Here is a 144179-nt window from a genome sequence, read left to right on the forward strand (position 1 = left end):
TGTGGGAGTCTGGTGGGTAGATGTGTTACACTGATGCTTATCACATGGGTTTCATGATATGACTTTGTTTAGACAAATGGATGTGAATCTTGTAGAGAATGTTGCTAAATCCCACTCCCACATTTAAAGACTGGAACCATTCAACACATACTTTCTCATTAACCATTGAGCACTTATTATGATCTCAAGTTAAATACTACGTTTGTCTGCACATTCAGCATCCCTTTTGAGCTACGGTAGCTAAAATGAGGTTACAACATGAACAAATAACAGATTTGATCATTTGTTTCTGTTTTAGGTTACGTTATGCTCATTTGCACCTCCACTTTGGTCTACCGTGGAAAGGGAATTTTTTTTATCTATAACTGAAAAAGACAACGTCAAAATGCACATGGGGTGCTTTTTAATTACACACGAATTTAGTCATTTAGATGACATGGACCTTGAATAAGTTGCACTTTTACAATGTAAGATGCCTTAGCTGCTCACCTTGTCTGGTTTTGCTGCCATAATGTTTAAGGACAACAAAACCACACGCTCTTCTGGTACCAATGATTGTTAGCAATTCTCAGGCTGCGGGGATGTAAAACCAAAGCTATGATTAAAAGCCAAATGGCAGTGACATTAATTTCCCTATGCACGTGTTTGGGAAGTCCTGAGCCACTCTGAGCACAGCCATGGCTTGGATCGCGCTTTACTTTTCTGGGAGTGATCAATGTTACATTTGTGGGAACTGGAATGACCTCACATTTCGATGGATTGTATCGTTGGACAAGGAAGTATCTGATTAAATCATAATTCATAAAAAAGAAAAAAACTGACAAGAGAATGGATGACATTTATACACAGCTGTGAAAAGTGCCCCACCCAAAATAGTCATAAATCAGAGTAAGTTTATCTATGAAGTCTTATTTCCTCACAATTATGTGTCTGCATTATTCCAAAGAGTACCATACTCTTTTTCACGTTCATATCTGATGTAATGACACAAAATATTTTCTGTTTAGGAAAAACAAACCTAGAATGTTTTCACTCTGTTATTTCAGGAGGCTATATGTTCAAATCTCTGTGTCTGTGATCATGTAGGTGAGAATGAATTTAGATTTGCAGATACATTTAAACATAAATCTATGGGGGACTGTGTTTGTGACTGTATTCATGTGCATGTGTGTATTTCCTGCTGGTTGGGTGCAAATATGTGCACATATTAATGGGAAGATAGAGATGCCAGTAAACTGAGCTCCTGAATGTTCCTCATTCCCTCCATTTAAAAAGAGGAAAATCAAGAACTTGAGAAGGAAATGGTCTCTCCAAATGATTTTGTGATATGTGGCTTTGGAGGATTACTGTGGCGTCAGGGAGGATATGAAACATTCTCACATTCTTACAGAATGTATGGCTGACACAGCAAGGCCAAGATTCAATGATGCATACACACAAAATAGATAATGTTTAATGTTTGGAATACTTCAGTAAAGAAAACACACTGTACATGAGATGTAAATGGATGGCTTGTAGATCAAACATTTTTGTATGTGCAGTGCGCATAACAAATACCCACTAATACATCCCAGAAGGCAAATCTCTTTGGCAATAGCTTGTCAGTGACACTGTCCATAGCAATTGTACTTCTCATTATCAGATATTCCTGTTGGGAGAAAATTATCCTAATTTGATCAGCGTCATAAGTCCTTTTGCCAGCTTCGATCTCAGCATATCCTTTTATGCATGAAATTACAAATGGTCCAATTATAAAACCTTCCACAGTGACAGTGAGAATTAGCAGGCTAAACATACACTAATGCTATTGTGCCCTCATCAATGATGTATAGCTGAGCTCTTCAGTGGTGGCCATTTCCACAGAGCAGCACTCATCAGAGAATGATGGAGAAGGACAGACGGAAGCAGGGAAAGCAGTGTTTGAAAAGAGAATCAACTAATATTAATAAGAGACTAATGCTCTTCGGCTTAACTGATGCACAAAACTATCATCCTGCTATTTTACTTTGACCAAATCTAGCTATTAGCTTTGTCATGGGCCTATAAATCTATATTTCCTTTTGACAGAGGAGTCATAGAGGCACGTAGGAACATCAATTTCTTCCTGGAACTTCAAAGACCAACACAAGGCCCCATAGAGCCGAATGACTGCTGTGTTGTACACTGCAGCCAGGGATATCAAAGGCTTTTATTTTTTACATTCATTGCTATAATGAAATGGCAGAGTACAAAAGAGGACTCTATAGTTGCCCACCTTCTCTCCTCCCAGCTTTTTGGTCATGACTGTGTGTAAGTATTCCTCAGAGCTGAGGATAGCCTCTCCAAATCCAAAGACCCTTATTGCAGAAGCCAGTTGCAGGGACAATGTGCTCATAATATCTATATCAGCGGTGTCCTGTCTTAATTCACTTTTATTACATCCATTCATAATGCTCTCATAATGATGAGATGGATCCCAGCCAAGGGATTTTCACAGTGTCACCTTTATTATCGCATACTGTGATTTGTCATTTGCTACTCTACAGGTCCCTGTAATAAGGATAAGTTAGACTTTTCTGAATTAAATCTAAGGATAAGAATGCCACCATCCCATGTATTCTTTATCATTAACCCTCTATTCGCCTGCTGTAAGCAATTCAATTAAGGATAATAAATGGGAAAGCTTTGGTTTAAATCAAGGAGAAAAAGTAACTCAATACTGTTGGGGCTAATACCCTTAAATTTTAAGTAGACAAACTGAAGAGTGCACACAAGAGCACATACTCAGTGTGTATGCTGCACACACAAGAGTTATATACCTCGTTTCACAGCACACAGCTGGAGCTGATGCCATTAGTAGATGTAGTGATAATATATTGGACAAAATAATACATCAAACATAGACATAAAGAAACAAACTGCTTTGTTACAGGCTTAGTAAACATTTGTACTACAGGAGCAGGGACATGTTTGTGGTTTCCCTCTGTGTATGTGAGCGAGCTATCAGTCATTCAACAACGAATGGGAAGGGAGGAAAACAACTTGCTTAAATCCTCGGCAAAGGTCAAACCCCCCTCCCGACACACAGTGGCAATGTCCAGATGAAAATTAAAAGAATATTTTTATTAATACTTCATCAGCTGATGGAATATCCCAAAAAAAACCTGGGGAAACAAACCTGTGGGAACATTTCCAATCTTCCAAGAAATGAAATGTGTCACGGGAAACATTTACTGAGAAGAAGAAACGAGACTTAAAAAGCTAAATTCTCTCTAAGCCATATTTGATTGATTTACAGAAATGTGAATCAATCAGATATGTGCATGTATTAAAAAAATGCATTACATAAAGGCACTCTTGCTCAATTATACTTCTAAGAACTTCTAACAGAGCTCAAACATTCTGTGTAGCAAGTATTACTTTTTTATTTAATTTTTTTCCAGGTGGGGGGTTATCACCTTTATTTACTTGCACAAATGTTAGTGAGATCATCTACACAGCTTGTATGATAACTATGTAGTAAATATACCACCGAATAGAATATTTTTCAAAGATTTTAACTACAACAAGGTGCAAGCTGGGGCCACTTTTTGATGCGGGAAGAAAGAGCAGCCTCGATAAAGAGCAACAGCGTCCATATTTGGAGGGAGGAAGGGTTGCCGTGTAAGTAATTAAGAGATTCTCATTATGAAGACTTGAGTCCGACTAAGCAAATGGAATGCTTGAAACCTGGCTGTATGGATTCTCTCATGTTGGGAACTTGTGGGAATCTAGCTGCCTCATAAGATAACAGGTGGAAAGAAATACTTGAAAGCTGATTGGACAAAAATCTTTATCTTTTAGGGCTAATTTCAGTTTTTAAATATCTACCTACTGATTAGAAGGAGTGCATTAAGCTTATGGCATTATAGTGACTGAATAGGAATAACTGCTTTGTCTCCGTATTCTATTACAGAAGTTTACTCTTTTTTTTTTTTATAGGAAACTGTTGGAGCCAGCCCACACCAGCCGTTAGTCATACAGTTTTACACTTAAAGGCATTACTTCATTGGAGGGTGTGGTTGTGGTGTTACAAATGGCTGTCATACAGAAGACCTGCAGAACCACAACTTTTTACACATAATTTTGTTTTGAACATCATTGGCTGGTTGGGTGGGTTTAAGCACTAAAAGCTACTTGTTTAGGGACATGAAAACATAATGGCTTGCTTTAAAAATGATCCTCTCACAACCAACAAGTCCTCTAATTAAAACAGTCACATATACTGTTTGTTCCCCTTGCAGGATCCAGTAAAGTACCACCCCTACGAGCAGCAGAAGGGATATACGAGTCACTAGTGTTCCTTCACCTTCTACTTCAGCTGGTAAATAAAAACTATGGTTAGGGCAAAAGAAAAAAATCATGGTTTGGACTAAAATACATTATTTTTACAACACAACCACAACGGTCACCTTCATGGATTCAGATGCAGTTGTTCTCAGGACCACAGCAGGTTGCATAATCTACTAACCTTATTATAGGGCATTTCAGCCAGCATGAATAATGATCCATAGGGGTGAATTTGGGTGGAGGACAGTTTCCTCACAACATTAAATTGAGACTCATATGTGGCGTCTCGTCAAAACAATTTTATATCCATTGCATTACTTTTCATATTGTTTATTTTACAATTTAATTAGTAATTAGTGAAATTTAAAGGTGCGGGTCTTATTTTGTCAGGACTTTCTTACTTGTCAACAATTTGTCAAAACAGCTTTGCTTACTAACTTCTGCTGGCTGTGGCTTCTATCTTATAAAATCCTATCTACTATTTGAACTTCTCTTTCATTTGCAACTATAACTACTTCTCACTCTTGTGTCACATTAATAACAAATAAAAATTTGTTAAAACGGAGACAGTCATCACCAAATGGTGAGTTTTTTTCCATTTCAGTATCTATTTTTCACATGAAGGATGCATTCTGTCTCCTATAGGTGATTCAATTCAATAAAGTTGAATTTAGTATCATTTACACGTACAGGTTCACAACAGAGGTACTTTAGAAGGAAAACAAGCAGTCATCATTGTTTTTTTGTTTTTTTTAATGAGACTGCACTTTTTCCTAAAATGTATCCTAGTGGTTTTAGTTGCCTAAATGTAGTGAGAGTCTACCCTAAAATAAGGTGGGTCAGAAAGAGCTCATATGAATCATTGTCATAGGATTCTCATGCTTTTGGATCCGTTTTGTTTTGTAGACAAAGGGGCTTGTCCATATCCCTCTACAATCAGCAAGACTTTTTGTCATTGCATGTTTCAAATAAATGCAAATTCATGTCCTTATTCATTTTTTCATCTGGACTGTATCTATCTATTTCTTTTAACCGCACAAACAAAGGCAATCCATTTTGTCTGCAGATTGCTGCTATGCCTCTCTGAATGGAGGGACCTTGGCTGTCTCTACTAAAAAACCCGATTCCTCATTGAATAGGAAGCCCTTGTCCTTACATTGCTCTGTCTACTGCACTGATTGTGTACTAATGGCAACATCATTCCCCATCTGGTGCCCATCATTTGGATTCAGGGCAGGGTCTCTCCCAGCAGATACATCCGATTAGTCCATCTCATCGATTTGTGCTGGCTCGTCATGACTTAGTCAACCCAAGGTGTCTCTTCTATGACATGCTGTCTCCTTGTGATTTAGTTTGCCAACACTCTAAGTGCATTGAGTGTGACAATAAAATCTTTAATCTAATATGCATCCTAAAGAGGTAGATGGTGGAGAATAAAGAGAGAGTCAGGAATCGAGGAGGCGAGTCAATGTTCTTCGTGAGCTCAAATGAAATGAGAGCAGTTTCTGACGAGTTTATTAATATACAGGATTCAAACCTGAAATGTTTTTAATGCTTCCCTTGCTTCTTGATTCTGACTGATACATCTGTGATTTCAGGTGTTACATGTGGCGTTAAATTCTTTGTCAAACAGTCTTCTAAGTTATCAGATTGTGAATATACACTGATACCAGGGGCTTTTTCTCGCTCTTTGAGGGAACTATCTTGTCTTCTATGGGGAAAATTGTGATTATTATCCTCTGAAATAAATCTGTGCTCCAAAGAGGTGAAATCCCATTTTCTCAACGCAACCTAATCTTCTTTTGCAGTTTGATAGTGAGAATGGGGTTACAGGACCCAACACATGCACAATATTCTCAGTAATTCTAACCAACAAGGATCCCATTGCCTGGGCTTGTGAGAAAGCATCAAATTTGTAGATGTGTGAGCAGTATATCAATGAGATTTGGAGCTACACTGTCTGAACAGATTCTTACACTGACGGGCTACATAGCTTGGCCTACTGTACGCCAATGCTGCTCTGTATCTCTGCATACAGACACAGCTTTTGGGAGGTGACATATCCTGTAAAACGCTGTTATATATTCTAAAAATGTGGAGATACTTTGGAGAACTTTCTTGATAAGGGATGATTATTCTAAAGTTGTCTTGAAAGCACATTTACTGACTATTTTACAGAAAGTTACCTCTTTATCACTGCAGTCTTACACCAGAATGGGAAACAGCTACACTGGCCCCCAGCGCAAAGCCAAAAAAAAATATATTCGTTTTTTTTAAAAAAAAGGCTCGAGAATTATAAAATTGTTATACTTTCTGGGATACAAATATGGTATTTGCATACACCTGTCCTTCAAAATCATAACTTTAAACATTCATGCTTTCTCAAAAGTTATATGCCTATGTTTTTCTTTGTAAATTCCTAGTTTTGCATTACCTGAAACTGCCACAAAAGGGACATTGCTCAACTATTAGATGATTCAAAATGCTCATAAAGAGGCAAGACGAAGTGGCTGATGCTGTTACACTGCAAGAAAAAAAATAAAATTAAACTTCAATCGGACCACATTTGGTCCAGCAAGTCAATGTTCTGCTTTGCTGTCAGCCGCGGTTGGTTAGGGTAAGACATAATAAATATGTAGTTAGGCTTTAGACATGATATGAATATGATTACCGTAGATTTATGGTCAAAAAGCATGTAGTTAGGCTCAAATTCAAACAAAAACATGGTTACAGGTTTGCATCTTGTTGCCTCAGGACTTCACTATACAAAACAAAAGGCAGTGAAAAATGTTACCATCTCACAGAATCTGGGCGGTTGTTGTCAAACTGTATGTTTGGGTCATGCAGAGAAACGTACATTTTAAACATTTTCTTGTAAGACTGAGTGAACTTTGACAATGGATCCAAATTCAGAATAGCAATGTACAGAAGACTTTTAAATTACGCTTTGCCAAGCAGTTTGAATTTCTTTATTTTTATTTACTGATTTATTTATTTCCCTAAGTTATAGATCTTCAATTGGCAGGTATTTCCAAAGAATCTTTTTCATGTCGGTAATTGCTTGTTGGCATGCCTGACCTACAGTACTGACACCAGAAAAAGCAGAGCTGCATTCTTATTCTCACTTTACTTTTTAACGAGTCTTTGTCTTGATTTGGTCTCTAATTATCACAGTGGCAAACTCAGAAACATAAAAAAAAAAGGTATGAATCATCCAGCCACACAGCCAGTCAGCCAGTCTTCCCAAGTCACCCTGCTGTGACCCTGGCTCTGTAAGTGTGCAGATTACTGTGAGCAAAGGGAGAAAATCTCCGGCTTGAAGCCAGATACTTGTCATTTTGGCCAGAGTGACTTCTATATATCAAAATGAAGCTCTTGATGAAGCCAGTTATTCTTTATCAAAAAGGCATTACACGAACCATGACTGAAATCGAATTGGACTATAAAACCTCAACGTTAAATGGCCTTTAGTGGGATAATAAGTCTGTTTGTGCATATTATGGGAGGTTTACACAATGTATGAAAGAGACTATTGAGGGAGCAGAAGGATATGGAGGAGAAAAATTGAGGAGAAATACAAAACACATCACCGGATCACTGATGACACGTGATGGTATTGTTTTCTTCCTTATGAATCAAACAAAGGAGAAATAAACCCAGCTCCTTGGAAACAGAGTTCAAGCCATCTTTGCCCCACATTGCTGGAACATGTGGATGGAGCTGAGGGACCGAACGGGCCTGCATGAGCAGTAATCAACGCACCCAACTATGATAGTGGCGGCAGATTTAGAGGGGTATGGTGATGAGGAAGAGAAAATGGAAGCAGCTGGGGGTACAGTACACTTTAAGTCAAACAGGCTTGTTATTTAGTGTGGGTTTTTTTTTTGGTTGTTACTTTTTATTTCTTGCATGTGTGTGTGTGTGTGCGAGAGAGGGAGAGAGTTAGGTCACGGGGGAGAGGAATGCAGACAAGGCTGTAAAATGGGTGTGAAAACAGCCATGTTCACTGACCTCGAGGCTGACCTCCCCATCCTCCTCGTCCAATAGCTGATAGTGTCTTCTCTTTGCATGTGCGTGTGTGTGTGCACAAAACAAAAAAAAAGAAAGGAAAGGAAGTGCTTGACACTCTCCAGCTCTCCAGTTTCTGCGACGATCACGATTGTGTGGCTGCAGCGAGAGCGCCCCTCTGCCAGGATGTCTGGTGATAGCTGTAAGTGAACGGCCTGAGTTTGCACAAGAGCAAGAGAACAGGTCAAGAGGATTATCTTATAATATTAGCTGCCCTCTTACCCTCTCCTCCCTCCTCCTGTCTTCCCAATCCATTTTGTCCTCCCTTCTGCTCTGTTGAAGGCACACAGCACCTGTTGCACTCACACAAACAGCAGGGCGTTTCAGGCATTTACATGGAACGGCATCTGATTTCCTAGATACAAAAGCCAAGGTTTCACCTCCATGTACTAATTTATCTTTATTATATGCTGTCCCATTTTGCCTGGTGCTTATATTACAGAGGCATTGGCTGAGATCTTAAAAACAAAAAGCAAACCAAAAAGATACTTCCCACCTCTTTTGAATAATTTACCTTAACCTTTTAGCAACGAGACTTATTTCTATTTACTAAAATTCATATGTCATCGTAATTTATAGAACTCTATATGAACAAATTCACTATATTTTTTAAAAAGGAAAAAAACAACAACATTTACATTACTTAATATCTCACGCTAAGATACATGAACGACGTGGATTGTTGCATCTAACATTATTATTATTTTTTTTAGATATATCGTTTATTATTATTATTGATGTCATAATTATTATTGTTGGTCTTGTTACTATCATTAATATCATAGGGGCTTATTATGCCAACTGTCCACGTCAGTTTTAATTCACCCCAAAATCCCCCACACATTTAATGGGCTATTCATATTACAGTTAATTTCGTTGGGAATTCCCCATCTGATTTTAGCCCTGCTGCTTAAAGGTTCACAAACCCCTCATGAGAACATTTGTGTGATTAAATGGACGACAGACATGGTACCTCTGGCGCGCTGGAACTGGTCTTTGTCCGTGGTTGAGTCTGCGAAACGCCACGGCGGGGCGTCTGGGCGCCGCAGCGCCGCCCTGGACCCCGTTAGGTCCGCTCCCTGCAACAGGCTGTCCTCCCACATTCACATCGAGTCTGCAAGGCGCATCATTTTTCGCACAGAGGGATGTGACCCATCGCCACCCTCCGCCTCGCCTAAACTTGTGGAACAGATTTAGTATTTCTGGAGCTGAAACTGTTCATTTTCTTGTCTTTTTGTTTCTTTAATTGGCAGTACTAAAATGTTTTTTTTTTTTTTAATTTAAAGAGACACAGTATATTGTTTGACTCGACTTTTTCCCTCTTTATTTGTACCATTGTAAAATTGTACATTTATAAAAGTATGATAGATTTAGCCTATGCCCCGGAATACTGGCTTTTTTTGCTATAAAAAAAAGCAACTATATATTGAGTTGAATTTATCTGAGTGAGAGAAACACGAGCTCGTGTTCTTTCTTGTCCGTTGCGTCCGTTTGCCTGTAATTAAATAGCGCCGGGCGCCCTTATCTGTCGGATCTGTCAGTGGAGAGTCTAAAGGCGCTCCCTGCCCAGGGTAACTCTCTCCTATCTCCCCTTCCAGCTCTACCTTGTGCTAATTGAATTAGCTCAGTTTTGGCTGGGGGGAGGGGCTTGGCTTTGTTCAAGTGACGCCCATTCAAATAATTTCAAACCAATGGGACTATCCCCCGCTCCGCCGTAACCGAACCCACTATCTCAGTCGGCGTCTGGAGCTGCCTGCCTTACCTCCACCGTCGTGCGTGTCCCGGCGTTTTCAACCAAAACACGAGAAAGACAACGACAGCAGAGCACGCACATGGAACAACGCCGTCATTTTTTCATTCCACCACGCTCCACGATGGCTTATATATGAAGAGGATACTTTGGGATGCGGCTGTTGAGAAGCGTCTACACAGAGAGAAGCGCATGAGAAAACACAACGCAGTCTGTCCTCTCCGACACCGAGAAGGACTCCTCCCCACCTCGTCCGTGACACCTCCGGTAAATCGCAAAGAAAGGATGACACTGTTTTTTACGCTGGAAGCGAAAGACCGAGTGTGACGTTGTCATTGATCCCCAGATACTGACTGACTGTATGGCTTTAAAAAGTTGCCTGCAAAACATGGACATCTGACGTGCGCCTCACAGCGTCATTGGACACATTGAGCCCCTCTCTCTTTTCTCCCCATCACATTTTGGGCCGACTAATCCCCTGCGCTTTCGGTGTGGAGTAGGAATAAGTGTTCAGCAGTTGTCACTTGCCCTGACACAGGCTGCGTCCCGAGACTGCATGCAGAGGAGGAACACGGCACCGAAGACACTGCCTGTTGTGCTGCGCGTTCTGTGGCTATGTGCTGATCTCCCGGCTTGTGCATTCGAGGGAAATATATTTTGCCAGACCACCACGAATTTCTCAGAGCTGACATCCTCCAAGAAATAAAGCTTATGATTGATCTGGACCTTAACCCCGCATCAGAGAGAAGAGACGGCGACGCATTGTATTTGTAACTTCGCATTTCCGTCTACCTGAACAAGTGTTCCCTTGAATGTTCACAAATCCCCCTTTCTCTTCGAGTTTGTTTAACATTCACTAAAGTGCGCCAGAAACACGCGGCCACATGTGACTGAGACTCATCACCTGTCCCGGTTGAAGCGCCCGTGTATAACTCGACTGATTGAAAGACACTGAAGAGGAATACGTGCCGAAGTTTTGCTGTAGTGATGCTGCAAGTGGAAATGGTCATCTTCATCTGCCTGGTGCTGTTGATGTGTGTATTTAGCCAGGAGCCCGGCTCCAAAGTGGTGGCCGACCGCTACGCCGTCTTCTGGAACCGGACCAACACCAAGTAAGTGGCCTCGCACCGGACAGGTTTACCACGGAGAGTCGGCGATGTTTCCCTCTAGTCTGCATGAACCACAGGCTTCCCAGGTTTGCAGGACCAAGTCGGTGTTTATTCTCTGCGTTGAGGGCGTAATGCAAGTAGCTGCAGGTAGTAAAGACTGACACAAATGACAGGAAAAGCAGTACAAAATGCTGCTGTGTCTTATTTTCAATACGTGACTGCTTGTGAACAGCGCGTCCCCCGTGAAGCTGTAGCATAAACCGTGCGCAATAAGGCCCGGACACAACATCCATGGTCCGGTGTTGCACAGCTTTACCTGCTGCCAGTATTGTCCGGATAAGCAGCTATTCAGGTAGACACAACGGCAGACCTATAAAACCTGCGGGATTATCTTGTTTTTAACTGATGTTTTACTTTTTGGTGGACTCAATCAACCCATCAACTACACTATCTAACCATTTCCAATCAGGTGAACCCCCCAAACACGTCAAGATCAACGCATATTGTCTAAATATGACCATTCGTTTGCTCGCTTCAAAACCCGCTTTATTGGGACAACTTCAGTTGTAGGGAAACTTACAGGCCAAGCGACTTAGACGTGTATACTTGAGGGAAAGCTGGTTTCTACGTTTCTTCCTTTTTTCTTCTTCCTGTGACTTCCTCAGAAACTGGCGAGTGAATGTAGCCAGCAAGCTTACACAATGTATCAATCAATTTTAGTTCGGCACAGCGATCATTCTAACCTTGAAGTTAAAAAAAGTACTTTAGGGAGTGCTTCGTAAATATTAGGCACCACAGCAGAAGAATTACATAAAAAAGTCTAACTTACCTTTGAATAAAATAGACACATAATATGCTGAAGCCTAAGTGGAATATTTTATTTATTAATTTGTTAATTTTTCCAACTGTGAAAAGTCCAAGTTTTGTCTTTTTTCTTTTAGAAGATAATTCTTGAAAGAGTTATTCCATAAAAGAACAACCTTTTAAGCTCAAAATGTTCCTGACGGAAAGGGGGAAGAAAGAAAAAGCTTTTAAAAAAAGAAAAAGTTAATTTTGATGAAGTTTAATTGTTTTCTAATTAACTTGATATTTTGGGCAAGTTTCTCCTTCTTTTGTAACTGTGCAGCATGGTTATATAGTGCACCAAACACTCTGAGGCATGCCACTGTGCAGTGAAAAAAACAATTAAATTAGTGTGGAAGTTTTTCAAGCTTTTGGAAAAAAAATACAACAAATTCATCGTTAAAATTAAGCTTGAATTTTAAAACTAAGTCTAATGAAATCCATGTGTCACGTGAAAGTGCCCAACTGTGACCGGTTTTAGTCTGTGAAAATGTCTTGTAAAACTTATGAAAACTTTGACTTTATGTTACAACGCTCAGCTTAAAGTGGATGTTTCCACGTTGTTTGAACTATTTGTCATATTAGTGAGGATGAACTGGGACTGTTCAAAAGTTTATTGTCTCAAAGTGCTAATATAGTGAGTTTTAAAAACATAAATGTTCAAATAGCTACCGTCAAAAGTTATAGGAATATAAAGAGGTGGTTTTTTAGTTTTCATTTGGATTAATAGATCGACAAATGTGTGTTCAACGTAACAAAATCCAACAAAAACTTGATGGGAGTTGTGGGAGGATTCTTCTGCTAAAAGGGATCGACCGCTCTAGTGAACTTCAGCAAAGTTGGAATAAAAGTTTTTCCTCGTGTCCTGCAACCCTCCAATCACAAAGCTCTCGGCTCGAGCACCTTGAGTCCATTTCAGTGTAAATTGTACATTTTTGTTGAGACAGCGTTTGCTACCGAAAGCCTGTTGGAGCTACACTGCACAGCTTTGTCCCAGGCTCATTAAGCCTGAGCGCTGCTTGTGGAGTTTACTGAGATCTTTCACTCAGCTGCCAGTGGCACTTAGTATTTGTTGAATAAAATCCTCAGAGTGAGCAAAGCCATTAATAGCACATGCTGAATTTGTTACACAACTATTTACTTTCAGTTTGAAGTTTGGGAAAACATGATTTATTGCTTGAAACAATTAGTGGTCAGGGTACAAACGGAGTGCTGACTGTAAGCTCTCTGCTGAAGTCCGGGCCAGTCCAGCGGGGTGTGTAGATCCTGGGCTTGATATACCATAGACCGTGACTGCTATGCTCTCGGCCCCTTATCCAACTTACGCTGGCTGTTTATTTATATGGACCGCTGTCCTCAATAGAGGCAAACACAGTTCCGAGTCGAATCTTGATTTCTACCGTTGACAGACATACTTTCATTTATTTTTTTATTTTTTCTTTTTAACAAAAAAAAGTTTTGACGGGACTGGCTGCTCAGTCAACTTGATACCTTCCAGATGTTGCTGACACATTTTCTCATTTTTGGCAAAGGACAAAAAAAGTTTATTTAGAAAAAAGGGAATTTGGGTAGATCTACTGTTAATCTCTGACCCACTGCAGAGAAAACACCATCACTGTGATACAACAGCCTGCACGCTCGCTGTGCTTTTTTTTGTTTTGCTTTCTCTGAGCTCCAGTAAAATCTGAGAAATGGGTAGTTTCCTGAGCCTCAGCTGTTTCTGAAGCCCGTACTTGCCCGAGGAAAGGAAACAGGTTTTCACGTAGGCTGTAGCGCTAACAGTCACTTCGTTCTACTTACTCTAAATAGAGTTTGTTTGACTCTCACCTCTGCAGGGCTGAGGGAGGAAGTTAGAAAGGTAACTTAAAAGCAGAGAGGAAAAGGAGACAGGGAGAGGTTGCAAACGCCACCTCATTGATGACTCAGTTGATAAATATTGAGTCCCTTTCCTCTTGCATTACTGTAGAGAACTGGTGTGGCACTGAAACTTGTCTCCGTCTTTCTTTGTTCAGAGGCTTCACAGTCACACCGAAAGTACGACTGCTTTGAGAATTTACACCGAGAGCACCCGTGCACACAAATATTTAAGCCGAAGACACATGTTACATATGGTATCGGTAATGCAAAGCTAATGTAATTTGCTGGGAACATAGTTATCGGGTGATTTAAAGGATCATTTTACAGTTCTTTTTTTTTTTTCTTTTTTTTTCTTTAAATTATTTATTATTTTTTAGTCTGACTCTAGGTTTGTAGTTGTTGGAGTTTGACCACATTCAAGGATTTTCTTTTCTACCTACAGTATAAACTATATGTTGTTGGTCTTTCTTCCACTGTATGAAACGTATATTAAAATTGCTCAAGTTGGATAATCCATCAAACTATATAGAGCTATAGTTTGAATCTTGTTCCGTCATGAATTCTCTTTTGCTTTTAATGTACTGTACCTAGATTGGATGTTTGGTATAAGTGGGCAATATGTGATGTTTTTTTTTTTTTTACTTGATTGAAATACACAGAAGGAAATCTTATGGAGCAAAACTGTACATGGAAACACAAACTAAATCAGTCGTGCCTAAAAACTTTGCCACATCACCACAAGAATCTATACATGAAATTGTCTGTTTTATCAATGAAAAACATTTGAATTTGACATTAAAGAAAAAAAAAAGATCAGGCTAAAGTCCATTCTACTGTTATTTATATATATTTTATATTTTATTTATTTATTTCCAGATGAGATTTTTTTCCCATAATTTAAGAGTGGTCAGAATCCTAGTCATTCTGTAGATCGGTTAGGAATGGTCGGCTAATGTAGAGTACTGCTGTTTGTACTCAGTGCTCGCAGTCATGTCTGCTGGGTGTTTGTGGTGTCGGTAATTTGGGCAGTGGCTGAGATCGGCTTTCTGGCAGTTTTGCTGGCTTTATTCCACTGTTGTGTTTGACAATCGCGGCGTGAAACCAGGAACTTGCTAACTGCTTAATTATTCCGAATAACGCCTTCTCTCTTCCCTCCCTTTGACACATAAAGTCTCTCTTCTAGTTCTCACTCTTTTGTTATTTTTGGTTAAAGTTAGGTACAACAGAGACACAAAAGAAATCTTCAGGTTTTTCTTGTCTGAAGAGACTTCCCTCAGTTTGAAATTACATTTTTGCCCTCTGCTACCACACTGGCCGTCTTTGCTTATGAACATTTATTCTAATAAGGGGGCAGACGTTGCTCTAATGATGGCTCAGCTGTAGTGCCGAAGAGACAGCAGCCCTTTCCTTCTACTCCCCCCCCGCTCTGCTCTCTCGTCATCCCCGTAGCCCTCCTTGCCATTCTCCCGCTTTACCTCTGAGCTCTCTCCCACTACCTGACTCGTTCGCTCCCCCTCCTTCCCTTCCCTCCCTCCATCTCTTCCAGCCAGGCGCAGAAAATGAATGAATACAATTAGACATTTTCGAAGTCCCCACACGGTTGATGGTGGAGAAAGACGCTCAGAGGTCAGGCACGCTCTGTGAGGAGCTGAGAGGAAGGTCACGCACAGACGGCGAGGAGTAACGAAGCATAAAGTTGGCTTGTGAATCACAAAGTAGTGACCAACTCTCCTTGAAGTGGAGGGTGTTATTAACATAAACAGTCTGATGCAGTTGTGGTCATGCAAATTTCGCAAGGTGATTTGTATTTTGCTCCATAATATGTAGCTCAGCAAAGACATTTTTCCGGAAATTTTGCTGTGTGTTGTAGTTTCACGTTTGTATTCTTCAAATACATTGTAATCGGAGATCTGTAGTCAGTAGTCGCGTCGCTGGTATATGCATGCTCCAGTTGCAGTCTTGTCTTTGTCTTTGTCTGTGCATGTTTTTGTGTTTAAATGTGTCCATATTTGCTTGCAAAGTGACAAATGAGCCACAAGGACATTAAATCACGTATTTTTCCCTTTGGCTTCTCATTTCCTCATACAGAGCAGCAGTGCTTGCATGTATGTGTGTGTAAATGCCGAACCTCTAAAACACATATGCAAGGAGGTGAAAAGTTGGTCTAGACACCCATCTGACAGATGTGAAAATGATATCTTACAATATAACGTTTACATTAGCTTTTATTTATGAAATTCTGAGAACCTGTAATTTTTAAAATCAGATTCATATTACATTTGATGTTTTTTTTTTTTTTTTTTGTCCCATTCTAGTCTCCTCTAACCTCATCATTTCCATCCAGACTGGCCCTGAAGTCTGTTTTGTTCTCGTCTGGTTTGAGTCATCACCCTTTGTCTTTGTCTGAGAGTTGATTAGTTCTTGTTAATAACCCTTCCTTCTGTCTTTTTTTTTTTTTTATCCCTTAGCCATTGGTAAGCACAAGCGCCAACTAAACAGTGAGAGGAGAGGGTCACAAAGAGAACAAGGCAGAGGTTATAGAAAACTAAACACAGACCTTAATGGAAAACCAGCAAACTCTAATGACGGTGTTGCACGATATAATTCCTTTATTAGGTTTAAATGACACTTTGTATTTTCTCACCAGACCTGTAAATGCACTTTCTGTTTAAATGAGAATTTTTTTTCTTCTATTAACTAGAAAATGAGCCCAGCAGGCAGTAGTCAATGCTTAGTCAATGTGCTTGGCGAGAGCAGCTGTTCTTCAGTGCGCAGTGGAAGAGGGGGAGGACTCTTGGCCGTGACCCTTGTGGAGGTGCTATGCGGTGGACAGAAGCAGCCCTGTCGCTAGGGGTGCCTGGTGGTCAGGCTGTAGTCTTGGATATGCTAATCCTGTTGAAGGCAGCCTACAACTGGACAGAAAAGACATTCATTGTCTGTGTTTGTGTGTGTGTGTGTATGTATACGTACAGATTGAAATAATTTCAATTTTTATTTTTGTAAATCCAACAAATTTTTTTTTGTTTTAATCTTTAAACTTTAAAAAAAAAAATGCTTAGAAACTGTTCTTTCCTCTTACATGTGAGCAATTCATCTCATTCCTGTTGACCTTCAGTTGGTCATTTATTCACTCAAATTTAAGAAAACCTATGTTTGCTCATGATTAGATAGATATTTCTCATCCTGACCAAGGTTGACGGTATTAAATTCAAATGTTAGCTTATCCATCAGAGAGCAGCAGGACTTCTTGTCTGCACTGACAAACTTGGGAAACATTGAATGGCAGCTTCATTTCAGTTGCACATGTTTCCCTCACTTGCCCTGGGAACCACATATTAATGTTCAGGTTTTTGTTTTCAGAGTAATCACTCCAAGGTCAGATGGAGTGCTGAAAACACTGCTATCAGTTAAGCGATCAGTCTTTTAGCCCCCTTTCAACCCTTGGCATTCAGTCCGTGGGGGAACATTCTCTATAGCTGTACTTGGAAACAATAAAGTATTAACCAGCTTATGCAACATCCACATGTGCAAAGCTTGATGGAAAACTTGTATTCTGGCATGAGAGCGACAAAAAAAAAAAAAAAGTCCTCTCTTCTACTAGTTTGGAAGTCTTTCTTCCATATCATTTGTTTGTTTATTCACGGGCTATTTTCCCCCCTCTTTTCTCACCTTCAATGATTGAATCGAATTATAAGAAGTGGAAAAATAAATGTTTTTCCAGCTCTTTATTTTTCTTAAATCACCGCATTACAAAGTTGTGGTTTTACTGTGACCACCTCAGTGGATTTACAGTTACGGTCAACAAAGGAAATAGAGAAAGAGGTAAGAATACAAAGAATGGCTCGTGTTTCGTATTAGGAACCCCATAAAATGCGTGGTTATTAAGAATAAATGATAACTCGGGGTACAGTGAGAGTTCAAATGTCAGTCGAGGAATCTTCTATTGTCTATCATAGCTCCTCGTTCTTCGCTGAAAATGGCGCTACCATATCCTATTCATCACATCCTCTACTCTGCTCTGTAAGATGGAGGCTTGGAAACAGCTGTTACTTGGTAGATTTACTCTCCCCTGACCAGAGAGGGGCGCTACTGAAGAGGTCTGATAGCCTTGTGTGCCCTCTGCTCTCAGCCAAAATCATATGAGGCGTACAGTTGAAGTGAGAGCTGCATACATTTGTGGATATGAACCAGCACTGCTTTGATTGTACTTTGTTATACTCAATTACTGTCAAAGTCATATTGTATTTACAGGAAATCTGCATGTAAAGGCCAACGCAACCGATGGGTTTCAACCTTTTTTTTTTTTTGTCACCGCTCACTATTCAACTGGAAAATTTGACGGGAACAGTCGAGACAGTTTGGTTTTTGCCAGACACATTTTCCACAGATAATTCCTTTCATGGTAGGCTGGCTTCGGACCGTATGCTGCCGTTTTCCTTATTCAACTTAGGGGGCTGTGGGGGAGTGAGTGGATGTTTTTCTAGCTGGACAGCAGTGTGGAGAATAGATCCCACAAGAGAACACATCTCCAGCTTGTGAATAAAGACCTAATTGACGGGTTGTAGCCAGTTGTAAATGACTCATGAGGTAATTCGTCTTCGCAGACAGAGAAACACACATGTACAGTTGTGCTGTCTGCTTTCCCTGCAGAATTGATACAGTCTATATGGTTTATTTCCAGACTTCTATATCCCCAAAAGCACATTTCAGTCATCAGTGTACTGCCTGCAGTCAGAAATGGTGTTATCCCCTTCCTTGCCTTTGTGCGTTGAGTATCGGAGCTTCTCATGCTTCACTCAGTGTTTTTATGTTTGCATTGGACACATTCACGGCAAAGTTGAACGAAATCAGGTGAAAGTACTAATTCGTTCTTGATTAATGTCCTTTGTTTTTCATATGTATGCCTCTTTGCGAAGTTCTCACTGTTGTGACCATTTTCTACACATCTGAATATAACCAAACAAGTAGTCAAACAATGTCACTTTCACTTTGTTCCGTCTGTGTTTGCACCAAGACCTGCCAATAATAAGCTAGCTGTATTAGATTATTTGAAATGACAGTAGAGAAAAATACTAGCAGCCAATGCCCCCCCCCCCCCCTCCCCCCCAGTGTCGGGCTGTGAGACTGAAAGGCGGCCATTGTTCTGCGCTCTCTGTCCACTCCAAATAGCCAGGGCTGAAAGTAATGCATGCGTTTTAAGCTGAGGGAGAGGGGGAAAAAGGGAGGGCAAAGGAGAGGAGTGAGGGAGAATGGGGTGAATGGCAGAAGAGAAAGGAGCGTGCACAGCTGAAGTTGTAGTACGCTTACGGACAGAAAAAGGGAGGAGAGGAGGAGTATAATGCAAGAGCTAGACATGAGGGGAAAGGCATGTAGGAGCCAGGGGTGACAGTGTGTGGAAAAGAAAAACTGGCATTTTCTCTCATTTCCAAGTAACCTGCTTCCCTTTCCTCCACTCCATCAACTCCCCACTCTCCCTCTTGCCTGCCCTTGCCAAGGCTTAAAGATGCATGCAGCTTGCTTGCTGTCAGTCTCCCTGGTGGTGACCATGACTGGTTGGTTGGTTGTGGTTCTCCAGGTGGAGAGACTCTGCATCTTCACCCTGAGGAGATGTTTCCTTCGCGGTCTTGGTTTAGTGAACCCTGGGGCTGTTTTCTGCAGAGATAGGATTAAGCCTGCAGGTTTAGACCCCTGCTTTGTTTCCTCTGACAGTGAAGACCACCACACACAGGGTTGTGTTTACTCGGGGGTTGGTATTGTGGTACTAAGTTGCATCTTGGTCTTGACTACAGTGACATATAGCACGCTGTGCCCTTGGAACTGCATTTCCCACTGAAAAGCATGTATCAAAGTCAGAATACAGGGTGTGTGCAATGTAGCGGCTTAATGGAGGGTTTCACTCCAAAATGTTGTATATTTGCTGTGTGGAGACAAACTGGAACAAAAAGAATGAGCTGCTTTTGTCCTCAGACACACTTTACAGGCGAGAGCTGTAAAGTGATGCATTCCTTTCACTATAATGAATAATTTGACTGATTATACATTATTGTAATTCAAACAGTAGAGGAAACAAATTTCATATTTGTCTTGTGTGTTTCTCTGGCTGCATTACTTAGAAGGCTTTAATGAACAAAGAAACTAAATTAACTTTGAAACAAAAAATCACATACTTGAAAGTATTTTTTGTATCTATTACACTGTTTTTTAAAAGTATCTTGAGTCATAATTTAAAATCCAAATTACCTTCAACAACTACTACTTTGGCATGAAAAACTTTTTTTTTTTTTTTCTCTACTCTTCTGCATCTAAGGCAGCACATACTTGTCTGATGTAGACGCTAAGTAGAATCTGGAATCAAATACATTGCTAAATAATTTTAAAACGTGTGTAACATTGAACCGATTCTAAAATCCTCAGTGGAATTTGGCTTTGATGCTCAGACGAGCGAGTGTTTCGCGCTCATGGGCGTCTATGTCTGTGTGTCTGCTGGCATACTTGTGCGTAGTCATTTGTACGCATGCGTGAGATTGTGTGTGCTTGCACAGTTATCCTGAGCCGACCTCTGTTTTAATGAAGCGGCAGAAACGCGGACCCACTGCTATGGCAGAGCACAGCACTATTCTTGACCCATTTCTCTGAGCCTGCTCCTTGGAGAGCTGCTTGATAGTTTTCCCATTTCATGAAGTTGCATGGTGTGTGTGTGTGTACATGTGCATCTTTGTTTATGTGTGGTGTTTGGTATTCCACTGTGAAACTGTATTGGGTGGGCTTTTTTTTTTTTTTTTTCCCCTGTGAAGAGAAAACGATTGATCCCCAGAACGTTTGATAAATCCCATCTTCACCCTCCTCTCATCTATGCCCAGCTTTGACTGGCCAGGCTTACTCTGAACATTATACCACACAAGCAAATATGACACCCATAGAACACACACATATAAATATATACAGTACATCACTGTGCTGCTTTGGAAGGGCAGTTCATTATTTTTTTTTGTTGAGGTTTAAGTTAAAGGAGATGCAGTATTTATTCAGCTTGTTTATTTTCTTCCTCTAAATCAGCGAGCAGTGAGCTTTGGAGTGCAGCAGCCTTTGAACCGAAGCCTATCCCATGACTGCAGCCCAGGGTATTAACCCAGAGCCACTGAGAGGCTTAAAAAGCCCATCAGCTCATTGTCCGGAGACACAAAAACCCCCTTCCTCTAAAATCCCCCCCATCCTTCCCTTCTCTTTTCCTCCTTTCCTCCTTTCTTACGAATGCCTTGAGCTGGCCTCTGCTGGCATTCATATTAATCAGTTTTAAGGTTCTAATGAGATAAGTGAGACTTAAGGGGAGTCCCCAAAGTGGCCTAAGCCCTCCAGATAAACAGAGGTGATGAGCGCTGCCTATAGCTACATCCTCAGGAGTGTGTGTGTTTTTTCTCCACGATGGTCATGCATACAAAAGTCTTTAAAGTCCTTAATCTCTCTGTGGGGCTTTGAAAACCAAAACATCACTAAACCCGCTTTGCTGAAGGGACAATCATCACCTGGCCTTGTAAAAGTTGATGTGACGATGGATATGAGTTTTAATGATTTTGGTTGGGTTTGAAAAGCTTTTGCTCAGTGTGTCATTTAAGGATTTATTCATTTATTTATTTTTTATCCAATCAGTATCTCCCTCCTTTTTCTTAATCCGCACAATCATGGCCTCTGCTCCTTATCCCACCAAGTATCCCAGGAATATAGGCCAGTCAGTTTCCTCCCACTCTTCCGTCCCATACTGCCCTCTCCTTCTTGTCCTTCCATCCAGTTTTCCTGTCTTTGGGATTACCTGATCTCTAACTGTACTGTCCTCGGCTTTTTGGGCCCTGTAGAGGTGACCCAGCATGCCCGCTGTCAGAATTAAAGTTAATGTTGTAGCTGCAGAAGAAAAAAAATTGCCTCCCATATTTTCCCTTTTTTTTGGGGGGGGGGGGGGGGGGGGGGGGTATTTCTCTTCCCTTACTTCATTTCCATTTTTAACACTTTAACACAGCTCTGTCCAACTGAGTTTTTGATTTGAAATGTTTAAAGCAGCAGGAAAAGTTTTTCAGCAAGCATAACCTTCCTTGGCAAATTTTGCAATCTGTAATGATCCGTCTATTCTTCACCAGGTGCAGAAGCTCAGCGTTGATTATGATAAGACATAGAACAATACTGGTTTAATTAAAAATTTTTCTGACTTTGTGAAAAACACTTTCCAGGTTTAAGAAAAGAAATATTCTCACACATTTAGATTCTCGCGTAATGGAGGCTCTGGTTAAACTGTTTGGCAGAACTACTGGAGTAGCTGTGAGGCGGGACAAGTCCCCAGAGAGTTCAGTTTCACCTGCTGTTCTGTTCCTCGGGGCCGCAGGACTCCACGACCGGAGACATTCCAGCCAGGATTAGAGCGTGCATGTCAAACGGAAGCACAAATAGGAGCGAGTGAAGTGTCTTTTTTTTTTTTTTTCCTTCGGAAATGGAATGACATCTGGCCTGGCTGTTTATGTAGAGAATATGCTATTAACATGTTTGTTAGCAACATTTTTATGTCATAGTTGGTTTTTCAATAAACTATTTAAGCAGGTAAATTTTTTTACGACATTCAAGATTGAAAATATGTCAACTTATTGTTTTAAAAAAAAACAAAAAAACAATCAAACATATATATTTATATCAGTACGTGTGTATATATATATATATGTATGTATACACACACACTTAAAAGATTAATCAAAGAAGCACGAAGCAGTGTCATAAAGCTGAGATAATAATTTTATTTTTCACATATACTATCTGTTCATAGGTGATGATAGTTTTGTCTGGCAGGAGGATGCAGCTCAACACAAAAACCCTAAAATTAATAACATTTTTATTTATCTTTGTCAAGTCTGTTCCTGTCCACCCTATACATTGCTGTTTTCTCAGAATAAATGGCCCCTAATTTGTGTTTTAATTTTGATGTATATCAGTAAATCATATTCATGAATACCATTATTTCCACTGTCACGTTCAGTGGATTTTAAAGTGTGTAGTATAGAATTCAAGAAAAAAAAAAAAAGAATTTGCTGTTGCTTCTACCTTTTTTTTTTTTTTTTTTTTTTTTTTCTTCCTTAAAATCTGCTTTCCTGACAATTTGTTGACGTGTCAGTGGTATTTGTAAAGAGGTACAGAGTTAAGGCAGTCTAATAGCTTGAAGGGAAATGAGATGCACCATATTTCTTGTTTTAGGTTAGGGTGCGTGCTTGTCTCTTGTTGGAGTGATGAAACATTTATTACTGTTTGTGATTTAAGAAGAGCCACACATTTGCGAACCTTTGCGTGTAATTATTGAAAAATCAAGTTAAGGTAGATATGTTCAGAGCATGAAGGTTGTGGAAGATTCTTTGCTAATTTTGTGACTTAAAAACGGAAATATCTGATTGCTGGCTCGCTTTGTTATAAACTAAACATGTGTTTTCTGATAATTTTTTACACAGTTTTATTGCTTTGAGTGATGAAATTCTGAATTAATCCTGGATTAACAGTTTTCATGGTAACAGATTGACAGGTGCCAGTTGTCAGGCCCTTGAAGGTGTCAGACTTGTCAGTCGACAAGCGACACAGAGTTTGCAGCTGCTTTAATAATGCAGTCTAGCCAGACTTTTTTTATACTCCTCTATACTTCTCTGGGATGTAAAGACCTGTGCGTACATTTAGCCCAGTTCACATTTTGTCTTCTGTCATACATTACCTTCAGAGCTTTCCTGCCTGTATCACTGTTAAGAGGAACATGGCATGAAGATGGTTGAATTATTCACACTCATAATCGGCCTTTATGTCCTGCTGCCAAGACTGGCCCCACTGTTATTCTAGTGCATAATTGATAGTGCTCAGAAGTGGAAAAGTTAGAATAGCAGAAGTAATGCGAAGCGAAAGTGTAGTCAGGCAGCACAAGGGGGGAAGAGGGGATTGGTGGATAAGTGAGGAGGATAGAGGGATGGAGGTGGGGTCCAATAGGAGTTTTTACACTGAGCTTGTGTTAGCCTTTACAGGGCTTAGGCCGCACTAGCGTGAGGATCGCGTGTGTAGGCCAGCCAGACTGGTCTTGAGGAGGAGAAGGGGGGAGGTAAAAGGGGGATAAGAGAGGGATGAAAGGAGGTGGGAGGGAGAAGAGATGGGGATCCAGAGTAACTAGGCCTGACGCTGAGCTGGCCCAGAATGCTGTCTTTCTCTCTCCTAAAGCCATTCTGGAGCTCCACTGTGGGCAAATGTATATTTGAAAAGGAATTGAATTGAATTTACCAACCGACCAAAAAAGTTGACTTTTTTGAATTATTGAGGAGTAGAACAGTGGTTCCGTGCAGCTGATTTATACCCTTGGGTTTTGGTTTCATCTAAACTTTGGTTGTTTTTGTTTTTGCCTTCTCCAGCAAGTTTTTTTTTTTTTTTTTTTTTTTTTTTTTCTCCCCACCGTATGCTTGCTCAGGCAGGTTAGACAGGCACTGACTGATCACATTACAACCATGCAATGCGAGATCAATAAATGGCAACCCCGATAGAAGAGCAGGGATTAGCTCTATTCCAACAGTAAAGAGAGCCAATCTGTTAAGAAATTAAGATACTCTTTACAAAGTTTAGACTTTGAAACTTATTTGACTTTTTTTTTAGTTAATCTGCAATTATTCCTACATTATATTAACGTTTGATATTTCTGTTCGTTGCAATTTCTTTTCTGAATTTCCTTAATTAAAAGGAACTGTTCCGAGGAAGGCTGAAGATGTCACAGGTGAAGGTGTTAACACATCCCCAGGTGTAGTCTATTTAACACCTCTCTAACCCTTAACAAAGCCGTGCTAACTGCTGCCTACCTCTAGCTTTTGTGTTCCATAACAAAGCCCTTTAGCTTCTAATAACACCACAGCACTGCCAGTGTTAGGAGAAACCTGAGATAAGGTCCACATCACAGAGTTGGTGGGAACTGTTTAATCCGCCTCTCGAAACCAGACCAACACACAACGGGCAGGGATCATGTTTGGCAAAGTGGCCCGCTTTGATGAAAGGATCTGATGGTGTGAGTAGGAGAAATGACGGAAAATAGAAAGGCGGCTGAATGCCGGTAGTCTGTTACGGAGCTGTGAAAGAGAACATCTGGAGGATAATAGAGGGAGTTGTACAGGGTGTGTGCTAATACTTGATCATGCAGACGTGTATACATGAACGTTAAGAGGGTCACAGCAGTGTTACATTTTGTTTCTTTCTGTAGTCACTTCTTCATCTGACAAATTTTTTCAATTATTCTTTTTTTCTTCACAATTAGTTACTTAATTATTTTAATTCAGTTAAACTGCAGTTCACTAAAAGAAAAATGCAAAAAGGACTGATCCAAAACATTTCATTAACATTTAAATGGAAGCTTTACATCTAAGCTACATATTTTTGATCAGCAACACCTTTGCTATATGTTAGAACGTATCTCTCACCAGAGTCACTACAATGTGGTCATAAAGCCGTTGAATTGAAACATGAACAGCGATACGTCTCAGAAACTCATAAAAACAATTTATGAGTGCACTTAAGGGCCATGCACCTACTGGAGCCATTTTATAAAGATGCAGACAGAGATTGCACCAAACTCTTCCCAATTACTCACATGTTAAAAGTAATAAATGTGGATCGATAAGTGATCTTGGGAGGTTAATCTCTGATTTACCCAGTTATTTCCAGTTTAGGCACTCCTTTTCAAACTAAAATTGGAGCATTTACAAGCTTGCCATTGATTTGTTTTGTTGTTTTCTTCCCATTGGCTAAATGCATTGAGACATTTGCAGAGTATTTCTTTTTTATTCTGTGTTGTTAAAATTCTCAGAAGACAAAATATTGCATGGAGCAGAATGCTTTTTGTTGCAGTTGCACTTTTTTTTATCTTCAAATTGCTCATTTCTCCAATCAGGATATCAAATTAATTAAGGGCAAATCTAAACTACAATATTACTTAGAGTTTCAGCCTACTGTTAAATACATTGTGGTTATCCCTCAGTAGGATACTGTATGTAAACAGCCATTTGTGTAGCTGAGATTGAGTGCTTATTTATATTCAGGCTCAGCGTGCCAGGGATGCTCCTGGCACTGGCAGGTATGGATTAGACCCCTTTTCTGTCTTACTGTGAAGTTAATTGAGGGAATCTTCCTCCCACAGTGGACTGGGACTGTTTCAGGTCTGCGTGCAGACTTGGTTTACAAAGCACAGCTCTTTAACTTTTAATTTGAGTTGACAGTTTCTGACACCAATCTGGTGAGACTGCATCTAATAAATCCTTTCTCTGTGACCTTTTACACACTCCCTCCTCATCAGACCACCAGCCCCCTTCCCCACTAATGTAATGCCAGTAATATGATATAATGCCTTATTACGATGTCACTAATTAGATTGTACAGCAGTTAGATGTGTTATCATCCCGCTCTACCATCATTTGCCATCCCCAGTAGTCTGTATTGGTTTAGGTATTTATACACAGAAACTGCTCCGAAGTTCCTGAGATTCCTACTCTTTTTATTCTATGATGGACCCCCACAATTTTCTAGACTTAATTGGTGTATTATTAAGAAACAACCCCATCAGGAAATTTCACTGCTAATGCCTTTTGAGGGCATTTAGTTTAAATTCACAGAAAGCTGATGGGCGAAGAGCTGCTCTGTTTTGATGTTTGTTTGAACATGTGTTATGTGTACTTTTACTTCATGGCTAATTAATTAGATGTGACAGCAAAGCTCTTGATTATCCACGTGTTTATTTGCTCACAGACTATTTTTTGATGTATGACTATTAATGAAAAGCCTATTGGTTCACGACTGATGTGGTGTTCTCTTGTCATAGCCCGTCATGGGGATTAATGTAAAACCACTTCAATTGAGTATGAGTTGATTAAATCTCTGTGTCAGTTTTGTTTTTTATTCTTTGCTATTTATGCCCTTGTAAACCTGGGAGAAAACATTACATTGGTGCATTTTCATTTCCCAATGGAATTGTATGTTATTGTGTCTGTTGTGCAAATGTTTTACTTCCACATATCTGGACATGGAGTAATTCCTTCCCTTCTGGCTTTGTTTTCTCTGTGTCTCTGCTGGTTTTTGAGTAGGGAATTTTTCCAGTGTTTTTCAGCTCAGCAATGATTTTATAGCGAGCTGTTTTATACCAGTGTCCAAACCAACAGCCCGGGGAAGATTTAGTGTGCTGCAGTTGTTATGTAGTGAGTGCTAATTGGAAGGTCAGGGGGATGAGTTTTAGAGTAATAGGAAATCACCTGCATACTGCAGTTGTAAAGGTTATCCACCATACCCCTCATGCATATACGTGCATGTGTGTATGTTTGTATAAATATATGTATACATATAATATGTAATTTGGGTAAAGAATATATCATGCTGGAGTGATTTCTTTTAAAAGTGGGTTAAAAACTTTCTTTTACATCTTTCCAAACATGCAAGTAGGCTTTTTTTTCCCCAGGTTTAGAATCTGTATAAGATCTCACAATACTGTATACTGATTTTCCACATTGGATGGATGCTCTGAAACCAGGAAGATGTTTTTCCATCGGGTCACATTGTCCCTTTTCAGAACAGCTGCCTTTGGTGCCGCGTGACATGCCAGGAGTTAACCACAGCCTCAGCTTGGCTGGAAGGCTGAGACGTCTGTGTGCTTTACAATATGTGTGTGTGTGTGTGTGTGTGTGTCTGTTAGGCTCCGTTTCTGCATTTGGTGCCACATTTCGTGTCTATCGCCAACCCTTCTCTCACGCTTGCCTGGCCCCGTGTCGTTGATGGGGTTTGTGTGGAGGGTGTGGCGAGGAATATGGAGGGTGAGCGTGTGTGAGGGGGGGATACCTGTGGTCAGATAAGTGCTTGATGTCTGGCTCAGACTTCTGATGTAGGCTGGGCTGCATGGTGGGCCCACAAAAGGATATCTCTGGGGGATTCATGGAACGCGACATTTTGAGCTTTACACACACAAAATGCCCAGTGGACACTCACAAAAGCACACCTTTTACATTGACGCAGAAAACTATACATTTTTCTTGCTTTGAATCAGACATGTGAGAACTGTATTGTTCACCTTAGTGTTTGTGTCTTGTATTCTCTAACTGCATATGTATGTGTGTGCATCCCAGTGTGTGGCTCAGTGCTTTTCCACCCAACCTCAGTTGCAATATAGGTATTGACAACAGTGGGAAAGGTGAGGTTACTGCAGACAAAGGAGGCAGAATGTGCTTACCAGAGCATTCAACGACAAAAGCAGCAAGGAATGAGGGCTGAGGCAAGGGTGCAGAGAGTAGATCTACCAAAAATGGCCTGGCTCAAATAAACCAGCTTGGCTTACTGACCGACACTCTTACTTCATTTCACCTGTTCTCCTCTACGCCCTGTTTCTTTTTCCCCCCCGTCTTTTATATAGTGTTGTCTGCTACATAAGTGAAAGAAAATTGATTTTTTTTTCATCCTTTCTTCTCCTCCTTTGTTTTGTTCTAATACCCCTCTACCATCACAGACCTCTCACAGCCCAAATCAATACAGCATCTGCATGTGCACTGGGTCAAGTACAAGCACACAGTATAGCACGGTTACAGTGGGTTCAACTGCTCTGATGCAAGTGTCTATCTTCCTGTTTTCAGTTTGTCACTGCAGCTTTCCTCGGCCACCTCTTCTAGTCTCCCCTCTTGATTATTTGATTCAGTTTACATGCCTGCTCTCCCTCCTTGCTGCCTCCCTCTCAGTGCAGTGAGGATCTAATGCAAAAAGGTGAGAAAGTTAAGAGATTGAGAATGCATTTACTGTACCCCTCTTGACCTGTGCTCCTCCTCCTCCTCGTGCTCCTCCTCCTCCTCCTCCTCCTCTTCCTCATTGGACTGATTTGTTATGAGAGTCTGAGTATGTGTCAGTGGGTGTGGGTGTGTTGTCTATGAGAAATAAGTCATATTGGTTGTTATAGGGTCACTGAGAAAGAACGGCTCACCATTATAACCCCTTGGCCTGCGCGGACACTGTGTGCAGGTACATGTGCATTTCAGGGGTTGTATGTGTGAGTAAGCTCCTCAACAGTATTATGCAGAGCTGACTCCATCTGCTGTCCTTTCTGCTTTAACCTTCTCTTTGTCCCCAGTCCTGAGAGAGGTACACACATACTCACATTAAAAATAATAAAAAATTGTCAGGGATGGACCATGCTTCCCGTCTACCCTGTTCTATCCCTGTCTCTTTGCTCGTCTCTCTCCCTGACTGCTACCTCTCTATTTGACAGCATTCAGCGGTTCTGCCGGGCAGCATTGAGAGCTGTCATGCCCTATGTGGAGCTCTCATGCTGGGCTTGCTGTTTCCTCGAGTTCCCCTTTCTGATGACAAATGACCTGTGTCTCTGGATCAGACACTGGGAGTCTCTGTGGGGGCGGGGTTAGGGAAAGCTTAATGGCGTAAGGTGCTGAGTTATATGAACTGAATTGAAAAACACATTCTAGTAGAAGGCAGTAGAGAAAAAGACGAGACACGGAGCGACAGCATAAACCACATCTGGGAGAATCTGATGATAAGGACTTCACTCACCTTTTTTCTAATTGACTCACATTTACTTTGTCCCACAAATGCAGTGTTTTTATGATGAGTCATGTAAAAACATCAGCTTTAATTTGATTTGAGTTGTACAGACATTAAAGTTGAGCGAATATGCATCCAGTATACCACAAGATAGATGCAGCCCAAACTGTGTGTAGTACATGCAAATGCATGCGCCTATTGCACACAATAAAACTAATCACATTGCAGTCCATAGAGAATATTCCCAGCGGCTCGAATGCACTATTGAAATGGAGACCTTTGGAAATGCGAGTCCCATTACACTTGCAGCTCAAGAAAAAATAACTTCAAAATTGACAGAGTGGTAATGCTGAGCAATTTAGGTCTATTAGAATAGCCACTGATTGTAGACACTATTATTTCTTTGCATTACAGAGTAAATGGCCTCTGATTCACTGCGTATCACAGGACGGGGCAGCCCGGGGGGGTCAGTGTGACTAACAGTTCCCTTTTTGTTCACACCAAGGTTTTCATCAGGCCTTCAAGACCTCCATTTTTTTTCTTTTAAACACAAAATGCCTAATTCATCCCACATGTTCCCATTTACCTTCTCTCACTACACCCATTTTTTTTTTTTAAATTCATTTTTAAATTCATGCACACACACATCAGAGTTGATACTCACAAACACACATTTACAGGGTTAAAGGGGAGCAAACATTTTCACTCTTTACTTCTTAATGGCTTCATTTTCCGCAGTCAGTCATTCAGTGTTAGATCTTGCTGATTCAGATGACTGTCACAGCAGCATCAGCATCGGTGGCTACATCAGCCAGACACCATGCAAAGCCACGTAGACATTATCATGTGGGGGAATTGGCATTTGTGTCTCACCATACATCAGTGGTTTAGAGGAATTCCGTTTATTCTCAGGTCAACTATGTTTGTTCTGACCACATTTTCCACGTTAGTTTACAAAGGCAGGCAGGGAAGCTGGTTGGAATGACGGTGCTATAAAAGAGAAGTCACAGATACAACAGCCAGTGTTTACAGATGAGTGCTCTCGATGTTGTATCTGCTCATTCAACGTGATTTTATTTGGATAAAGCATTAGCTTTTCTGACCATTGACAGTCATTAAATTGCAAAACTCCTCACTGATTTGATTCCAAAAGAAAATTCCTCTCTAAATTGCTGTGAATTAACCCCAAAGCTCACCAGTTTGTGCAAAGGAAAGAAATATATATGATCTATGTACATACATACATATATATATAAACACTTATATATATATATATACACGTATATCCCCTATAATGGTGAATATTTTGGATGAACTGGCTCTTTCAACAGCATAACAACGTGCAGATTTGTACTGTGCATTGAACAGTGAGTCACTCAAGTTACTGTCACTAAAGCCGAAATTAAGATTATGTCAAAAAGAATGTCATGAATAGCTGCATTGATCAAGTAACTATATCCAAAGTACACCAAACAGAAAAATCAATACTGATGTCGTGCAAAATCTCCTACTGTGTGGCTCTGCAACATTTTCCACTGTGCTTAGCTCGTAGGTTATTTCAATTACCCAGGAGAAGGTTTCCACTTCTGTGGCTTCAGGCTGCCCCAGTGTTGTCAGTCTCTTCATTTAATCCCTGACCAGTGTTTAGGTGATTGTGCTGAGGGGGCCACACCATCTGTTACAGGACTCCTTGTCCTTTTTTGTCACTAGAATAATTCCTTCTGACTTTATATTTGGGGTCATTGTCTCACTGCAGAATGAATTTGGGACTGATGCCTCTTAAGTGGCGCTGCATGATTTATAAGGGTATATACCTTTTCCTCAGACATGTGCGTCTGTACTTTTACATGTTTCAGGCAACATATCTCATGCTTGCATGTGTTCCTTTTAGAGCACAAATCCACTGACTGTTGATAAGTGTGTGAGCACCACTCGAGGTTCTTAGTTCCTGCTGTGCCGTGAGGGGTCGGGGGGGTGTCTTCCATAGATTAGACACCATCTGTTGGCTGGCACTTGACAACACATTCCCCTCTTGCACACTCAAAAGCGCACACACAACCTCACACACACCTCCCACATCTATTGTGCAGGTCTACCGTTTCGACATTATTTACTTCTTTGTTTTTCCCTTGACTTTTCTGACACTCCCCTTCATCTCCTCACCTTCTTTTTCTTACATCTATCCTGACCTGTTTTTTCCTCCCTTTAACCATGATATATCTCTGCCATCCTTCTCATGTTTTACTTTAATGTCTCCTCCCTCTTTTTCTTCTTCCACTTTATTGCCCTCCTGTCCTTCCTTGTGTCATGCTTCTCTGTGTGTGTCCTTTATTGTTAACTCTAGCTTGTATTCCTGTTTAAATATCTTCCTCTTCCTCTCCTATGTGATGAAGTGCTTGGGTGTGAAAGGTTGTCATTAAAGAGATGCCCCCTGTATCCTGCCGGGTGTAATCATCTATGAAAGGGGCCAAATTAACGCATCCACAGCTAACACTGGTGGCTGTGTGCATGTGTGTCACTGTCTGAGTGGCCTAAGATGCCAATGTGGCACACTTTGTTTCACCCAGCACTCACCAAGGTCACAACCACTCAAACCAGACTCGATTTGCTTTTGTGTGTGTGCCTATCAGTCTGTTGTAGAGTCCATGACCCTTGTATCTCAATAAAAAGGGCTCTTTCTCTGCTGAATCCCTGACATGTTTTTCAAATCTTATTTTTGAAATGGGCTTATACTCTGTAGAGCCATTTATCAGGGACTTATGCTGAATTTAAGTGAATGTGTACATTCTTGTAAAGCGATGTAATTCTGCATGGTGTCGGTATTATTTGTATTTTTCCTGTGCTTGTGTGTGCCATCCCTGTTTCATCCTGCCTCCCGAGATTCAGTGCTCTCTGGCTATTCTGAAGGTCAGAGATGACACCGTGGGAGAGGCGTCAGTCATCACTGCCACCCCTCCATCTCCCCCTCTTTCCATCTTTCCCTCTCTCCATCTTTCCTTTCATGTATTCTCATCTCTCTCTTGTGTGGCTCTTGGTATGTGGACTTTATTAAATTTTCCTCCGGGTGGGTGACAGAGAAGAGAGCAGGGGATCAGGGAAGTCATCCCCTCTTTCCTGCTTTCATCTGTCTCTCTTCTTTCATTCCCACGGGGGGGACTCCGGTTGTTGGGTTCTTGCGGTGAAAAGGTAGCCCAGGAACCTCTGCCCTTTTTGGGCACGTTGCTTCATGACAGCTCCCTGATTCCATCTGGAGGTCAAAGAGTAAAAAAGAGAAAAAAAAGAGCTTTCTCTCTCCTTTCACATATTACACATTCTGCAATTTCTTTAAGGCCTTAACTCTAAAAGAAAGGTATAATTCTGCTCTGGAGTTCTGCTCCTCGCAGCAACCTTAATTCATCAACAGAAATAAGAAGAAAAGTCTTTTGCAAAAGGAAAAGGAATTACAATGTGGACTTGCTTTTCAAATTTTGGCCAATCACAACCTATAAACATACGAATGCGTCTGTGTTCATATTTACGGGACACCTCAGGCCTTTTTGGAATAATTACCAGGTCAACACAATTGGGCAGGCAAAATGAAGGAATTCATGTGCTTCAGATGGTTTGTGAGTGTGTGCACATGCAAATATGGAATCCTTTTTTTTTTCCCCCCAACATGAGTCTACAAATCTTCTTTGGGCTGTTTTCGATTACATGGTATTGCCCAACTTGACTTAGCAATGCTTTTTTGTCTTCCATTGTCATATTGTGATATATGCATATTGTCATATGTGCTCCTTCTGGCAGGGGGACTACCAATGGAAACTAGCCTTTTGGCTATAATTGGGTGCATTTACATTTTCTTTGTAAAATGTCAATTAGTGTACACTGTCCCTCTATAACAAATAAAGTTAATAATAATAATTGTCCTGGTACCAGGTGCTTTGTTTTTAGTGCTTCTTCAACTGACCTTTAACGAAAGCTAAGCAGATGCTAAATAGTGATGGAAAAACACTGCAAACCGCTGAGTGGTCAGAAAGAATCCTCAACTGTGAGCTTAACAGCAACAAGTTTTTGCAAATCTCTGTGAACAGTTGACAAATCTGTGGGGATAAGATGTAACACATCTGCGTGCAAGCATCTAAAATCACTTACGACATTTTTTTTTGGAATCGAGGCTCCTTTTTTTTGTCTCTGCTAATCAGAGAGTAGCTCTGATTCTCACAGTGGTTATGATGACTATAAAACAAAAGAAAATGAGCTGAACATCTTTTTACTCAGAGCTGGTCACAAATCCAAAATATGCAGTGATCACTCTCTACAGACTGGGAAGTTGCTTGTGTGTTTCAGCTTCACATGGAGCCACGATGATGATGATAAGCAGCAAATTTTGCCCACGTCGGAGGCATAGAATTTGCAGCTGAAAGTAAACTAAAGAAGAGTTAAGTCAGGTCGGGCCATACTATGCAATAGAAAATGCCGTTATAGAGCAATTATGGCGCTGCACAAGTTTAGAAGCCAATAAAGATATTTAATTGAATCCTCACTATCAGTGGTTGGAGCACCAGTTTTCTGAATCTGTGTGTATATGAGTAGTTTTGCATTTTGGAGATTAAGGAGGAAAAATATTTGAGATTAAAAGAAGTCAAGACATGTAACTGAGTTCATGAGAATATTCCATGAATTTACGTGTAGGATAAAAGAACAGAATCCTGTCAATACAGGTTTTGTACAATGTTGTATGAGGTCAACATTGATACCCTGTGTGTCTGTGCAATATAGTTAAAGTTGGCTTCTAATTGCTTACATACCCCATAGAGAAAATTGATGAACACTGAAAGATTAGACTGACGAGAGAACCACTAGATACACTAGTTTCTATCAAAATGATTTTAAGAAGGAAATATGATATAGAAAAATGGGAATTAAATGTTGTTCTGCTGCTTTTGTGTTAAATCTAGCAAATTTAATAAAAATGCATAAATGGTGTTCTCACTCTATCCTCATACAGTCCTGAGACTTTGTTCTCCCATCTTTCTCTCACTAATGATGGCATGCACAACAACTCATTTGAAAGGAAAAGTAGAAGTTATTCAAACTTGGAGTCTGTGTGTGTAGACTTTCCACCACTCTTTTGTATAATGTGTTATTTATGCAACGGATCGTGGACAAAACCTAAGCTACTTGTGTACTATAGAGGTCATGGCCAAGAACACGCATCCATCCCAATGGAGAGAAACACAGTCATGACAGGTATTGTGATTGCTGCTAGTGGGCAATTTGTTCAAAATCTCCCCCAAAGCATTTTGACAGATAAATGATTGTGTTTCTTCTTTTTTTACTCTAAACTCTGAAGCCAACAGGGCGGGATTAATAATTTGTGTTAACAAGAGGGATGCCAGCCTCTTTTCATCCATCCTCAAATTGTGCCCTTCTCTACTTTCACACATCACCCCACTGATTATACCTGACAGTTCCTCCTTCTCATCGTCTGAGATGACAAAGTGTTACTGCTGTGCTCTCGGAGTCTCATCTCTCACCCTCGGATGGCCCAGATCACAGTAGGAGCTGATATGAGACCGAGGAGGAGATCTGTCACAACTCCCCTTTGTTCCTGGAAATCATATTTCAGCTACTGGATAGGCACGTGTGTGGCATCTCTTAGTGGTAAATGTGATTTATACACCAAGCAACGGCTTAGTGGTGGCCAACATAGCTATAGGAGCCGCCAGCATTACAATTAACTCTGATTTATCTTCCAGCTCCACTGTTAAACTCTGAATCAGCAGTGATTATAATGATGTTGCTTTTGGATGAACTTGAGCAGAGTTTTTTGTGCTTTGAAAAGGTTATTGAGGAAATCTTTTGTGCTTATGTTTGTGTAGAGAAGAATAGATAGTCAATTCTATTTTTCCAGAAAGAGTAACATGAAATGAGATTTAATTTTGTCTATCAAACTATTTGAAATAGAAGAAAGGGAAAAAAAAAATCAGATACTAACTTTGCTCCGTTTCACACCAAGACACCTTATGACCATAATGGCATAATCGTATTAAATAAAGTAATGTTCCATTGAGTCTGCCCCACTACATTCCTTTTATTCAGTGCTATACTGGAAGGAAAAGCTCAGACACATAATTTAACACAACACTAGGCTACTGTAAGACATTAAGAGCAGTACAGACAGTAGTACAGTATTAACTGGGATTATGGTGGTTCAGTGTGGGAAGGAGGCAGTGGAGATGACAGCTTGAGCCACACATCTCACAAGGTGCCATTTAATATTAATAGATTCATGACTTCTGCTCATTTTCTTTTCTTTATTTATATATTTACATGTTATATTTGTCCCTCTGTCTCTCTCCCTCACATTAATCCCAGTTTAAATAGGTTTATGTGATTCTAGTCTTATTTTTATAATCTGACAGTAATCAGAATACCTCTAACTTGCAAGAAAATTACTGCAATTCCTTTTTATCATTATTGACATGAGGGGAGGGAAGGAGGAGTGTTTGAAATGCTCACACATGCCAATTTCAGTTTCTTTGAAGCCTGCTGAGGCTTCAACTGTCAACAGGTTTGTCAAGAAACTATAACATGATTTACACATCTCATTCAAGGTGCTTTACATACAGCTATTGTGTCAGAGACCTTTTGCTGTCAAACTGTAGTGTGACAGCCTTTACGTGTTTTGTTTTCAACATGTAAGGTTAACATTGCGAAAGGTTGAATTTTAAGCCAACTATGAACCTTTTTTTTTTTTTTTAACCCTGTTCAAGTAGGTTTCTACCTAAACCTATGCCCAAACTCTTAACAGACAAGTAGGAGTATAACAGAAAAAAACTGTGGTGTCACATTTGGCTCATTGGGACATGCATTGTGGTCTCCTAGGCCAAATTAAGTGAAAACACAGCAGTTGTAGGAGCGTCACACAGGTATTTAAATCTATCTACAGACCTGGGACTTCCTCTCTATCGACCCATCATGGTCAGAATGTGGACTGTATTCAACCATTTTTGCTCCCACTATCAGTTATTGCTGCACCAGCACCAATGGACACCTTGTGTCCATTTCAGGTTTAGTTTGAAAATACAGACAGGTCAGGGTTAAATATTAGAAACTATTTTGTAAGGGTTAGCAAAAAAAAAAGGGTTTGCCTATTTCCCCTAAAAAAAAAAAAAAAAAAAAAAAAAAAAAAACTTTTTCATGTGGATCTGTTAAAAATATCTATTTTCTACCTTTCTGGGGTGATAATCCCTCCTCATTTATACTTAAAAAAAAAGTTGTAAGAAAACACGGTGCAGGCATTAAAAAAAAAAAAAGATCCTCTGGAATTCATTGCTCTAAAAGCTGTACTGGCTTACACACACAGTCACTTACATAGAAACAAGCATACACGCAAAAAGGACAAATTGTGTCCATCTGCTTTAGAGTGATTTTCATTTCGTGACTATTTCAGAGTTCACCATGAGACTGGCCTGGAATAAATGTTAAGATCAGGTTAAGTCCCTGCTGTAAAGCCACAACATTCTATGAGCTCTAATCTTCTATTGCATTTGATTCCCACACATGGATGTGTGCATTTTCACACTTCTACCATATCAACTTGTATTTCCACTGCGTGGTGTATCGTGGAGAGCAGAGGTCTCTGAGGACCCTGCTTGACGTTAAGACCCTCGTAAAGAGTTGTGATTGCGGAAGATTGTGAGAGAATGCGTTTATGTATGTCTGCCTCGGGCGCCGACAGGACTGTGTCTAGGTTTGGGTTTTAATTCCAAATGGACGTGTGAGGACTGGCGGGGTAAAACGTGTGTCTATGTGGGGGTGGAGGGGGTCCATAGATGCAGTGTGTAAAATGGTTATTGTAGCGAAATCAGTGTGGTGACCTGAGCCAGCGTTAATGTTGAGGAGTTTGACCTTTTCTGTTGGCCGGAGATCAGGAGTGCCCTCCATCCCCTGTGGTTTTATGTTAGGAATTATTTTCAACCCGCTTTGTGCTTTACAGGCACGCACAAATGCACATGAGAATATATATATATGCATTTGTTGCCATATATGCTACAAAAAAAAAACAGATACAGAAAGTTGTTTTAATTGCTTGAATATTAGTGGTACTGAAAAGCCTTCTACCTGAAAGTAGAAACCGGCTGGATGGGTCTATAAGATTCAAAGGCGAGAGAGAAGTTAAGAAAAAAAAAATGCACCAACCAACTCTCTGTGCTGGCAAGCTACTGTCCTCTTAGATAACGACATTATACAAACCTGTTGTTTAATTTGCATTTGGGAATTGTGCCCAGTCATACCTGCTCCATGCTTAAGGGAAATGACTGCATACATAGGTACACAGATAGCAACAGTGTCCCTTATCTTTTTCTCTGCCTTCCTCCACTTCAGTTAGTCTGAGTCATATATGCTTTCATAACATTTTTTGCTCTCTTTCTTATTCTCACTTCTTAAATTCTCCCAGTAGAAATGAAATGTATAATTATCCTTACAGCCTCCCTTTCCCATTGTCTCAGCCCCTGAAGGAGACATCTAGAGCCCCAGGTAGGGAGCCCCGGGCTAGGCTTGTGGCTAATATAGGGGTCCTCACAGGGATTTGCAAGCTCTAGAGACCCTGTAGTGGTAGTACGAGGTCTTATGTTGCACCAGACATGAAAAAGGAGAGCAGGTGGACAGATTTAGATATTGGCAGAAGAAAAGGGAGAAAATAAAGTAAGAAATAAGTGAGGTAGATTTTAGATTTCTGAATTTTGTTTTTAAATCTACCCAACTCGACTGGAAAAGGAAAGGACCCCACAACATATTCCCTAAAACCCCTCCCACATGTAAACTTGTGTCCACCATTTGTCTAAGAAAGAAAGAACAATTGGTTACTGTGGTTTCAGAGGCCCTGTCTAAGTCTCTGCTTTGGTAAATATGATGTCCCACACTGGAAACAGAACTGGATAATCAAACCCCTTCAGTGGCTCTAGCATGGCTTAAGCGGGCTGTCGAACCGAGGTGGCTGTGCAAACACAAAAGCCGTTTGTGTATACATGAACGCACTGACAGTCATACTCATGCTCACACAGGCACTAAAAGAGTCACAAACGCAAACTGTTCCACGCTTTGTTCACTTTTTGATTGAAATAAAATAGTGTGCCTGTAAATGTAAGCTATTTGTAATTTCTGTCTTTCTGTACTTGGTGTGTTTTTGGTTATCTACTGAATGCCTTTCAGCAACTTAACATACGCATTCCTGTAATCTTTCCTCCTTTATTACACAACATGGTTGACATGTTTTAGTTGTGATGGACAACTTCACAATTGGCAGGGCCCTCCCCCATTTCTCAGTGTGAATGTACTTAGCTCATAACCTCTTGATAAGTTCATATAAACCTGGTGTTTTCTTCCCTCTCCTTCTCCATGCACATTATATTGTAACTACACACTGTATAAACAACTGTTTCATGCCTGACAGATCAGATCAGATATGCAACAATTTAAAAAGTTCTCATGAAGGCTTTTAACCTTTTTATATACAAACTGAATTGTTTTGTTTGAGAAAAAGAACAGAACAAATGCTTTATTCCAGCATCACATGTGTGTGTATGTGTCTCTTATTGTTACTGAGCTTGCGTGCAGTGCCGATCAGTCACATCATTCATTTTCAGATGTCCAGAGGAGCAATATACTGTATGCTAATTGTTCACTACTTAATATGCTACATCAATCAGGACTAATTATGACACTGTTCTAGCACTCAACTTTCTTTCCGCAAATGAGACACAGTGAACAAGAGAGAGGGAGACAGACGGCAAACAAAGACGGTGAAATGCTTCATAAGCAGAGCGGATTGCAAATACGAGTGATGTGCAGTTGTTTAAGAAAAAAAAAAAAAAAAAAAGGCGTGTTACTACCTTTTCTGTAGTTCTTCAATCAACAGAGGAACTGCTGATCAAATTTTCATCTTATTCTTTTGTATTTTTCTTTCATAGAGCTTTCTCAATAAGATGCAAATTGGCATTACATTTAGAGACTGGAGGGCCAGCAAGATTTAAGCCTGCAATGCACAAAATGCACTGCACAACTATAAGAAGAATTGGCTTAACAACTACTCTGTGATCCAACTTGGAAGATAATTCTTATCACTGCTGCATTAAATGCCTTTCATGATTGATTACCTCAAGAAATCCTTTTAATGGGTTCCAGTCTCACAGTAGGATCACCTCTTGTTATACTGAACTGGCTGAACTAAACTGTCAGATCCTGAGATGTGCTAAGCTATAAAAATATTGTTTCTCCAGTTAATGAAACTTTAAACTGCACTCTTGTGTGGGGTACCAATTACACTTTTTCTCACACACACCTTTTAAAACTTCTTGACAACAGTAGGTGACCCCCTGATCACTGCTAAGTGCATGAGATGGGGGCCCTCTGGCTTGTGAGTCTTTTTAATGGACTCCTAGACAGTCCATTTCTATTGTATGTTGAGAACAACCCTGGTGAATGCAGCAAATTAATCACATTTGGACTTGGATTGGCTGCCACTTTTCAATATGAACCCCTTGCTAAGGTGCAGCTAGAAGGACTAAAGGGGGGTCAGACGAGCACAAAATGGAGGGCTGAGAGAAGGACGCAGAGAACTCTAGTTTAACTCGCAGCAAAAAGAGGAACAAGGCTGTCATTTTCTTTTATTCTCGCTTGGCCCCATTTTGCACCCCTGCTGGCATTCCTGCTGCATTTGTAGTAGTAGTGGGCCTGCCGGTCTTTGTGTGTTTGCATGAGTGCATGTGTTTCGTGAGTGTAGGTTGAGACAGAGAGTGTTCTAGATGTTTTGATGTGTCAAAGGTCACCATGTAGTGCCGGCTGGAGAGAGGCCTCTGAGGCCCTCAGGACTGGCAGATGTGGAAAAAAGGGACAGAGAATAAATAGTGGTGGTGTGGCGTACATACCTACATCACACTGTTTGCTGAGTCTTTATATATCTATTTTGTCATATGATGATAATGCAGGTGTAAAAGAAAAATGCTTTCTAGGTTGTTTCAGGTTGTAAGAATCAGGAATAGAATGAGACTATCCTGAATGCAAGGAGAAAATAGGCTAAGCAGTGAGAGAAACTCCTTGTGGCCCCTACTCAGTATGCATCCCCAGTGTTGGGATGATATTGGGGGCAGAAGAAGGCCATTGTTCCTTTGGGGTCTTCCTCTTTATTTGAAAAGAGAAATGGATAGAGGAGTGGAAGAGAAGAAGGCAAGAGACAGAAAGAGGGTTAGGGTTTGGGGCCGACCCATGACCCACACTGACCCACAGACACCCGCCACAACCGGGGCTTTTGTATGAAGATGGAGCTCCCCGCGACCTTTTCCGTGTAAAATCGAACCCCAAGAACTCCCCCCATCCCTTCAGACTCACTCGAATGTGACAAGGTCAGGGTTCAAACACTGTCAGGGGCCCAGGGCAGTCAAATAGAACATGGAGGCAGCATACTGCATATGTTTATGTGAGTGAATGTGCATTTGTGTGAGTGTGTGTCCCTGCCTGGATATGTGTCCATATGCTTGTGAGTGCAACTGTTAAAAATCTGTGGTCGTGTAATGTAAGAAGGAGGTGGATTAAAAGGAACTGTTCTCCTACAGTTAGAGTCGTTCAGCTAATGCCGGCATTTATGGTTATTTCAACACCCTTTCAGTCCTTTTCTACCTGTGTGTGTGTGTATGTGTAGTTGGCTGAGTACTGCGGGGACTTATTTGGATTTCTCTTTTGGTTTCAGCATATGGAAATAACGAAACAAACGTAAATGTGGTAGAGGAACGTTAAGTTTTTTTTTGTTTTTTTTCATGACCCCAGTGCTTGGAGATATCAATTGTTTCTGTATCCCAGATGATCAGATACACCCATTCACACACTATTTCTGCTTTATTTCTTTATCCTTCTATTCCCCATTTTATTTAGTCTTTCATCATTGGCATATCGTAGTTTATGTTCATTGGAGAGCCCCTATACTTCTACAAAATCACAGGAGCCTGACTGTTTCCATGTGTTGGATTTTATTACTGGTTTCCTGCCTCGCTAATGTGGATTTTATCAACTCAGCATGTGTGTATTGATGTTTGAGAGAAAAGTAACAATTCCCCCCCATTTAAAAAATTTCCAACCAAACTCTTTATGATACAGTTTTAGGAATATATTATTGGACACACATAGACATTTGTCCAATGTAACACATAAACACTTTACCTCTTTCAGACACGCACACTCTTCACATTCACACCCTTAGAATATTATGCTTTTGGGATGAAATAAATCACGAGATCACATACACCAGCCATGAAATCCTTGGCACAGCATGCAGCAATATAAATGAATTTCATAGACCTGGCCAGTGACTAGAAAACATATATTAACATTTTCCTCCATATTTTAGGCTTGTCAAATGAAGGGGGGTAGATGGGATACGCGGCGAGTAAAACTTTTTGACTGATGATTGCTGCTTGGAGTGGAGCGTTTTAAACTTAGAGCAAGTGGGTGGGAGAGCAGGGAAGAGAGAGTGAGAAGAGCTAAATGTGGAAAACATGAGGATGCTGGCCATAAGGCGGGCAGGCGAGCCGCGGGGGGATGAAGAAAGGGATGGTTTGACATGGCTCTGTCAAACCAGTGTAATTACTAAACACCCCAAATTACATACCCTCATTTAGTTGTACCCTATCATTTACCACTATCCACATCTTTTTGCTCCTCCTCTCCTGCTCGTTTCTGTTTTCTTACGTCCTTTTCCCCCCCGTCAATCTGCCTTCTTTCTTATTTTTTTCTTTTAGAAGTTTCTCTATTTCTACCCCAGTGGTTGTTCTGAGGCTTTCAGTGTTAAATTGCATTATTGTCAGTGATCTGGCTGTAATAACATTCTTAAACGGGTTGTAAATTTTTTTTTTTTTTCAATGAAAAGTGGCATCTAAACACATGAAAAAACGAACAGACAAAAAATCCTGGATACCCACAAACAACATTTCATTGTTCAGCAAATGGTGTTGTAAAGATGTATGACCATGATTTGGACTTGGTGTTACCAAGGAATTAAGTAAGCAATAATTGGGGTGGAGGTCTTGAATAGCAAACAGCCACATTTGTCTGTCCAAAATACACTAAGGAGTAATGCTGGCTCCACATGTTATATTAAATTCACTGTGGGTGTGAGGGCGTGTGTTGTGAGAACGTTTATTTACATTAGTCCCCTGACAGCGAGTGAAACATCATTTCCAACATCTCAGCCTCTCGCCTTTCCACAGGCAAAATGTGGACAACCATATGTTTAAAAATCAGGAGCTCGACTCGGGGTTAGAGTGCCCACTGTGTACATTTGTGGGTTTCCAAGTGTGCAAGTTCAAGTGTGGTTATGCCCGTGTTTGTATATTCACTTGCATATTTTTGAGTGTCTCAGTGTGTATATGTGGTGAAGGATGAAGTATTAATCCACTTTGATTGTCCTGTTCTGATTACAGCCCAGTGAGTTTGCTTGGATTGGCACTTAAAGTGGCACAGGCAGACGCTAGAGAAGTAGCTAAGCCCCTGCCACAGACTAAATACCAGGCTAAAATGCCTGTATCCAGTGTCCTCCTATCTCACTCGCAACACACTTGTAGTTTTCCTGTCTGGCTTAAAGTGTGTACCTTTTAGATTTCATTGAAACCACTCTCTATGCTGCTTCAGTGTCTGAAGTGTCTTTTTCTGTTTGGGAAAGAATGAAGCACTTAGAGACATGTCCTGTCCAACATTTTGTGATTGTTTGTACAACATTAGACCTTGCTTGATAGATCAGGCAGTCTGGGCTCTCAGTGCCATATCTCTGCTGTGGCAGCACACTGATGATGTCATAAACCTGCTCCAGCCCATCTAGATCATAGCTGACATTTTCACGGCTGACGGGACTTCGAATAGGGCGAGCACCTCACATCAATGAAGGGATTCCATTACTGCCTTTGCAAGCCATAACTCACAAACACGTGCACACGGTCCACCACCGACTCACAAATGGTAGACTTGAGCCAGAATCATTGTGCATGTCTTCGGAGGTGTGCTTTGTTTCCAATGAGGACATTTGGGGTTTTCAGGGTCACATAGTGTGTGCTCAGTTTGTCTCCGTGGTGATAATCGCTCAGTGTGGCCACTGATTTATAGTCCCATCAACGGCCACGGAAACCATCAGCAGAGAGATGTAGATGAGCGTAGAGGTAACGAGATGAGAAACGACAAGAGCAATGAAGAAGAGAATAGATCAATAGAAGAGAGTGGTATCCATTTGGATAATGGACAGTGGATTGTAAGTGTACAGGGTCAGAAGCAGTTTCATTATCCACTTCACCCTGATCTCCGTCTTAAGGCTCTGGACATCTGTCTGTGTGCATGCAGGCAGTTGCTAATGTAGCTGCGTGCAGTTGCTAATATAGGTGTGCGTGGGCCTCTACTGTACTACACACCAGTTGGTATGGGCAGGTTGTGAGTCAGCCCCATTACCTCACCCATCAGCTCCTTTTCCTACATGTAGTAATGTTAAGTGACTTAGACCGATCGAGAAGGAGAGACTGATTAGACAACCAGCGTGAGAAGCTGACACAACTTTAAAAAGAGCATTACGATGATGTATATCGTATGCTTTCCAAAAAAGAAATCTGTGTCCAATTTGATTACCCTCTTTGATCCAGAGCATCTTCATAATACACACACAGCAAAAAGACACTTTCCTTTTCTTTTCTTTTCTGCATGCTTGCAGTTTGTTCAAGTGTTCACCAGTGTGTGCATGTTTCTTGAAGGTGAAGGTCAAGTTTTCAAGTCACCTCTGACAACATAATTTCTCTCCAGCATTATACTTTACAATCCCAAGTATTGCTGTAAAGCTTTAAAGAGCATTTGCATTGACTGGCTGCAAGGGCTCTCCTTCCTTTCCTTTGTTCCTTTCTGCATTCTTTCTGACTATACTCCCTCTGTCTCTGACTCCTTATCTTTTTGTCTCTCTATTTATCATCCTACCACAGCCTCATTTTTTTTCAGTTCCTTTATTCACCACCGCCTTTCTTTACTTTTCGCCTCTGAGCTGAAAATGGACTTAAATGGATGAGGTCATGGAGAGCTGTCAACACCGTGATCATATGACTGCTACTGGCTCTGCTAACAGCTGAGGATGCACTTCCAATGGCAACTCTGTGTTTCACATTCTCATGGGAATCACAAGCTCCGGAGAAGATTGAGAAATTAATTTGTTCTAAAGGAGAACAGGCTGAGAGGCATACATACAGAGGGACGTGAGCTGAAACAGTCAGCTGCTCTGTGTCAGAAATGTGCAAAAGAAATTGGTGAAACAAACAACTGAAGTCTTAAACTAATTAAAACCAAGCTGATCTTGGATAGATTCTCCCATGATCTGCCCTCAGATAGCTGCTGTGTCTGGGTATGTGTGTGGTCACAGTTTTTTCTTGTCGGTGTGGCTTTTCAACACATGCTGAGACATCAGAGACATCATGTGAGAAGGTGTTGATTTGATCCCACACCAACACCCCCAATACACACATACAAAGTCATACGTACTCTGAGGGAATGGGATTTCCCCTTTTGCCCAAAGGAATGTTGTAGATGATATTCAGACACAGATAGTATCTCTCTCTACTCTCAAATGCCATGCAGGTAAGATGGGTAAGGTAGCATAGAAATCCCTGTGTGCGATAGTACATGCCTGCATTTTCCATCTGTTATTTGCAATTAGCCACTCTTTTTAATGACATTGACAATAATACATAAAAAAAAAAAATAAAAAAAAAATATATATATATATATATATATATGTGTATATATATATATATATATATATATATATATATATATTTTTTTTTAAAAAATTTTTTACATCAGAAATCAGCTGTAACGGCTTATAGTTTATGGTTGTCTACACTTAGTAAAATGTTAGAAAGCTTTAGTTTCAATGCTCATGTCATGGATAGATGTCAGATTAGTTATTTAGATTAGGTGTTCCCTCTGTGTTCCCATTGATCCTTGTGGTTCCAAATTGACAGAGCTTGTTGCTGTTTGCGATATACTAAAGACTTCCTCCAGCATCAAGCTACAACTTTATTTCCCAACAAAAGCGCCCTTCTCGTTGCGAGAATGTTTCTGGAATTTATACAGTCCATATGTCAATAGAGAGTGTGTGCTGTGTTGTATTATATGCCAGTTGTGCTGAGTTAAATCTTTTTAGTCTTTTAAATCATTTCTCCGACAGCAGCACCTGTAACACTTTTCTTGACTTGACTGTAGATGTCATCTTATGGGCAGAGAGAGAAAATGTGAGATTTGCTTTCCTCTTCTTCTCTAACTCTGCTTCATCAAATGCAGGTCGATGTTTATTCTAACAACCTGCAGTGAAAAGTCTGACAGTTTGGTGCCAAGTTGTGGGTTTGATTGCATCTCTTTGTGAGTTTTGTGCGGAGGTAGAAAGAACGATGGAGCCAGATTGCAAACTGCATGAAGAAATAGCCTACAGGTATTTAGACAAACTACCCTTTGCTAATGGCTTTTACACAACATGTAGCTAGAATGACTCCTGGTAAGATGCTAAAACTCTTTATGTCACCTTTGGGTTCATGTAGAGCTGCCTTAGGCTACAGTTGTTTACACAGAAACTGTGTAGGTTGATGGTGAACAGCATGTGTGTGTTGGTGTGCACAGTATGGATAAGGTGCATCTGCTTTTTAATGTCTCCCTGTCTTTTAAAGATTCCACACACACGCAGTGCTCTGTCTAGATGGTTATAAATGGCTGGGTGTGTGGTGCCTGCAAGGTGTCATTAGGAAGCCATTAGAAGCATTCAGGGGAAGGACAAAACAAAACTGCACAGAACATGGGAGGGAACATGCAAGTGAGATCATCTCAGATCAGCCGCACTACATCCTCCTCCTCGCCTGATTCATCCTCCCACCCTGTGGCAGCATCGAGGTGCTCAGCTAATGGCCAGCACACCTCCCCAACTGCCCTAGGCCGTCGGCGCTGCTGTCAGATAGATACACGAAGAGGAGGAGCTGTGGGTGTCCAGAGGCGAGGGGAGTGGAGACAGATGAGGACAGATATCTGGCAAAGGAGTGGGATACTGATATTGGATAGTGGAGAGGAAGTAAAGGAAGGAAGGAAAAAAGATGGGAAATTTGAAGGAAAAAGAGAAATTAGGCCTTTTGATTTCACAACTCCCACTTGTGTGGTACAAGTAAGAACATGGGGAAGAAAAGAGAAAAATCAATCGTCTGACTTTCCTTTTTTTCTTCTTCCTATTTTCCCTCATTTTTCTGCATCATGCAGGAGGAAGCTGGAGCTGTCTGTCCTTTCTGGCTCACTTTCCTTCAAGTTCATTTCTCTTCCTTTTGGCTCCTTTGTCCTGTGTCTTTCTCTTAGTTTGCCAAAGAGTGAGAAATATAGTAATAAGATAATAAACAGATGAAGTCAGTCAGGGTGAAATTGAGAGAACAGGGAAAGAGGGAGAGGGATGGAGAGAAAAGTAAATAAAAGCTTGTGAATAGCTGCTAGAAGCATGGACACATGGTCTCCTAGCAACCATGATCAGCCATGCTTTTTTTTTTCCTCTGTTTGATTTCCTGTAAAAGACACAAAGAGAAATAAACATTTTGATTAGGAGATATGCACAGTGGTTTTGTTTTCTGTAGATTAGCAAAGGGACAGGAACAGAGATATAGTGTTTATTTAAGATTGGAAGTGGATAGTTTACATAAAAGTGCTAACATAGGAGGGAAAAAGGCAAAAAGAAACGTGAATAAAAGAGTTGGCGGAAACCAAGACAAACCCTGCTATGACAGAAGAGTTAGACCTGTCTTGGGATGATGTGGGAGCTGAGGCAGAGCAAAGGAATGCGGACTTGACAGTTAACTAGAACAGACATCTTGAAATGAAGGAGTGATGAGAAAAGGGCAAAGGTGGAATGAGATCAAGAAATGCTTGTTGATGATCTTCGTGTGATCTAGTAACAGTTCCTAAGACAATGTCAGGCCAGTATAACACCTGCCAGAAGAATAGAGATGCAGGTGTCAAAGTGGGGGACAAGCTGTTAAAAAGTAAAGTATGAAAAAAGGCAGAATGTATTTTGGATGTGAGAGTATAGGTGAGGGAATGCAGTTAGAAAAGGGATCGAGAGGTGGGAAACAACAAATGGATTTTAAGGCTGTTGATAACTCTCCTATACATGATATTGTAATATGCAACACATACACCAACTGCATTGAATAGTCACAGTAAAATCTAGACATTAGGATTGTGTTTTTTCTCACCATGTTAACAAAGCCACAAAAAGTCTAGAAAAGAAAACTGCAGTTCTGCAAAAGTTGTGTGCCTTTGCATGTGAACTGCACACAGTGTGTTTTGGCTTTTGTTACTATGGCAGTTTCTGAAGCACAAACTGTGAGTGAGAGAACTCATCTGGGACATCACCAAGTAAGAGAGCAGAGAAAAACCATCTGTATATATGAGCAGGCTTATGTATAATCACTCTGTGTGTTTAAGAGTTCATCTCATCCAACATGAGGGACTAGTGTAGATAAGTGGAAGACTGTTTCCTGGGAGAACAATAGATAATAGGACCAGAAATGTGCAGTAAACAGCAGTTAATCAACACTGAGGATGGCTTTCGGAAGAATTACAGAGTCAAAAATTCCACTGCAAATACAGCTCACCATAAATAATACTTATCAATGGCACTCAAATCATCACTTAACAACACTGTCATACAGTATGTTGATTAAGGTGATGAGTGCAGTTGGAGTGGAATAGACATAGGCAGGAAGTCAGGGAATGGGATCAAAGGGGTTGAGATTAGATCATATCTCAAAAATTGACTTGGTGGTGCCACCCTTGACTTAAGATAATTACCTACCTCCAGATGGATAGAGAGAAAAAGGCAGTTTAACAGATGTTTGAGAAGCCAAATGATGACAGTCAATATGTATAAATTTGTGATTTTGAGTTTGTTTGTCAAAAAAACGCTCATGGAGAAAAAGAAAATGAACGGGATGAGCCTGTTTTATTTGGGTTTTTTGCGTGGGTACATTTTATTAACATATACTGTTTGCATATGCAGAACATGAAGACATATTAGTGGTGAGATAAATTCCAAAGATGTGTTAGCTAACTTTCTGACTCAGTTGGGTTAAGTAATTATATCTTCCACACACTGCTTCCAGTTCTTAATCGAACACATTCTGTACATTTATTGTGTTCCCACACGTGCTGCTGTGGCCAGTCTTGTAGCCATTCAATATATAATTTATACATTAGCGATGTCAAAGTGACAATACGCCAATGCGTTGGTGTTTTGTGGGTGAATTGACAAACACACACACACATACATAGGCACACAAAAGTGAAAAAGAGAGCAGTGTACATTCCTGTGTAATCACCATTGTGCCAACCTTTATACTTATTTATGCTAAACAGCCTCATGCAAATCATAGTCCTCTCAGTGGTGAGACAGCACTATGCCCCAGGCAAGCTTCATACTTTGCGTTTCAGCTTGCATCCACATGCAGGAACATCTGTTCATTCATGCATGCTTACTTGCATATTCACAAACAAAACAAAGGTAAACTATTTCCATCTTACACCCAGACAAGCATCCTTGTTCCTACAATAGTAAAACAATTGTTTTACTATAGGATGCCTGAGCAGCAACAAGGAAGGACTTACAATCTGAATTCTACTGATACCTATAGTGTATGCTGCAACTCTCGCTAGCAGTAAGTCACCTAATCAGTGGCCCCAAGGATATAAACGTCTATCTACCTGTTCCACCATGCAACAAGGTATCAACCTGTCTACTAGCTGGCCCTCCAGTTCCATTGTGTGTGTTTTGAGCTGTTCAACATGTTAGTGTGTGGTCTTGAAATTGTGAGACAGTTTTCTGACAGGCGGCCCTAGCATGCTGGAGGGCATGACAAAGAAGGTATCTATTGTTCCACCAGGTGTGTATAGAGGTGTGAGTGAGAGAGAAAAACAAAGGAAAGAGAGAATAGTCGACGAGTTGCACGGCATCTGTGACACATTTGTCTGTAATGCACGGAGCTCTTCAGGCACTAGAGTGGAGGTTGATCCAGCATAATGATGACTTGCGATGGATCAACACAGGGCATAGTAGTCGCTAGGAGCTGCTCTCACTGGAGTCGAGTGATGGGAGGGGTAACATCCTCCGGCTGTGAGACTGGGAGAGCCAAGATGGAAAGAGGACACTTGAAACATTTGTTTATTTATTTTCTCCCATATGCTATGTCCTCTGCAATGCTACAGTGAGTCAGCTCAATGAGGCATAAGGTGGATGCTCCATCAACTCTCTGAGAATGGGTGGGCATTTTGGCTTCGAGAGCAGCCCTTTTTTTGTAGAGAAAGTAGACCTTTGCAAGTTTGTTGATAGGAACAAAGCTTTTGACGAGAGGACTTGGCAGTGCATGTTTTTATTGACTAATATTTTTCCCTGAAATGCAAAACTAAATTTGAAAATTTAGAAAATAAATAGAAAGATATGTCACACTGATCTTATCTGACACACCTCATAACGGGTAATTAATCTTGGTACAGACATGAGCCAGACTTTGTGAAAAACGATGGTGTACAGCCAACATCAGTGTACTATACAAGCATGTTTTTAAAAATCTGTCTGAGACTATTTGTTCCTCATCTCCACAAGTTCACACATGAGCTATGCTTTCCTCTGTAAGCCCAATAGAGAGTCCTTTGCTGCACACAACTTGAGAAACTGTAACAGTGCCACCTCATTAACAAATGTCCTTTGTATTTGTTTACACCATATGGAGAGTTTGGAGCCAGAAGGGTAAAAGAAGGTTTTGAGTAATTTTACATCCCAAAATAGTTTTGACCTTGCCAAAATCTTACCTCTTATTTGTGTTGGTAGATTCACTAAGAACACATTAGCATGTACAGCAAGGGCCAATGGAAAAAGGTTGCACTGGGAAAATGGACTGGACACAGGCATAAACTGTCCATTATGAGTGTTTTTCTAAGTATTGTGCTCAAGGACAAGGAGCAGAGGCCTCTCGGTCCATCTGTATGCAGCGTTTTGGAATTAGGCTTTGCATTAATTTGTTATAAATTATCCATGACTTTCATCACATTGTACCAACTGCTACACAATTATACAGATCATGCTAGGTAAATTTTTTGGTAAGAACAGTTGGTCAAGTATTGTCTTTAGGTTGAAGAGACCTGCACTTGACTATTTGAGTATTTCCAATTTTCTTCTATTGCCACTTTAGTCTTCCATTCCACCTCGTTCTACTCCACGACATCAAGTTGAAGCCTGAAATCTTTACCAAAAAAAAAAACAAAAACAGATTTGTGTGGAAGTTTTATAGTTTTAAAAATCCTCACATTAAAATACTTTCGCTTCAGTAGGATTCTTGTAAGGGAGTCTTCTTACACTACTGTGCAGACTTCAATAATTCCTATTCAAAAATTGAATAATCACTGCTTAATGAGTTTTATTACTAATGATTTCCTTTGCATCCTAAATGTATTTATGTTTAATTTAGTTTTTTCGTTCTAAAATTTGTGTTTTCTCGATTGGAAACAGACATGAAAACCTTATGTTTAAACATATAAAGATACAAGCAAATTCTCATTATCCTCCTTATATCATCCAAGCATGGTTTTCTGAGAACATACCCTGTGTGTGCATTGCTTTGTGGCAACTGATTTTTAAATCCTGAAAGATCCAATTTGTTTTAAGTGTGAGACTGTGCCAAATGAATCCAGTTACAAAAGTGCTTATGAGCTTATGAGCTAATGAAAAATATGGAGACATTTGCTTTCTAACTAAGTTTTAAGATTTAGACAATTCCTTAGTGCGGTTGTCTATCCCCACTTTTTCTTTTAAATACAGACCTAGAATCAAATTGATGTATTAATCTTGCACACATAATCTTAAATACAGCCAGTATGAACAATTCAATGAGCAGCTGTTATAGAAATGCTGTATGGTGTCTCTTGTGTGCTATATTATTCATACAAGCTTTATTGCAACCAAAACTTCTTGCTGAATGTGAGGCAATAATGCCCAATTTGTCTTCCAGTAGAAAAGACCAATGTTTCATTTTCTCTAGAGATATTAAGTTCTAGTTATGAATTTAAGCAAAGCCTGTTTGTAATGATAAAACCTCCCACATAGTAAGCATCTCAAAGGCCAGAGAGTTCTGAGCTCATGACACAGCTCATGACTTCAAAAAGCTTCTTCAGATTAATTTTTAACAAGAGCTGTGGCAAAATAAAATCAAAGTGTAAATGCCTAATTCAAATTAGCCTGTGGCCAATCAAAATCTTATGTGGATGTACAAACCAGTTTGTAGAGAGAGACCCTTTGAAATAAAGAAGAAAAAAATGGGCATGGACATGTTGTCCAGTTTATTCGGAAGTGCAACCAGGTTTGCCTGCTACATTAATCTGTGCATTCTAGAGAAAGAGTGCTTGTGAGCTTGATCGTGTACATATGTGTATCTAATGAACAATAATTTCATTTAGAAATCGGTTAGATGTGTGTTACAATATGGCTTCTCATTTCAGAACTCCATTCCCCCCAGGTGACACACACACACACACACATGCAGTGACTTTTCTGACTCTAAACGCATACCGAATGAATGTCTCCGGGCTTCTATCTAGCTATCTAATTATTCCTTTTTTCATTAAATGGGTAAATCAGATTCTAATTAGCTGGGCTGTCATTCACTGGCCAGGGAGTTGGGGTGGTGTATTGGTAGGTATTACTCTGAGGGTGTGTGTATGTGTGTCTAATAGCATACGCTCTCCTCTCTGTCCCCAGGGTGAGGTAGAGGTCTCTGGTAATTACTTTTGTTGCACCAGGAAAGAATGTTGGTAGCGAGCAGGAAGGCAACCAGCAAGAACCAGTGAGGTGTTAGACCTTTGATTAAAGCTTCATCAGACATGTAAAAATGGGCAGTTTTGTAGGGAGATGTAAATATAGATAAAATATAAATAAATAAATAAAGATAGAGACTTTTTAGACCTGCAAATACCTGGGGGTGTTGCTGGATAATAAACTGGAGTGGTCTGCCAACATAGATACGGTCTACAGTGTGAGACGGCTCGGGTCCTTCAGTGTCTGCGTTGACATGATGTGCATGTTTTTATCACACTATCAATGAGAGTGCACTGTTCTATGCTGTTGTTTGCTGGGGGAGTTGCACTACAGACAAAAACTGTAGGCACCTGGACAAACTGATGAAAATGGCCAGTTCTGTGGTAGGAAGAAGGCTCGACCCTCTGTGCTGTGGTGGAGCAACGGATGCGGAGGAAATTAGATTCTGTTTTGGAGAACAATAAACACCCCCTCCATAGCATCCTGGCAGGACAGAGGAGCAGTTGCAGTGAGAGGCTCATCTCACTGCAACTGCAGGACTGAGAGGTTCAGGAGGTCCTTTGTCCCCACAGCCATAAGGCTTTCAAACAGTGACTGCTGACATGTTTTTCCTCAAATTTATTTATTCATTTAATTACTACTGTTCTAATATATAATCATTGTAAATATATATTTTTTTTACCTACTTGAGTAATTTGAATTTCCCCCACAATAGAAGTATTTTTCTATTCTATTTTTTCTATATCCTCAGAATATATAATGAGAATGAAGAAACAACCTTTTTCTTCATGAAAAACACAACCAGATTTAAGAAATACAGATCACGTTCAAGGAGTTGTTGAATGTGAACTTCTTCACTTCGCCTGTTTCTGAATGTCTTTATACCACAATGTGCGGCACTTTTTCTACATGTTTAAATAGTGGTTAAGGGGTCCATCAATTTAAATAAAACAGAGAACTATGCCTCCTCCATCTAATTGGCCCTCAAGTAACTCATCTACTTGTTATTCCTGTCCTGCAGCAGGCCCTCCCTTACTACTCTCATTCTGAATTTCACAATGAGCGAGTACACCGTTGATCAGGCATTGACAATTAACGATGTTTAGTTGGATGCCAGTGTCTCCAAGAGTCTACTTAGGGGTCTTTATGTGACAGCATTCCCTGTCTGATTGGGTGCTGTAATGCTTTTCCTTTAAGTCTCTTTTAAATATATTGAATTGATGGAACACCTCAGAAATTGCTCTCCTTCCCAGATAAGATAAACATCATCCCATCAAGAATTCAAGCCTCACACAAGCAAACATGTCGGACAAAGTGTTCATCACCAAACCTTATCCAGAATGTCAATGTCCCTGCCAACTGATTTGGATTCTAATGCTAAACCTGGCCCCTTTGCTTTGGGGACCTGCGGAAGATTTGTTGAGGAGGCTTTTGAAATGTGCAGGACTTTTGCATTTAGCTGTGTGTTCTGTGTTTAAGTTTAAATTGCAAAGCAGAGGGAAAGAAAGAGAGTGCTGTTTCAGTGTCTGCATATGCACGTTTCCCCATGTGTTCCAACAAGACAGTGTAATTGTAAGAAGTGGTGGGAATTTGGATTTGGTCAAACTGTGAACAAAAAAATTCCTGCATAATGTTTACTTCTTAGCATCACTAAAAACACACAAACACAAATGAGGCAGGAGGTGGGCGAAAGACCGCATGGGTTTATCAGTTACGTTCACATGTTTGCTAGTTTGCTTTTGAGTTTAGTCGAGACACATCATCTATTTCCTCATTGGACTTTTCAATTTGTCTCTTGAAATAAAACTGTTCTATTATGAATAACAGGGACAACAATGGAAAAATACAAAAAAATTTGAAAAAAACTCTGTGCTTTGACATTAGTGCTTTTTGTTGAGCGATGCTGGGAAGATTTAAATTAAAGGTGGGCATGATGGCTTATACCCACTGGATGTGCATAGTGTCTCAGGTTCTGATTAAAAGAAACAAAAAGATGATGATGTTGAAGTGACAACTTTTTCTTTGAAAGAAAGCCTCTGTTTTAAAGTGCCTTTCATCTTAACAGCAGAGACTTCTTACAAGTACAGTCACGATCTTTCCCTTTATTGACACTACATAATAAAGAGCTGGTCAGATGAATCATGGCAAATAAAGACAGAACAAATGTCTTTCTTCAGAACTTGTTTTTCCTCTTACACAGATGACATCATTGAAGTGTGTACATGTAATGGAATGTGCTGTGTGCGCAGTGCATATGTTATTTTGCACTGAAACCATTGTCAGAAGGTAAAAGACGAAGTTATGTCGCGACATCTTTTTCTATTTTCAACGAGTTTCTGTTTTTTGAAAATGGTCTTGACGAAAAGGATAGTTTCTCTTCTTCTACTCCTTTTTTCTCTTTGTGTCTCTTTCTCTCTCTTTTCTCTCGCTCTCAGTTTAGTGTGGGTGTTCTGATAGTCCTGCCAGCTCACCACATCTGGGGACTGTTTGAAAGTAAACTGTTATTTTGTCAATTAAGCTTCAAAACAAACATAATACCTTTGGTTTATGCTTGCCATTCTCCATCCATAAACATCTACTAGTGTACACAGGCCCAAACTCTCCATATAGTTCACACCCCATGAGCGCATGTAGGTCCAGGACACACATAATGGCATGACAGTCACGGTTAATGTTTGTCATTCATTTTTCATGGCCAGTTAGATGAAATGGAATGCATGTCTCACCGAAGCCTCAGCTGTGGCATCGCAGACTTTAGATGTTGAGCCGAGCGAAGCAGATTAGGGTTCATGTCTGCGCTATCATGTACAAGTATGCATGATTTTGGGAATCCACAGAAACAGGCATTCACTGTTCGTTTTGTCTATGTGTGTGCACTGGTGTGGCCGTGTGTATGTATGTATGTATGTATGTATGTATGTATGTATGTATGTATGTATGTATGATGCTATTTAGAAGACTGAGGAGTACAGTAAAGTTTCATCAGTTCTGTACTCTCACATCAATCACAGTAGATTAGCTGACACCTTTCCAACCCACACTGCTCCCTGCCTGCAGGCCCTGACTGATGGGTGGGTGCTGCTACAAAAACAACACACACACAGTCATTCAATAGAAAACAGAAATACAAGGTCTTTGTCTCTTGCAAACACATAAAAACCAGCAGATATTTATCCTCCTCCCATGCCTATTTTCTTTTCAGTCTCTCCCCCCCCCCCCCTTGCTAACTAAATATTTTCTTGACCCAGTCACTGGTTTAGTCTGTTTCGATGTATACATTTCCTGGTAGTTGTGTGTCTCTGTGTGTAAATGGGTAGAAATGTGATCTGGTGAAGTTGTGTATGTATTTCACTGATTGTCGTGTCCATCAGTGGTGGCTCATTGCCCACTGGGCTCGGTATCAGGCTGATCCACTGCTTAGCAGAGTGATGAGTGGAGCTCTGATGATAGGAGCTCCAGATTACAGCCTGCACTGGACTTCCGACCAATTGAGTCTTGAAGCACTGCCCAGCTGGGCATGAAAGACTGATGGATAAGTGGTAGACACTCAAGATGTGAGGAGTATGATTGGTCTGAAAAATACTGCAGTATAAATACACATCATGATATAGATGTTAAGCATAATCATCGAGTTAACCGGTTCACAGAGATGTCGTTCCTGTATTCACTAGTAAAAGATTAAATTCTTCTCTAGCCTGGACAATAAATACTTTGATTCTTTTTTTTCTTCTTTTTGACATGTAGAAGGAGATGAGGAATTAGTGATCGTAACAATAGACAAATAAGAAAACAAGATATGCAGTCATCTTTTCCTTAACCTGCAACTTGAACACATTTAAGAGAATACTCAGACTAAATGGCCGTAACTGTCTTTATTAGTGACAATGTTGCCGTTAAAACGAACCATTTTTTTAACAACAAAAAGTGTTTTGAATGACGGGTATGAATAATAAATAATAAATTTTAGAGGGATATCATCCTTCTAGTTAGCAAAATGACCAAACAGCATTCCTGTTGTAAATCTGCCACCCCCTTGTGTGTGTGCCACTTGGTAGCGTGGGAGATGAGGGTCATGGCCCCCTGTTTAAATATAACAAATGATGGACGGCATATTAAAAAAAAAAAAAAAAAAAAAAAAAAAGTCTGTCAACAACACAAACCTTCTGTTAAGCAGTCTTGGAAATACAAAATCTACAGTTATGTTTTTTGTTTATTCATATAATGTGAAAAAAATTCTAATATTTTAATTACAAGCTGAAAAATGAGAGGACTAATCAGCTTTTCAACACACTTGATTACAACATAATCATAGAAATGCTTGAAAATCTTAAATTTCACAGTAATAAGAACCACCTGCCAAGCTTTGCTCGGCCGTGTGCTTGAAACAAGGCTAATCGTATCGTATCATAATTACTCTGCACAACATGTCGTCTTTCATAGCCTTAGTCAGAGTCTGATGGAAGAAAAAAAGAGCTCACATACAAACACGCACACACACCTGTAGAATGTAAATGTTGTGTCTGACTTAGTTCACCGGACCAGTCATATCAACCCCTGGGACCAGTCAAAATTTGCAGACCACACAGGGTGAGGATCTGTGTCAGCACAGAATTCTTTGGATGTGTTTGTTCCTTTTTTTTTTTTTAGACTACACCCTGTCTTTGCTTGATTAATGGCGTGTGAAGGGATTATGCTGATTCAGTTCATAACTGGGGCACGGTGACAGAGTCATTATGCAGGTGAGTGTGAGGGTGTGTTATATGTCTGTGTGCGTCCTTGCATAGCTATTTGCCTCACACAGGCAGGTGAATGAAGATGGCGCAGCAGCGCAAGCGTCACAGTCCTTTTGTCCTCTGTTCCAAAGGCAAACCTGGGAGAGAGCTCTCACTAATCCCCCTCTGTAGTCTTATCTAAACTACACCTGAAAGCAAAGGAGAGGTGAAAAGATGAGAGGTGAGGCGGTTGAAGAAGGAATAGAGAACGGAGAAAGAAAGAGTTACTGTGTGAGGTAAGTTTAGTTTAATAGATTAAAGAGGAGTACAGGGAAGTTGGATGGACGAGTGAAAGGACATAATGGCAATGCTTGGAGATTAAGGTGCGATATAGAGAAAGACAAAAAGAAAAAGGAATATCTGGGACAAAATGAGGATGAGCAGATATACTAACCATGTCGGGCCAACTGATGTGGCAAAAAAGGAGTGACTTGGGTCTTGTTTTGGACAATCAATAAGTTCTATTGTAGTGGGAAGATGCCTGGTATGGGAACACATGCGCAGATCTTTCTTGTGCCTCATTTCCAGGAGGTCTTATCATTATCACTGAACCCAATCGGATAGATTTATGGGCAATCAGAGCAAAGACATGCATGATGAACAGCTGAGCTATGTCCCTCAACCTTTGTACTACCATATCATATTAACCCCTCCCCGTGTTAAATAAGCGGTTCTGATAGGCTTAGCTTGGCCAACACCATTTGGAAATTAGTATGAATGGGAAGATGGCTTTAGTGAAAGCTCCTGCAGACTATGTCTCAAAGCAGTCATATTCAAGGTCAGAAAAATATATCATTAAGTGGTGTCATTTACTAAGCCTAGCAACAAAGAGAACATTGGTCATTGGGGTAAAATGTTTGATTTCTAATATTTATTTAAGGAATTTATACTTTCGTAAAAATATCCAGGAACATACTGCGGCCAACACAAGAGAAAATGTATATATATATATTTTTTCTTGTGAATCAAGAACAGATAAAAATCCACTCATCCATCTTCCTCCACTCTTCCCAGCTGACATGTCAAAAAAACTTCCAAAGGAAGGAGTTGATGTCTGAGCTTATCATGTGATTACTCAGGCTGAGCCCAGTCACCCTGCTCAGGACACTCACTTCAGCCACTTGTATCCTCAGCCCCATTCTGTCATTACCTGCGCAGCTTCCTCTTCACCACAATGGTCTGAAACAACAACCACATTACTGCTGACACCTCACCATTCTGCCTTTCCATTTCACGCTCCATTTTCCTGTCACATGTGAACCAGAGGTTTTTCAACTCTTACAACTCACCCAGAACCTGAACGGAACATCCACAGTTCTCTGGCAGAAAACCATGGCCTTAACCTTTAAGGTGCTTACTCCCATCCTGGCTGACTTGCACTGTGCTGTAAGCTGCCTCAGTGCATGCTGAAGGTGATGACTGAAGAATATGAGAGGGTCAGTCAGTAATTAAGTAGAGCAAGGCGAGCAAAGAAAGCTGGGTAAACATTTCCAGATTTCTTGCCAAAACCAGTTAAGTGAAACAGTCTCTTTTATTTAAAAGATGTTATGATTTGGGATTATCTTCGCCACTCAAGCTTGAGTCAAAACAACAGAGGATTTAGTATGGAAATCTTTGACAACATTATTGATGTTTCCTGATCTAAATGAGTGTGTAGGGGTTCTTCAGTGTTTTGTGTTGTGTTGCTAACCTCCTGTCATGGATGAAACCAGCTAATAGATGGCCACTTTACAATCCTGAAGCTGTCGAAGGCTAAAGAGGAGCAGAGAATTGACAGAACGGCACAAAAGCAAGATTAGATGGATGGTGCAGATGGTTGTACTTGAAAAAGAGGGTATTTGTTTCCCTCCCTCGCCTTTCTATGTTTCCACCAGCCTCAAGTTCTTCCATTTACCTCTGTGTGTGAGCATGTGTTTGCTCAGAGATGAATGCCAGTGGTAGGCATGGAAAACAGGAGCTGCATCATAGGAATGTTACACAGACCAACACCTGTACACCCCCCCACAAAACAGGCATGTGGAAGACAGACACCTGCTCAAACAAACATTTAGAATGTTAATGCGGAATCTAGTAAAGATAGACAGCTGTCTGTGGGGCTTCTCCACAAATCAGTAATCACACATGCCATCCTTTTGTCTTCACAATGTTTTACATTTATTGAAAATGTAAGACATCTGGAGCACAAACGATTTGTATGCGTGTGTGTTTGTGTGTCTATGAGTGATGGACTTACTGTAAAGGCAGCTGCACGCAGTACAATTTCATCTTTTAAGTTAATTTCAAGTCATACCATTAGACTTGCATCTGATTGGATAGGCCTCACCATCATGTTTGATGTATGCAGACTGCACAATGATGATGATAGCTGCTGAGTCCTGGTGTGCTACCACTGCCAAGACCGACACAGATTCAAATTGATATTTTAAGGCAAAGTAGGTTTTATGAGTTGATGGACTGAAAAATGACTGCCCTCTTTACTACAGGGTTTAGTGTTATATTTACTGCTTTGCTACACACTTGAAAGTTGTTTTTCTTCTCCATTTTCCCTCCATTCTGCATCTGTCTTGGTGCGGTCACGGTATAAGCTGAAGGACACATAAAACAGAAAAGAGTTCTGCTGCCATGAATCAGCAAGATTCTCATTTGGCTTCTATCTACACTGTTTAGGTCTGTTTGCTTTGTAGCCGACGGCACCAGTGTTGTGCTAATCAACACGTCATTTCATGCTACGTTGCTGTTGATTGGTTAGGTGACGTTGGTCGTAACAGCAGTTGGACTGCAGAAATATCATCCCAATTATATGACTCAGTCAGAACCTGGCTTCCTGGCTATCTTTGACTTCTTGACCGTTACAATGGTAGGCTTTGAACCTTTCTCCCTGTCCAGTGTAGGACGACTGTTTTTAGCCACAATCAAAGGTATCCCACAATTATTTTTCGTTGGTCATCTTTGATTTGGGACTGCCATGTAAAGTATAGTGTAAATCAGCCTTTATAAGACTTAATCCCTTCAGGGATGTTTTTTTTCAAACAATATTCCTAATCCTAGTTTAATTTTGCAAGCAAATTAGAAAATGTTTGATTTATGTATTGGGTGAGATAACAGGTTATTGTTTCAATGTAAAACATAACCGTAAACTGTCCTCTTTCACATGACAGGCTATGTCTTTAACTAAGTCCTCCTGGTGTTTCTGCTGTATATTTTCAGCAAACACAACTTGGCGTCAGACAAAACATATCATTGTAAGTACTTGGCGGAAGGCATATCCTGGTACTTTGAGTGCAGGCAACTACCTGCCCATTATTTTCTTGTTTGTGCTTATGCACGTATGTGTGTGTGTGTGTGTGTGTGTGTGTGTGTCTGAGCGAGAGCGTGTTTGAGTTTGTGTGCATGATGGAGTGCCAGGCAATGAGTTGATTGGCCATATGTCTGCACAAATGAGCTCTTTATTTAATAAGGCCGGTGATCTAAATTGTCATTACTGTCAACATTTAACCGTAGTCCTCCCTGCCAGATGGTATTTGGTAATATATCACAGCGATGAGCACTCTCATTTTACTCTTTACTTATTACATGATAAACCTATCCCAAATTCAGAGGGGCTCCAGCTTTCAGTTAGGTTATCTTAAATTTCCCAGTCTTGACCATTTTTTTGATCACACCTCTGTGACTTTTAAACAATCTTTGTTTTTTTTTTTGTTTTTTTTTTTTGTTTTTTTATACAATCTTCTGTTCATAATAATCAACACTCAGTATTCATGGTGATGACTGCAGACTATCTAGTGGTCGCAGTGTTGCACAGTAACTTCTATGTGTCCTTCTGAAGTAACTACGTTATACTTACTACAAAGTAAGCATAATGTTTTACTAAACCAAAATAACCCATGAACAAAACATCACAAGAATAATTTTTCACAGGAACAGCGTGTTTATAAGTATAGTCTCATGTAAAATGAACATCACCATTGAAGTTAGCAAAGTGGCAGATGTTTTACCAATGTCTTTATCCAGAAACTCACTGTTTCTTTGGAGGAGCGTGTGATATCCATCTTGATGTTTGTTGACTGATGGTGCAGCACGTTTTTTTGGCGTCCATCCTATTACACGTTCTGTTGACAATACAAGATCACTGATGAAAATGTCAGGCTTGTTCGTTAATGACTGGGCTGTCTCAGATGAGGTCAGGTGCACGAGTAGGCAATTAAACAGAATTCATCTGTCTCATTATAGCAGTCTTACAGGCGCTGAAGTAAGTGGACAGAATGTTTGTGGACACAAAGACTAAAATGATAATCACTGCTATGTTCTTAGACACTTGCATTTGCATTGTGCAAGTGATTGAACAGTGGGCCTATGGTTAAGTCTGAGATAATGATAGGGAGAAACTGAAAGTGGCATATCAGAAAGCAAAGCAGAGCTGCACGTTCAGCCTGATGTGACAGCTGTGCTGAGAAGGAGAGAGGGATACAGTTAGAAGATTAAACCAGAGGAGGCAGAAAAGTGTATCTGTCATGTCACAAAATGTAATTTTCCCAGCAGTGGCCCTCCTACTGTTGGAGTATGTATGCATGAGTGTACTTGTCCAGTTACTCAATGTCGGTGTTTCTCTTTGTTGCCTATGTCAAATTTCCTGATGTCAAAGTTTACTCTCACAGTCTACTTACCATTTATTTTTCTCTACTTTTATTTGGCGGGCATGCTGTGGAAGACTGGAAAAATAATTGATCACGGCAAACTAAGAGGAGAAAGCATCCTTTCTCATTATCAGGTCAATATTTCAGCTGCTTATCATGCAGCCAGAGGTATTTAATCTCTAATTTCTAACATGGATCAATATGAGGCTTTAAAAATGATGGAAAAAGAAAAAAAAATCTCTATGAGACTGAAAGTGGAAGGAAGAACCAAATCAGAGTCCTTACAGATTCAGCCACAGTTTCGAAATGTGTTATTTGTGAGGTGGGGACAGGCTACAGGCTTGGCAGGAATGTGGTATTGTTTGCAGCATGTTGAAAAATACACTCCAGAGAAGAGACAAAAATGTCTGCTTGTGTAATATGTGGGTTGACAATTGTGCTATTCATTTGATAGTCCATGTGTATACTTTCTTTTTTGAAAAAGCTCTTGTTTTTTAGGCAAATTCATGGTTTTCTTGTGCGTATCTGCAAAGCCTCAATCTGTCCATAAAAGGTTGTATTCATACTGCAATTTGGTCTTCAGCCGGTGTTCAATGTTCACACATTCCACATGTGCCGGGAAGAAAAATGGCAACAATAAGAAAAATGTCAGGAAAAAATAAAGTATCACTTGTGTGTTCTTGCAGTCTAATAAAGAAAAGTAAACTCTTCGTTGAACCGGTTTTACATCACTTTTTCTACTGTTTTTGTTTTCCTGCCTCCTGCGCAGTTGACTGTGGGGAGCGGTCCCAGCAAATTTCTGGCAGACAAGTGCAGACGATGAAATTTACGCCATGGTCATCTATGGTAGACCCACAAGGACAGTTAGACACAAAAAGAAGAATTGGCCCCAAGTCCGTAAACTTTTCCAATCATCCTGTGCGGTCTGAGAAAACTAGGATTTTTTTATTTATTTATTTTTTTGGGCAGGGTTGGGGCTTTTTCTTCTGCTTTTGTGTCTCTCTCTCTCTCTCTCTCTCTCTCTCTCTCTCTCTCTGTGCCTTCATCTCTGTGTTGGTATCCCCTGATGGGGGTTAAGTGCTCAGGTTAATTGCAGCCTTAAGTGGTGCCCTCACTGCAGCTAAAGAGGAAATTTCCACACCATCCTTAATGTCCTTTATTATTTCATTCACACCATCGTCTGTTCTCTGTTGTTTCAAAGCGACCTTTTGGGAAATACTTCAAGCTGTCTGTCCTGCCTCGTGCTCTCTTTCCTGTACATGAAGCTTTATAGTACAGTATCAGTTTTCTGAGCTTGTGAGTATTGGGGAAATATCAAAGTTGCACAGAAAGCTGTTTCATAACTGTTGTTTGTTGTAAAATCAAACAACAACCCCTTGCTCTTTCTGTAATGTGTCTCTCTCTTGTTTCTTCCCTTTCATCTGTCAACCATTCTGTATTGCCATAAGACAGCTGGGAGGCAGGGAATGGGTGCGGGGTAATAACAGGGAGAAAAGGAAGGAGGAGAAGATGTTTGATAGAGGGATGAAAGAGGAAGCTTTGAGTAATAACTGCAACAGAGGTGCCAACTTTTTACCTGTTGCACTGTGTGGAAGAGTGATTCTTAACCACACTTATTGTGCTGTTAATATATATAAGTACTATGAAAATAGGGATGTATTTGACTGTAGACATCAATTTTAGTGAGGCAGATTAAAAACGTAAGTACTACTAAGGTAAATTTAGGTTGTATCTTAGCTGCCATTTCCACGTGACCACAAAGGACCACCTGATGTAAATTATGTCACTATTCTTAGTTGGCTAATGTCACCATGAACCCCTATGCAGGCATCCACCCAAAATTGTGCTCATGTGCTACTTATTCAAGCATGAAGTTATAATCTAAATTATGTAGCTGTATGCACAGTGTTACCCATCCCCAGTCTGGAAGCTCATTGAATGCATTTCGACAGCAGGAACTTTCCCCAGGGACCCTGGCCTGCTCAACACCGGGAGCATCGTGTGTGTGTGTGTGTGTGTGTGTGTGTGTGTGTGTGTGTGTGTGTGTGTGTGTGTGTGTTTTTGTGGAATGGGTGGATCGTGGCGATTTTCGTTTCGGCTTCCTCGTTAATGGTTTAGAGCATCCACACCGGCTGTAGCTGTGAGGCCTCTAGAGTTTCTAACCCTTCATATTTTTGACATGTGAGGTAAGAATCGCGGAAGCATTTCTCAGCAAAATGCACAGTAACAGCATCTGTTGTTCATTTTGTTGACCTTGTGTCAGCAACAACACCTTTTACCATCATTACAGAGTGTATGCAGACATTACCAACACGACTAACTTGTTGTGATTATGAATGTCAATTTCTGAAACTGTATAAGATTGTTCTTAAGTTTCAGCTTTGGAGGTTTCATGTTGTCCCCTTTTTAAGTCATATAAACCATGAATACACAAAGTTGTTAACAATTCATCTCTGTGTTTAAAAGCAATTGTACAGGCATTTACTGTGCCGCAGCAGCTCTGCAACAAAAAAAAGGTTTTTGGTTTGGAGACACTCGTGCTGCTGCGATGCAGCAGTTCAGCGAATCACGCCCAATGTAGACGCCATGTTCCCGATGTAAAGCTTTTCCATAACTGCTATCGGAGGTTCTTTTTCTAATGCCCTCCGTTTACGCCTCAGGAACCATGAGGTTTTTTTTTTTAGAAGACAAATAAAAGGGATAAACCTAGCTGGAAGGTGGAGCTTTTGAATACTGGTACTTTTGGGGTGGGGCTTGCTATGCTAAACCTTTCCGATTGATTATTTACACCCAGCTTTTAATTGTCAACTTACTGTCAAAGTATTTTCTCCGTCACTTTTCACCTTATTTTGTGACAACATCTAACTTTAGGTTATACCCGGGAAATAAGACTTTTTGTAGACACCGCCTTTAAACTTAGCCATCCATACATGTTTCACTGGCTGGTGGAGAGAAACGGTGCAAGATGCAGTGGTTTAGAACAAAGATTGTAAGAACAAAGTAATTAATCGGAGAAACAAACTGTTAGGCTGATCGTTAAATCCCGATTACATTATAAAGCACAAATGAAAATGCTCAAACTTCAGCACAGATGATGTTTTGGACCATTTTCCTCATGTTATTTGGTCTTCCCATGATGTTTACTTACATGCTACCAAGCCTGCAGAAAAATGACTTTTTAAAAAAATGTTTACCATGTGAACAGAATACAAACAGAATTTAGAATGCTTTTTTTTCTTTTGGCCAAATACTAAAAAGGAAAAAGACAAAATGCAATAAACAAAGAAGACCTCGTTGTTGTCCAGACGTTCTCGTATTGTCTCAAGAACATTGTTTTGTAAAAAATACAATGAACTATATAGATAACCCATATTTCACTACTATTTATACTTGTGCACATAAGATCAGAAATGGATGACTTTGTTAAGTAGTTCAGTACTGCTACTCTGACTTTGCTATTGCTTTTGTTTAATTGTTTTGTTTTGTTCATGTATCTGAAGTGTGCTGCTGCACTCCTGAAAAGATTTACTGTAGATTTATTGGAAAGCTGCACAGCATCACTCTCTCCGTTTCTTTGTCACTCGGTACTTACTGTCATTCCACTTCCCTTCCTGTTGGTCTTTATTTGCCTTTGTTTCTTACTCCATCTCCACACTGACTTCCTCTCCCTCTTTCTCCTCTCTAATTCTATTCAAGAGGGCTGCGCACTCCATCATCCTGTCACCCTATATCTCTGTCTGCCCTTCATTTTCTCTACACCTTTCTGCACCAGAGAAAGATGGAGAGAATGAGGGAGGAAGAAACAGAGGGTGGGGTGGGTTGAAAAGATGGACAGATTAGGTGACAGTGATAAGCGATCGATCTCAAGGCCAAACAGCCCCCCCCCCCCTCGTTTCCCCTTACCTCCACTCTTGGTATTCTTTTTTACACTCCCCATTCATCTGCTCTTCTTGCCTCTCGTCTTTGTTCCCCTCAAACTGACAAGGGTTCATTAAGGATCCACTTTGCGTGTACAAGTGCACGTAAGTGTTTGCGTCCATGTGTATATGTGTATGTGTACGCACACTTATGTCTGTCTGCCTTGTTGATAAGTCATGAAGGATAGCTCCCAAAGGTGCCCCTAAAGAGCTTTTAGTGGCTTGCAAGCACACACACAAACACAAATGTACTCACACAAAAACACAGGGGCCTAATTGGGTTTTTTGGGTTTTCCAAACACAAAACATTTGGTTAGTGATTGTAGGACAGTCGTTCGAGCATGTTGGTTGTTGTCTGTACATCGAATTAGCTTTTGTTGCCTCTCTCTTAAAGCCCATGTGCAGAGGAACACCACAGAGATGATCTTTCATCCGCCCCTTGCCCCCGTCATTGCTGCCTCCCCATCATCCCCATGTGCCTCAGAATCTGCCCGCTACAGCATATCGCCCTAACGAGGTTGTCTATTGATCAAGTGATGCTCTTTGTTCTGGACACCTAAATGGACCTTCAGCAACTCTCGCCAGGCCTTTATTAGAGTTGTTATGGCTTCGGCCTGATTACAATAGAGGCACTTAAAATCCTCAACGACTGATGTTTTATTCAAGAGCAGGCTCAGCTTCAGAGGTGTATGTCTGCTATATTATAGTGGCTCCTTAGTGTATACATTCCATTGTGTGTGTTTCTTTTGCCTCACTGTAATCTCTAGTGGCTGGCCATCAGCCTGTTTTTCGACTGAGACGGTATTTGTTTAGTGTAGATGTTGTTGATGACAATCTGAGTTGCCCAATTGGATGCAGGTATACAAATACAACTCCCATGGATACTCTCAGCCTCATGTTTGTCTGGACGCGTCTAAAATTCATTTTTATTTTGTGTGCTTGCTTACATGTTTAAATGTGTTGGCGTGCTCCCTTGTGTGCCAATTTAATTTAAGGCTGACCAAGTGTGACTGGACAGCATGTGGAAATATTATACACGGCTTTCTCTCCCCTCCTCATTCTTGTACCATCCTCCAAATAAATAAGCTTTTTCAGGCAATCATTTATTCATGACGGCTCCACTTCAAATATTTCACCACTCATCGAGAAATATATCAAATCGGGCCGGATAAATAATGAAAGTTTCAGGGGTTTTACATACGTGTCTGTGTTGGTGTCTGTAAAACCACCTGTAACATCAGCCAGTGAGTTGAGCCGGAGCCTAAACTTTTGTTGCATTTTGTGAAACACTGATTGTTTCTGGTATTACTTTGATCCAGTGTCATCCGTCAAATTTGCTTAAGTGAGATGTGCAAGAGCTCTCTGTAGTTTAACAGATGCCGCTTCTCTCTCCCTCCCTCCTCATTCCCTCTCTTTCTCACAAGCCTCTTGAAGTCAAACAGCATGAAGCCAGAGTCTGATATTAAACCCACAGTGTTGAAATGCAGAGTCGTTCAGTTGAATTATAACATATAAGTTTCATTGTTTTTTTTAATCTTCTTTTCTTCTCTTGTCTTTTACCTTATGCGATTCTCATTTATTTTTATTTTTTTTTTACCAGACATCATTATACTTCATACTATATAATTGAGAAGATTTTTTTTTTTTCTTGAAAGAAATAAAAAGTTTTTCCTGGATTACATCGTATTTTTTTTCTCCAGCTCTCTCTCCAAATACCTCCCTGATGTTTTCTCTTGTAACAGAAACAACAGGTCAGCTTTATTTATGGGAAATCATAATCTTATCTTATGGAATGAAAAAGGCTTGACTTTTCAGTGATAACAAGGAGGATGCACTCTGCATCTGTTAACAACTGTATAATGTAAAAAAACTCTAAAGGATGCAGGTGAGGCTGTGACGAGGGATTATAGTGTGAGATGATTTGTGTTTGAATTGATCCTTAACACCTGTGGGAGGACTCCCCTGACCCCGCAAACCCTATGCTGCTGACTTGATATAGATCGTCTCTTTGCACATACAGTTTACGCACAGTTGAGTAATGCCTCAACTGGGACATCTCACCCAGGCGTCTGTGTGCCTGTGATGAAGGGGCCCCTGCTGTGCCGTGATGGGGACATCAATACCAGGCAGTTTAGGCTTTCGACACACTACTGTCAAAGTGTGGAGAGAAAGCAGCAGGTGGAATGAGACGAACACAAAATGGACGACAGGCAGATGGGAGAGTTCTGGACAGAGTGATTATTTTATTGTAATATTAAAGCTGAACTTCACTGCTGCAATAAACTTTAAGAAGGGTGCGGTACACAGTCAGCTTCCATCATCTGGTGTTCTGTCAAAGAATATGAAATCTATTTGGCGCTTTTATAGATTGCTGAAAAAAAAAATTGTCCTTATGTACTATGTGTGGCACAACATGTGATTATTGTTAAGCATTAATTGGACCCTATTTTTAGGGATTAATAGTCATTTTATTTTATGAGCCCTTGCTCTACCCATTCATGGCATGCGGTGAACGTGCAGTATGCTGTGCTTAAGCAGGAGGCCCTGACAGCCAGCTCAGGTCAGAGGATGAGATGAAGGAGACAGCTGGAGAGGAGTGTATGTCCGGGGATGGATGGATGCAAGGATGGACAGCATTCTCCAACTGCGCTAACTTTAGACCACACATGTCGGTAAACCTCCCAAAATCTGTCCACAGCGTGTCACCACATGCTTCCATAAAATCTTCTTTGTGTATGCCTGTGGGTGTGTGTGTGTGTTTTCAAAAACAGAAATGCTCTCCAACATGCACCCACAAACTAGGATTAATAAATAAACAGCACAAATTGTCTTTATCACTTCTTAGTAAAAACAAATTTGATCGATGTATTGAATTTCAATTTTCACCGCAAAAGCTGATTGTTTCAGTGTCTTGTTCTGCGAGGCAAGTTCAGTAGTTCATGACCTTACAGCTGGAAGTGTGGAAAAAAAAAAAAAGTAGCTTGTGCCCACCAGGGCGTGACCTACAGACCTCATTTTAGTGCCAGAACCTTGAGTCTCCCTCAAAGGGGAACCTAAACTAGGTCAATTAGATTAAAAAAGGGAGCTAGTTTTGGCTTGGCAAGAATCAATCAGAAATCTCTTTTATCAGAGGAATGATTTTAGAATTTGTGTGTGTGTGTGTGGTTATGCTGATTTTAAGATTATCTAGAGATGAGGGTTTTGGGTTGTGTGTACATAAAGATAAAAAATTCATGCTTTACCCAATGAGTGGTTAGGGTACAAATATAATTATTATTATTATTATTGTTCTCTCGCTTTTAAAGCTCCGAAACGGAAAAATCAGCAACAACTACTCAAAAAAAAAAAAAAAAGCAAATTAACATGGAGATGAAAACGAATGCGCGTGCTCAAATATGTATTCATATACAGCAAGGTCAACCCACACATATGCAGTGTACTTGTACCACTAATGGCCTGTGGCCCAGAACAAAGGCCCGCTGAGCATCTTTGACCTTGTTTGACATGACACAAAGCGCTGTCAAACTGCGTCTTTTAAACAGGGTTGAGTTGGAATCAAACTGACTGCTCCCACTTTGCATGGTTTGATCTGGCTTGCTGCAAAGAGAAATGGTCTCGGTCTGTTCTGATGGAAAAAGTTCAGCAAGCCATGAAAAGTAGTCCTAGGCAGGTGGACACCTTTTCATTTCTCTTTTCAAGTTCACAACAAGCCCTATTGATACAAGAGGTCATTGTTGTTGATGATATTTTCTATTTTCTATGTATGGATAAATGTGTTAAATTTGATTATCATAGCAACTTAATCCAATAACAGAAATGGTTCTTACAACACTGCACACTTCTGTTCCACATAAAACCATTTTTATGTCGAACAGATTAATCTACCAGCAAGTCAGAGTATGCAGTTTTTCTTTACATTAACATTGAATAAGATCTGTGCAATAAATTGGTAAAATGTAGTCAGACCAAGGCCTGAATAATGTAAGGCTTCTATAATGAGAGCAGTACAAGGATGACTTCAAAACGGCCCTGAACTATACAGTTTAACTAAAGGATTTATGTGCACACAACCATGCCATGAGCACGTATGCAGTCAGATTTGTGTATGTGTGTGTTGGATAGTGCGGAAGCTCATGTCTATATTACATAGTGACCTTTGCTGCCTTTATATTACACCAGTATTGCCCGCAATAAGACACCCAGTCCAAGTGCCCGACACACCACTTAACCCCCTGCCTAGGACCTTGACAGCTTCTCCATGGGAGGCTGACCCTGAAGGTCCTGGAAAACGCTTTGTTCATACCAAACACACACACTGAACTTGCTGCATTCATGTTGACTTATATTCCGGAAATGCATGTGCACACATGTGTGCACAGTGTAGGAGCTAAAGGACCACATAGCTGTTAAACAGGCATGAGGAATTAGCAAAGAGGCCCATGTGTCAGCTTCCTGCTGGCAAAAACATTGTCGATCTCCCTGGAGTCACAGCTACTGCTCCTGACCACCCTGCCATATCTCTCCTGTATCCATTTATCTCCCTCTGACACACACATGTGAAATCACAGACATTTACAGATGTATACCTCAAAGAAGTATGGAAGGGTTTTTTTTTTGTTAGAGAAGAATTTGGAAAAGTCACAGCTTCTGTTACTTCAAACATTAGCTTAGCAGCTTTTTTTTTCTTCAATGAAACAAGAAATGTGAAGACATCATTTTGGTGTCTGTGGAAAATAAACAGCCTATCAGCCTATGCTGCACTTTAAATTACATTGAACAGACTAATCATTGAAAAAAAATACCCAAATAAAAACCAGTGGGTATTTACATATTATTTGCCTGCATACTTTTAGCTGAGCAAATGTTTTAACAGATTTCTCTCATTTGTAGAAAAAACAGTCCCCCTGTCAGAAAGCATTGCTGTTGTTGCCTTGTGCCAAGGCCAGCTATGAAGGACTTCCATCAACTCTCCTTAAACATCTGCTGTTGAAACACCGTATTTTTTACAACCAGCAGATGCTTTGAAAATGACCTCCCCCCTCCACTGCCAATTGAACAACATCTCACCACAGGGTTAAGATTGAACTTTAAAGTTATCTGTCTGCAGATAAGGCAGGGCCCTCCTGTCCTTGCGATCTGATTGTGATCACTGTAAAAGGTAAGTTTTTTTTTTTTAGGATGTTATTTGTTAACTTTAAAACCCTTAAGTCAGAATGACAAAACTTGGATGGGAAAGCCGCATGCAGAATAATGGCTATCGGAGATCAACCTCGCCCCAAGGTGTTATTGTTTTGACTATTTTGTTACCAAGACGTCTATGCACTGCCTAGACTGTCTAGACTGACGAAGATAAGAGGATTGGAAAAATCATGATATGATGTGACAAAACATGCTGTCACATGAGCTATTGGTACAGTTACGTGTTCATAGAAACCTTCAGTTCAGAAGAAAAATTCACTAGTATTATAAGCATCCCTGGGGATAAAAAAGGAACAAGAGACCGGACAGAGTTCAAAAACCTTTCTTCGTCTATTGAGCAAGAGCTGGGTCGTGTTTAGATCATAGACTGGGTTCCCCTAATGTAATATTGCATTGTTGCCTTTAATTTGAAAGGCCTCTTATTGTCTAAAGACCGTAATTAGTGTAAAAATGGATATATCCTCTCATTAGGGGAACAAGCAAAGTACATTAAACTAAATACTTTTCCATACTTACACTGAGCTCCAGAGTGCAAGAATTGTAGTGGGGAAAGATATAAATTACAGCTAAAATAATTAGAGAAATCTGCCGAGAGCAGAAGTTTGTGTTAGAAATCTAAACAAGCTTTGTTAAATAGTTTTAACTCCATCTAAAGAATTCTTGGTGATTTACAGTTCTACAGATCTGCAGTTGCCAGCAAACGTATTTGAACCCCTCTGCATGGGGAATTGAATGGGAGCTGAATAATTTTGCTGGCAACTGTAAGTCGTCTGTTCAGGCAAATATAATATCAGAGTATCAAGAAGCAAATTGAATAATGAAAATGCAAACATCAATTTGAGGGCAGAACATCTAACTGAAGATGATTGTTGGTATTTTAAGTTCCTGCCAACAGCAGATAATAATAGATAATAATAAAGATAATAATAAATCACCTAACAATGCCAAAGGACACTTTGTGAGTATCTTAAAGTTTCAGAAATGTTGAATTGTTTGATTTATTTATTCATTCATGACAAAATCTGACCAGAAAACATGACAAATGTAATTGAAACCTTAAGATTTTAAATAAAGAAGATCGAAGACATTTCTCCAGCCGTACAAAATCTATATTTGATCATATCATAAGATTCCCTGGTAAAAGTTTGTCTTATGTTAATTTCAATCTTCAATGGATTGTTTTCTAGACTCAAAAGTAAAACATTAAAGATATGTGGAAAAATAAATCTTTAAAGAAAAAGAGGGAATGTACAAAGGACGTGTGATAACAACAGTGATATAGAGTCAGGCACAATTATAGCTGCAATCTGTCAGTAAAGTGATTAAATCGCCAAGATAAATGCATAGGGATTACCATTTGGCTTCCCATGGCTCCCTTGTTACATACCTAACTCTTCTTAAAAGCTATGCAATCACAGAGAGCCTCATATTCCTTTTACGCATGCACACACACACTCAAGACAATGTGTGCTGCTAGTGGTTTGTGAACTGTGAAAGGGGCAAAGGTTTTATGAAAGTGGTGGCATTATAACATCCTGTCACAGCTCCATGGCAACCTAGTTGAAGGTCAGTGTGGGTGTCTGCGTTTCCCCTCACGTACTTAGAGTATAGATATACAGCACATGGGGTGTCCGAGTTGATGAGTGTGTGTGAGTGTGTGTGAGAGTATTAATAATGAGTGCAATGGGTGAGAAAAAACAAGCAGGACACATACTTGTTTGTACTGGGTTTTTTTTCTCCTTTCATCTTGTTTCCCACATATTTATCATTTCCCTTCATGCCCCCTCCGTCCTTTACAGCATTTAAACCTTTATACATGCCTTTCTTCTTTTGCCTCCTCCCCTTTTTTTGTACGTCTCTGCCTTTGTGCCAGTTTTCTACTTTTGTCACTCCTCCATCTATTTGCTGATCATTAGTTCCGAGAGACAGAGGAGGCCGGTTTACATGGCAACATACAGAAGAAAAGGGGGCTGACATTCTTCTGTAATGTGCCTAATACAGGTGATGAGGTGGATGAAGCAGAGGAGGTGGTCTATTTGTAATATCAGACATGTAATGTGCGTCTCTCAGTTCTCCATTTCTTTTTTTCTCTCTTTTTAATTAATGCAGAAACAATTCTTAAGCTTCAGATGTAAAAAGAAATACTTTTTTTTTTTTTTTTTATCATTGAGAGAAATATATGTTCCAATCTATGTTTAACTAAGGTCAAGTGTGAGGTTGTAAGGCCTGGTTAAATGCCTCGTCTTGCCTGAATCGAGTTGATAAAAATGATTTAAAAAAAAAAAATAACACCATTAGGTTTTATCCACCGGTGTTTTAATGTTAGATTAATGACGTATGAAATGCTTAAATGCAAAACATCTAAGTTTATAACAATAAGTTGTTACAAAAAAGAGACTCTAATTTGATCCCAACTTGAGCTTTGAGACGTTTTAGATTCATGAAAGTATACAGTTTTCCGTTCCACTTTATTGTGAGCACAATCGGTGCACATTTTAACCCTCGTTTTTTTTCAGTCCACTTACTGCTTCGTCTACTTTGGAGAGACCCTATCAGTTCCTTTTAAGGTTTGCACCAGGGACATTATGCAACGCTGCCCACTGTTCACAGAAGCAAACGTACACCTGGGAATGTTCCCTGTGTTTACACTTGTGTGTCACCCCACCTATCAAAGTGTTTAGTTATGTCACTCACCAAGCATTAATGGCTGCAGACACATGGCAAATTTAAGAAACTTTTTTTTGTGTTTATCTAACCTCCTGAAATTTCTTCAGACAGAGCTGGCCAGCTTTCCATTCAGGGCTCGGACCAATATTTCAACTCTTTTTCTATCAGTGTAACATGCACTTCTCCTTCTACCTGTAACATGTTTCATGGCTCATAGCTGCTGCTGTTATGTCCCAGCTGCCATACACAATGTCACCATAAAACAATGACTTATGATTAATGGCCAATGTGTCTCACTGCTCAGTGATACGTAGCTATTAATTGATGCTTACTGCCCATGTGTGACCATGGAAAACTGACACAAGCACAAGCAAGCACACATCCCCTCTGGTCCCAGTAAACATGTCAAGGCAAACAGTATTTACAAAGGGATTGAAGTGGGTTTGGGGCTGCAGTGATTCAGAAGAATGGCCCCGAGGCTTGACAGGATGTTGGGGGATGTGTCATTTTTTTCCCCGACTCCCATGGTGATGAGGGAACACATAAAGAAATCATTTTACACACAGACCCATGTACACATAGTCATTCATTCACACATATAGTGTTCACACATCAATGTTACACACCCATGGGGAAAAAAAAAAGGTTATTTGGCAAAGTGATGAGCTCAGAGGAAGTATCTGTCTGCCTTTTCTTCCCCTCCTGTATTGGACTTGAGCAGCAGCATGCTGATGCAGACTACATCAAACACTTATTAGAGCCCTACATCTCACCGTCTCACTCAGCATCAAGAGAAAGAACGAGAACTTGTCTGTCACTGCTCTTAATTCATTGTCTCCCCGGGGCAAAATGAGCACTGACAGACATAAATGCTGAAAATGAATATTGTAAGATCACAGTCGAGGGTGAATGTGGTGGGAGAGTGGGTGGAAAAAAGAGTAATGGATCACAGGAGGTATGGGAAAGAAATATGGTGAACAGGCTTTAGATAGAAGAGGGAATGAAACTAGATGTGAGAAGGGGAGATGAAGGAATGCACTGCTGACAGTCAGTATATTATACTGGCCTCGCCACCTGTTCTGTGCCTTGAGGTACACCATCTATAAAGCTTAGCAGATGGACACAGTAAAATGACCCATGACCAGCAGCTACACACCCATGTGTGCGTTTGTCCATTAAGCCAGAAAGCCCATATAAATATTAGAATATGCCCAAATTCACACACACTCCAGCCCTCCAACATGTCCCAGAGGCAATAATATGTGACACTCTATAGGTCTGATGTCACCGTGTCTTCTCCCTGAACCCCTCTCAATGTCATGAGCCTATCGGCCAGTTAGCCAGTTAGGAATGTGGCTGTCAACTCGTACAACGAGGTGACATTCTCACATGTACTTCCTCTTTTCAGTAGTAGCCTCTTTACCTCAGCACGTCATCTCTAATTCTCATGGTAGTATTTATCCAAGTAGTTCTTTAAAAGAGAAGAAGTTGGTGGAACCAAGATTTGAGCACAGAACAAGATTTTTAATAATGAAAAACTGATTCAGGAGCCAGTTAATGATCAAAATTCCTTTAACATTGACTGTAAGATATATCTGTTATTTCTATTCAGTAGCATTATAGTGTGAGGAGACAAGCACAGGTTATACAAATTTCAAAGCTTTAGAAATAATCTTAACTCCTCATAACTTTACCCATGAGTGACTCCAAGCAGTCACCCAATACCTTTTTTTATTTATTTTAGACCGCTGATGAAAGGTGTTTCAAAGCAGGAGAAGGGAATAAGAATATAACAAAGGATTTTTCAGGACAATGGCTGAAAAACTGCAAGGGTTCATGAATGAACCATTTCACTCATTATTTATTCATTTTAATTTTACTTTCATTATTAAAGAAATTTGTAGATGATGCCATTTATAATTTTTCTTTAGTTATTTTTAAGAATGATTAATATTTGATTGACAGCAAGGATATAAAAGATTTTTACCACCCAAGCCCACATGATCCATTCACTGTAACTCTTAATATGGATAATTATGTTTTCATATAACGTTGGTGTCATGATTATACTTTTAGCTATAATTTCTCTTGGCTTTAAAGTGTGCTGACTTACGGTGGAGAAGCTTGCCAACTTTGGTACATCAGATGGGACATCAGAAACCCCCAAAAATGCTGGGAGGAATGAAAATTGTTGCCCAAATGTCCTGACTGTCAAGTTCAACTATCACTGTATTTTTACTCTCTACACATACAGTTGCACAGTACATTCTGAACATGTTGAGCAGTATTTGAGTCAGGTTGAGGCCAGGTTTAGCAACCTGGTTTATGTGATTATCACACAACTGTTTCTCTGCCAGTTTGTTATGAGCTGTAATATGAGTATCCCCAAAGTTGGTGTTGTCTTTGCCCGCCTGTCTCTCAGACAAAAAAGAAAATGTTTTCCATCTCAAGGCACAGAATTGCTGAAAATGTGAGCTGGTGAGAAATTCAATTTTATAGTCGGGATGATTGTGGAGTGGAAATACAGAGTGCAGTTATCAGTGCCTTCATCCCTCTTTCCTTTTCATCACTACATCAGTAATAGCGTGGTGAATATCTGTGAAGGAGGCCAAGTCCTTTTCTCACTGCTGTGAACAAAAAAATAAGAATGATGAAGTGCAACAGGCTCCCTCTTCTTCCTCCTGCCTCGATGTGTCTGTCAATGTGTTCTTTCTTTCAACTCTCTCTTTCATCCTCAGACCCAAACCAATCATCTGCAATTAGACAACTGTGCAAACTATACTGAGAAGTGTTTGCGATGTGTGTTTTTTGTAGCTTATGTGTTGAAAGGCTGAAAAGGCTATTACATCTGAACATTAGTCAGGGTTCAGTCAGAGTTCACCTCTTTGCGAAACATATTTTCCCTCTGGACCAAAATCAACCTTCACTTTAGCACATGCACATTTACTCTCCCCCTCACACACAAGTCGGTATGAGCACACACACTAAACAGTGCAGAAAAAAGTGTGTGTGTGTGTGTGTGTGTAGGTGTGTGTGTGTTTGTGACAACAGATTTGCTTTTTTTAAGGTTCCAGTGCATTTCTAGTTTCTAGGTTACTGTGATTGTTCAGGCAGCAGTACATTGCCAGGGGATATTGAATTGAAGATATATCAGATGTATGAATTTCAACAGGGGGAAGCGAAATAATGTAAATAGATCTGATTTGGGGGTATGAGCTGGATTAGGAAGTGTGAGGAATTCAAGCATGCAGGAAAAATAAGGAAATAGAATAGGGTAAGAGTGAGAAAATACATCAAATAAGGGGGAGGGGGGGGGGCACACTTAAATAATCTTCTATTCTGAGGTGGATGGGGCTTTGACTTCAGAATGCAAATACCTGTCAGCAGTGTTTATGCACTTTAACACTGACAATTCTTGCCAGTCTCTACAGAACATGAAAGCAGGATTGTTTCAGGCATTTTGTTTCACATGAAACATGTACTGTGTATTCATTTCAACATTCCTCTTTATCTGTGACACCAAAGACAGACTGTCTTCCAGAGAGTTATCTTTTACCCAGAGATTTTCCTTTAGTTTTAGCTTTAAAAGCACATATTGGATTGATATGGCAATGCTATGATATTATCAATTTAAAAAAGACGAGAACACAAAATGAAATGTTAAGTGTCTTTTCACATTCTGAAAGAGCACATCAGTTAAAGACTTTTAATCCACTTATATTCTCCGTTAGGAATTATCCTCCACCTCTGCTTCAGAGTGACTGTGTTACTGTGGTGCTGTTCAACAGCACGTCAAAATCTTCCCCTTTCTACCTCTATTGAATCTCACTTATTCAACTGCTTAGACGACTCCGATGGCTCTGTGACTGCCACTGAGCTCCTGCTCTTTTTTCCTTCTCGGTCTTCCTCTTTCACTCAGATTATCTTTCTCTTCCTGTCCTTTTTGCCATCTGTCTGCAGCCGCCGATGCACAGCTTAGGTGAAGTGGCTGATGGGACTGCATAGGGTACAGTATGTGAGCACAGGGCCTGTGCGTGCACATGCACTTGTGTGTATGTTTCTCTCTTGCTCACTGAATGAGTGTGTTTTGCCCCAGTGTGTGCACTGCAATGTCACTGGGCTGTGTAATTGAAATGGAAATGAGCCAATCAGGGACTGCAGTGGTGTGCCACCTTACCCTGCATTCTCTCCGTTTGGGATTCTGTTTGTGTGTCTCTGTTTGTGTGTGCACTGACAATACTTGGCCCCTCAGTTTTAACCCAAGGGCTTGAGTAGGCAACATGAAAATGTAATCAGTTGGTAATAATGATTATCTCCCTCTATCTGACAAGCACACACATGTGCCCACATTCTGTGTCCAGCTGATTTCCCTGGCTTTGTGTTGTGACCCACAGCTCTGTGGGACAGCTGTGGCATAACAAAGACATGTAATTATCACCATTGGACAATTAGCCTCCCATCCAAGTTTGCTCCTTAATTACCTATTTTACTGCTTGAAAGCATCCGCTGCCACTCTGTGACACTAAAGTTCCTTACAAGAATGGAAAAAAATTGTTGCCAGAAGCATGTCATAAAATACAGGGAAGTGACTGCGGTTGGGTGGAGTGCGTGTATGTGTGTGGCACTGGGAGAGGAACGAAGATAACTAAGCTCAAACTCCATCTGGACACTCTCCTAAATGAGTTGCACCAGCTTTGTCTCTAATTTAGGAAGAAAGTAATTTTATCATATGTATTGGGAGCCTATATTTTGTAGACATTTTCTGTGGAGCTGTGTTTGAGAGTGTAAATGTCCAAGTCAGTCAGACCAGACACTATGACCCTTACCCTGGTAGCTTCCTGTAGTAAAAAGTTCTCACAATGTCTGCTTTGACCCATAAGAGTATCATAAACTTTTTGCAAAAGACAGATGGATGTCACTCATTGGTTAGAGGCCCCTTTGCTTTCAATTCAGTATTTCTTTTTGGATGTTTGTTGCCAGAACCAGCGTGCAAGGAATGATGCTCAACGAGAACCTAAACTGAGCAACTCAGCTGCCACTTAAAGTTAAGATAAATTATTACGAACAGGGCCATTTTAGTCTTCGTATAAACAAATGATAAGAAAAACTGGAGCATTGGAGAGAGCCTCTGTTGTTTATGAACAAGTGAAGGACCAGCTACATGTTCGCAGCAGGCTTTTTTTGCAGTGGGTCCTGCCAGCTTTAGCCTCGACCAAACAGTAAATACCGTGCTGTGGGAAGAATCTGACACATCTTATATGAAGGAAAGGGTGCTCTGGAGCGAAGGCATCTATGTTAAATAATTACATTGCCATCCATTCCATGAATCTTCTTATTACATGACATTATAGAGTCATTCTAGTTTACCATAATTCTCTTTAATTCAAAGACATAAACAGTGTCTTAATTAAGAAATAACCCAATCAACGGAGAAGTGATTACACCAGGGGTTGTTGGATGTGAATGAATTTTGAACGTTGCAACTGGTAGAGGGAGTCACTGTTTTAGGGCTGAACAACTTATTTTATAAGATGAGTATTTAGTTAGACAAAGTGTATACAAGCATTGTTTAAGATGACTATTAAGTTATATTTGAATGCCTTTTTATCCTTCTTAAAGTAGATTGCGCTTTAAAAGATCAAATCACTGCTGCAATACATGAATAAATACAGTTATTCTGAATGCTCGTTACACTATATTGCTTAAATACACATGCCCAAAACAGCCAGTGGTGATGGATCATTAATTTACTTTCTCTGGATTAATTAATCCTGCAGTATCATTGCAGTCTTTCTATTTTATTGACCGCATTACTGCTTCTCTTTTTCCCCTGCATGCATTTTACTCCTTTGGATTCAAACAGAGCCTTGATTTGCATTTAATTGGCACGTAAACTCTTGATATGTGTATTTGTAACCCACTGGCTGATGTACAGTCTGTTTGAGAAGCACATGTCCATTTTCTGTAGAAACCTTTGCCGAAAAGTTGGAATTGTTTATACGACAGTCGCCGATTAAGTCTACCATTGCTCTGATCCATTCACCAACCACATCTATAGGTCCCACATTAGTCCCACGATAACAAGGTTTTTATAGCTATCCAAAAAAAGAAAACCTTTTTTTTTTTATATTGATCACAAGTAGTCTTTTACAGGGACTTGGCTGCATATAGTCATGTCATGCACATGGAGTTTTAGTAGCATCTTCTTCAGTGAAGAATACAGTTGAACGATTCCTGTCTTTACTATCTACAGAATTTAGTCCTGCTGACTCCTTCTTGTATCCTGACACTCTCTTTTGGAAGCAGGTCCTTTCTCTCTCTCCCCTGTCTGCTTCTCACCCTCACGCTCTTTCTCACTCTGTGCCATTAGCAGCTTCTGGCTGTCTCACTGCTGGTCCTTTACCAATGTGCCAGGAAGCTCACTCAGCTGATAACACTATCTTAATAGCGTGTGTGTGTGTACGCTCGTCGGGTGTGTGTTGGGTTAGTTTTTGCTGCATATATGCCTGTACTAGTGTGTGTATGCAATACATGTTACAAATGCCTGTCCTGGCCATTTTTATGAGCTCACTCACCCAAACATCCTCTGGCTCATTTGCAGTCAGGGCCACAAGCCACTATTCTGCCTGCTGAGGCACGGAGAGAAGGGCAGCTGAAACATCACACATGCACGCATGCATGCATACATTCTCTCACAGACACACGCACAAAGCCAACACATACACGGATGCCGGGACAAGCGGATGGGAGGATGTGACCATTAAGTCAGTGACATTTTAAAGCAGTAAGAGAGAGATGCATGGCTCTTCTTGGACCTCCACAGACATGTTTTAAATTAAATGTTACAGATGAGCTCCTCCATGCCTCAGTTGTAAACACCCTTACACCGTTATTTACCCTACATGGGTAAACACGGAAAAAGAAGCATCTCATGCCACCTTGAGCTTGCACATACACAGATGCACAGAAATATACCGAGCATGTCCAGCTGACACACATGGTCACAATAATGAGAAATGGCTTGGTTCAATTTGTTGCTCAATTATTACTCAAAATATTTCGTTACACCGACCTGAGTCTGTTTTTTTTATCCCCAAACTCCAATTTGATCTTCAAACTGAGTGGCCTTGTTTTCTCTGGGATTGTAATTTTGTGAAGTTTTTCTGGACGTACAGCAATTTGATTTCAAAAGTTCTGCTCTAATAAGGTGAGAAAGAGAATTTCACGCAGTTGCGTTGAACAGCATCTTTAGATTTTTGAGGCATTTGATGAAAATCAATGAATCCTCTTTTTAATCTGTCACTGGTATTGTACACCATTTGAGAATTGTCTTAATCAGTTAGTCCTTGTTCTTTATAAAACCTATCTCCCACTTAAAAGAGCCCATGAACTGTTATTTCCTCAGATTTCTTTTGATGTTTTAATGGGCATTATTTACACAGTGAAACAAAAGACTGCATGGTGAGAAAAAGAGCTCACAATGCTGCCTCAGTATGTTAATGCTGAGGCTCCAGAGTCCTTAGAATTAAATTATTTTTGCCCGTTGCACACTCTGCCCCTTGTGAATTCTGGGGCTTGAGGAGCCTTTCTTATATACAGCAGTGGCAGATTTCAATTAGATTTTTTTCTTCCAAAAACTCTTGTATGGTTGTGCTCTTACAACATTAAAGACTGGGTCTCCATTGTAGGCTCACATCACCTGGCTTCTGTGTGAAATGAGCCAGTTAGCACCAGCTGTGTGTGGATGGGCGTGGCAATTTTGTGGTTAACATAATCATTCTTAGAGCGCTTCTGGTGCGCATGCTTAATTAGGGGCATCACTAACAAGTTAACAGGTGCTCAGCTTTTTTTTTCTTTTCTCCCTTTGAGCCCCATGTTACTCAGAGGTTAGGGTCATACCACCCCAGATAAACCAGAGGGCTCACAAGACTGAAATTGCTTTCTAATTCTGTAAAAAGTCCAATCTGGTGAACAACACAAGAGATTGTGTGTGTGCGTGCGTGCAGATGCCAGCCTGTGACGGTGTGTGGCCTTTTGATGAAACTCCCTGTATGTATTGCAGCCCTCTGACCCTGTGCGTCCTGTTCTAGATCATTGCTGCTGTAAAGATGCTTCACTGCACAGCCCTCGGAGACAGCCAGGCACCGTATTTTTCCCATTGTGACATTTACCGTTCTGCCCTCCTGCAATCCTGTATCCCTGTAACAATTTCTACTTTACACTCACTTCTTTTTGTAGGAAAATCTTTGAGTAAATGTTTTCCCTTTTCTTGAGAGACTTAAAAACTGTTTTCTTGCGAGCCCATTTTCTGAGCTGCATACACAAGTTTGCTACCATTTGGAAGGCATGCGTTTGTATGTATGAGTAAATATCCGTCACAGGGGAAGACATATTGATAAACCGATCCATCTAAATTTATTGAAGCAAGAGGATAAGATTGTTGGTGCTTGTAAACTCCACAAAATACTTCTAGGGCTTGGGAATCTAACCTGCCTATGTTTTGTGTTGGTTCTAGATTCAAATGAGCATCTATCCCTAGCAAATAAAAGCAGTGTTGATTAATTGACACAGAAGTTTAATTAGATGATTGAATTATTATTTTTTTACTTTTAACTACTCTTAAAAAAGAAAAAAAGTAACCTTTCCTTTTTTCCGCTTCTCTTCTGTTCTCCAACCAGGTTCCATCGCGGTGACTACCACATCGATGTGTGCATAAACGACTACCTGGATGTCTATTGCCCCCACTATGAAGACTCAGTGCCCGAGGAGCGGACAGAGCGCTATGTCCTCTACATGGTCAACTATGATGGCTACAGCACATGCGACCACACCTCCAAGGGCTTTAAGCGCTGGGAGTGTAACAGGCCGCATTCCCCGAACGGCCCTCTCAAGTTTTCAGAGAAGTTCCAGCTCTTCACTCCCTTCTCCTTGGGCTTTGAATTCAGACCGGGCAGAGAATACTACTACATCTGTAAGTAACTGCCAAGTTTGTATCTCAGCATACATAAAATACTGATAGATAATTGCTAAAGTAAAAATTCAACAGAGTTGAGGTGTTTAACAACCAGGAGCCAAAATCAATGGTCCCCTGCAGATTGGGCTGATGAGGACGCTCTTCCTCTTTTTTACCATTTTCAATTTAATTTGTCGGCAAACTTTCCAGCAGCAACAAAAAACAGAGGCACTTGGATATAAGATCGAGACACTTCCCTCGTCTTAATCCTGTTATGTGTAAATGTAAGCACTCTGCTGTTTGCTGTAAATAAAAGCTGCACAAAAGCCCACGTGCATTTACAGAAAATACAAACCGACTCAAAAAAGCTAGATCACCCGTTCTACACCAAATGTTTCTCTATTAATCCAACAGAGCGAGAAACACTCCGTTCCCTCAACCATGTTCCCTCAGCCTCTCAACTGAGCTTCCAGAGTGATATGACAGTGATCCTAACACATGTTTTCATGCTCTTGCTTTCACACTCTTGTTGCTTACAGAATACTCTTCCCTAAAATGGCAGTAGAAGCCAGAGGGGAGTTAAATTGAGACATTTTGAAAGCCATACGTCACTTCCCTCACTGTGCAATACGGCATCATTCAAAAAGGAGGGCCTCTCCGTCTGCATTATAGAATAATTCTTCTCAGCTTGTTGTAGATGTTATGTTGTCTGCCTCTTGGCAGAGGAACTGAACCAAACTGAGTTCATCTGAAGTTGAAGCCCCGGGGAAATTAGGTTCTATCAAAGCTTGGTAATAGAGTGGAATTGAGTTGAGCTGTCTTTCCATCACAGACTACACACGGACGTCAGAGGAGTTGCTGTCAGGTGGCGGGCTCACTGCTTCTTGTTCATTTGTTACAACGATGCTAATAGTTATTTATTTGCTCATTTAGCAGGGTAGCACTTTATTCCTTTACCTGCTGAAAGAAAACTTTAGTTTTTTGTATTCAATTAGTTATTGTTTGTATCTTTGTTTCTATAAAGTTTGGCATGAGGTGCTATTTCAGCTGTGGGTGGTTGTCGGATCCCTGTGTCTTTGTGTCTTTTTGTGTGTTTTTTCCCCCTCTCCTTGTTGAAAGAGTCAGGGCCGAACTCAACTCTTTCACTGCAATCTGCTTTATAACTTGATACCTTTCTATGAAACCGTTAAACCTGACAGCCTGCTAAGACTTTTGTGCTTTTGTTAATTTCACATATTTTCTCCCCTTATTGTGCACTGTTGCATTTCATAGATGTGGACTTGAGTTAGAAAATAGAACAAAAAAGGAACTCGCCTAACTAATGTTTGAGGTTATGTCTACGGTGATTGGGCGTCGTCTCTATCATGCTCGTCTACAAGACAAAACAAAAAGTCTCTCTTTTCCAGGCACGTTTCAAAAATGAAAGTGCCGTAACTCGTGAGCGAAAATTGGGGTTAGTTTAGGGTTATAAAATTCATCCACTCCCTAAGGTCTCAAACATTTTTTTTCCATTTCTTTTGAGATACGCTTGTCCTAAGGGTTGGATTAAATTACACTGCGACCGACAGGATTTCCACGGAACACATCCATTCTGCCATAGCACGCCATATTGGTTTAGTAGCCTGCGGCTTCATTGGCTATTGAATGATTCTAGCGTATAGCCTCACTGGCTACTGTAGTGGATATTAAAGTCATCTACCATGAAGTCATCTGACATGTGATATCCCACTACCATTGTGTCCAGCATGACTCCCCATAAGAGGAAGGGCAGATGGCTGCTGATGGATTGGGCAATCACTTTAGTGGACATAATGTAAAGCTGAAGGAGGAAGAGGGAGAGAGGGAGTTGCATCACTACCCCTTCCAACAATTTTCCTCTTGTCCAGCAACATATCCAAATTTTTCAGGTTTGCATTTGCTTACACTTAACTTTGGATTCTTAATAAATTTGTAGTTGTTACAACTTACTTGCTGAAGTAAAAAAGGCTGCAAATCAAATTACAACGGGGACGTTTTACTTTTCAAATGAATATTAACTAATTACTGTGATGAATTATGGTAGTCTGTCTAATCTCTGAGATTACATTTTGTCTTGGCATGCCGTTGATATAAAAGTGAAAGTTAGAAAAGTGAGAGGGAAAAAATCAATTAAAAATACAGACTGAGACTTGATTATCTTCTGTCTGTAATCCTTTAAAAACACAAAGCTGATGCTGATGTTATAGTAACTGAAAACGCTCCCCTAATCTTATTTGTACCTCAAAAGCAGATCTGTTTGGCATCGACACCAAATACTCTGTGGTCATATGAAGTTGGGGTAAACTTTGTCTCGTCTGCTGTATGCCGGCATACATAGTTGTTTTATTCAGTATCACTAAGGAACTCCAAAGTTTTGCCGTTAATTTCTTTAATGAATGTCTTCCACATTAACAGTTAGTCAATTTCTGAAATGATTTCTTTTGTGACCCGTTGACCTAAGTACGGGTTAAAGCAACTGGACTTAATGAAGCAATGAGGCTTTTGGCATAATTTTTCCTTCATAGTGTTGTTTCCAGGAAGAAAAATAATATGTTCCAGAATAGATACCTGTTGTCAAGCAGGTTGACAAGATGATCTATTTTCAAGCATTTTCAATCATTCAGAACTTTCTATGTGTGCCAGCTACTTTTAGATGAGGTGACTAAGGGTCACATTAGTTGCGCAGATAAAGTATAATTTAGACAATTAACCTCAAACCAGATTTACAGCGATTGGATATCGCCTGTAAGAGCTTATATCGTCAGTGAGACCGTAAGCCTGACAGAACTTAACTTGTGTTATTTCTGTAGCAAATGTTACGAGGTCATGTGAGGTTTTAACAACTTTTATCACAGTTTTATCTCTTGGTTTGATAGTAATAATCAACTGCTGGAACATTCAGTGGTTCCAGTAGTTTGTTACTGCCTCATAACGCCATTCTTATTTTTTTAAGTGAAGGCATTACTCTTTTTAAATGATAATCATAGTATTATGTCCTGTACAATGTCTCAGATGTGAATACGTTTTCAACAATGGAACAATCTCTATCATGACAACAATTTTCCAGCTGCCTCAGGAAATGTTGATTCAACTTTAGCCAGTCTAGATATTGTGATTCATTTTCTAAGTAACAAAAGTTTTAAACAAAAAAAAAAGAAAGAAAAACAGGCTCTAGATAAACACTATATTTACACACATGCTTTCATACTTTAAATATTTAGTAGCTTCGTGGTTTCCATTGATTGAATTTTCTTAAAGTTCTAAGAAGCAGACCAGTGGACTACACTTAGCTTTAACATAGCCAAACGATTTCTGCTGTACAGGACAAGTTGATCATCGATGCCATCTGCACTTCAACACGGAAGATACAGTCTGTGATTGTTGCGTCATCTTCTCTTCACAATGCACCATACATTTTTGGACTACAGGCAGACCAAACGAACACAAACACGCTGTAAATGATGCAAATATTGTTACCTCCCAGAAAAAGACATTGCCGTGATGGTACCCTATGTCACTTCAAAATTCTAATATAGACCTCTTCATCAATGGTACCTTTGAACGCTGAAAATTATTTCTTTAGACTTGTCTCCATTAAATAAAGTTTCATTCAACAACTTTGCTTTTTTCGAAAATGTCTCAACCCTTCTGGAAATTAGGTTAGTACATAACTGAGCCTCTTTTCAAAAACAGTGTTGATATGCAGCAGCAAAATGTTAATCTTTCCCGTATCTCTTTTACCTTTCTGTAGTCCAATGACTGGAGGGAGTGGGGCATGAAAAAATTGCCCTCACTGACATGATTGATTAGCGTTCTTGTTTGTAGAGGAAAATTAAGATGTCAAATCATATTCCTACAGAGAAAATGCCCGTTAATGGTGTTTTTGCCCTATGAGTTTGATGAGGGTTGATTTGTTGCATCTCTGATAGAATTAGAGAGAGGAGACAGCGTTCTGCTGTCATCTGCTTCAACAACAGAAACAACTTAATCAACGCTTGCAGGACAGAGGGAATTTACACAAATGGAGGCCATAATTCTTCATTTTGGTCCGTGTCAGCCTCTTGTTTCTGTCGGCAGCAGCTAATTGAATACAATAAAAAAAATGGAATTGGACTGGAGCCTGCATTTCTTGAAGACAACACCCAGCTATATTTTGCAAACAAGACGACACAAAACCGACTGACAAGGAGCAGAGCTACAAAGAATTAACAGATAGAATTCATTGAAGACGTTGAATTTAACAGATTCTGGGGGATCCAGGGCAAGGAGTAATCTAACGCCGTTCCCATATGCAAGCAATTTAGTAAACTGCAGCATTAGCAGTGAGTTACAGCTCTGAAGTGTCTGCTTCTACGAGAGACAGATGGGATAAGCGAGGATAGTGGGAGAACTTGGGTCAGAGTTCACAGTGCATTCTTGATTCAAGTGAAACCCATCTCACAGAACGCTGATGCGAGCACATTTTTGTAATATGGACACAATCCACAAGATTGTATTTGAGTGATTTTAATCTGAAAAGGGCAGAAATCCAATATCACTGGCAGTTTGCGAGATATGAGTGAAAAGAGTTATGGCGTTTTTAGACATGTAAGATTTGTGGAAAATAGGAAACGACTGGCTGTAATTCTGCAGTGGCAGACTGACGGTTGAAGACATGATGTTGTTTTCTTGCTGACTGACTGGCCAATCCACACGGACCGGAGCTGCTTCTCACACAATCAACAACACCATTTGGTCCTCAGAATAGTTTGCGGCTGCAAGCGAATGAGCACTTGCTAAATGCCCATTAAAACCCGGAGGGTCCTGATTAATCTACCCTTAGATTACAAACTGAAAAGCATCCAGTGAGGTTTCATCACTCTGTGGATGCCTGTAGGCCAATATGCAAAATACAACTGTTTCACAAGGCTGAACATGATCATACATCCCAGGCAAATGCACCCGGAAAACTTTCTGTCTGTACAAGCCTTTCCATAAGCTCGTTTTCAGCTTTACTGGACTTACACATGCACACAAAGCTCAAACACAATCTTGGGCAAAACATGGGCTTTAGCTGTCCTGTGATTGATCATAAATGTTGTGATGCACTACGCTCCTTCAAACTACTCTCAAGGGGGAAAAAAAAAAGTAGTGATGGAGCGGGGAGCAGCAGGAGGAAAATGGCATTAATGGACAAATGAAATAGTGGCAGGGGATGGTGTATGCAGCCTGTATTTTGTTGGAGCTTTGGTAGGGTTGCTAATAGTGATAAATAATAGTCAGTGGTGCTCCATTTGTGGTAGAAAAAGGGAACCTGCATATGGACCACATCATAGTTGAAGCCTTTCATCCATTCACAAGAAAAATCCATCCTGTCATCAGCAGTCAGAAATGATCTGACAACATGGAGTAATGTGACAGGAAGTGTGTCGAAAACGACACACACACTTGTATGGACATAAATGCACTCATGTATATTGTACAGGCATAAATGGACATATAGAAGCGCACAAATGCTCTCCGTCTGGAATGCATTATCGTAATCCTGATGGATGGATAGACTTTCCACCTCCCCTGTCTCCCCTGGTTACTACATCATTACTTGTCTCCTATATCCATCCCATCTCTTTTTTTGGATTTAAGTACAACTCTCTCCACCATAGACTCTATATACAGTGTTGGACTCAACAAAGTTTGACGTCACACCTTAGTTTCCATTGGAGCCAGGGTGAAGCGTAGGGGTGCAGCTTATGGAACCGGGAACGGTGAGTTTTTTTTATTCAAATATGTTCTAAACCTAAAATGTAAATGTCTTGTTGGTATAACCCTTTAACCATTAATGATGGAGGTCTTGCAAAACTATAGAAAAATATCCGTCTAATCTGCAGAAGCCCAGAACGTCTGAGACAGGTTGAGCTCAGGAGGCGGAAAAAGCAGCAGGTGAACCCACTGTCAATCACGGTGGTCAATCAACTGCCACACAGTGGGCATCAAAGCCCTTTATAAAGCCTCCTCATTAACGGAGCAATCTCCTTTTTAACAGAGAAATTCTCCACAGTGACCACTGGCATATTTATGGCAGGGCCTGGATTTAACAACGGTGAACATCATGACTTATTGAAAAAGAACTGCAAGACTCCATATTTTTTTCAAAAGCAGTCGGTTGAAAGGTATTTTTGGAGCTTGGTTCTACTCTGGCAGATTGTCTGCACTACACTTTAATCAAGTCTCTTCTATATGTTTGTTTTGCATCAAACATCTATCTTTGTGTATTGTAGTGTATATACCTCAAACTAATTCCTGTGAGATATTTTGAATCCCATTGAGAGTAAGCACTGTAAACCATCAATGAACTGTCATGTCGTTTCTTCAGCAAATTGCATTTGTAATTCTTAACATTTGACTTTTTCTGGCTGCCTTTTGTGCCTTAACAAATGTCTTCAAGGCTTTTGCCACCTATCTGCAAATGCAAATTAAACCCACATTAGGAAATCTATAATTACAGCCTGCAGGCTTCTAACAGGATTCAGTAACATAAGAATATCATGTTCAATGACATGCTCATTTGAATTCCAAAAATCTACTTTTAAAAAATAAATTGAAAACAGTTAACCAGCTGAGCCAGACTTGGTTAATAGCAGAGCATATGTGAAGTTACACAAGAGAAAGGCAAAGTTTCTAAACAAGATATGCGAGCTTGACTGTCAATGATTAAGTCATCACTTAAAATAAAAAAATCATTTTCATTAAAGAATAAAAATTGTGTGAAAAGCCTAGAGATCGAAGGAAAAGTAGGACAATTGAGGGCTGTGATCCCAAAGGCACAAGGTATCTCTGATGTTAGAGTCATGTCTCTAATAGCCATCTTCAAGAGCTGATTATTATTCCCTCATACAAAGACAAGGGCATTTTCTCCTTTGTCATTAAAACCGCTGACACATACAGTGGTGAGCAAAAGTTTTTGACAAGCAAAAGAAGGATGCTTTAAATCCATTTAGTTTAGCTCAGTTGCTCTTGCCTGCTCACGTAATCCCACTCTGACGTGATGGTGCTTACATCAGGGCTCTGTGGTAGGTCTTTATCTTTTACTGATAATTGTTCATTTTACATTGTGAGTGGATGTTAAGGCTTTAACAGTTATGCTATGATTATATTTGAAACACCAAGTGCAGCAATAAAACATCATGTACAATTACTATCATTCTGTGGCTGCCTTAAAAAGCCAAACTTCCCCATAGATTAATAAATCCCTAAGTTTATTGTAGTTTGAGTAAAAGACAAGAGTGAAATGATGACTTGAAGAGTTTTTAGACGTTCAATCACTTGCCTTTAATCTTAAACAAGACAGCCATTTGTTAGAGCACCATTATGTGGTTTTTGAGAGAACGATGACGCTGGATCTACTTTGACACAATAGCCAAAGGAAATAATTGTATCGCCACACTCTTGCGCTCACATACAATAGTGTAAGGAAACTAGACAATCACTGTATAATTAGGCCTTATCAATTCAAAAGCCCCCCCCCCCCTCATCTACACTTTTCCTCTCCCTCTTCCTCATTACTTGTGACCTTGTCAGTCTTACACAAGTGGCATAAGGAAGGACTTTTGTTCACTTTTGTCAAAGATTGATGAAAGATAGACACTAGGAAAGAGCAAAAGGCCAGCTATCATCAGGGGGGAGAGTTCTCACCGATGCTTGATTCCAAGTCTTCATCTTTTACCGTCTCGTCCCAGATTTTTCATTCCCTCCTGTTGTGTGTTCACTTTAGAAACATATGGTTAATGGGTCTTTTCGGTTGACGATGTCCTCCATCTTCTTATATACAAACACATTTTTGGTTTGTCATTTTTTGCGCGTATATTTTATAGCACGTTTTATGGAATGCATGTGTATGCGAGTGTCACCATGGAAAAAATTATTAGGAGGTCATACAAAGATTCCATCTTTCTGAAACTAACTTAAACCCATTCAGTATAAGATTTCCTCTTCTGTCTGGGGTTCAACATTTTCTAAGCAGCAAGTTTCTGGAAAGCAATGCTGCGTGAGAACTTGTTTTTGCGTCTCCCATCTCTTAGAAATTGTTAGATGTTTACTCAGACTCCTAGACCTAAACTTTATAACTAGGTTTTTTAGTACATAATCCACATGAGTAATCCTAGAAAATGAAAGACAAGGCCAGCGGGCTGTTTTTCCAAAGAGCTGGCAGAATTGTTTGACTAGGAATGCCCAGTGCTGGACACAACATGGCTGGATATTTAGTTAAACCCATTCCATCCACCAAATAAGAAGGGATATGAGGATTTGAGCCCATTATTCAAGCCAGCTGGAGACCCGATGCAGACTAGAGGCATTGTGATTCCATTAATGCTACATTTTCACATGACAGCAAGCAAGTCTATCTAAGGCTTGACTCTTGAAACAGAAACTCGAAGTGTGCTCGCAGAGAAATATCATGGTATGAAAATAATTTCTCCTCTTAGTATGAGAGGACTAATGAACAGATCAGAGAGGAAGGTTCAGAAGATGATTTGGTTCAGTTGGGTGCCACAAAAAAGAACATGTTTAAAATACTTGTCAAAAAAGGGGAATTTGAAATACTTACTTTGATGACTTTGATTTTAAGCGGTTTGTGATGTATTGTTTCCTAATCTGACACGTTGGACTGAGCATTGTGGTTGCACTGACACTGGCAAATGTACAAATTTAAGTAATGGTTCAATGACAATGAGAGGGCTGCACACGGCACCAGATTCGATGTTAAAGAAACAATCGAATTCCAGGACTGAAGCTGATGCACATGAAACTTATTCTGGAAGCAGTGTGGCATGGTTTTCGCCCTAATGTGGCTTCATCTCCCAATGGGAGGATTTCAGAGGCTGCATATTATTGGCTCGACTGGAAAAATCACATTTAGCCAGGCAAAATCACGTCTCTGATATCTGTATATTAATTACTCGCTTGCCAAATTTCCTGAAGTTCGTTTCTGTGTCTTTTTCTCTTTTGTCCTTCATTTGACACAAGGTAATAGAACAGTTAGTGTTTTTCAGCTGCTCATGCTCTCGTTATCCATGGTTGAAATCCTCAGACAGGTTGCTTTCTGGCCTGCAATCATCAGTAATAAAGTTGCAGTCATGTGATATACGAGCGGGAGTCTGAACAGAGAGTTTTATGATGAATATGATTGTGCGTGTCATTCTCGGGCCTATCTTTTTGTCCGACTCATCTGCTCTGCGCTGATTGAAATGACTTTGGTCAAACATAGACTAGATTAAAAAAAAAAGAAAAGACTTTTAGTAGGGTGGAGTGATTGTTTTGGGATGCGCTGTAGGGCATCGTGTGGAATCACAAGCATTGTCTAGACTGACTGCGATAATTTACAGCAACCGCTTTGACGACTGCATACGACCCAACCACATCAAGTGGAATCCAGGGGTTACTTATCCTAAAAGATTGATTGCAAATGCAAATCAGTATATTAACCTTATATGATTTATCATGTCTTACTAAAATGTGCTCTACCTTCATATCAATCTAAAGTCTGGTATTTGAATCTTCCATTTAAAGACAGAGGATATGTGTTTTCCACATAGTATTACATTTGCAATAAAGCTTGGCTTGAGCTGTGATTAAACATATTGTGCCTAAGCTCCACTGAGCCCACCTGTTTGTTCTTCTGTAATTGGATTCTTCTTCATTCCATTTGCCTTAATGCTGATGCATAATGCAGTGCACTGAAGAAACCGGTCATTACCAACTAGGGGACACTGCACAGAGAAGTAACCTGACCTCCGCCTCATCACCTATTCACCCCCTTCATCTCGGGACATCTTTTCAGGCCTTCTATCCTTTAAAGCAACCACTTGCTCAGGCTGGACGGGTTGATGGTTGAGGTTGTGAAGTTGAAGGCTACTAGAATAAAAGGTGTTCATGTCAGTGCCCCCAAGAACAATATGCTGGCCATCAGTAGCTTGTTAATCTAAGGTAAACAAGGAAAGGTGTGGACAGACTGGGTCTGGGGTGGAGAGATCATAATTTCTTTCAAGTGGAACATGGATCCAAAGCTTATTCTTTACTCTGTGGACATGAATGTACAGAAACAATAGCTGAATTAAAAACTCAGTTGCGCCAATTTAGTTTATTTTTTTGTCAGTAAAGAAAAATCTAAACATGGTTGGTCATTCTCATATATTGTATTTAGAGTAAAAGGGATTTTAGCATTATATTTCCTGCAAACTACTAAAAAAAAAACACAACACTGAACTATGAATGCGAAAGTCTACTTCTGTTACTTATGTTCATGATTTTTTTTTCCCGTGTAGGAGGCAAATAAGAGTGTCACGGCCAAATCTATAAACATAACAGCTTCACAAACTGCCAAGGGACTCCCACGTGCTCTTTACCTATTGTCATCAGGGCCATACTTCTCTCATGATCAGCTGCCTTTGCTAAGTGGCTGGTGTCGATGGCTGTGACTCAGCTCAGCCCACAACGATGATGAAGATAAAACATGTGGAGATGGTGTGTGTGTGTGTGTGCGCACATTGAAAATGTGAGAGTAAAGAAGTGAAGCAATAATAGGAGTGACATAAATTGTGTGGGGACTGGTGTTTATATGTGACTGAGAGGGTGAGCGACTGTGGCCAAGGTTCATTAGCGTGTCATCAGCTGCCTCCACGGTGAAATAATAAGGCCCTATTTCTCTCTGTTCCCTCCACTCCCCACCCCACCACCCACCTCTCTGTCCCGCATCTGCTTAACATGAACTCAGCTGTGACAAATGGCATCTGGTCTCAAGTGACCTGTCTTGTGTGGTGACACATCATGAAGAGACGCATAACAGCTGATGAGGTGACAAAATTAAAATGATAGCAGTGAGGCCATGAAGAGAAAATGACAACAAGAGCTTGATGAGCAGAGTATAATGCAGTATAGATTTTCATAAGAAGCTGGATGTTACACAATGAAGACCGCTTAGTTCACAATATAGTTTTGCTTCAACTGAGGGGGATCCTAGAAAGAAATGTAGTTGCATCTCCTTCGACCATTTTCCATAGTTTAGAAGTCAACAATTCTCTCATTGAAAATATTTCACATCAAGAGAAACAATCTTTTTCCATGTCTTCACATGGAGTTGATTGGTGAAAATTTAACTGAAATAAAAACGGTTGTTGAGTAAACTTTAAAAGCAGTGCTGAACCTATTGGTCAAATATATTGTCAAAGATTGACTTGGTCCATCCCTAGTTATACCTCTGTGGGTGCAATTCGTCATTTCACTTTGCAACCTCCTTTAAAAAATTTAGCTCAGTAAATATGGTCAGTCTGTATGGCACAATTCAAAGCATGAGCCAGCAAAGGGACAGAAAAAATAACTACTACCTGCAGTGTCTGTTGCATACAGTCAAATGTCGAGCTGAACGTATCAGTATCAGAGATTACAGCCTTGTATGAAATGAACAAATCACCACTTCCGGTTTGCTCATTAAGAGGCTTCAAAGAAGCTAAAAGGATCAGCCAGAAGGATGCGCTACTGTTAGGTGTCCTCCATCTGATGCCGTTGGAAGATCTGATTTTCTGGTAGAGAAGAAGCGAATTGCTACTACTCGAGATATTTTTAGTGGACGTGATACAACCTCTACGGTAACTAACGCCCAGAGATTCATACCCCATGGGCTTGACGGGATGGGATCCATTTCCTGAGAGCAACCGCAAACCATCCACACATGAAGCATATATATCCTCCATGTGTGAACTCGTGTCACTTTTAAGAGCTTACAGGTTTTTATGGAGAAAAATACATCAACGTAAACATATTAAGTATTCATAAAAATGTTCTCTCTCCTGTTTTATTTTCGAGTAGAAATATCGTGATCCTTCTTGAGTTGCGGCCAGTTGTAAAATCTAAAATGGTACAATTAAACTGTGAGCAAAGCTCTCTGCTTTTTCCTTGAAAAATTCCCCTTGAACATCTGTAAATGATTTTAAGCCATAATTCCACAAAAACCATGACCTACAAACCTACAAAATCCACTTACGAGTCAACAGTAAATATCTAAAAAAAAAAAATTCTCGTCTGAATAAAACACTTCACTTCTGTTTACTGCAGGAAACTAAATATATTAGTTAATAAGAATTTATGAAGCAAATCTTTGCATGAAGGGAAAAAAAAGAAACTGCAGTGGAATTTTGTCATTGTTTACTGCACTCGTCAAATTAACACCAAGTTTACCTGTGTCTTTTTCATCTTTTCAGCCTCCACCATTGCTGAGAACGGGAGAAAAACATGCCTAAAGCTCAAAGTTTTCGTCCGACCATCAAGTAAGTGTTTGCACACGACAGGAGGCTTTGTAACAGAGCTAGTTGAAGAACACACTTGGAACAAAAATCAAAACAGTTTTAGACTAATTGCGTGGTTACATCACTGCCCTGATTTACCTTTAGCTCACTGTCCAACATGCTCTCTTAATCTATTACAGACCTGCTTTACTTGTAAAGAAAAGGATTTCTGACAACATGAAAAGGGATGGTAGATCACCACATCAGTCATCTGAATGTTGCCATGAGCTTTGTTGCTTGGGATGTTTAATTTGAGGGTTGGGGGTGGGGTGGGGTGGTGGGGGGGTGCAAATGTATCTAACCTATTTGGCATACACCTCTAATGATTTCTCATTCTCCCTATTTTTCTGTTATAGACAGCTGTGTGAAAACTATAGGCGTACATGACCGTGTTTTTGATGTAAACGACAAAGTAGACAATACATTAGAACCACGAGGTTAGTATGGCTTCCTGCTTCTTTTATCCTTTTCTGTATGACTTCCGCAGATCTCTTCTTCTGTCCTGCATGTCCTTCCACATCACCGCTTGATGCTTTCTCTAAAACAGATTCTTCTCCAGATTGCCAAATTGGTGTTGTGTCACTGCTGCTGCTGTCATGTTAAGATTGGCTGTTTCTGTAATTACACTGTGAGCAATATGTTGTGTTGACATGCACTGAGTATACATCTGTACGCACCATACACAGTGTCATTTGCAGCTCTGTTGTGCTCCATACCATTACAATCCTTATTTTCAAAATCACAACAATTCTGCCTTTGTATCTTACCCATACAGTCAAAACTCATGAATGTATGTGCAGAATATAGACACGTTCACACAATCTGCTTAAGGCTTCTTTGACTAGCTGTTTGGCCCTGTAGCTTAGTGAATTTTCTGTGCTCAGATTGCACACATTTTTATGTCTTTATTTCTGAGCCTAATCCTGGAGTAAAAATCACTCCACATCAGCCACATGCTGTTCTTTCATTCCCAGCACCGGCTCACCCCAAGGTCTGAAATAACACAAAGACTATTCCACTTTCAGAGAGTATAATGAACTACTCTGTAAAATCATAATTATTCAAAAAAAGTTCAGAAAGTTGCAGTTTTTACACTGTATTAAATATGGTGAATATGCAATATAAACTTAACCTAACCTAAATGGAGCACACTGAGCAAGTCCAGATGATTGGAAATTTTTTTCATGCCAGCCCGCCTGATTTTCCTCCGTGCTCATTTGCCCGCTGTCCTATCTAGCCTGCATCCTTAATGGCTGCCTCTAATCTAAAGTAACAAGCTTCTTTTGGCTCATTCCCTGCTTTATGCACTCTAAAGGAGGAAAATTAAAAACTGTCCTGTCCCTCCAATCCCTACCACACACACACATACACACACACACACACACACACACACACACACACACACACACACTTGTAATAGTTATGTAACTGTCAGATCCTCTGTTCTGTCTTTCTGTCCTCTGCTGTGCATGGTTCAGCTATTTTTCCATGAAGCAGTGGGCAAACATTGAACACAGATACAGATGCCCCTGTCACACAGACACAGGCGGCAGCTCACCTGGGAGATAAATCCAAAATGTTTCTGACAGTGAAAGTGGAAACATTATATAGCAACTGAAGTTCAAATGGCAACTCAGACTTCATGACATAAACCTAAAAATCTAAATATTGTTAGTAAAGAAAACACAAAAAAAACACATGGAATGTTTGCGGTTTATAAATCAAAAAACATTTAAGAAGTGCACGAATGTCACAATTTGATTGTAATTCTCTGCCACAGGAGAGCAGCCATGCCCTTAATTCACCTTTTTTATTTTTTATTTTTTTTTATCTTTTAGATGATACCAGCCATGAAACGGCTGCACCTTCCCGAAGTGAAACAAATGCTGCGCCACACCTGCAGAAAACAAGTCAACTTCTGGCTTCACTGCTGGTCAGCCTAGCAGCACTCTTCACTTTATAGCGCCTCCCTCTATGCTGGAGGCCATTTACACCTAGCGTGGCCTGAGTCTGCCCTAGGCTGAATGGTAGGGGGTGGGATTAGGGTGGAATGCATTTGCTTGATTGGGCATAAGAGCAGGCTTCTAAAGGAACCCTCTATTTTTTTCAGAAAAATATTTAAGTGGTCTTTCTCCGTCTGTGAGTGAAAAAAGTTGATGTTAGAAGTGGGAGAGACAGTTCCCCCTCTCAAACCTTCAACTAAGATGCCAAATCCTGTTCTTTTGACACTTAGTGATTCTTATTTTCCCGTGACTTTTGACATTGCTTTACATCACATTTATGTCATTGCAGCACTGATGTTTACCTACGCAAACAAACACACGTACTGTATAGCACATACACACAGACAGCGTTACACAGCATTAGCACACACACACACAAAACAGTATAAAATGGCTTTTTGTTTCTACAGTAGTTGATACAGTAGTAGTATTGCACAGTAGGACAGTGATGATTCTAAGACTTAGAAAATACTGTACATATACAAATAGAAATTTGTCCCGAGACCTCTCAAGAAGCCTTTCAAAAAAATCTTTAATCAAATTGTACAGGGTCAGAATAAATAGATTTGTGGGGCTCTGTTAGCAGAATAGTAGAATATAAATCTGATAGATGAAGACATAAAAAGAGGAACAATGTTTTTCATTTGGGGCCAGATTAGAAACTACAATATGTACGAGAAATATGTACACGGTACGCACCTTTATCAAACTGCAGTACTGGATTTAAAGCTAGTGGCCAGTTTATCTTAAATATAGTAGAGTGTTTGAATGTTACAGATTGTCTACCAAAAGGTTATAGAGGTAGTAATAAAACATATCTCAAAGAATTCAGTTCACTCTGACTCATAAAGCAGCTGAAAACTTTTTGACCAGACTCCCTGTTAAATGCTGTTAAAATCAAGGATCGATATCTTTTGAAAATTGATCACATAATTTCACGGCTACAGGCACAGTAATTTGTGAATGTTTACTGAACAATTGTTTTCCCTGTTCCAGTTGAGCATTAGTCAATATTAACACTCCCATAAACATTTGCATCTACAGCCCCCACCGCCTCACCCCACCTCACTATTGATTGTTAAAATGAGTGTTTGAAAATGATTCACAACTAAAACTTGCCTTACGTTTCTTCGAAACAATTAACTTATTTGACTCTGGCAATCGTGTCATCAGATGTTGTCTTTAAGCTTGCAAACACAATTAAATGACAGAACCAACAATGACCGAGGTCAGGGGAAAGTGTTTGAAAAGACACTGTCTTTCATAGTGACATATCTTTGTTCCTTGAACATACAGCAATGGTGGCTTATAATAGCTATATACTTGTCAGTTGTTTCTCACTTTGTTTTTTGCAGCAGTTAGTACATCATTTACAGGATTTTTGCTTCGCTCCTATTAGTCGAGATCAGACTGCAAACAGAAAAGCCATCCATCAAATTCAAGGCAATGCACAACTCTGTTTAGTCTTGCTAGGTTTATATTGGCACTGAGATTCAAAGGAATGCACTGGGCAGCAGCGGTGCACACAGGGATTTTGCATATTAAGAACTTCTTTCATAGGGACTTGTTTCTTTACTTTCAAACAGTTATGAACAGATAGGAAACTTAAGTTTACTGAAGCTGAGAAACAGGGCACCAATTGGTTTAGAAAGACAAACAGAAGAGAGAAATGGAGCTAGAACAGGAGCACAGGAGCAAATGAATGTCCACCTTCGGTTCCTAGTGTTACTGGTTTAAGTGACTCTTTAATGAGGTTCAAAATGACAGGCATGCAGACCCCATGTTGTGGCAAGGGGAGTTATTTCTGGTATTAAAAATAGATGGTGAAAGGCTTGAGGGGGGGTCTCGGGAGGGAGGGGCAGGGTGTAGATTTCCACTGTGGGGGGTATTAAAGCACCAGTGACCTTGCAGTTTGAGAAAACTGGTGACTGAAGGAGACAGAAAGAATGAGAAGGAGAGCTGCACACACACACACACACACACACACAGAGTTCGTAAAGTCATGGGAGATAGCTGAAGGTAGTATGATTAGTGCCTAACAAAACAAATCTAGACAAAACAACAAAAAGATCCATGCAACACAACCGGAAAACATCCAATTGAATGACAAACAAGGTGTCTAGTATCATTCAGTCTCAGAGACAAACACTGTTTTTGCTTTGTTTTCATTTTTGTAGCTTTGTTTCTCTCTTTTTTTCTTTTTTTTTTCCTTTTCTAGAAAAAACAGCTTTCGCCTTCAGCCATTTGTTTGTTTTTTTTGTACAATGCTATTACGGCAAAATAGCAGCTCATCTATGAGGGGTAATAGGAGACAAGGCCATTTAATGAGGTACTAATTTTTTTTATAACACCACCTTAAATAAGCACTGCATAAGACTCTAAATGGATGCTTGTCAGCAGATTAACACAACACTTTTATCAGAAACCAGCTTCAATTATACTCTCTTATAATTATCAATACTATTTGTCATTATTGCTATCATTACCATGATTTATTCTTCAAACGCCTTCACCTGGGAAATGAGGATCAACTTATGTACTGGATACCGTGTATCCTGAGGTAGTCAACCATAAAACATGTAGTGTTAGGTTAGTATCTGTTTTGTACCTTTCTGGAGGACAAAAGAAGAAAACTAAGATATGTCATTGTTAAAACTGTATAATTATTATTATTGTTATGATGATAATGATTATGACTATTATTATTAGGAAAACTTCTTGATGTAAATAGTGTTTGATATTAAAGTATTAATTTGGTTCTTATGTCTTTTTCTAAAAATGAATACCGTATTATCTCTGGGTTTTGCGGAGTGTGTACTGTTCTCAAACAATGCATTGAGTGCTTTGGTCCTCAATGCCTAAAGAGACTTTGAGTTAATGCAAAGGGGAAACCTGTGGGAGCTGTACACATCAGTGTAGAGATGGCTGGACATTAGCCAATGAGAGGCTCACCTCTTACATGTTTCAAACCAGTCACCGACCTTCAACATCTCTTCATATGAGGATCCTGCCTTGGAACGAAACACTTGGGACTTAATTGATGGCTTATTTGTACTTTTTTGCCTTCAGGGTTTTAGAAGCATGTTGGTCAGCTAAAAGATCAGCTGAGAGTGGACTGTTGGCTTTTTATTGGAAGGATCTCACCAGTTTCATTATGTGGCATGCGCATGCACTTGATGATATGTTAAGGAAAAAAAAAAGAAAAAAAAATCAAACGTTTTTTCAGAAAGTTTTCTTTTGCAATTTTCATTTCCTTTCAGATGTATTAGATTTTCTGATCACTTTCATGTTGTGTGTTTTTGCCTCCCCATTCGAGTGATGTCAAACCATGTAGTTACAGATGACAAATGTACATAACACAAGCATTTGTTGTGAAGTTACAGTGGGGGTCAGTCATTTTGTAGTTAAAAAGCAACTTTTCTTTTCCTAAGAAGCACTGTCTCTGTACCCATTTATGGTATTCATCCCATGACTCAAACACCCATTCATCCTCTCTCTGCACTCCCAGGAGGAGGAGTTTGGGAGTGGATACATCAATGTGGACATTTCTCGGTGTGAAGAAATGTGTGAGACCTATAAGTTTGAGTGTGAGTGCGTGTCTCATTTACTGTTGCTTCAGTGAATGGGAAGCGGCAACCCTCTTTGGCAGTGAAGAGTGTTTCCCATGCCTTAGCCCTATAGCCTCTGCCCTGGCAGCCCTGTCTGTGTTCAAGACGCTTTCTGCCATTGTGCTTTTACACAGAACAGCTGCTGGCTGCGAAGAGACTACAACAGGGCCCTTCACTTTCTCTCCCTTTTTAACAACCCTAAATCACTTGTCACAACGGTAGATGGTGGTCCTGGGCACAGTTCAAGGATTAGAGCACCCCCTCCACCAAATCCTGAACTGAATTGTTAGCAGGGGTAAAGCCTATCATCGATCCAGGTTCTGTGCACATGAGCAAAGCCTCTCAGCTCTCCTCTGGCTGATGAACCTCTTGTTCATTTTATGTCCTGCCTCATTCTTCTTGTGCTTGTACAACCCCGAACACACCACCTGCTGTCCTTCCTCCTTCTCCTTTGAACCCTGCTCGTACTCGCCATCAGTGGGGAATGTTTCCAACCTGCTCTTTTACAGTATATAAACAACAAGAAAATTTGACAAAAAATGATCTGTATTTGTATATACACGTGTCTGAGCAACTATGAGTACTACAATAAATCAGAAATACATTGCTTTGACGATTGTGTTTGCTTCTCCCTTTTTTAAACTCTTGAATAAAGCTAGAAGACTGAAATTTAAATGTGTTATCATGGTGGTAATATTATAATCAGAAACACTCTTAAAATTTGTCATGGCTTCAGGAGCATTTTACTTTATTTAACAAAGATGGGTTTCCTAATCCAGAAAATGAACATGCTCAACACGCTCAAGTAGAGAAACTCCTCATGTGCCAGATTGTATACTATCATTATGCACACGCACCCTTCTCTCTTAGGTTTATCCCTGTTGGACCTTCTGCCTGGCTTTCAACATCAAGCAATCATACAAAGACAAACTAAAAGGAACAGTATCCATTAGGATCAGAGGAAGACCTTAACACTCTTTTCATTTTAGTCGAGCAGTAATGAGGACACCAGATAACCTTCTGCGGGACCCCATCAACACCATTTAGCTTCACCTTCCATTTTCTCTTGTAATTAGACCGAGTCAAAGGGCCCTACAGACCAAATGGGGGGTAAATGACCCCTGATAAGCCGATTTGAATCCACCAATGTTGGATTTGATGGAGTAAATTGAATAAAATCAGTCCCTCACATCAAGTTGTTCGACATTTGTTCTTTTTTAATCTTTCTTTAAGGGTTTGAGATATATATATATATATATATATATATATATATATATATATATATATATATATATATATATATATATATATATATATATATATATATCACCACATTAAACGGCAGTCATTATGGAATATATTCATGTAGCCACTGTATCTTCACCACTTTGATGTGGACTAGTGTTTAAAAGCCTCTGGTTTGTAATGTAATTGTAGTTTGTACTTCCAGACGAGGTGTAAATCAGGTGGACCTGGCTCAAAACCCAAAGACTCTATCCACGTTCACTGGGACATGGTAACAGCACGCCTTAGTTCGTCAAAGCCACAGCATTCATAATTGAAATGTCATTGAAATTACTACGGAGTGTATGTTTATGTTTATGTTTATGCATTTGGCAGACGCTTTCATCCAATGCGACTTATGGAGAATAAAACTTTTTTTTTTTGTGTATACCAGGCTGTTAAATTGAGCATTCTTTTGAGTTGTGCCAAGCTTGCCAGCGGGCAAGCATTATGCAGATGTGTGTCAAGGTAATTTTGTGAACTAAAGGGGAAAAAAAAGGCTACAAACTAGAGACTTTAGGCAGGAGTGTCCTCTGTTGGAGAGATTATCTCCCTTTGGTGAGGATGCTGGGATTTTGTAATTGCAAATGTTTTTCGTTCACAAAGCTAAATAACACTTGAAAGATTGTAACACTCCCCAGATCATGATATGACCTCTTTAATATGGGGATCCACACGGATAAACTTGATTTGGAGCCAGCTTCGGGAAGCCAATAGCAATTTCTGCCATAGATTGCCACTCATTAAACTTTTATTACAACGTCCAAAGCCTATACAAAAGGGAGTTATTCTCTCAGCAATGTGGTGTCGTGACAGATCGACAAAACGCACGATGGTCCACGGGAGCTTATGTTACAATTAAGCTTTAAAATGACCCAAAGCTAAATTTTCTTCTAAAATGCCACTCCTGTTACGTTTCTGCTTACATGACAAAGTTATTGCTTGGCATGTAATGATGATGAAAGTTTCCATGCTTGTGTACAAGAAAAATACTGTGTAAGGGGATGATTGGTGGCATTAAACATTGGCATTGGCTTTTTAAGCAGGCAATTGTTGGTTCAGGTCTTTTTTTTTCCGCAGTCCTTTCACTTTTCTACTTCACTCCCACACACTAATGGCTATGGTTAGGATTTAAAAGTACACATTTAGGGTTAAAATGAATACACATGATCAGTTTTAGATGTTCAAAAATACTCTGTTAGGGTGAGAAAATTACACACCGTCATGGACTGCACAGTTTCTCAGTCATAGTGTAACTATATGCATGTGCACAAGCCTTATCTACTCCCCCATTTTTAGCCATAAATGAATGTGTACACTTTCCTAATTAACCATTTGCATGAAGGCAATATAAAGAGCAAATTAGAAGAACTTGTTATTATTATTTTTTTAATCACTATCAAAGGCCCCTGTTCTGGCCTATTTTATTTAACTTACATTAAATTCTGTCACCTTTTTATTCTGTTTCGACTTTTTCACATCTACATATCTATATATATATATAGATATATATCTATATATATATTGTATATGTATAATGGATATATTGATGCTAACTTTGCAGTGAGTATTTTTGATGTTTTAAGACTACGTGGAGTTTTAGTCTGCTCCTGCTAACATTCACATTTCCTGATTTCCTCAAATGTCCATGATTGAACGTATCTTGCTTCCATTGAAATTTTCATGCAAAATTGCTGTGATATGTTGTTCATGTGTTTTGAAAGCAGACATCTGGGCCTTCTTTGAAATTTTTAACTTACTGGAAAGCACAAACTCTAATAGATAAGATGTATGCGGTGTGTGCAATCTGCAGTGCGAATTGTACACTTTTGCAAAACAACTGATATGTGGAACCACATTAACATCTGTCCTCCCGACCTGATGTCTGCAACCTCGAGGAACACAGCCAGACCGACGAATCATTTAGGAAATAATTGATGCACTGTCAACTTTGCCCTTCCAACTTTGAGAGAGGGAAGAGGATCACCAAATCTGAAACAACATTCATCGGTAAGGGTCTGCTGCCTTATTTGGTGACAGAGAACTCTGCGTTTCATCAGCTTTTCTTTTTAAATATGCTATTTGTCGTTATATTACATTATGAGAAGACGGTACACTGAAATGCACAAAGATGTATCTTTGATTGTGGTGCATTTTAATTATTAACAAGTAAGCCATAACTGATTTAAGCTGTAAATCCAGTAAAAACATGTGCTTGTAGCTGAGACAGGAGCTAAAAAAAACAAGCTTTAGACAGGTGCTGCAGCATGCAGAATGAAAAAAAAAAGCGTGCATTATTTAAACACCGAATCAATACATTAAATACGCCTAAAGAAATGATTACCTTGTATATAATATAAATAAGCATTTACAAAAAAACAAGGACTTCTGAAGGCTTTTTCAGTATCTCTGTGTGTGACGGTAAAGATGAGGTACTCGACACACTGCAGGCTGGAAGAAAATGTGTTGATGAAAATTACATGAAATTCTATTCAGAATTGAATTCCATCCAATCTCTTACTTTTTTAAAGCTGGTGCTTTTTTTTAAGCATGAGTGGGGAAAAAATCCTTTATGCATGAACACTACTGACTTGATGAGCCAATTAGCGTCAAGTTGTTCTTCTTGTGTTATTACCCAAAAAGACTGGGGTTCCAGGTGTGTGTGCATATAAGAGGACCAATAAAGACAAATCACCATGACTGATCACTAACTCCGGGATGGTGATAGCTTTACATGAAGATTTATCCCAGGTGTACTATTAGGCCAAGGTCTTTGACCAGCAAAGATTGAGTGATGAGCACTGGGATGAGATGGTATTCAGCTGAACATAGATGACATTTGTGATGACAACATGAATGCAAGAACATGGTGAGATTTACCTATTCCTCTGATTCTAATTCTTCTTTCACAAGTATAGCTCACCGATGGGAGAAGTTTTATCTTAACATAATAACAGCTTATGTGACAGTTCTGAAGAGGCCACTTTAGTCAAAGGCGTTTTAAGGCATCATTCTCAAGTCGGCTGGCTCACTTATTGGCTGCAATGTATTTCGTTTCTATGTGAACAATCAGTTTGACTGACAGCTCTGAATGATGTCTTCAGTTAATCGCTTCAGTGGTGTGAAAAGGTCATAAATTACCCAATTACGTTACCCCCCCCTTTATGAATAGATATTTTGGGGGGAATATTTAAAATGCACCCAAAGCATATCAACTTAGTCAACCCCATATTTACTGAGAGGGGGCTGCTGAGTGGCTGCCAGAAAATAACTGATAAGCTGAATACATTTTAGAGTGTCAGTCACACTGTGGAATGCCACAGTCTTACCCTGTTAGAAAGTTGGTACAGAATTCAAGGTCAGGAGTTAAGATTTATGACAACTTTACCATTTTAAAAAATAAAATAAAATTCAGGAAAGAGAGTTACAAAAATCCTAAAGAGCCCAAACAAAAAAGAAAATTCAATAAAAGGGGAAAAAATAGGTGATATTTGAAGAAAAAAAGCTTAGTGGTTTAACATAGATTTTTGAGAAAAGCACAAAGCACATATTTGTGTGAAACATCCTAATGCCGTCAAAGCCTGTGCAGTATGCCTCAGCTGTGTTTGATCAATATTCATTTAAGTGTAATCTCTTGCTCTCTTTCACGGTTTTGAAGGGTTAGCACCTTGTAGAGAACAGAAACTCCCAGTTCTTGATCTTGCAGAATGTATGAATGAGTTGCAGTTTCCCTCACAAAAGAAGTGATTTTAGCAAATCAGACAAATGAATTCTTTTAATCATTAGTCTCCGAAACTAAATACGAGAAACCATCACCCTGTGAATGATGACGTCAAATGCTGTTGTTTCAAAAGTTTTCTTTTCTAAACAGAGAAATTGTCTGTAGCAAGTCATGAGGCTTTTCCAAACATCCAGTACAGGTTGCCCTCAGCTTAGGCAGAGGTCACTGGAGTATATTTTGCGCAGGTCATTTTCTTTTACTTATGCCTCTCACATGTTGACCTTCAGGGCTGAGGGATGAGGGACTACAGCCAATCCACAGGAGGATTACGGAAAGATGTGATGCCACTACAAAATGTCAACTTAGATACAGGTGAGGCAGACTGAAAGAGGTGTCAGTGGTAGTGGCTGAGGAAGGAAACTTAGGATCACATGTTGGCCCAAACATGTATGTCTTATATAGTAGAATTACTTGCAATTACTGACTAAGGGCATCTATTCCTCTGTGAAATCTGAAAGATTGCTGGTGTAGGCTGTTTGATGCTATGAAGAGTTATGTAGACAACAGACTCTCACACAGTATTTCACACCATGTTTGATGTGTTACACTGAGAATTCACACATGCAGAAATGAAGATCTCCTCTTCTAAAATGACAGCTAATTTCACATGGAGCTGTGAAAAATGGAAGCAAACTAAAGGAATATTAGCAGACGCTTTGGCACGAGATGGCTCGGTTGTTCTGAAAGAAGACAAACATAAAATATTGAACAATGGAATATGTCAAGCAGCAAGGTGATTTTAATCAAATTCGCTGTGACACTACTGTCAATAAGTATTGCGTTTTTTAGTAACATCCAATAAAAGCAGATCAGACATTTGTGAAACTCATTCAGTCATTCATTTTTCATACTTGGTTTATCCTAGCGTGTATCCTAGCTGACATAGAGCAGGAAGCAGGTTACACTTTGGACAGGTCGAAATATTTTTTTATGCTTAAAGAATACACATAAATGTTAGTAGTATAATAATAGTAGTAGAGTGTACTGAGACACTTGGTTTGCTTGTATTTTGTCAATTTTTACATTGCAGAATTTAATATTCATGGCCAATATGACATACAGTTGTCACATTTTAGAATTATATCCTGCACATCCACTTCTACCCACCCCTCCTTTGCTACCTGTGGACAATTCAATGGCATTTGAGCATCCCAATTCGCAAGCTTTACCAAGAGGAGAGGGCTTTTGTCTTCTCCTTAGCAGCTCATTCCACTCTCACTGTGTGTGCCACTGAAATGAGAAAAATTTCCTGCCAGTACCCATTGAATGAATGAGGTAAAAGTGACGGGGATATTACACTGACATGTCGGCACTAGATCATAGAAGTCTTTGCCCTGGGGTCATAAATTAGATTCTAATGATTTTGCCATTCTGTTAAAACAATAACTTTCAGACCCAGTCTCTTTTTTATTTTTTGCCTCCGTAACGTTTGATTGATGCTTTTAATTTTTTGATGGCTTGAAATAGTCTGATACTCTTGCCATTATGATGCTGATGGGATGAAATATTGTCACAATTCATTTTCCTTTACGGGTTTAATTAGTTTACTTTAAAATGCCATCCATCACCACTGATGTAGATGAAATGCAGAGCACCGAGAGCAGGGAGACTTGGCAATAGGAAGTTTTACAGTTGACTTCCGGGGAAATAAAAAGTGGCTGAATTATTCATAAAGCTTGCCATAACTTTAATCTTGATTCTTAATTCGAGGCTTTTCTTACCCGACATTCATTCACAATTTCTATGAGGCATTTCTGCTTGAAATGATACTTAAGGTAGATTATCACTTCTGTTGATGGCATTGTATTGTATTGTAAAAGGAGAATGCAGTGTGTCAGAGATCAGATTAGCACAGAGCTCAGAGATCTATCTGAAATGACACTTTATGACTAACTTTATGATTAGCCTTTATAAATTTTCCAAGTTGAGACATAAAAAAAATCAGTGTGTTTAAATGTTAAGTTACCTAAACATCTTACAATAAAGCTATTGTATGGATGTACAGGCTAGTTATGTAAAATCTAAGATCTCTTTTACTGATCTTGAATAAGAGCAATGAATCTTTACTGACCTCACAGTTTGATACAGTTACCGATAAATCTGTTAACAATTTGATGCATCTAAAAATGCATCTCACTGTCTTGCTTCTTGAAATTGCTATATAACTTATATATCAGTTACTTGCCTGGGTTTGAGTTTGGCTATAGAGTGCAGTTTCTGCAATATTAATTTTGTGATTGGAGATAATACTGCGACTCCAAGGTCTTCCAAACTTTCTTAGAAAGCTGAAAGGTTTGGTACTCTCTTCTCTCAGAGTTGTGGTTGAAACATGGCCATTACCTTGTTAATTCTTGGCTTTTTTTTTGTTTTGCAAACGTACTACGTCAAGTTTGCACTTTTTGGAAAGTTCATGAAATCTGATGCATGTTCATATTACTGCTTAAAGAAACACTAAGTTCATTTTTATCATTAGATGCTCTTTATTAAACCGCCATATCACCCATCACAATAACATCAATATTACTGTTATGGCGATGTTGGCTTTACAGTCTAATTACAACTTCGTTTGCACTCGTTCCTACCACTTTATTGTTCTGCTGAGGCCAGAAAATCGATCAACAATCAGATGCTATATTTTGAGTAGGTTGCAGAAACATTCACGTCCACATCCAGATGCATCCTAAAATGGATCAGTTTCCACACCTCTAACATGAATTGGCCATGCTGTAATCCAACGAGTCTTCCAACTGAAATGGTCATTAGTTCATACCCGTCAATACACCTCTTAACAGCCTCATAAAAGCACTGCCACTACAAGCTGCAGAAAGAAAATACAGCTCACATGAGTGTAGTAACTATGCTGCTGACTTTAGAAAATAGCATCACAATCATAGTTAGGGCTGAAAAACTTTTCTATGCCATCATCACCATCGTGAATGCCATTTTTACACAAATAAACCAGTTGCTATATATGAGAGAAAACTGAAAAGAGATCTTGATATTATTCTTTCATGTAATCTAAAATTGTTTTTCTGGTCACTCATGTTATCATTAACGAGAGTAAAGTGTTTGCTATGCAAGAATGTACTTACTTTAAAGTGTTTCCATCTCCCCTTGTGTGGATCAACTCTTTCACAGAAAAAAAAAAGCAAAAAACACTTTAAGCGAACATAAAAACTTTTTTTTGTGAAATTAAGGCAGTTTGTTTTAAATTGTCCTGTTTCTATTAATGTTCTCTAATGCGATACTTCAAAGTAAGTATTCATGGAAACATGAGCAATCAGAACTTATTCAAACTAATTTTTTGGTTTATAGAGGCGTTAAAAGAGGCATGGTCACGGTTACTCAAATAACAACCCGAATTGTTGTGCTAAATATGTTGTTCTTTGGCACGTATACCAGTTTATCTTGTATTTAAAAAAAAAAAACCTTTATAACCTCATGGAAGTTCCCAGATATTTTAACTGTCCACATATTTTATGGGGCAGCAATAGGTTTGTGATAAATGGTAAAATGAATCAGTTATGGTAATACTGTTCAAATTATGCAGGAGGAATCTTATTACTAATTACTCCATCTTATTAAAGGTCATTATTCTAAAGTAATACTGAATTACGTCAATTAATGGAAAAAGTGGAGCTAACTGTGAAAGCTCTACTTTTTTGGTTGTTTGAATATGCCAAGGAAAAAGCATTTGTTTATCATGTACAAATGAACCCTCTAACTTCCACATATGTATTTTACTCCCTGCTGTCCTCTCTCACTCTTCATCACACACTCGCACACACACACACACACACACACACACACACACACACACACACACTCGCACACACACACACACACACAGTAGGCATACTTTGAATTACTGGTGACAAAATCCCTTACATTGGTCTTTCGTTTATATTTGTTTATGTGATTTCGTTATGCAGGTTAGGGTAAAACTTCCTGTTAGCTGGAACATGGCTCATTAAATATTTCACCTAAAACATATGGAGCATACACATTCATGCTTTTCTGATATTCTTTTGTCATATCTAAAAAAAAAAAATTAGAATCCTTGTCACACAACTTCAGGTCTTCATACAAGTCAAATAGTCACATGCCTGCCACCCACTGCTGACCCCCAACTATATGCCGTTCATGAACAACCCTTTAGGGACAGTGCTAAATGTCAGAGGCCACAAGGTCAACATTCAAATATAATTATAATCTTGTGTCTTTATTCTAACTTCCAAAGTTAGTTGAAGTTTCTCTCTGGGCCACAAGAGTCATACATTCCACTACATGATACAGACTTTTTAAATTCAGTATTGTCACTGAAAATAAACTGTCATTTAATAATGTGTTTGCCTATTTAATTATTGTTTTTTTTTTTACTGTTAGTTATGTCTTCTTAGATTTTACAATGCACTTTCTAGAAGTGTCATAAAATATAATCAATTGATATTAAAGGCTTTTTGTTCCGTTTTATTCCAGAGTGCAGGAGTTGTCATCACAGAGTTAACAGAGTTAACTTTAATAGAAAGGGGTGATATTTTTGTATATGAGTATAAATACTATAGCAAAGTCATTCAGCAGCTGTAGAGGTTACAAAGCACACAATAACAGATTCTTCCATTGTATCCATTGCAGACACTTACAATAATTGATACTGCAATATATCGCTGTATTTTAGAGCACAGCACATAACGGTTGACTAACAGAAGATTTTATGAAATTTTACAGTAATTATAATATACTGTTTGTTCATAAAGGTTAATAAATTCTGCTTCTTTTGCATTTATTTTTTCACAAACCCTCATGCATAATGAAAAGATAAGTAACACATTTTTTATGAGTAACACACTAAAAATCAACAAGTCACTAAATTGCCAATAGTTTCTGCAGTCATAAAAAATCCAACGCATACATTAACATCACTCTATGGCTTGACATCAGTGAGGTGGAAGATACGCCTCCTTAAGTTTCCTCAGAAGGGTATTTCTGTTTTAAAATCTCAAACTTCCATAAGAATGCACTGATCATGAAATTTTCCAAATCACCATGAAAACAGGGATTGTGATCAATCCAGCACCCACCATCCTTATGGTGTTGGAGAGTGAGAGTAGGTGGTGTTTGCTTGCCAAGAAACGCTGTTTTAGACTGATGAATTATAACGATCAAGTTTCCTTTTTTAACTGTCAGTATTACCTCATCATGTACGTTTTAGATACACATTTTATGCTAACTTACAATTGAGAAAAAACACAGTTATAAACTATTAGAAATCAGTTCTAAATATACAACAATTATTGACCTGTGCACTGCGAGAAACACCTTAGAGTGATTTTAGTTCATTTTTAAAAGAAACTTCTTTCAATGGGACCTGTTTTGCAATGTTATTATCAACCTTTTACTACTTGATTGCATGTATCTGTGCTGGTTACTGAAATTATTAAAAAAAAAGGGAGACAGGGAGATATTGCAAAAAACACAGACAAATAGATGTTATCTGACAGGTGCAGTGTGCCCAGCTTGGTGTGTGGGCAGTAGCTATGAAGGGGATTTTAAATGCACTGTGTGAGGTAATGCTGTATAATTCACTGTCTGTCATGACTATAACCTTAATCTCTATGAAATTACACGTCATATAAGAACATGACTCATCTGACTAAAACTAGGATACGATGAACTGATATATTTGGTTGTGTCATCACCAGACTCTCTACATCTCCACATTTTATTCTGTTTAAGCAACAGAACCCATCCACCATTACTCTATCAACAGAACAGCTGTCTTCTTCCTCTTTTTTCTTTTGTAAGTGTTGGTTTTGTGTCTATGTTTATTTAGTGCTTGGTGTGAGTGTTGTTGCTCCATCTTGCGCAGTTATAAATAGGCTAGGCAGGCAGGCCTCCTGGAAGGTGGTGATCACCAGTGGCAGCAGGGTCAAGGGCGAAAAGGGACCCAAAGCCACTAGGTGCAGGAAATTAAATTAGGCAACCCATCTGGAATGTAGCTGTTGAGTGAAGTGTGTGTGCATGCCTGTGTATGGGATGTTGTGTACTTAAGTCATCTGTGTGTTTAAGCTTTTTGAGTGGATGGGTATTTGCATGTGTGGGTATGGTTGTGGATTTTGTGGGTAGATGGATGATGAGAGAGCAAAGGTGTAGAGTGTGAAATGTTTTAAGCAGGCGGGTGGGCAACTCTTAGGTAGGCTTAGGAACTAATTCCAGATAAAAGCACAGTGAACTGTGGTAATGTGAAGCTAAAACCACAAACGCATGCCAGGATCTGAGGGTATAAGTACAGTATTTGAAGATCAGAGACATGATATTTCAAGGATAAATCCCTAAACACTATGCCCAGAAACCTTTTCTGCAACTCCTATTGGTTGTATTTATTCTCAATATCTATTGCGCAAAAACTATTGTTGTTTCACTCCAAGAAGCGGATTTAAAACCAACCAAAAGTTGCCCATTTTAGAAATTCTCCCTGCAATAATTAGCTCAGTGGATCTTGATTGGGCTTCCCAAAATTAAATTGGTAAACATGGACCCACTCCCAACTTGTTTACATTTTCTGAATGCAATAAAGTTGGTCAGAGAAGACACAAAGAATATTTACTTTTTGTTCTTTTGTCTTTTAAATAAGACACAAATGAAAAAACAAATCACAGATTTAAGTTTTTGTCGCAGTTTAAAAACTAATTTTCTGGAAGAGGGAAAGGTTGAAAGGACCACATAAGGAAACCTGTTAGTATTGTTCATGAACGTGCTGAGGGCCAATAATGAAACAGTTTTTGAGGCATAACCTGGCTTTGGGCCGCCACATTGAGAAATCACGCATGCACAGGGAGAACATGCAAACTTCCCACAAAAATATTTGTAAAAATGGCAACATGCTAACCACCATGCCTTTGTGCAGCAATGCTCGCCTAGTCATCCTGTCTGCAATCAAAATTCCAAAATAAAATCTCTTTGCTCAAAATATGCTTACCAATTACTCTTAGAGCTGAGAAAAATACTTGCAATGGCCACTTTATCAAAGAGAACTTACAACATAACACAATGGCTTGGTTTTACCTGGAATTCAGTATCCACAGTACACACAATGGGTCCAGTATAAGTTCATCAAACAGGTTACCACCAGGTAAAAAAACTGACACAAATATATTTATCGTGTGATGCAGAGCATCCATCACAATTTTGTGGTCAAAGGAAGACTAAGAGGGTCAATATTTTACAATTTTGTAATGTAATTCTCAGGAAAATTCTTAGGAAAGTATAGAGAGGGACTTTTATTGTATTGTGCATGTCACACAGACCTCTTGTACTATGACATACAATTTGTATGATTTTCCACAGCAGCTTTTTGCAGGGATTATGTATCATAATTTTCATCTGATAAAAGGAAACAAATTAACTTTTCATTTACATCCTTCTTAGACCTTCAGTGACACAAAGAGTGATGAGATGGGAAAAGAGAATTCCAAGTTATGACAAAACCTCTATCACAAGATAATTCATTTATCTATAAGACCATATAGCCATCAGTACAATGACCACTCTTGTATTTTTCAGCCGGTTACCATGGATCACCATATTTCTACTGAGTCAGTGTGACCCTCTGTGTTTGGTGAAATTGAACAAGCTTACTGATTATGTGAGAGACTAAACATTATGGCTTGGATTTGGCCAAAATTGACTCAGCTCCATGCTAAGATTAGTTCAGTGCATCTATGGGGAACATTTTAGTGATGAAATGTATTCTGCAACATGTTTTTTTTTAGAATATAATAGTAATCACCATAATCTGGTGAAATGAAAATGTATTTTTTTTTTGACAGAGCAACACTGAAGTGTAGGTTGCAGTTTCTAAGAAAACCGAAGTGTTATTTAAATGAACTCTGGCAGTTCAAGCCACTCATCCTGCTTTTATAGGGCTGAAGTTGGTGACATCAACAGAATCTCGATGATATCATCTGGCTTTAGTCCCTGAGGATAGATGACTTATGTTAATTTATTTATGTTCATTCCCTGAATCATAATAGTCTTATTGATTTCCCCTCATGTCACCTCTGCGCTGTGATATTAATTGGCTCTATTATTCATTGCAGAAATGACAAAAAAAAAAAGGATGCATGTGTGGCCAGTTCAATTGCTTAAAAAGTGATAACTTATTTATTATTTTAATTGTAATACTGACAATACATGTATGAAGTATGGACCTGGTGATCCACCGATGCACAAAACAAAAAGTTCCATTTTTCTTATTCGAGTATCAAGTTTATTTGGTTGATAAAAGGATTTGAATAAGGCATAGTGTAATCATCATGAATCATAGCCATATGAAGGCAAAGTGACCTTGCATGTTATTTCTCCCACAACACTGTTATAGCTGAGTTTCTTCTGTGATCCCACTGTCTCGACAGTATTGATCACACTTATATCATTGGACTCTTTTTATTACGTAGCTTTGACCCTGCTATTGCAGACATCCAGTTAACATTGTCAAATCAATTAACATGAATATGGTGATGCAAGGAGTGTGGACAGAAGAAGACATTAAAAACAGAAAGTTGGGGTATGTGACCCCATCCAATAGTGTGTAGTTTTGCCCTTTGTGAGCACGAGCAGCTTGAGTTTCAGGAGTGAAACCTGTGAGGAACGAAAATATTGTGTCAAAGACAAAAACAACACAAACAGAACCTCTTCAAATCTCTCTACCGTGCTGTGGCACACTTCGTGGTCACCAGCATTCAAGATATATGAACTACAGTGAATTTTTATTGGGGGGGGCATTAAAAAAGCAGAATTGCAGTTCATCTTGGAAGCCAGAGCAAGCATGAAACTCTCAATGAAGTGTTTCAACACATGTTCTGGGTTCAGCGAGGCAGAGCCGACTGCGTGGGGTATAATCACAAACAGCCAAGTCTTAAAAGAGTCCTAATCCTGCAAGGATTACAGACAAATAATCAGTTTATGTGCACCATTACTCAATACATCCGGGAATAAAGAAAGTATTTTTTCTTGTTTTATTTTGAGGTTAACATTCTCTAAGTATCTCAATCTCTCCCCTAAGATAATGGTGTTCTCAGTTAATCTATTTCTATTGTGGCCACTTAGAGCAATGTAACCCTTTGGTCTTGAGATAATGGTCATTATACATGCAACAAGTGCCTGCTGATGGAAACTGATAACTCGATTAAAATGAAGTCAGAAGCATCCATGGAAAGAGAGTGAAGCAGTGAAAGACTATATGCATAGTTTATAGGGGTGTGCAGAGAGATTCATTGCTCTTTCATCCACTTTGTACACTCGCTTTGCAGGTGGCATGAAGTAGATGCAGCATGGAGTGAGTTAAAGGCTGGGCAATATCGCAGACAGGTTACAAGTCAAGTACCCGGAAAACTTCTGTGTGAAGACAAGGAGAACGTGCAAACTACACTCTGAGAAGAGAACCCTCTTTCCGCCAGACACCGGTGCAAACCGTTTGGCCACTTTGCCGCCAATATATTTTTCTCATCCTTCAAATCACAGATCCACTAGACCCTCTGTACGTCAAACCTCCTCCAATGCGTACTGTGAATGTCCATCAGCCTTGGAAAAGGGGATATATTAAAGTCAGAGTCAAACAAGAGCCAAAACATATTACTGCCTTGTGTGGATTCAGATATTGAAATCATATCACCCACTGTGGATATTGAGGAAAGAATTACACCACTACATCACAATATTGCAGTATATAATGGTGTGATATTATGAGACTTGACAATAACAAATAAGATTCCCTTCACTTTAGATAATTACAAAGCAACGTAATGATTGGGCTTACACCATGTACATCTCCTTATGTAAACTTCAAAAAAAAAATATATGCTTATATTGTGCTTATGTGCTTATATTCAGATTTTTGTTCAGGAGGATGTAACTGCAGGGTCAGAATTACATACAATATGTGGAGCAAACATATCATGCCTCCGTCCCCTATTTTGCATTTTCAGATAATGCAATCACAAACATGTTTGTCACCAACTTGGTTTTAATACTCGATGGAACAAGTCTAGACACAAGGGACATGAGCATAACAATTTTCTCTCACAGTGGTGGGAACAGAGTCTTGTGGTATTAAATGAAGGACACCTCTGCTTGTAGCCTTTATGAATAAACTGGTGACATAACATTTGCTACAGGGGTATGACCTTTTTCTCATGCAGAGATAAATTTGTAACTGATAAAGTCGCAGGTCAGTCAGTCAGTGCACAGATAGACGGTACAGAGCAGACAGCACAGTGAGTTATGTCCTTTCCATTTCCACACGCTTTGCATTGAACTGTATTTACAAGGTTGAATCTTTATGGAGACAGATCATAAAAGCAGAGTAAGAAAATAAAAAAAAAAAGAGATCCAAATAACTGTCACAAATAATCAGTGATAGACACTTTCTATTGTACTTCTACTGGCTTTGGACGAGGAAGATCATCCAGCCTGGTGCTAGAAGGAGGCACTACCAGAGGAAGCAATACTTATAATTTCATAATTTCTCTATTGGAGTATACATCTACCGTCGTCAGTAACAATCAAGGTTAACACTGTGTTGAAATGAACAGCCACTGGGGCCTTACTTCTGAGGCAGATAATATAGCAAATTAACCAGCCAGGAACAGCTATTTAACTCTACTAACATTACTTTACAGAGCAGAGAAGACCAGGAAAGTAGTAATATTTAGTTAAACTAGTGCCTTTACTTTAGTACAATAAATTTTTATTTTCATTATCTTTTATTCTTTTGTCGAAGTCTTCCACTGTTGTGTGTGTCTGTTGAAATACTCAACTTTATTTCAAGTGGCCTGCTGGTTATCTGATAGCTTTTCTGACTGCGGTGTAAGGAAACAGAGCACAAGTGTACGTGTGTGTGCATGAGTGTGTGGGTTTATGAGGCACATTCGCTTGAGTTCTCTTTATTTGTACGCGTGTATCAACACTGAGATAACAGAATCAATATCTTGCATTGTTATTCACGCTGTTATTTGCACTTTTCCTAAACTCAGTTAGATCATGTATTTGTAATATTGTCCAAGTGTGTGCAATCTAGTACGCAACATCATCTTTACTAATTTTCCAAATATTCTATATGTTGCTCAAGGATTAATCAGACAGTTCAATGGAAAATCGGTTTTCTTTTGAGACATTTCAAAATTCTAGACCCATTAGTACAATACTGGGTTACCAGCCAATGTCTATTTTAAGCATGGTACTATTTTCATCAGGTAATTTTAGGCATGTTATGTTATTTAGTCTTCTTACTCTTTTATTTATGTTTTATTTAACTGCTAGCAATATTCACTAAATGAATTTTCAATCAGTTCTAAAGCCTATTGAATAGCACTGATTCTTTTATAAGGTGCTACATAAAGAAAGTTTGATTGACTGATTGATGAATAGGTAAGTTTATAAGTTTAAATTTTAACAAAATGCATTAGCTTAAAGCCAAACAACTTGAATTGAGTCAAGAACAGTTGTTACTCTGCACAGAAAATACCCTGTGGTTTGTGAAGAAATACCTATTGATCCTCAGCACTCTAGCTTATATTTATGGTCACCCAGCCAAACAGTCATTCCCGTACATGCAGTAAAAATCTGCATTCAACATTCCAACATAAGCTCTTGGTCCATTTAAACCCAGTCTCTAAATCTTCAGAGAAGGAATACAAACATTTCCAAAGCACCCCTCTTGCCAAGCCACATTTTAAAGGTTAGGAAACAAGCATGACTCAAAAAGATGAAGAAACTCACACTTGCACATGTGCCAGAATGAACAAAAATATGCACCCCAGCGCACATGTGCTTCCCACAGAAGAGAGCCACCATCACCTCATTACCTTTGATTAGCAGAGTGGTCAACCACGCTGGAAAACATCTTTGTGATACACCACCCTGCTTTAAAACCAGTTTTTGTCAGTGAGTCCGTGTGTGTGTGTGTGTGTGTGTGTGTGTGTGTGTGTGTAGGTTTGACAGAGACTTACTGTAGCTTGCCCCAATCCGCTATGTCATTCAGGAGGAAAGTGATGTGTCTATATGTGGATAATAAACTCCTTTGGGGGAGAACTCTCTTTCACTGTAGACCACAAACTACTCTTTTACTTCAGATATTACACTTCACCCAAGTAACTTTCTTTTTTTTTCTTTTTATTGATCTAAATTATACTCTTCTCCTATTGTGTTGTGATTTTGTATTTGCTGTCCTTGTTGCCATGGCAGAAATGTGAGTCCTATTAGAACACACACATATTAAAGAATCTGCTCTCCATGTCATCGTAAAAAGCTTTCAGGGCTTTTTCTCCCAGCACCACACAACCCCTCAAACCTAGGCTTGGCTATAAAAGCGCACAGAGGCTTCTAATTTTTTTTAATTCTTTTACATCTCTTTGATTTTCCTCGAGCTTCTTTTTGCTTGAACTACTTCAACTGCTTTCAGACCGGTTCTCCCAGGGTCCTCCTAAGTACAGCTAATTAAGGTGTTTGGAGTATTTTGTTTTCAGGAAGCATGCCCCTCCAGCCCCTCAACACTGTCACCCTCACGGACGCACAAACATGCACAAATTCACAAATGTATCCACATTTGAACCCACCCTTCTATCTCCTCTGGAAATGTTATGCTTTTATTTCCTTTAATTGTAATGAGCTTACCCTCATTCTCCCGTGGCCCTGGTATTCACAGTGCCAGCAGCTCATCTCAAGGTCACACAGCACTGATTTTGTTGTGGATTCACTGCCAGTATTGTCCTGCTGTCTGTTTCCCTTCAGCTACTGTGTATTTGTCTCCTTTAAAAAACAAATCCAATAGATTCCAGAGTTAAGAGTGAAACTGTGAAAGGAAGCTTTCCCTTTCTCCAAGCCTAACCAGTGAGACCAATATGATGCATTGTGCTTCATTTCGAGCTATATTCACTCCTCTGTCATTTATAGCAAAAATGGAAGTATGCGTGGAATTCCACCGACAAGAATGAAATTGTAGGTTTTCTCTTCCCTTCTTAGAAAGAGGCCACAGAATCCTCAGTTTTGAGGAGTACAGTGGTTTCTGGCTTTTCTAGGACCTTCACCTGGTGGAGCGCTCGGGGCCATATAGTCACACATCAGTATTGCAGCCATCATACTCATTTTTTTATAGGGTCTGGAAGAACCAGATGGGATTTTTCCAATCATATCACCGTTCTGAATACATCACCACAAAATGAGAGCACTGCCAAGCATGGAAGAAGAGTTTTATTTTCACTTGTATTTCTCACTGAGGATGTCTTCTTTTATGAGCTGCATCTTATTGTTTTCGCTTATCTTTAATCTTTTGTGTATGCAGCAGCATACAGTACAGTAGAGCATACTGGGTTGTTTTTTTCCCCAGACACTTTTTTTAATGTTTTTTTTTATTTATCTTTTGTTGGGTAAAGAATCAAAACATGCCAAAAGAGTTTCCTGTTGAAACATTTTTTTAGACAGACAGCACAATGTATGGTGGTTTGTCATGGTTTGCCTGCTTGCTTTTGTATAATTGTAGCAGAGCTGTGGGATAATGGATAACAACACACAAATTACTCCAGGCACATTTGCCCTTTCACACACATTTATAGGAAATTTGGTGTTTCACATCCTGATTTCTAATGGTCTAAATTAATCAAACCACACTGAGAATGCATCATCAATGCAACTGCACAGTGGATTATAGACGTTTCCCCTTCATATCAGTTTTTTCCCTCTCTCATCTTTCTATTTGACATAATTTCTCCAAATCTTAAAATTGATCATGCACAGACATAGTTCTCCATTTGCTCAAGAAGTACTGTCTATTGTGTACGGCAAAGCAAATGAGACATTATTCATTTGTCACAAGTACAAAGGAATAGGAAAGTCAATGTTAACTGATGTGGCTGGCCTGACTGGTGTGGATGATCACTTCTCATTATTACCCCTCAGCAAGATCTGTAACTAATCAGAGAGAAATTAACTCCATCCATCATAGGACATTGTGTGACATAAATCAGTTGCTGTCTGTTGTGGTGAGGAAATTTTAGCTCACTCACTTCACTTGCATAAGCATTAAAGGAGAACTCCAGGGCATTTGAAGCGCATTTCCATTGCTAGAGGTTGTCAAATACTGATAGTAAGACACAGACAGGTGCAAATCTGCGCTCCCTGTGTGGAGATCGCGCTGTTCGCTCAGCCTGTCATGCGAGGCTAATACGTGGTGGCTAGGGGCAAACGCTAACCATAAAAAATAAAAATACTTTACTTAAAACCATTTAGTGATTATGGATCTCTGCCTTTAAAATAAAAGTAGGAAGATTATGAACACTGAAAGAGGCAAAATCAACAGGGTGGTAGGCTTTTACAACAAAGCAGTATAAGGGGTTTCGTGAAGTAATTTGAGGTGTAACTACCTTTTCAATGTCATGAAGGTAGATAACTTTTTATCATATTAAATCACAATGGAACAGATGGTGCATACCCAACAGGTTATGTTCAAAATCAGTATTTGGGTAGTGAGAGGATCTCCTTTCTCTTTCTCCTCCATCTCTCTCATGACTTAGAGGCCACGTGAATCCTTCAGGTTTCCCTGATGAGCAACTTTAGCATTGGAAGAAATATATACAATTCTTCAGAATTACTTCCGTTGTGTCTGTATTTTTATTTTACACAAGAGTTGAAATAGTTGTATATAAAAAAAGAGTCTCTTAAACATATTTTAATGCTAAGAGACATTTTTTCCTCTTTTTTATAGTTTATTGCCTGGATGCCATCAACAATTAGCTTGCACAGCCATCAGCAAATAAGCATGCTTTCTGGTTTAAATTGTGTCTTGTTTATTTTCTATTTGCCAGACTCCGCCAGAGTTACAGCTGCAATATTAAGGCTTAAACTGTCCTGCGTGCTACAAGAATCCACCTGCAACCCAGAAAAATTAATAGAATTATCAGGAAAAAAATTAATAGAATACACATGCTTGTCACTAAGTCACTCGTGTTTATTGATGATGTGACAGAAGACAGACGCCGCTGGATGAATTGTGATGTGTACAGGGAAATACTATTTGTTCAGATTCAGCCAAATGCAGTAACATTTATTGGACAGTACTTATTTATTGGACAGTAGGAAAAAAAAAGGAAGATTTGAAGGTAAAGAAGTGGAATATTTTGAGTAAAATACCTAATACCAACCCAGGTAAACTACATGCTGCTTGCTGAACACAAAACAAAAGGCGTAATGTTAGAACCCACAAAGGGTTCTCAACAAAGTACTGAAAATCTTTCCGGATGAGTTTAGTTTTCTGATTATATTTGAGCCCTTGAAAAAGAGGATTTTTTTAATCTAGTATGACATGGAGCAATATATGCATCATTTTCAGTGTTTATGAGACACAATATTTTCTTTTCTATCTTTAAAGTATACTTGTAAGGTTGAGTAAACAATTTACCATAAAACCGGATTTCGCCTCTCAGATTTTCTTTTTCATGTTTCTGGTTTCTTTAGAGGCTTGGGAACACTAAGTCTATAGTCATCAAGTAACAAAACAGTTGAAATGATAAAAGCTATGACAGTGTCCAACTATTTCTCAGCCTTTATACTAGTGCCTCTGTGCTCTCAGTCATTCGACCTCGTACTTCTTTTATGGTTAAATATAGCGGAACATCACAGTTTATTTTTTAACATAGCTATGGGAAGACAATGAAAACTGCCATAGCTCTATGAAATCATTGAAAAAAGACTACTGCCACGTGTAAGAAACCTGCATAAATGTGGGATTACTTTGATAATCCTACCACCACCTTTAACAGTGGTATTTTGGCACAGCTTCTGTCTGCAGCTGCAGCGCCTTGAGCAAGGTCAGATGAGCAGACTAACAGGGTGCATAGCTGGTTTGCACATCATTAGCTCAGTGATCACTTATTGCCTACTCTGCCAACTATAACAAGCAAAGTGGTGGCCTGCTAACTCTGTTGTGCTTCAGGCCAAAGGATTTGCGCATGAAATTATACAAACATATATCTATTGAAATTAATGCTGACTGACAAAAAAATTTATATGCGGGCTAACCGCAAACACCATAATGAATTGCTGTCAAACTGAAAACATATTCCCATGTACTAATATTTCTAAAAATAATTATTTATTTTGCACGCATATAGAAAATATCAACGTAATTACTAAAGTCAGCATTAAATGGATTCAAAGAGTAAACAAGGTCTCTTGCCTAAATAGAAAAAAATTCTATCACTTTATATCACAGATCTGGTTACGTGCCTTTAAATTGTGCACTTAAAAATGTCTGTTGTAACTAGTGGCCTTCTTCCATATTGTGAACCCAGAGTCGTATGCTCATGAGTAGCATGGTACAAGTCAAGCCATTGCCTCTTTATAGTGTGAAGTTGAAAGGAAAGCATATGAGTTTAATGAATACCATATTAAATCAATTTGATATTTCCTTATATGGTGTGTGTGTGTCGAAGAGGAAGAAAGGTAGGGAGAAGTTGCTTCATAACATGCAGGAGGCAATCATGATTTTGAGTTGTAGATAGGATATGAAACTCAAATTGCAGAAAATCTTGCAGAGTGAGAGGTTACAGGACATACCCTTCTCTCAACTGCTCCTTTGTTGGGTAATTTGTGGTGAAGATTTCATTAGGCAATGTGGTCCGGTAGTTGAGGGTTGGTGTAATTGGTTGTTAGTCCATTTGTCCCTCCTCCTCTAAGCATTCATTTAATCACTGGACTAGTGTAAACCTATATCAACCTTAATGGTACTAGTAATTGTGTGAGTGTGCTCTCCCACAGACATTATCTGCCCAAAGACTGTCCTGAAAGTGCAATTTCACCTTGAGATACAGTAAGCAAAAGCCACTGAGCTCAAACAAACACTTGTGGTTAATATGAAATTATCAGAGTAATTGCCACAGAGGTCACATGGAAAAACATAACGAGAAAGTCAGATGGAAAAAACAAAGCCTTTGTAATTTCATTATTTTGAAGCTAAAAAGAATCTCACCAGATGTTTAAGACGTGACTGAGTGTGTGATGTCATCTAATGCTGGAGAATAAAACATGTAAATCTGTTAAATGACTCTGCACCAATTGAATTAAAGTGGAGTCCGCTGAATAATTGGAGCTTTGCAGTGTTTATCACCATGTGTTTATCCCAGGGCCCCTCCCCCGTATGCCCTGCTGTCCTTCATAGCGTCACAGACCACTGGCAAGGAACTAAATAATAACATTTCACAGTTTCACTATGGGGCGCCATCTACGGCCCGTAGCACTGTCACATGATATCACTCGCCGAGCAGAAGGCTGTTGTGCACCTTCTGAGAGGGTGTAAATGTGGAATTGTGTGTATATTTGTGAGGGCCTGTGCATGTGAAATTGCATTCTCGTGTGCTTGAATGTCACAGTATTTACAATATTTACAATATTTCGATGACTGAGAAGCTATAACCTTCGTCGGGTCCGCAAAGGTAAAACATGTGTTTCCAGGGAAGCTTACGTTCCACTTAGATTTACAGAGGGAAATGACATATCCCCTTTCTGACAAGGAGTGTTAAAAAGTGAAATAGGGATAGATGCTGAGACAAAACTTACCTCTAGGGTACAACAGCTAGGGCCATAAACCTGAGTCTGGAGGATGGAGACAGGCATCTAGAGTCATATAATACTGAACCTTGTAAAATGGAAGAAGGCTGGATTTTACATAACAGTATAACATAGGTATACTTTTACAGCTGAGTTCTTTTGAAACAATGCCTTTCCAAGGGAAATCAGTCCCCTATAACATCACTATCCCTGTTTATTATGAAGTTCTAGAAAACACACACTTCACATGGACTCTAATTAGTTCTCAGCTATTGTACAATTTCCTTTACTGAAGCATTGGATACATCCTTTATGGACCCTAAACAATGCAGTTGTTAAAAAACTAAGCTATGTTATTTGGACAGAAAACATGCTGCTCAACTCATATGCAGTTTGTCAAGATAGGCAAACGTAATCCTGTTAAGTTTGACAGGTCAACCCCGGAAATATTGTCCCTAATCCATGCTTCCACATCTTGAGTCCTGAAGGCATACACATTTTTCCTGTCAAAGTATTTCCTTCCTAAACCAGTCAGAAGTCATTTCACAGAGCCTGAAAGATTGAGATGCTTGTCGTTTTCTGTCTGGGCCGAATTGCATGTCTGTCTGAATTGGTTGCTGAGTGCCAGTGAAGGATGCCTTTCAACAGACAGGGGGATTTCCAGCAGTTTGAGTTGGAATAGTCCCTTGGAGGGGAAGCAGTGGGGCCAGGACTAGGGGAGCAGAGCCTAGAATGGCGAAGTTGCTCAATAACCAACGGGAATAAGGCCTGGCCTGCGGCTCTCAACACATCCATCTTGACCTGGCGCAGGAAAGAGATTGGTTTCCTCTAAAAGTACTCCTACGTCAAAACATCATGAGACACGTAATTGGAACACCATCAACAAATGGATTTTAATTCATGAACTGATAACTGATCATAGCTTTGTGACAGGGAGACATTGCGATAATGATCATTGAAACTTTTTCTCTTTTCATGTGGGATAATCAAGTGTGTCCAAAAACAACAGCACAGATTCAACCTAAGTGTTTTCTGATGACCGTGTAGATTCGGGGAAAACACAGAGAATGTTGGTACAGCTCAAACTGTTCTCTATCATGTCCAAAATCTTCCACAAAAATGCAAACCACAGCCACTTGAACCATGAACAGGCTGAGCTGAGAAACAGGCTGAGATGAGTTCACTGTGGTTCAGGTCAGAAGATTAGTAACAGCAAACATTTTTCATTGACACACATTGACATTTGCACTGCTGACGTAACATTTATATATATGTGTGAACTTAAATATGCATGTTTAAATTTGTATGGGCATGTATGTATGTATTTATTCAACATTGCACATGACAAAGCCTAGAGGTAGTGATAATTCAGACTACTGGATATGCTATTATACAGCTCTCTGGCAAACTTGTAAGGTTGAAAATGTAGTGTGCAGCCACTGTGGATGTCAAAGTCAACGCCTGAAAATCTCCTGTGATTATCACTGCATATTTTGCGCATACACAATAAGGGCAGATTTCTTATTTATCTTTTTTTTTTAATCTCTCGACTTATTATACAAAATGCTGTAAGCTACTGTTTTTTATTTGTGGCAGTCAAATTACATCATCCCATACAAAAAATAATAATAAAAGTTTCCTTTTTTCCCTCATGCCTATTTTTTTCATAAATTGTCAAGGAGATATGGATGTAAGCCAGCATCAAGGCCTGGAAATGAGAGTATTTTTACTGGCTGAGACACTATCCAGATGATATTAGCCGTGTAGGAAATGTGCTGAATATTACGAACTCCACTATCCTGGGCCAAGAAAGACAGTTGGTGTAAACCCCAGACTGCTGTGTGGCTGTTATCTCTCAAAATGTCAAAGCTATGGTCTCTAAGTCTGCTCTGTTATGGTGTGCCTTTAGTTTGGACCAGGCAAGAAGGCAGCAGGAGAAGTGACTGGTTGGCCGTCCAGCTCGCTGAGTCATGGTGGTAATTAAATGTGACTTGGAACCTCAGGGTCAACTCTGATACCTATCCCAGTTTAAAAGAGAGGTGTAAGCCCAGGCTCATTAGGGTTGGAGTTGAACACTTTACCAGAGTTGCACACTACTGCTGTTTCTATTTGCACCTTTTTTTTAAAAAAAAGAAAAGAAAAAAAGACCAGGCTAGTGGAGAAAAACTGCCTCAGTTTCATACTCAAATGCTAAAACAATGGTTATTGTTTGATCAATAACACATGTCATCACACGCATTCATGTGCCACAAGTATGGCAAACTCCAAGATTAATAAGCAATCCAGATATTTTCTGGTCCTATAAATGGAGCTATTTCAAATCATCCATTTTTTTTCTCCTTCTTGGGAATGAAATAGAGCCAGGAGTTAATCACCAGACTTGCAAGCTCTCAGCTCCACATTCTTCACATGCTGTGCAAATGAGCCTTAAAACGTGCTTGATGGTTTCATGTAGTTTCCTGATTTGCGGCGTCATGTATGACTGCAACTAATGATCCAAAGGGGAGAAAATAACTAAAGGCAATTTGTAGCTTCTCATTATGCCCCTCATTCATTATTATAGTTCAGTTAATTTCCACTTCTTCATTTTTGTTGAAAGGGCCCTTCTAACTGCTGACCTCAGTCACAAAAGCTAGGCTCTGGTAGATGGAGGAATCCCCCTATGATAGAGAAGAAGAATATAATTCAAAGGAACAGCCATGTTAAAATCATTCAACTTGGTCTTGTAAGGTAATTTAGGAAAACATTATAACTCTTAAACTTGTCTGCTTGTAATCTCAGTCAGAAAGGGAGAAATAACATTAAGTGCTCTTGGCAACATGCACAGTGGTGAAATTTTCACATTTCACATGCATGCCTCCTGTGATTGGTCTATGAATGTTTGGAAGCTCTGGAGAGTATGGTAGGTTCAAAGTTCAGCTTCCCCTCATGCCAAAGAAAGCAAACATCTGGCCAAGAAGTGTGTGGTGAAATTTAAATCAAACATATCAACTCTAAATCTGCTGACCTTATCCTTACGAGATATGTGGAATGAGGGAGATCTATAGTACATGGTAAAATGTTACATCCTGTATAGCTTATCCTGTTCCACCAATTGCGATAATTGCAATTTCTATTTAAGAGTACTTCATCATCACAGCTATTTATTGGTTTGTCATTAGATTCTGAAAAATACTGAAGGGAAACACACTGAAAATGCAACAGGAAAAGAAACCAGTCTGACAGAAACAAACCTTGAATCCGTTACTAAAGACAGACAGTTAGTAAACAGACAATCTTATTTTGTTTCCAGCCATTTTTTAGTTTTGCTTAGTTATTAAAACACCCTTTTAAGATGACCATTTTACTCAGAACACCTCAAACTTTTGCTACATATACTGGGTTAGCACAGATCTATGTGATGACAGATGACAGAACTGCAATCAACACTTAGCTACATTCTCATGGCATCCAGTTTAGGCTCCAGGTGTCTGAAAACTATCTGGTTTCCCTGCATATAATAAGAGAATGATTAAAGGTGCATACTGTGCTTCACAAATGAATGCTATGGGTTGCTGACAAGCGCAGGAATATGAGGACTTTTGAACAGGATGTACAGATACACTGACCTGTACAGTTTGAGGACAGTATAAATCGCAGATGTTTGGGTATGTTTACATCGATCGTAAATGTTTGGATCATAGGACGCACAATAAACATCCTGACCTCAATTCTAAATCCTCCCGAGCTATTCAGCAGCAATATCTTCAGCCATCTGAGGCACATAAACACTGTAGTTACTCATTTTACCACCAAACGTATTCCGATTTGGCAGCACAACCTTTCATTTTGACTAATAACAATAAACATGCAAGATCTTAATCCATTTTCAAAAGTCATCAGTGACTTCTTAATGCAGTCAGATTGTGCCTCCTGTCACAAGTCAAACAAGTTAAAGCTTTGAGATAAGAAGCTGTAACACTGGGCTGATCTATGGTCTGAACAAGAAGAAACGAACGAATGAATAAAGTGCCTTTCCACACTGTGAAATATCTGAAAATTCATGTCAGACCTTCAGACAGAACATGGCCCTGCAAGCTCTTCTTACAACAGAAAGAGTGTTTTCTTGCCTTCTTGACAGCTCTCCTCCGAATGCTCTCTGCAAGCTTCAAAGATATGAGATTAGACAGCTGCATGTCACACTCATTGTCCTTCGTTAACAAGTCTAATTTGTGCCTCACTCCATCTACCAGCTCTTCCAAGATTTCAGACAATCATTCTGGCCCCCACTGGGCCTGGAAGAATGATCATGCTGGCATCCATAGTTGCACCATCTGTGATAGAGAGTGCTGTATGGTTATGGATCAGTCTCTCTCTCTCTCTCACACTCACAAACACACACACATGTAATCACCATTTTTTCCTATGACTGACAGACATACACATGTAAGCAACCAGCTTCAACTCCTCTCTGTGAAAAAGGCAGCTCAAATTGCAGAATAACTACAAGCTTTGAGTGTTTCACAGCTGCTCAGAGACTTGGCTGTTGTGGTGGTGCAGATCATAGAATGGTTAATATAGACTTTAGCTTAATTTATTACCAAATTACCACAGACCCTACAAATTGTTGCATCCTATTTAGTGACGTCCAAATAACCTGACATACACCTCCCTTGAAATGTAATAGCAAAAGTCTAAAAATTGTACCAAGCTCGTGTTTAATGCTTATGCAATACTTAGTACTCATCCTGTCCTGTGTTTTCATGAAGTGTATAGACCAATGCTGTGTACTTGTTGCTGAAAGTGTTTTCTCCCAATATCTTCCCACTGTTTGTGCAGCAGTAATTCAATTAAAAATGATTGATAAGATTGATCACACTTATTCGCTTACCAAGTATTAAGAGAATCGAGCTACATCCATTAATTGCAGTATTTTTCACCATTTTTTCCAAACATCGGTATTAGAAAGCTACAGACAAATCCTGTAAAACTCTGAGTGTACAATTCTGAGTTCTATAACCTGTACCAGTGTATTTGCCGTAATAAAGTCATTAAATGATGTCAGGGAAAGCTGAAGGGAGTCAGCGTTAATTACCTCACACTACATTCAGGAGTGAAATGATCCAAAAATGGACATACTTACATTCAGCCGTAGTCATTAAAATAAACAAAATGGAACAGAGGATCACTGTTTGCATGGGTAACCCCAGTCACTGGCCATTGGTCATTTTGACACTTTCCTACCACACTTAATTCTCCGTGTATTTGCAGAGTTTGTATTCAAAATAGATTAAAACCCTCGAATCAATGTGTTACAGCCATCTCTAGCTGAGCAATGGAAGAAAGGCTGGCATAAAGCTTAGTGTACGGCTGCCTAGGTTTTGTTTGTGTGTTAGCATGCTTCCCAGGCTGTTGGATATTGGCCTGTTCTCAGAGCAGGATGTAGACCATCATTGCCAAACTGTATGAGTGAATCTGACCACAGTTTTTGTGCAGCGCACCACCATGACGGCAAACACACCCGAGAGGCTAGGAACGGAAAACCGGCAAGGGGCAATCTTAAACCCACGTTTAAACATAACCTGCTTTTGGTATGAAAGGTAAATACCTCAATAGTTTGTAATATTGGCGTGTCTCATTCTCTCCGTCTGTTTTCTTGAGCAATTAAGTTTCTCCATTTTGCATGAAATTATTTTCCTAGGATGAAGTCATTCCTCCAGTACAAATTTTTGGAGTCTGTACAAAGCAGGCTTGTGTCAGGAACTCCTAAGTCATCTAGGATGCAACAAGTTTTGTTGTTTGACTTCTCACTGCCATCAGCAGAACACTGTGTCTCTGCACATATTTCTTAAACATGTGCATTAAAGGCAGAATCAAACAAGCACCTGTCTGTGGATTCCTGACAGTGAATGACTTGTTTGGATTTGCTGTCAGTTTCAATTTGACAGAAAAAGACTGATAACAGCTATGCTTTTATTTTGAGAGCATGCAAATCCACATGTGGGCACATGTGAGTATGTGTCGGCTGTATGAGTGCCTTTGTGCATTGACCATCTCAATTTGACACACAACACCCTGAGGGAAACAGTAACAAGGCCGCCACCTGAATATTCATCCAGATAGTGTGCGATAAAACTCCTCAGAAAGATGGGAACATGGGATACGGGGGACACCCCCAAAGCCACTAAAATCGCAATCACAGAGAACAGCCGAGGCGTAGAGAAAAGAGCCTCTTGAAGCAAGAGGTAGAGAAAAGTAGACCTGAATTTTTATATGTAGAAGTGGCGGCAGACAAACTATAAGCCAGACCATAACAGTGAGCAAAGAGTGCACAGGATTATGACTTTGTTCTTACACAGCAGTTTAGATTGAGGGATGAGAGGGGATATGAGACGGGAGAGATGAGGCATTCGCATGAGTGGGTGTTTAAACATCACTTAACAGTACAGGTTGACAGTTCACAAAGAGCAAAGGAAAGCTGGAAAATGTTCTAGAAGCCTTTTTGCCTTTTGTTGAAATGTCTCCCTTTTGAGTGACCCATTCCATTCTTTTTTGCTGATAACATATTTTATTTTTCTCCATCACATGGCAACATTTTTCTTTATTAATTTTATTTTCAGCTTGACTTCCCCTAGTTTTGATTTTATTTACGGGAGATGTCAGAGCAATTAGCTACATTACTGTCTTCTTAACAAGGGCTGCACAGTGGTGTGGTGGTTTGCACCGTCGCCTCACAGCAAGAGGGTTCCTGTGTGGAGTTTACATGTTCTCCCCATGTTGCATGTATAAAGTGAAAATGATCAGTCCAAGCATAGAACCCTGTGGAATGACTCCGCAGGGTTCCACAAGGAAAACTCACTATTTGCATGAACAAACTGGAATCTGACAGATAAATATGACTTAAACCAGCCCAATGCAGTTCCTTTAATCCCAATAACATGTACAAGCCTTTGTAATAGAAAGTTATGTTTGATGGTATCAAATGCAGCCCTGAGATCCAACAGGACAAGCACAGACACAAGTCCACTATCAGACACCGAGAGGTAACTTTCCTTGTTAACTTTCACCAGTGCTGTTTGAAACAGAGGACATCATTGCACAGAAACAGCCTGTTTCTGTGCTATGATGTCCTCTGAATCCTGGCTGAAGCTCTTCAAACAGATGATTTCTATGTAAAGACTTAGGCTGTGTTCGAAACCGCCTACTTCTCCTACTATTCCTACTAGTCATACTTTTTTAAGTTCCCGGATGTACACTAGATGCATACTATATTCGCCAAAATGTTGAGTATTCATCATGAGGTTACTTGTCACACTCAAACTACCCAAGATGCAACGTAACGTGACGTTGCCCATCGCCATTTGAACGGTCAAATTCCGTTAACGGGACGAGAGCAGTCAAAACTGCATAACCGGAAGTGCGTTGCTCACTGCGGCTAGCTTTAGTAGCGCCGAATTCGTGGGAACAAACTTGTAAATAGCCGGTATTTTGTCAGATTTTCAACACCTTGGGGGTCTAAATGACTACTTTCTCGCCTGAAAATGTTTCAAACGTTGATAAAGTTATATATTTACAGAGTTTATAGCTTAAGCGAAATCAGCTTTTCAGGCCGGCTGATTTCGGCTCGGGCAGGAGTGAAGTGCACTGTGTGTAAACGCTCTGCATACTGTCTGATCGATGAGTATGCCGTTTTCAAGTATGTAGTATGTAGTAGGCGGTTTCGAACACAGCCTTAGACTTTAATTACCAGGACAGTTCTGATCAAAATCTCCATGAAGAGTCTGGATGGGATTGGGTCTAAAATACATGTCAATGGTTAAGATGAAGCCTTTGTTTTTGTTAGCTTAGAGAGCTTGGCTGAGCAGAAACAGTTTAAATACAAATCAGGTTCTAAAGATACTCCTAAAGCTTCTGTACTTAGTGATACATCAGTGACAATAGTGGGAAGGATTTAATTAATTTCCTCTCAGATAGAAACAGTTTTATTGGTGAAGAAGCTCATTAAGTTTTTACCACTGAGAATTAAAGGAATACATACTTAACAGTGCTAGGCCTCTTAGTCAGCCTAGCAGTGCTGAAAAGAAACCAAGGGTGGTTCTTATTCTCTTTTTTCAATGATGAATAGTAAGCAGTTCTAGTTTAGCGAAGGGCTTTCTTATACATTATTAAACTATCTTTCGAGACTAATTGAGAGTCTGCTAAATCAGAGGAATGCCATTTTGTTTCCAGCTTTCTTGCAGTCTGCTTTAAAGCATGCAGCTGTGAAATAAACAAGGATATGGGTATAATGCGACGCAAATGTGATAAATCTGCTTAAGGTCAGGTTTGGGACATTTACATTGATCAAAGGACTGTTAAGTTTGAAGAATTAAGATCCATGAGTAGCAAGAGAAATTCTAAATGGGATAAAAAGAAGAGAGGACTAAATGTCTAAACGTCAAGTATGTGTTTTGCACATACTTGAGAACAGAACATATGATTTATGTCCCTCTTTGCTAAAATAAGCCAATGTATTTGCATTCTGACCTTACCCTACGATGTTCTCCGTGGGAGCAATCACAACTCAATTAAACCCCAGTCATGCTCATACAAATTGGCCCAACTAGCCAGCGACCAATGAATCCTGTCAGTTTAATAAGAAGCATTTTGAAGCTGTCATGTAAGTTGCAGTGCACAACCAAATGGCTTTGATGAAATATGCAAATTCCTACTAGAAACCTAATGATGCTGCGTTGTAATCAACCTTAATATTTTAAAATATGTAAAGGGAAACTGAGTACATTTTAAACATTCCTAATGCTCCTCTTTCACAAGCTCCCTTTGTGTGTGAATATGTGTGTATTAGAGTGCATATGTGTGCGTGTGTGTGTGTGTGTGCTATTAAGACCTTTGAGGATCATTGACTTATTCCATCAAATTACTCTTTAAAAGGAGAGGCATTTTTCACAAGGATGTCAATACCATTTTCAGAGTATATTGTGCACATAAACCAATAAATCTAAAAAATAAATAAATTAATATATTATCTAGAGTACCTTGGTATGTCTTTGAAATGAAAAAAAAAATTCCACAGTCGATTATGATGAAGTGTCTTTGATTACGACAATTTCACAGTTGCTCAGGCCTGAATTCAGTCCATGGGACCCTGGGATCAAAACAAATGGTCCATTTTATTACAGAACACAACAAAATGTGTATTTGCAGCTCTCCTCATGCATGTAGACCTGTGTTTGCCTCCCTATTCTGGTAAAACTAACTAACTAATAATTGTATTAAGATTTTTTTAATACTTTGAATTTTTCCGTTTACATTTTCACATGTGTAAGATTCAAGTAACAAAACGGATACATGTCTTTGCTTGCATATCGTGTACATTTGCACATCTTTGAAAAAATAACAGCAACAATTTGAATGCATTTAATTAATTCTGGAATCAGGATCTATGAATCCCTCATGTGACCAACTGTAGCTTTGTTTTTTTTTCTGTTGTTTTTCTGTCTGTCTGTCACTCTTCATCACCCTCCACTCTCCGTCTGTGGCCATCTGTTGGAATTAAGTTGTGACTGTGTTTTTCTTTGCATCCATATGCTTGTGTTGATGGCTTGCCTATTTCCTAATGCTAGAAGCATAACTATCCTAGCTATTCGAATAGAATATCGTGCTGAGTGGGAAGTTTGGAGAAGCAAGCTCAAGGGCATTTCAGCCCCCCCCCCTAATTGACTATTATTAATTTACATCCATCAAGGAAAGTTTAGGAATGTTTTTACATACAAAGTAAAATGTGTAAAAACCTAAATCAAAAAAATATTTTGTGTCACCAACTTTTCCTTTTAAAACAGCACCAAATATACATTAAACCTCTTTTTGATATCTTGTGCCTTACCAGCTACTTCATAAGGGAAATTTTTGCTTGTTGCCAAACCAAAACACGTGGGAACATCCAGACATTGCATCCACTCCCTAAGTTATTTTCTCAACCCTTTATCTAACTTTTTCACTTTGTGTGTGCCATGATATTCTTTTTATATTTGTGCATTTCAGCTGCCATTTAGGCCACAGAAATATGATGTCTGATACTTTAATGATTTGCAGACCGTAAGTGGAAATGCCCAACATGAATCATGAGAATGCTTTTTCCCCCATTTCCATTATAAAGGAGAATACATGCTCAGCACTGAGATTTACACCGTCATTGCTTTCTTGTTCTCCTTCTTCCTCTCGCATCTCCTTTCTGTTCTGCTTTGACCGCCTCCTTCCAATTTATTTTCCTACTCAAGTCATATATATTCCCTGTGGTTTTGTTTTATATGTTTGCTGGTAAAAGCCAACCAAAGCCCTGCCGTGTACATGTCATGGACTGAAGTGAAACACCTTCATGAGTTCTCTTGAGCTTTGCTACGTTATACAAATCCATAACAGAATCCATCTCTCTAAATCCATTTGAATATTAGTGTAAATTGGTTTATATTAAGAGTTGCTACTGATTTGTCAGAGGTTTATCAAGGGAAGAAACAGCCCTAACTTTGATGGATAGCCTGTGGCATTAAAACTAACATGAACACAGACAACGCACAGTGAATAGAAATCTTTATGCTATTTATCTAACATCTGACTAATCAGGGTCAACCAGGGTAAGACCTTCACAAAAAAAAATTCATTTCAGTAAATTGCATCAGACACGTACTGAAGGTGAAAGTGTGTTTTGATTTCCTAAAAAGGTATCTATGGGTTTATTTTTTTATTTTTCAGCTCTGGATCTCTTTGACCTTTACATTCTGTCACCATCTAGTTCTTTTCAGACCAAATTATGCCAAAAATATGATACAATTGACAAGTGTAAAACTTATTTTTGTAATAAAACAAAAGAAAAATGTGTCCAGGAAAACACAACATGTACAATGTAATGACGTCCTACATCAGAAACGCACAATATAACCAACATGCTTAGAGTTCTTAGTTTCAACAGTACAATCAAATATGATGCCAGTACAGTATCTTATTTAAAAAAAATAAATCGAATTTCAGCTTCCGTTATAGATATTAGATGCCCTCTTGCTTGATTAGAAGTTTAACATAAATGCAGGGTTTTCTGAAAAGGTCACAAATACCAAAGTACTGTAATTTACTAGGTAAGAGGAAATATGCTCATCGCATCACACGACTTCCTGAGTATCTGAAAAGACTTTGATCCATATAGTACTAGACTAGCTGGTCTCTAGCTGCTCGCCTTTGCCAGGAAATGATTTCACTTCAAGTGAAAATGCTGAACAGCTGTTAGCTGTGATCCATAAACACAAGATGGAGGTCCTGATTGGAGCAGCACACTGCGCACCGTCAAGCTAGAGTTTCAGCCCTCTGCATCAGAGTTTAAATCACACGGCACAGCCAAACAGAAGCCAGATGGTTATTTACCTCCTAGCTTTAAATGTGAGTGTGTGCACATGGGAGAGCACATGTGTACAGCACTCTGAGTTGTTATACATGTTTGAATGGGTAGGCTTATGAGGTATTGTGTATTTACATTTATTTATCTGTATTTAGCTATGCACAATTCTCGTTTTGGCTTTGCTGAAAGACAAAAAAAAAAAAATCTATATGAGCCATTTTAAAAAGTACTAACTCACCAAGGCAAAAATATTGTGGCAATAAAAAAGGAGCGAACCCTTTGGGATGATTATATTCATGCTTGTGCACCATACATAGTAGCACACAGCCATTGGAAAAACATAGATAGAGAAAATAAAAATGAACTGCCTAAACCATAATGGTACCTAATATGATATGAACTTCTTTCATGAATGTTATACCTCAACCAAACGTCCAAACTCCAAATGTAGTATTTGTACTGGGATTGTCACTATGCTAAAATTTCTGTCTCGATACCACAATCAAGGAAAATGCTCCATACATGATACCATTTTTAATATAGGGGAAATGACAAATCACAAGTAATAAAAAGTTCTTTAGAAACAGTGTTCCAGACTTACCTTTTAATATTGTAAACCTAGAACTAGTACATAAAAGAGCAATGCTTATCATACTTTCACATTTTTGACTGCATGAATAAATCATTTTCATCAAAAATAACTTATTCAAATGAAAATAGAAATATTTTTATTTTCATCAAATATAATGTACAGAAATTTCAAAATTTCAGTTTCATCTAAAAGAGCAAAAAAGAGCAAACTTGTGCTGTTTTTATGTTGTTTGTTTTTGTTTTTTAACATAAATTCTAAATTAATTACTCCCTTTTATATTATAGTAGCCGTTTGGTATTTCTGTGAGTTATGCTATCTGGTCATTACCAAAATGTCTATCAGCAGGAGTATTAAGATAGAATAAATGTTAGTATGTTGAGCTGCATGTCAACTTAAGTTATTTTGTTGTTACATCAGTGTCCCTTCTGATGAGCTGCATGGATCTTGTTTCTCAGAGTTTCTTATTGAGTCATATCTTTAAACATGTATTAATACAATTCATGAATACACTTCAAATATGTAGTAAAAGGTACGTCTTCCCTCTATGTGGTTGTATGAACAGAACTTCATTGTCACATCAGTCTCTCCTGTAGAGTCATTTCAGTTGATTCCTGTCTCTGAAATGCTGCAGACGGATCGGCTGCCGATCATCATTGTGTCTTTTTCTGCAGGCAAGTTTGTGGCTGAGTAAGCAAACTATTTATCCTAGCAAATGTTAGGGCACAAAAAACATGGTACATGGAATACACAACTCTGCTATCTCTGCAATAACTTAAGCTTATAAACTGCATGATCATTTTATGCTGGAAGAAGATCTTTGCCCGCTGTTTCCATATCTTATCTTAATCTTTAATTCGGAACCGTTGTGTCACAGGTAAGATTTCTTAAGTTTCTTCCTGGGGAGAGCAGCCAGCTCTATGCTGTGATCTCAACGGTGTTCAGCTGCTACAGGGGAGGTGCTGTGTGTCTGTTTGCAGTGTTGCTGAACTTGTCTGTGAACTGAAAATGTAATGAAATGAAAAAATACTTAATTTATCCCAAAGGGAAACTGGATAAATTAAGCGATGATCGACCCCACCTTGTACAAAGAAAAAAGTGAAAAGAGACAGTCACCTTACAATTATGTGACGTGACTTATTTAGTTTTTGTAATCTGGACTGAGGTAAGAACGACAAAGTTTGTGAAATCAAGTGACCAATACAAAGTCTCTGTTTGATTATTTGGTAATTTACTCAGTTCTGCACCTCTCACTCGATCCATACATTACATGTCAAATGTCAGAAACATATACATGCATATCAGAATCAGAATCAGAATCGCTTTTTATTGCCAGGTATGTGGACACACACGAGGAATTTGACTCCGGTTACACCTCACTCTCTTTATTGCAACAAGTACAAAAAATAGACAAAAAATAGACATAGAACAAGATTAAATCAGAAGTGCAAATTGGTGCATGGTGCAAGGATGATACACTGAAGTCCGGTTTTAGCTGTTTAACACAGAGACAGCCTGAGGGAAGAAACTGTTCCTGTGTCTTGTTGTTTTGACGTACAGAGTTCTGTAGCGCCTTGCAGTTTGCTTGTATAATCTTTTTGTCTGTATGTCTTGGGTAAATTCTAAATGCAGAAAATAATGTCAGTTACACTATGTTACCAAGCATTGTATTAATTTAACAAATAAGATATATGCAGATGCACAGCCTCCACATAATCCAACTGATTTGACAAATTCCTTGCTCCCTCTGCTCTCAGAGAACTTTTATTGAACTGTAATTGGTTGAGACAGAAACTGTATTGACTGTTACACAGATAGGCAGTCCTGTCTGGCATTATGGGGTGTGAAAGGAAGAGATGAATATTGAAGGGGAGAGACAAAGATAATGCTGGTGACCGAGGTAGGCTTAAAGCTGACAGGACAACCCAATGGAGAGGAAACAGACAACTGACAAGACTCCAGCCATCTGAGCAGAAAGAGGATATAGAGCCAGAGGTAAGATCAATCAGCATTAGTAAAAAAAGGGGGAAAAAAAGATCAATAGGCTGTTAAATGGCTGAAGCAGCAAACTTCTCTTACAGACCCAGACTCTGATATTCAGCAGTAATAGCATCCTTCTAAATGACCTAAAATAGGTTTATTACTTTAGAGCTCTATTTCTTTTTGGTAAAGAGCAACTTTTAATATGTAGATTGTGATGAAAACTCTGTCTTTGTTTGTAAATTAGAGATGAATGGCTAGAGGAGCAAATATTATATCAGTGTGTTATCAGTCCTCATGGTTAGACACTTGCATAAAAGCACAAATATTGCATTTGTCTAGTGTATTTCCTTACTTGCCTTTGCCAAAAGTGTATTATCGTAAGGTTTTTCCCTGCCAGTTACAAAGAGGTGCTGTGTTTGTTCACTCCTAAAACATATGATAAAGTGCTTCCAGTAAAACTCTGGTCCACTCTAGCACCGATCCAACAACATATGTATTTTATTTTATACATTTCCCCATAGCTTTGATGCTTTCACTGGAAGCCTCAGGCATGCATGAATTCACCTATGGGCCAGTTCCTTACTTTTATCGCCTCTCTCTCAGTTCTACTGACTACACCTCCTTCTCTCCAACACTCTCATCTCATCTCCCTCCAGGTATCCTGTCCGTCTCCGAGGAGATTGTCAAACCTATCTGTTTCTGTGACACTTTTATAGGATGTCCAGATTGAACTATGACCAAAGATCTGAAACTTGACCGCAACTGCCATATGATATAATACAGCAAATAAATTAACAGTAAATTACCTGTCAAACACCTGCTGGTGAAGATGTTTAGGGTCTCCTCTTACCGGCGAACAGCTGGTAAAGATGAGGGGGGGGGGTTTTCCATATGACCAGAAATCACTGTTTAACGACTGCTTGCCTTTCTATGCCACCCAAGCGGTGTGCCAGTATCATGACTTATCATCTGTGACTGGTTGTGATGCAAATTGTAAGTGACATGCATGTGTGCTGTCAAAAGCGATGCTTTCAGTTGGACAAATAAGGTTAGTTTTCACTCAAATGAATCAGTAGACTAGAGAATAACTACCTTGGCTGTTTCCAGTTACCATGCATTGTTTGTCTCACCTCCTAATTCCTCATGCGTATGTAATTAACTAATTGCAGCCAGTTATGAATAAAGATAATGGTTATTTAATTTAGTGCAATGAAAGCAGTCGTGTTGGCACTCGTGGCAGAGGTTCATGAAAATGACAAATCGAATTGGGACCGATTAGCTAGAATAAGTAAAGATGAAACAAATTAGATGTTTCCTTTTACGATGCCATCAACAGTCACTATCATTGATGGAATCCGTGTCTTGGTACAATTGACAGAATAGTCCACTTTCAATAGTTTCTTATGAATTCAGTGTCCTTAAATGAACACTGAATTCCCCCCTTTCCCCCTTTTTGCTTTTACAACAGGAGGGAAAACAACCCAGAAATTATTGTTCACTGAGATTTGATCTGCTCTCTTTATTCAGTTTGGCTTGTTTGGCTCTGGAAAAGCCTGCTGACTTCACATCATCTGCCATGGATACCCCACCTGTTTGGAGAAAACAAATCAAAGCTCAAAATGAAAGATAATATCCAATGACCTTTTCAAGAGGACCCATCTACATTATTCAAGCTTAGCAGAGACCAGATTTGATGGGGATTCAGCTAAATGATGCACTCAAGTCATGATGTATGCATCTGCTTCTTGAGCTGCAAACACCTGAAGACGAATGTTGGGAGAGTTTGTAGAAATAGTGGAATACACCCACAGTTTAAAAAAAAAAAAAAGATTATGTTAGGGATTTTGAATACATTTACTGTCAAAATCTTCTTTTTTTTCTTATAGTTTTTAGAATACATCTTTTAGAGAAAGAAAAAACTAAGAAAATCAATCTTTTATACAAAACCTATCTATTTTTCTCTCTCTCCCTATATATTTATATACATACATTTACATATATATCGGTTAGTGTTGACTGTTTTTATGGTGTTCCTTTATAGAACTTTTCTTTCATCATTATTCCTTGATGAAATTTTCCATCCTGGTGGATGATTTATTCAATCCTATTTTATTCCTCAAGCAGTTGAGATGACTTAATTCCATAGATGAACTGTGGCAAGCTTCCAAAGATTCTTTCCTTTACATTAGATTTAGTTTATTCATTCCATTAAATGACCGAATATTAGACTTAATAAATCATGCTGTAGGTGCAATTGAGGAAACAGGAAATATATAAAAGTTAATTGCAGGGAATTTAATCTACTCAACAGTGATGTTATGACCATTACTCAAATGGAAATAAACCATGTCAGCATCAGGCTATGTAAGCTAAGACACACAGCAAAGTTCTGTAGAGGTAAACTAAAGTATAAAACACTAAGAAGACTTCCACCTACAACAGCCAGACCACAAATGTTTGGAGTAAGATTATCACCTGATGTGGCACTGCCAGCAACATTAATAACAATTATTTTTGTTAAATAATGAAAGAAATCTAACTCTAAGTTTTCTTTCCAGCAATAAGCCTGGGGGTCTGTGCCAAAAACAGCCTTACAAAGGTGAATGTGTTGCATCCGCAGGTGGTTGGGTCTGTTGTCTTATACTCGAGCCATCCGCTGAGTTCACCATATGTACTGCTGACCTCTGATCTCATATCTCATCACTCCCTTTGGCAACACTCTCTAAGCTGAGTGCTGAGCCCAGGTCCATGTGTGTTCAGGTGTAGGACCCCCCCCCCCCCCCAAAAATGGCAAGTTCAAAAGCAAAGAGAAATTCTGTGTAATGAGTTCTATGCTTTCATCACAACTATAATAATGGCTCAGAAAAACACAAAAAAGGACCTTGTATGACACCAAAATAGCGGAATTGTTCATGCTACTTTTAAAATAAATGAATTTGATATTTATCATCAAACTTATCAAGGGCTAAAGAACTAATCATAAGTATGGGGACATCTGTTTTGAAATTTAACCAGGAAACCATGAAAAAGTTGTAATTGTTTGAAAATGTCTTATAGACGCAATGTTTTATGCTCATTTGTGTCAGTTGTTCAGCACTAAATGTGCTTATTCATTTACACTGTATAACTTGACATAAGAGATAGTCTTTAAATACTTTAGCTCTGATAAAATGTCTGGTGTTTAGATGAGATATTTGATTCCAAAAATACCACCTTAAGCATTAATGCTGCCTGTGAAAACAGATGATCATCTTTGATTAATGTCTTTTTGAGTTTAAAGCACTAGGAATCGTTGACCTTACAATTTACTATCAAGAGCAGACAGTCATTATAATACAACAGGTATCTTGTGCGAGACACTGAATTATATAAGCACTTTATAACAGACATGCACAAGCTGTTATCTTCATCAGCATGTCAGTTGAAGGAATTGATATGCATTCTTCTGTGAATAGCTGCTTATTGTTCTACAATGAAACCTCCTCTGGGGCCCACACAGTCTCTGTCTGCTCAATGTCATATCTGACAGTTTGTGGAACATCTAATAATTTTCATCTCAGTTGCCTGGCTATGTATGACTTTAAGCTGGTCTCCAAGGGGCTGCCCAATGTAGCCTTAGTCCATAGCCATCCTGTCAGTCACTGAATGTGACCGATCCATCATCTTCAGTATAATTACTCTGTACGACTACCTTTCTGCCTGTCACTGTAACTTCCACAGGCTGTTCATAGCAGAAGGGTGACCCCAGCCCGTTGCTATTCTCAGACTGTCTGCAGAAGTGATTAGAGCTGGAGACGCACAGACAAAACTCAGCAGAGACAGAATTAACACTTTGAAACAGTTTGAGGTGTATCAGCCCCAAACTGTGACATTAGTTTCCTCTACTTTTGCTGTTCTGTTAATGCTATCAAATCTTGTTAGTTTTGAATAAGTTATTCAGGCGATTAAATCACTGGAAAATGATTTTCAGTTGGACCGAAGAAGGTGAGATATGAATAGAAAACTAGGCAAGAGGCACAGACAAGAGGGAGGGAGCAATAGATGGAGGAAAACACTCTTTTGGCTGAGCAGTTGTCTCACATGAAGAACGGCATGCTGTGACCATATGCTAGTCCAGGTGGACTTGGTATCCAGGCAACTGTATCAAAGCAGCAGGGGCATTTGCGATTGAATCCAAAGGACTTTTCAAACAGGGGAGTCAGAAAGAACAATGCAGCTATCATCTGTCAGCAGGTAAGATCACCTGGCCTCAGTGAGCTGAACTCTCCTTCTGGCAACTCTACAGGGAGTTCATTCAGACTCTGGCCTGCCTCGGAAAGACACTCACACAAGGTGTTTGTAGGGAACACTGCCATGCTTGTCTCATTTTCATTTTCAGCAACGAGAAAGTGTCAGCACATTTAAAGTCCTGGCCAGGTGCTTCATATAAATTAGAAAAAAATTTAAATAGAAAGAAAGATGCAGTTACACTGGGCTTAGGTTTATTTCATTATTTAATCCCAAATTCTACTTGAGTAGCATTTGGTTAGTTTGCGAAATGTATATCTGTGTCTGAAAATACATGTGTTGTTATTTAATTCACCAAAGGAACCAGTCTAATTCATGGGATTTTTTTCCCCAGAAATCTGATAGAGAACATCATAAATTCAATGTTTAATTAACTCTTTCTAACTTAGCTCTATGTTGACTATTTTTAATCTTAGTCTATCTTAAAAACAAGTAAAAGGTTCTGAATGTGTAAATGAAAATCCATTCTATATCAGTGAGCAGCCCGCAAGGGTTTTTATTACCATGGTATGTGCTGTACACGTTTGGGTCAAGCAGGAGTCATTTCACACAGGGCTCCACTATGCAGCAATGTTGTGCCAACGGGGAATGAGCCCAAGGTCAAAAAGCCACTTGGAAACCGTCCTATAAGTAACCATACTCCTGAATCCAAACACCTGCCGTCACCACCATCCAAACTGTAAAGACCATGGTTAACTCCATGTTTTACTCTTCAAAGGTAAGTAAATGTCACTAAATGATTGTCTAGCTCTCTGATTAAAGCCCTGTAATTATAGTAAAATAGTTCTCTATAAGCAAGTAATATTTAGAAATGTAAAAACATACATAACCTAAACATAAAAAAAGGAATCATGGAAAGTAATTGAAGTCCACAAATGTTTAATGTGTCGCTGCCATGACAACCTTAAAGACATTAAAGAATTGCTTTTTTTTTGTTTAAATAAATTGCACAAACTCCAAAACTGATTAAAAAAGTACATTTTAGGTAATTTTGTATTTACCAACCTTTCCAGACAAAAGAGTTTGTTTCTATTAAGTCTGAGTAAATGGCTTCTTCATACTGTGATAGATGTAGCCCCCCAGAACCAAACAGTCACGTTAGCAGAAGATGAAAGAAATTAAAGGGTCTAATTGTGTGGATGAGGGAAACTAAAATACCAACAAGCACAATCTTATGGCAAACTGCTACTTTATCTGTTGTTTTTCAATTTTCCATAAAGACACAATAGGCAATTTGCAAAACAGTATAGAATATGCTGAATAGTAATCACATCTGACTCCTGTGTACGAGTACATTCAGCAAAACACCATCAGCAACCCCTATTAAATCCTTTATATAATAACCATATTAACACGACTCATTTTATTTAACTCAATCCATCTGGATCTATTGCAAGCAGCTTGCTTGTTAATGTTTGTCTAAACCTGTGGATGAGGGATCGGCAGTGAAAATTTTGGACCTTTTTATTTTTATTTTTTTAATTCCTCTTTGGAATGGAGCCCAGACAACATCAATGCCAATTTTTGAGCAATATTACAATCACGCAGGGAAACAAAACCTGAGACCCTTGCTGTGGGGACTTCGTATTTTAGCAAAATGCAACCATTTAATAAACATGTTGGAAAAATATAAAATGATAGTTCAGGAGTATATTTGATTTAATTCCAATAGAACAACAACAACAAAAAGAGCAGCTTTGAAATATGTATAAATGTCCTATATGCTTCTATTATTTACAGGACATATATTCATTCTTTTTTAAGTTCACTATACCTAATGTAAATGTCTCTCAGTTCCTCACTGTAGAGATACAAGAGGCTTCTTATAGAACATCACAGTTTAAACAGAAGCATTAATCTACACCCTTCTGAACAATCCAAAGAGAGATCATGCTGCCGTTTCATGCTTTTGGCCTTTTGCTCTAAAATAAACACAAAATCAGTAGAAAAAAAAAACTAAATCAGCGGACTAGAAACAGCGATTGTTCCTTGTCATTTTGTCAATAAAGTGAGGCCAGAGTCCTAGGCTGCAATCTGTCTCTAATCTTCCACAGTCAGGGGTTCGCTAATAGGGGGGAGAGGAAGGCTGCGTGGGCAGCTGTGTCGGCTGGTGAGCGTAACACACTAACGCCCTGAGTCCGTTGCTCTTTTTCAAGGAACTTATTTCAGATGAAATGGAGAAAGATCAAAATGTGGATGGTGCATATAGTGCTAGGCCTGGGTATAATGAGTTACAGGTGGTGTTTGAATTCCCCTGCTCTGCAGCCCACAGCTCCAGATGAGCCTGAGTGCTTTCACAGACAGCTATAGCTGGAGCTCCTTTCAAATTTCAGAATACTTTTCCATTTCGATTGAGCTGCTGCTCCTGCTGCTGCTGTTAGCTTTGCCATTAAACATCTCAGGGCACCGGACGGTGCGACTCCCAATGGAGAATCTCTTGGAGGTGTATAGAACTTATATAATTATTGTTATTGTGAATTAATATAGATCACAGTATGGACTAAGACAGTGGTCTCATCAAATAGTTTACACACCTATCTCATGTTGGATGTAGTTGGTTGTTAATCTGTGATTTATGAGTGAGACTGCCACCTTTAGCTTCAAAGATCTTAAATGTGAAAACTTGAGTGGCCCTGCGAGGTCACGACATTCCTGAGAGTGCAGAGTAACACGAGAAACGGGTGGAGGAGGAGAGGGTACAGACATAACGAGAGCATACAAGAAGGCGTTGACCACAGGCTATGGATGCTTGAACCTTGTGGTAAACTTGGGAAATGAGGTTGCCATCCTTCTCAATTTTCTCTTCAACAAAAACCACAA

At 39.4% G+C, this 144179-nt stretch overlaps 1 protein-coding gene across 1 annotated transcript; it reads left to right on the top strand.

Annotated features, from left to right (window-relative positions):
• The first annotated feature begins 10090 nt into the window (after window positions 1–10090).
• Window positions 10091–98700, top strand: efna5b (ephrin-A5b). Its single transcript, XM_075467714.1, has 5 exons — window positions 10091–11238; window positions 82252–82544; window positions 94778–94843; window positions 95218–95298; window positions 96700–98700. Exons 1-5 carry the CDS (start codon window positions 11114–11116, stop codon window positions 96822–96824), a joined length of 690 nt encoding a protein of 229 aa, XP_075323829.1. The 5' UTR covers window positions 10091–11113; the 3' UTR covers window positions 96825–98700.
• The last annotated feature ends 45479 nt before the right edge of the window (window positions 98701–144179 follow it).

Source organism: Odontesthes bonariensis, chromosome 6 (genome assembly GCF_027942865.1).
Source record: "Odontesthes bonariensis isolate fOdoBon6 chromosome 6, fOdoBon6.hap1, whole genome shotgun sequence".
Taxonomy (NCBI): Eukaryota; Metazoa; Chordata; class Actinopteri; order Atheriniformes; family Atherinopsidae; genus Odontesthes; species Odontesthes bonariensis.

What these genes read in the sequence shown, in the direction of transcription:
- efna5b (XM_075467714.1), top strand. Translation starts at nt 11,114, where the DNA reads ATGCTGCAAGTGGAAATGGTCATCTTCATCTGCCTGGTGCTGTTGATG. An exon ending in TGGAACCGGACCAACACCAA is followed by an intron (nt 11,239 to 82,251) that starts GTAAGTGGCCTC and finishes TTCTCCAACCAG; the next exon opens with GTTCCATCGCGGTGACTACC. An exon ending in CAATACATTAGAACCACGAG is followed by an intron (nt 95,299 to 96,699) that starts GTTAGTATGGCT and finishes TTTATCTTTTAG; the next exon opens with ATGATACCAGCCATGAAACG.